The 144,179-nt window shown below is 42.0% G+C and overlaps 5 protein-coding genes and 4 long non-coding RNA genes across 15 annotated transcripts in view; 6 read left to right on the forward strand and 3 right to left on the reverse strand.

Moving 5' to 3' along the window:
• Positions 1–3,046, reverse strand: part of ccdc135 (coiled-coil domain containing 135) — an 85,118-nt gene extending 82,072 nt beyond the window's left edge. Inside the window, exons 1-5 of one of the 4 annotated variants that reach the window (XM_077554268.1) lie at positions 2,938–3,046; positions 2,615–2,806; positions 1,983–2,138; positions 1,115–1,268; positions 846–971 (exon numbers count right to left, since the gene is read on the reverse strand). In XM_077554268.1, coding sequence (XP_077410394.1) covers positions 846–971; positions 1,115–1,268; positions 1,983–2,101 — 399 coding nt within the window. In that variant the 5' untranslated portion in view covers positions 2,102–2,138; positions 2,615–2,806; positions 2,938–3,046. Of the gene's footprint in view, positions 1–845; positions 972–1,114; positions 1,269–1,982; positions 2,807–2,937 lie in introns of those variants that run through there. The other 3 variants (XM_077554259.1, XM_077554278.1, XM_077554289.1) reach the window with 3 other exon arrangements.
• A 94-nt stretch (positions 3,047–3,140) lies between these two features.
• LOC144040294 (uncharacterized) lies at positions 3,141–5,455 on the forward strand. Its single transcript, XR_013289686.1, has 2 exons — positions 3,141–3,393; positions 4,190–5,455. It is a non-coding gene; the product is annotated as an uncharacterized LOC144040294 (long non-coding RNA).
• A 2,773-nt stretch (positions 5,456–8,228) lies between these two features.
• Positions 8,229–37,271, reverse strand: LOC144040285 (C-type mannose receptor 2-like). Of its 2 annotated transcripts, XM_077554384.1 has the most exons (6): positions 37,150–37,271; positions 36,514–36,698; positions 35,085–35,274; positions 22,811–23,146; positions 9,418–9,509; positions 8,229–9,354 (listed from the first exon to the last, which is right to left on the reverse strand). In XM_077554384.1, the coding sequence occupies exons 2-6, from the start codon at positions 36,556–36,558 to the stop codon at positions 9,250–9,252; spliced, it is 768 nt and encodes a 255-aa protein (XP_077410510.1). In that variant the 5' UTR covers positions 36,559–36,698; positions 37,150–37,271; the 3' UTR covers positions 8,229–9,249. The 2 variants fall into 2 exon arrangements, with proteins under 2 accessions (XP_077410510.1, XP_077410501.1); XM_077554375.1 differs by having other exon boundaries at positions 8,229–9,509.
• On the forward strand, positions 14,293–15,366 carry LOC144040297 (uncharacterized). Its single transcript, XR_013289687.1, has 4 exons — positions 14,293–14,627; positions 14,700–14,826; positions 15,120–15,176; positions 15,258–15,366. It is a non-coding gene; the product is annotated as an uncharacterized LOC144040297 (long non-coding RNA).
• Positions 37,272–40,650: 3,379 nt separating the features above from the next.
• edem2 (ER degradation enhancer, mannosidase alpha-like 2) lies at positions 40,651–97,524 on the forward strand. 2 transcript variants are annotated; one of them, XM_077554415.1, is made up of 11 exons: positions 40,651–40,889; positions 71,543–71,653; positions 71,729–71,768; positions 71,871–71,976; positions 82,627–82,752; positions 82,879–83,090; positions 86,250–86,391; positions 86,472–86,596; positions 86,679–86,823; positions 89,325–89,446; positions 89,514–97,524. In XM_077554415.1, the coding sequence occupies exons 1-11, from the start codon at positions 40,795–40,797 to the stop codon at positions 89,964–89,966; spliced, it is 1,677 nt and encodes a 558-aa protein (XP_077410541.1). In that variant the 5' UTR covers positions 40,651–40,794; the 3' UTR covers positions 89,967–97,524. The 2 variants fall into 2 exon arrangements, with proteins under 2 accessions (XP_077410541.1, XP_077410548.1); XM_077554422.1 differs by having other exon boundaries at positions 82,663–82,752.
• Positions 41,080–52,451, forward strand: LOC144040315 (uncharacterized). The gene is made up of 2 exons (XR_013289691.1): positions 41,080–51,611; positions 52,058–52,451. It is a non-coding gene; the product is annotated as an uncharacterized LOC144040315 (long non-coding RNA).
• LOC144040321 (uncharacterized) lies at positions 60,373–63,854 on the reverse strand. The gene is made up of 2 exons (XR_013289694.1): positions 63,253–63,854; positions 60,373–61,948 (listed from the first exon to the last, which is right to left on the reverse strand). It is a non-coding gene; the product is annotated as an uncharacterized LOC144040321 (long non-coding RNA).
• Positions 97,525–101,962: 4,438 nt separating the features above from the next.
• LOC144041263 (uncharacterized) lies at positions 101,963–117,977 on the forward strand. Of its 2 annotated transcripts, none has more exons than XM_077555317.1 (6): positions 101,963–102,285; positions 110,575–110,725; positions 114,044–114,111; positions 114,583–114,692; positions 115,283–115,413; positions 117,121–117,977. In XM_077555317.1, exons 1-6 carry the CDS (start codon positions 102,046–102,048, stop codon positions 117,807–117,809), a joined length of 1,389 nt encoding a protein of 462 aa, XP_077411443.1. In that variant the 5' UTR covers positions 101,963–102,045; the 3' UTR covers positions 117,810–117,977. The 2 variants fall into 2 exon arrangements, with proteins under 2 accessions (XP_077411443.1, XP_077411444.1); XM_077555318.1 differs by having other exon boundaries at positions 115,322–115,413.
• Positions 117,978–122,803: 4,826 nt separating this feature from the next.
• LOC144040328 (uncharacterized) overlaps positions 122,804–144,179 on the forward strand; it is a 22,627-nt gene continuing 1,251 nt past the window's right edge. Inside the window, exons 1-6 of the mRNA XM_077554446.1 lie at positions 122,804–123,231; positions 131,511–131,725; positions 135,433–135,598; positions 136,831–136,923; positions 137,021–137,483; positions 138,378–144,179. The exon at positions 138,378–144,179 is cut by the window's right edge and continues 1,251 nt beyond it. Coding sequence (XP_077410572.1) covers positions 123,205–123,231; positions 131,511–131,725; positions 135,433–135,598; positions 136,831–136,923; positions 137,021–137,483; positions 138,378–139,300 — 1,887 coding nt within the window. The 5' untranslated portion in view covers positions 122,804–123,204 and the 3' untranslated portion in view covers positions 139,301–144,179. The remainder of the gene's footprint in view (positions 123,232–131,510; positions 131,726–135,432; positions 135,599–136,830; positions 136,924–137,020; positions 137,484–138,377) is intronic.

The raw sequence follows: 144,179 nt of genomic DNA on the forward strand, positions 1-144,179 counted from the left end.
TTTCATATTTTAACTATGTTGAATTTAGTTATAGATGTGTAGAGCAGGTGTAATAATGTTAAACTCAGTATAACTTGACCTTAACCTATCTGGTACCTTGTTTTTGTCTAAAATTTCTTCTCAGTGTCCTGTGTGAGAACATATTCTGTTCGTGAGAGAGAAAGCACACACACAGTTCCCACAACTATACTACATTAGGAGCTGTCAAGTTCAATTTGTTTGTGAGATTTTGTTTTGGGAAAAAGTACGAACTGGTACACTGAAGAATATGTTGTGTCTAAAAGATGAACACAGGTGCGAACTATGTACTGAGATTCTGTTTTCTTCTCTGTTTATCTTCTGTTATGTAACATTGTGAGAACCAATCTGTTTTTCTTATTCATGGGAGGAGAAAAAGGCGTTTTGCTTTCAAACTGGGGTGTATAAAGAGCTCTCTCTCGCAAGGGAGGGGGCACGCACTCTTGGATTGACACACTCTTTACGTGATATTCAATTTGTGTGACCGGAGATCTCTGTAATAAATCATCCTTCGAAGGAGCCTTTGTCACAGAGAAGTCTCATCTCCAATTTTTTGGAACTCGCAAAAGATGACAAATTATATCATCATTTAACAAAACAAACTATTGTCCCTCCCATGCGCCATTTTGAATGGACTTCTGACGCCAAAGAGTGATGCTGCTCACAAAGAATGCATCACAGTCGTACATCACGTCGGTCAGAATTGCCACCTCCAGCTCTGCTTCCTTTCATTTCTTCAGTTTGTGAATTAAACTCGTAAGTCAATGTATCACTATACTTGTATTGAAACAATGCAATGCTGTTAGTGCAATCAATATGTCACTCACGAGCTCTACAGGTGGCTCCAAAGGATTCAGACACAGGAAGTCGGCCACAAACGAAGCGCATCCTTCCCAATTGAGCAGCTCAGGATGGCTTGTCATGGTGGGGCGCAGAGTGGTCGACACAAACTTCTAAGCACAGCCACACACACACACACACACACACACACACACACACACACACACACACACACACACACACACACACACAGGTCAGACAGAGCTTGAGTTACACAGCATTATGAGCGGTGTCTGAGGATTGTCGTCACAGTTACCTGGACACCGCATTCGTTGATGTGACAGATCAGCAGAGGTTTGCGTTCGGGACACAAAAGACGATACTGCCGCTGGAAGTTGTCGGCAATGGCCAGCAGCCGGACTTCCTCCAGGGAATTATGCCTGTATGACTCAGGAAGGACTGTACTGGACCTGTGAGAGACACTTGCAACTCAAACTCTAGCTCAGTGGTTCTCAAAACCAGTCCTTGGGGACCCCTATCCAGCCTGTTTTTCATGTCTCCCTCACAGCACAGGCAATTCAAACGATCAGCTAATCAACAAGCTCTGCATGAAGCCTGATAATGATCTTCACCTGTGTTGGCTGAGGGAGACATAGAAAACAGGCATCTCATAGTAGATCAGAAAATGCATCGTTGCTGCAGGTTGCAGGCAACCATTGCTATGCAAAACTGAATTCTGTGTGGCTTCTGCTCTGAAATTGTAAAGTAGGCCCTTGTGAACTATTGTAGAAAATGTTATACTTGTATCTCCTTGTGAGCAGTTCTTGTGTGATTTACCACCGATTGCCTAGACTAATTTTTATCCTTAAAATTCTACATGCAACATCCCATAAAGACAACATGAAAACAAATGTATTAAAAATATTAAACAAAGACATCACATGTACAGACATACATTTTTCAAAGCCTTTCAATACTTTGTTGACGCTCCTTTGGCAAATTACAGCCTCAAATCTTTTTGAATATGATGCCACAAGCTTAGCCCATCCATCTTGGGGCAATTTTGCCCATTCCTCTTTGCAGCCACTCTCAAGCTCCATCAAGTTGAATGAGAAACTTTGGTGCCTCCCTGCGTGTGTGTGTATGTGCGTGTGTGCCAATAAAGGAAGCCAGCAGGCACTTACAGGAAATCACACACAGCCGAGACATGTACATCATCTTCTGCCTGCTTGTCTCCATTCCCTGCTTGTTCCTCATTATTGGACTCCACCAGCTTCTCCAACGCCTCCATCAGCTCCATCATTCACCTGTCCTGCCTGCAGTGGCCTGACTAATTTGCCCTTCGAGTGTCACCAAAATGGCATAGGACCAAAACTCTGATGTCATTTATCTGCATCAGTTGGCTTGGCTGCTTCTAATATTTTTGAATTGTTAAGTCTTTTGTCAAGACATCCATCCACCATCCATTTCCCGAACTGCTTATCCTCACTGAAGTCAAGAAAATGTTACTTCTCGCAGTTCATGCAAAAATAATAAATGAAACAACAGTGTCAGTCAAAAGTGATCATAAATAAAATCTAAACGCATAATCTCATTATAGTGTGTGTGTGTGTGTGTGTGTGTGTGTGTGTGCGTGTGTGTGTGTGTGTGTGTGTGCGTGTGTGTGTGTTTTTACAACGAGCCGAGTCAGAACTTGTGGGACTCATATGTCCCAGTTTGCTCCTCCAAAACTTACCTACTACGGTATTATCAATATTATACAACAATATAACATTTAAAATGTACATGCATGACACATACATGAATAAAAACATACCGTCGTGCCTTTCGTGTTAAGCTTCTTTCACCGGACTTTGTTTTCTGTTGTATGGTCGCCATGGTTACCGCCGTGCGGTACGACGTTAGGCAGTTTTTTCTTTATTTAAAAGTTCTTGCGCCTCTCGTTACATATTAGCGACACCCACCACAGATTTCATCGAGAATAGGAGACCCGGAAAAAAAATTGTACCTGTAAAAAAAAAAATTGTATCTGTAAAAAAAATGTGTGCCTGTAAAAGTCGTGATTTGTACCTGTACCAAAAAACATTGTACCTGTACAAAAAAGTGTAAATTTGTATCTGTAAAAGTCGTGATTTGTACCTGTAGAAATGACAACTTGTAGTCAAAGAAGTCGCCACTAGGAGTCACAAGTGTTTTTTCTGCTGCTGTCCAGTCACGTGACTTTTGCATCAAATCTCTCGCTACAGATGGTGCAAAACTGATTCGTACTTGTAGAGCACCGTGATTTGTACTCGTAGAAGAAGAGGGTGGGCTGTGGAGGTTTTGTACGGGCTAATGCTCAACCTCATTGGTTGAGCGAACGACAGTGGGTTGAACTCAAATGACGCCACGTTTTTATCAATAATCTGCATGTCCGAAATTCCAAACAAACAGAGTAGCCACACCAGTTTACGCGTCATTTTGGAAGAAGAGGACGTCCCACGTGTGAAAATTTCAACATGGTTCAATATACAAACACCGTGTGGAACAGCTTAAACGTTGGTTGACATGCAGAGCACTCAAAGTGGGCAGAAAGAAAGAAGTTTTAGTATGAAGGTAAGATTTTTTGTACGATCATAGCTCGTAATCCGGTGCTAGCTAGCTCATCAAATGTTGTCACTTAAACTGAACACATTGAAGTCACAATTTTCATTTCAAGATTTGCAGCCTACCAGTGTAAACATACGATGAATAGCTTGTACCTGTAAAAAACAAATAAATCTAAAAATACCTCATAAACTGCTTAGTGCTTAGATGTGAAAATTACTATAGAGCTACAGAACCCTATTGAATGTTTTACAAGATAACCTATAACCAAAAGTGGACAGTACTCAGCTACTTGTATTTGAGTAACATTATATTCAAGTATTGCACTGCACTCCTACTATCATAATAAAATGAAAACAAAACGTTTTTACTGCAGGTGAATCTTTAAGCTGCTACAGGTATTTTAACCTTCAACCCTTTATCCTCTGTATTTAATCATTTTATTTTAAATATTACAATTTCTTGATAAATGTCAGTATTTTTGCAATGTATGCTTTGCAAACAGTTAAAAAAGGCTCTTACACTCTTAGTTTACTCATCACTCACAGTACTCAAATATTTGTGCAAGTATTTTTTTCTGCACTTTTCATTTCTACCTGAGTTTAATTTTCCAATGTAACATTACTCTTATTTGAATATAAATATTGGCTATTCTGCATTTGAAATCCTAGTCTATCTGTATCACTAAGATGTGAGCAGTGTCATTGTCACCTAGCTACTTTAACAAAAGTAACTAGGTCAAATGTTAGTTTATTTATTTTTAATTAAATGAGAATCTCATAAATTTCAAAATCTTGCTCAAAAGGTGGAGACACTGCTGAAGCATCAGTGAAAAGGATGACCCACTCCATCAGCAAGCAGCCAAGAGACAGGAGATGACACCTGGGAGGTATTCATCGAGCCGGATTAAGGAAAAACCTGTTTTATTTCGCTGATGTGAATGTAGCAGGCGGAGGTCCCCCACCTGTGGCAGTGGCCTTAGTCTTTTTTTCCGGTGGGTACAATGATGGGCAACATATGTTTACAGCTCAACACCTATTTAGTCTTATTTTTTATATATATATTGTTATAGGCTACTTGCCGACTTGTTGCCATGATCGCTTTTGGCTACTGTTGAGATGTAACAGTGAAGAATGAATTTGTAGGTCAATTCGAAGTGCTTTACATTAAATCAATAACACTATTAATGGGAAATACACATCTAACATGAAACAATTATAACTTATACATTTAGTCTGTCGGCTATTTTTAATTTATTTTTTGCCAATGATATTTCCCTCGTCTTATTGATAGCAGCAGTATTGCCTTTTTTTGGTGAGTCTTGAATTCCTCATACAGCTCCATCAATAACTTTTGTTCTGTTTGTGAGAAGAATACTGCTCTCGTTTTGCTGTGTTTTGACATAATTGATCGCAATTTCGCCTATCAACTCATCAGGGCTTCTTGTCTACCCCGGAGCGTGTACAAAGCCAGGCTATGCAAGCCTGTCTTACGTAAGCCTTGATTAGACGCAGCTGCAATGGGTTAGTGGAACGACTTGGCGCTTTATTCGGAGATGGTGTTCACTTCCAGCCTCGCTTTTTTGCATGAGCCTCGCTTTCTTTAGCTGCGTTGATGGAATACCCCTTCGATCTTCAAATCAAGGTTGACACTACCACAGCAATGGATGCAGAAACGGCTCTTCTGGACATCAAATAAATCATTTCAAATGATGCACAATCTTGTTATTGAATGATACATGTTGTTATTTGATCTGACTATTTCAAATAACTCTCAATATGGATTAAATTGTAGTCCTTTAACATTTCAAACTAAAAATTGGAAGACATTTAGAAATTGTGCTTTCTAAATGTCACTTTTCCAAAGGTGATTGCAGTGAAATTCTCTCAGAACAGTAACCAGTGTATCAAGGATTCTCATTTGTTGGACTTCACAGCCACTTTGAAGCAGGTTTGACCATGTGCCACCGTCTAGAGATGGATCAAGAAGTAGCTTTGATTGACTGCATGCTGGCATCTGTGCAAACAGAATGGTTGGGTCATCATATTCATACAATAAAAAAATAATCATAGCTTCCTAGCTGGGTCATTATCAAAACACAGCCACTGACATTATACGTAATCGGTTAAACGTTTAGCTTTATCTTGTTAGCCAGAAACCCCCCGAATATTTTACTAATTTTAATAATACTGATAGACACAGACATTGTTCATAAACATTCTCATTTGCATTATTTTTATTTGTCTTCAGTGTTGAAGGCAATACAAATGTTAAGAATGATCATTTGAATTTCACTGCAAAACTTGTTTTAACAACACATCGGATACTGTATGTACAGTATAAGGTTTTGAAATAAAAACAGCAAATATGTCATCATGAACTCACATCATATGAAAGGGTGTCGAGCTTAATATATCTCAGTTCAAGTATACAGGTAGTTTTTGAAGACATTAAAGAAGTGCAGGGACAAGCTATTGATCGTATGTTTACACTGTCTCAGTTATGACAATACAAATGGCCCAGGTAAAAGGAAATGCATTCAGGACAGAAAGTCACAGTCCAAAGGTAGGCTTCAAATCTTGAAATGAAAATCGTGACTTCAATGTGTTCAGTTTTTGTGACAATTAACAACGAGATGAGCTAGCTAGCACCGGATTACGAGCTATGATCGTACAATAAATCTTACCTTCATACTAAAACTTCTTTCTTTCTGCCCACTTTGAGTGCTCTGCATGTCAACCAACGTTTAAGCTGTTTCACACGGTGTTTGTATATTGAACCATGTTGAAATTTTCACACGTGGGACGTCCTCTTCTTCCAAAATGACGCGTAAACTGGTGTGGCTACTCTGTTTGTTTGGAATTTCGGACGTGCAGATTATTGATAAAAACGTGGCGTCATTTGAGTTCAACCCACTGTCGTTCGCTCAACCAATGAGGTTGAGTTTTAGCCCGCCCAAATCCTCCAGAGCCCGCCCTGTTCTTCTACGAGTACAAATCACGGTGCTCTACAAGTACGAATCAGTTTTGCACCATCTGTAGCAAGAGATTTGGTGCAAAAGTCACGTGACTGGACAGCAGCAGAAAAAACACTTGTGACTCGTAGTGGCGACTTCTTTGACTAAAGTTGTCATTTCTACAGGTACAAATCACGACTTTTACAGATACAAATTTACACTTTTTTGTACAGGTAAAAAAAAAATGTACAGGTAAAAAAATATTTTACAGATACAATATATATATATTTTTTTACAGGTACAATTTTTTTTTTTACAGGTACAAATCACGACTTTTACAGATACAAATTTATACTTTTTTCGACAGGTACAATTTTTTTTAATACAACCAAAACATTTTTTTTACAGGTACAAGTTACTTTTGCACCATATTTACTACCGGAGAGAGGAGGCACAAATGTTTGAAAAGTGACGTTTTTTCTTTCTTTGTCTGTTGTTGCGAGATACATAATACAAAAATCAGGCAATCCAATTAACATGCTTTACATACAGTAAACATACAACAATGAAACAGTATCTTAAAGTTGCTGCAGTTAAAAAGCTCGTAGTTGGATCTCGGGACGCGAGCTGACGGGCCGCCGCGAGGCGAGCCACCGTCTGTCCCAGCCCCTGCCTCTCGGCAGCCCCCGGGATGCCCTTGACTGCGGTGTCCAGCCTTGGGGCCCGAAGTGTTTACGGAGTTGAATTTAGAAATCTACATTTATGAATGTAAAACGTTCCAAACAAATCATACAATTAAGCACACTTTCTAACCTAGATTAATAAAGGATGGTATTTTTTACTCCCATCCAACACAATCATGTATTTTGTTTTGCACATTACAGGTGCGTGTAAAAAAGAAAAAAAGAAAAAAAAAGGAATATCCTTGAAAAATTGAATAATTTCCATAATTCCATTAAAAAAGTCAAACTTTCATAGATTATATATTCAGGAACCACAATTTAAGTGATTTCAAGTATTTATTTGCATATCTTTACATTATTTGGGCTTCCAGCTCATAAACCCCACAAAACAGGATTTCAAAAAATTAGAATACAGTGAAGAAATGACCATACCATTGCCTGGGGTTCCTGGAAGCCTTTCCTTTTGATGATACTGTATTACAAGAGGAAAGTCGGGGCCACAAAACCAGTGTTGAATACCATCATAACATTTTCATTTTCTTTGTGACCAAATGCATTTAAGACATAACATCCAAAAGTTATCAAAAAATGTACTTGTCATAGACCACACCAAATGGCAAATTAGCTTTTAATTCACACAAAATTGTTCAAGCGGCATTTATGAACTTTTCGACCTTCAATTAAAATTTTCATAATTCTGCTGACTCTGCTGAAAGACCACAATGCATTGCGAGTATGAAAAATAAATGGCGAGAGTGACAGCGCAAGCGTGAGAATAAAAGCGATACATTAACTAGATACTAAGGAAATAATGAATTTGTTTTAGTTGAATATATGTATGACAAAGGAAATAAAATACAGTTTAAAAAAACATTTTTTATTCACAATAAATAATCTGAGATTTATTCGCTGTTGCGTCATGATAAGTATGGTAGTCACGTGATATGGGAGAAAGTAGTGAGCCAAACAGAATGAGTGCACTATATATTAGGCAACTATATAGTGAAGGGCTATGTAGTAAATGAGGGGTTAGGCCCTAACTCGACATTCGGACACAGCCATGGGCTCTGCAGCAGTCACCTGTAAATGAGAAAACTTTTTTTTTTCTTTTTTGTTACTGTATATATCCATAGTTAGTATATCAACTGCCTGTACAGTAAAAAATATGTATACCTGTTTGAACTTTTAATAAATGTAAGGCTGTGTGTGTATACTTTATCTTTTATTCATCAATGTATTTTATGTATTATCAATCTAATGTACTCAATTGCACTTATTACACCTGAAAATGTTTATGTTTGTACATACAATGCTGACATTCATTGCACATTCCCGTAATAACCTTGATCAGAGGGTTACAAAAATCGTTTCTTACATACCATATCTAAATCTAACTTTTATTTGCATCTGCTGAAATCCGCAGAGGTGCCGCACTCCTGTGTCCGGCCGGCATTGCTTGGCAACACTTAAACAACGGCTGGCTTGCTTGCTTTTCAACTACAGTAATGGAATAGCTCCAAACATGCATTCAGTCATGAGTACAGTACTCTGATTAATAGAAATGTCAAAATGAAAGCGTTAACTCTGGAGACTAATTTAAAATCATTAAAACAATAATAAATACAAATAAAAAACTCAGTTAAATCATGGACCTTAAACATGATACATACTTTGCAGAGCCAAATTCAAATAGCATATTTGTCCGACAAATATCTGTTACAAGTTTAGTAGAAAATAGTAGTAAAACATGCGATTAATCGTGATTAATTGCGGAATATTATGCAATTAATTAGTTAAAAATGTTATCATTTGACAGCACTACTAATTACTTTTATTGTATTTATTCATTTCAGATCACTAAGACATTAAAAATACAAAGAAACAGTGGTGTGATTTGTATTAATTGATGGCCAGTCCACTGACATGGAGTGAGCTGATTTACAATACATGATTAAAGCTTGGCTTAGCTGTTTCTTTTTTTTTGTGGCACAATATTATTTAGAAAATAACAATTTATTAGAAGCTATAGAGAACACGCCTTAACTAGGGGTGGCAATAATTATAGGGGCCAGTGTAATGGCGATCAAAAATCAAAAAGTGACCAAGTTGTCCTAGTTTAATATTTGGCTTAGATAAAAATTTGAACAAAAATGCTACCCCAATTTTTGTCTTAATTATGAACTTTTCGACTATGTGACCATTACAAGCTAATTTATTCCAGAACCGTCAATAATCTTCGAGTGGTGAAACACTTTTCAATGCTTTTCCGGGAATCTTCCAACTCAGTTTGAAGCGTTCGTTTGCTGGGCCGCATTGCACACTTTGCTGCAGCTGAAACACACAAAGATGACATTTAGGAGATAAGACTGACACTATTTTGTACGTAAAATTTACCTGCTCCAAGACTGCTGTCTGATTGAGCTTCGCTGAAGAGTTTTTCTGCACCACCCTCACCCTCACCAGTCTTATCGTAATCGGCTGAACCACTTGATTGAAAAAACAAAGCAAAAAAGACCCCACTGATTTAAATCTGGTGAGCATGACTGCTACATAACATTACAGTTATAGTTCAGCTAACTAATTCACTGCCTAACATAAAATATGCTAAATACAGTCTAACGAATATTGCCCGTGCACTAATCAATTTTTCCATTTTATGTGCCTTTTTAAACATTTCCCCCTAGGGAATGTGTGAACATGTCTTAACTCTGTGTTTTCAGTTCAAAAGGACTCTTTGAGTTTCCCTCCAGCAGGGACTGGACTTCGGTTTATAACCCCCAGGAAACGCATATCACAGCTCCGACAGACCTGAAATCCTGTCTGATAAGCAGTCCCCAGACCATCTTTTATGGTCTGGCCTAGCCACAGGAATTTGCAATGTGGTTGTTTTTTTTTTAAACAATGCCCCTTGGAAGTTGCATGGTACAACAGTGCCCCCCAGCTGTCACTATCGGTTATCCTCAAGAATCCTGCCGCTCCTAATTAATCTGAAGTCTACATAATTCGGGACATACACGGACTCTATGTACTTGACTGACATCAAGTAACTCCTGTTGTTTATCTTTGTACACAACCTGTATGTCTATCTCAAACGAATGATGTGTGTAATTTCTGTAGCCACCTAAGTTTAGCTAATTAGTAAGCTTAGCGGATTCAATAACTTTATGATCGCGGTAATGTTTGAAATGTGTTCAGAATGATAAATGAAGCATCTGGCTTGTCAATTCTGATCCGAATATGATCAAATACTATCCCAAAAGCTTGGTCTCAGTCGACCAAGTCTGCTTCATGCGCATGGAAGGGCCGTGACTACGGCCCGGCCCCCCTGCTGACACAGTTTTTAAAACCAACGCGCGAAGGAACTTCTCTCTCTTTTCCTGAACTCTCTTCATCATGAACATGAACTGCTCAAGGGCTCTCTTTTCCTGAACGCTCTTCCCCTCTCCTTCGCCCTATAAACTGCTCAAGGACTCTCCCGTTCCTGCAACTCTTCCACCCTCTCTCCACCTCACGTCTGGCCCCATGAACTTTTCCTGGTCGCTGAGGGTGACCACACGGCTTCTTCCCTTGAGCCACAATGCACGTCCCAAAGCGCGCATCAAGCAAGGTATCGCAAACATCCTGCGCATCCCCCAAGGCGTGCCTGTCTGTTCCAGCTGTGAGTCCCCCTCGCAGCACCCACACAAGGACCTGCCGCGACCTCCACGCCACCCGTGCATCACCGACCAGCAGCCAGAGACTCGCGTGCGTGCGTCTGTCTGTCTGTCTGTCTGTCTGTCTGTCTCTCTCTGTCTCTCTCTCTGTCTCTCTCTCTCTGTCTCTCTGTCTCTGTCTCTCTCTCTCTGTCTCTCTCTCTCTGTCTCTCTCTCTCTCTCTCTCTCTCTCTCTCTCTCTGTCTCTCTGTCTCTCTCTCTCGTGTGCGACTGAACCAGTCCGTGAGTTGCGCCTGCATTGCAATTTGACCATATACTACTGGTGCAACGCTTTTATTCAAACACAAAAGAAATGACAGGTCAAACGTTTCCATCTTTATCCCCCATCTACCTTTTTTATCCATCCTTTTTTTTTTTTTAATCTTAGTTAGGTTGCAAGTTTTCTTTTTTATCTTTGATTCACATTTTTATTCCGTTTCATTAATAGGTTAGGCTGTGACTGATATATGTGTGTTTACTAAATAAATTTGTTGTCTAGAAATTCAATTTCTGCCGAATCATTTGTGTTTACTGAGTGGATTAGTAATTCTCTTATGAAAGCAAAGAACTCCGTGATTAACTTAAGTAGCAACTTCAGATTATGAATACTTGATAATAGGATTTTTATCGTTTATTTTGCTCCTACAAACAAGCAAAGTCAACGTGGTGCCCCAGAGGTTGCTGAGGAAATTACAACTCCCCTCAGTACCGTCTAAATTTCTCATAAGCCATTACGGCAACCCAAATAATCGCTACAACAGGTACATGACGTTAGAGGCACACCTAATATGTTATGTGCACAGACATCCGGACGTCATGTGACTATTTCTCTGAACACGCCCCCCTGCGGCAGGAAAGTCGCTGCGCAGCATTAATGGACAAGAACAGAGAGGAGGGCTAAAGCTAGCGTTTATCCGTCCACTTTCCGCCCAAGATCATTGACACTCACTTTGATGAAAAGGACATGATATACATGCGCAAGGTGGACATGTTGGATTGCAGATGAAGTATCAGGAAGGCTTTTTTTCCCCTCAACTCTGCGACGCTGCTTTGTGGTGAGTGCTTTCAAATCTGATCATACAAAGGCTTTACAAGTTTGTACAATTCAGATTTATTTCCCCTTCATGCGTGGTCAAAATGCCATCAAAGTTTTTTTTAGGTTCGTTAGCAATTTAGCAGCTGCTATTTCGGCCGCGGCCAACGTCATTTATTTATTAGAAAGTCTTCTTTATGGTGTTGGTTAATTATTAAATTCAACTGTGTAATATATATTAAACCGCAGCAGCACAAATGAACAAAACAAAATTATTTCCCCTACATTTTGCATGTGGTAACAGTTGGCATCTGCTGATTCAGCTACCATGTACAAAGTGCTCCATTGGCTACACATTGGTTCCTCTTTTGATAGCCTGGAGCTTCAATCCTTTTCCTCTGCTTCTTCTCGTTGTGGCAGCTGGTCCACAACAGCTGTTAATCATTGTTAAAGTGTGGCGTTTGCCGTTTACTCATCCTGGCAGAGGCGTTTTCTATGCTGCCAAAGTGTCTTTGCAACAGCCATTTTGGGGCGCATAACGTCAACGTCACCTTTTTTTGCCTTCTGGAAGAGTGACAGAATAGGTCTTAGCGAACACTCGAGTGTCATATTATAAGAATGCTATGAATATGAGATTAATTTTGCGTATTAGCGAACACTTGAGTGTCATATTATGAGTATGCTATGAATATAAGTTTCATTTTGCTAATTGCGACAGGTCATTTATCACAGCATGGATCTGTGCCATGAAATACAGCATTTACAGTCATTCTTATTGCAGGTTTGTTTCACATACTGTTCATTATGCAAGTTTTGTGAGCCCCATGTAGTAAAAATACTGCATTAGTAAGTAATATGGGCCCAATGTAGTTAAAGTACTGTAGTAAAGGTACTTACTGTGATTACTGTATTATGAGTAGGGATGAGCGAATGATCTGAATCTGTTCGACCATCTAAATTATCTGCATCTGTATTCGGAGTGGGCATGGCATAAACCGGAAATGGGTGTGGTTTAACCGGATGTAGGCGTGACTTAAAATGGGTGGGGCTTACATCCATACATTACTGTATTTTTTTTTAGCACGGAATTGGAAAAAAACTATTTTGTCTGAAATTAATATGGTTTGATCAAAGGTTTCTTTGAAAACTATTGACAAAACAGCCTAATAAAGATTCAAATCAATGCTTTTGATCACAAAATAACTATTTTTCACAAAAGTTTTTATAAACTCAGAAAATGTATGTTATGAATGTTATGAATAAATATTTAGAGAACAGTCTGAGAATTGAGATTACATTTTTTTTTATCACAATAGTAAGGGAACTATTTAGAACATGTTTTTTTTTAATGACTCAGAACAGGACTCTTTTTGAGTCTATTAATAAATATTTACAGAACAGTCTTAAAATGAATATTCACTGGTTTTGATCACAATAGTGGATAATAATAATAATGCATCAAATTTGGATACATTATTCATGCACTCACACATTCACACTGTGGTGGCAGTAAGATACTTAAGTAGCCACAGCTGCCCTGGGGCAAGCTGACGGAAGCGTGGTTGCCAGTGTGCGCCTATGGCCCCGCCGACCACCACTGAACAGTCACACTTTCCCTACACCAGTGTGAGTAGCACTGGAGGCAATGTGTGTGAAGTGCCTTGCCCAAGAAAACAATGACACATGACTTGGGGACAGCGAGGATTCAACAGCCGACCTTCTGGTTAATAAAAGATCGTCTCTACACCCTGAGCTACAGCCGCCAACAAAGAGAAACTATTTACAGAACAAGTTGTTTATAAACTCGGGAAAATACTGCTGCACATTCAGTAGGAAATAATGAACTATTATGTGAATAACAAGAGTTGTCATAGCAACACAGATTTTTTCGTTTTTTGTTTACGATGTTTAATACAACATTTTTACTACCTAATGGGTCTTAAGATGTGTGTGTAAAGCTTCATTTGCAATATTTATATTTTTATGGATGGCAGTAGGGGGAAAAAAATCTAATATATATTGATTCGTACAGTGTTCAGCTGTGCATGTCTGTAAGTGCATTTACCAGCTAAATAACAACGAACTTGGCAGCCAGTACGTGAGAGACTAACGCAACAGAACCAATCTCTGCCATTTCAAGAGTGCTGCGGCTGCACAGCGTTCCAAATCAAGTTTCCCACGTAACTTTGACACAAACACACAAAACTAAATACGAGTGCGGTGCAGAAAATTAAGGACCAATTAAGAGATAATTAATTACAGTCCGCGTGCCAGAGGAGGGAGGGGGCTGGCTTTCTTTCAGCACGGATATTAAGGAAGTCTATCTGGGTTATATTTGTATCCGGGAGAAATCAATTATCCGTACTGGATACTCGTGCTGTACTAATATCCGGCTCACCCCTAAGTATGCACTTAACAAAACATTATCATTATGAGAATTTAGCATGGTTAACAACATCCACTTTTATGGCAAAAGTAAATGCGGTAAAGTAAAGGAGACTGTGTGGGGATAGACATTCACCACCTGCGTCATTAACTCATTCATTGCCATCCACGAATTAACTCGGGTTTTGCGTTTTTTTTTTTAATGCACTGGACGTAGAACAACCTCATGCAAGTCCCCAGCAAGTATAAAGCTTAAAAATGATTGTAATGAGGTGTGGTTGCCAGTAGATAGCAACAGTAGCTTTGATCAGAGGAGAGCCAGCATTTTGGGGGAGTAGAAAGCCCACAGTGGACAAGGAAGTAGGTCGAGCATGCGGAGGAGCTTTAGCTTAGCAACAAGAAATTTGTTAAGACGTGGGAAGCCACCAGGTGATCGCGCGTCTGTTTGACTTTCCCATTCACCGGATGACGCTTCCTGGGCAAACTGCATCGAGGTAGGACGCCACATTGATCTAAAGAAGCCAAACAGCAATCATCATATGGCTTTTTACCTGACCCTCTTCAAGCCACTGGTGTTTCCAGACTTTCACGTTCACCGGATGAAACGCCCCCTCGGTGTATCTCCAGCCACGGAACCATGCGATTAGCGTCCAGTTGGATGCATCTTCGAGGGCAAGCTACGTCGCCATGTAGGTAAGCACGAACTTGGTTCCATACTAAAATTCATAACTTACTGTCCATCAGCCCACATCTTATGATGCCTATACTATCTATTTCCTCGTGTGTTATATAGGAGTGCACGATAAGTAGAAACAAAAAACTGGTCGGGTCAGTTCGGCAAAACCAGTGAATAAATAAAATGATCAAAGATAAATTGGATACCGTAAAATAAGGAACACAAGGCTTATGGTAATGAATGCAAGTGCAATCTGCAAGTGCACCAACAAAAAAGTATTTTGTGTAATGTACCTTTTCCCTTACATTAGATTGTGGATCCAGCACCACAACCACCTAAGCTCCTCCTGTTTGCAGTGTAAAGGAAGGTAAAAATATTTTGTTTCTTCACATTGCAAGAAGTAAATATGATTATGATGATTTTTATTTATTTTCAATGAGCACATCAGTCAGCAGACGTCGAGATGATCCTTGGATGGCATCAAGCTTTGTGTTGCACGAAGGACAATGCTTTCACCTCTACCACACCCAAAGAAAGTTTTCGCCATAAAGGTGGACAAGACTGCACACATGCACACGCACTTGTAAATAACTCTTTTCAAATAGATAATTTCGTCGTTAGATAATAATTTTTTCTTTTTTCTTATGAATTATTTGATGATATTTTGAAGAAAAAAATACTGTTTATATGTTTGACTTGTAATAAAAACAAAAAGTATTGCTGTCAAAGTTGATTTTTTACTTGAAATGCATCTTTTCACAAAGCCCTTGATTTCACCGTTATTTTTTGTCAAAACAGGATTTTCGGTTAAACTTGCCTCTTTTCTACTGCTGATTACTCAAGAATGACAAATGCTAGAGACAAACTTTTTTTGATGAAAGATGAGGGTTTAAGCTTTCTTTTGGTAGGTCCCATGTTTATATACCTATCGAACACAATATTCCGTAGGCCGTCAAAAATGGGTTAAAATCCTGCAAAATGGCTGGCACTGAGGGGATGGCACCGCTGCAAATGGCTGGCATTCAATGAGTTAAGGGAGGGGTGGGAATGGAATTATGTTTCTTGGTTCAAAGGAATGATAGCGATCAAAGGGTAGTAGCTTGTTGCTAGCTTTGTAAACAGTCAGTTTCTGTGTTGTTTTATTCATCTCATATTCACAAAACTATAGAAATAAAATGCATTCACCAGCAAAATAAAAAAATTGATTAAAAATGAACAAAAAAGGTAAAAATAAACTATATTAACCATCTTATACCCAAATATAATTAAACAGGTGTGCGTCTGAGAAGGGGTAGGAAGAAGTATTACCTTATAGTATTATCTTATCGCTTTCTTATAATCCTTAGTTGTGTACAGATATATAAGTTTACATATAAGCAATGTACAAGATTATAGTGCATATAAAATAGTATAGTATATGTGCAAATACATATACTGTATATCCACCTTTACGCCTCCATACATTCACTCATATATCGTAATAATACATAGTATAATCTCTACATACATACATACAATACATACAGTACACCCCTACCTATACAAAAACATAGTATATTTACCAGGGGTGTAAATCTCTCCAATCAAGACGATTTGATACGCATCTCGGTATGTGGGGTGCGATCAAGGGCGTTTTGATTTTAAATGGAACGATTCGGTTAGATTCAGTAGGATTACGATTCGATTCGGTGTAGCGGTGTAACGATTATTTGATTACTCAATAATTTGTCAAATGTCAAATTAATTTACAATTATTTTGTTGTTTGGTGTTTGATTATCTTGTTTAATTTAAAATGATCTAAATCTCGTAATTTGCGCATTTGCAAGCATCTGCTTTTATTTTGTAAAACAATAAGCAACATTTTTGCATATGTAATGTTACAGACCGAATTAGTAACTATCAGACTTTTAAAATGCTGTTTTAACATGCATCTGCCTAATAAAATTCTACAACCATAAGTTTTAACTACTAATGAATATCTTTTTCAAAGTGCCATCTTACTAAACGTAAATTAATTAACTTAAAACAGTTATATCTGAGTTACTTTCTATTATGTTTAGTGTTTACTCTTGTGACAGTTCCTGTATATTACCCATACATGCAGTGAACAAGTTGATGTATACTTAATGCTTATCAAGGTTCTTCTTGTGAAAAAATAGCTAAACTTCATCATTACGATGATGTCACCTATCATATTCCATTATCAGTAATAAGGGCTGGCACTTTAGGGCTGTGTTCCACTCAACACATGCTTATGTTTTTGCCTGTGTGTGACTCGTTCAATACCCACTATGACGTGATTGTCACGACAGGAATCTATTGCACATCATATGTAGGGCGGCGGGCGCTAATGTTTTTATCATGTCCTGAAATCCCTTATTCTGGACAACGCAGTATGGTTTAAGTCTTTAACAATAAACCGTGTTATTAAGGTCGTTATTACCTTTCCTCTGGTTGAGTTGTGGGTGTTTCAGTTGAAAGAAGTGCTCTCTCTGTCCGTGCATTTGAACACCGGCCCCATGCCATCTAATCAAGCGTCTACGTTCATCAGCCGCACTCGCGGTTGACAGTCTTTGTACATGGCGACACTTTTATCCAGTATTTCACTGTTCCGTTCCGTTCCGTCTTCAATTCCGCTTATCCGGGGTCGGGTCGAGGGGGCAGCAGCTTTAGCAGGGAAGCCCTCTCCCCAGCCACTTCACCCAGCTCCTCCGACAGGATCCCAAGGCGTTCCCAGGCCAGCCGAGAGATGTAGTCTCTCCAGCGTGTCCTGGGTCGTCCCCGGGGCCCCTCGCCGGTAGGACATGCCCGGAACACCTCCCCAGGGAGGCGTCCAGGAGGCATCCAAATCAGATGCCCGAGCCACCTCAACTGGTTCCTCTCAACGTTGAGGAGTAGCGGCTCAACGCTGAGTCCCTCCCGGATGACCGAGCTTCTCACCCTATCTCTAAGGGAGAGCCCGGCTACCCTGCGGAGGAAACTTATTTCGGCCGCTTGTATTCGGGATCTTGTTCTTTCAATCACGACCCACAGCTCGTGATCATAGGTGAGGGCAGGAACGTAGATCGACTGGTAAATCGAGAGCTTTGCCTTTCGGCTCAGCTCCTTCTTCACCACAACGGACCGATACAGCGTCCGCATCACTGCAGACGCTGCACCGATCCGCATCACTGCAGACGCTGTACCGATCCGCCTGTCGATCTCCCGCTCTAACCTACCCTCACTCGTGAACAAGACCCCAAGATACTTGAACTCCTCCACTTGGGGCAGGATCTCATCCCCGACCCGGAGAGGGCACTGCACCCTTTTCCGACTGAGGACCATGGTCTCGGATTTGAAGGTGCTGATCCTCATCCCAACTGCTTCACACTCAGCTGCGAACCGCCCCAGCGAGACCTGGAGATCACGGCTTGAAGAAGCCAACAGCACCACATCATCTGCAAAAAGCACAGATGCAATGTTGAGGCTACCAAACCAGACCCCCTCAACTTCGGCTACGCCTAGAAATTCTGTCCATAGAAGTTATGAACAGAATCGGTGACAAAGGGCAACCTTGGCGGAGTCCAACCCTCACAGGAAACAAATTTGACTTACTGCCGGCAATGCGAACCAAACTCTGACATCGGTCGTACAGGGACCGAATAGCCCGTATCAGGGGGCCCGGTACCCCATACTCCCGAAGCAACCCCCACAGGACTCCCCGAGGGGCACGGTCAAACGCCTTCTCCAAGTCCACAAAGCACATGTGGGCTGGTTGGGCGAACTCCCACGCACCCTTAAGGACCCTGCTGAGGGTGTAGAGCTGATCGACTGTTCCACGGCCAGGACGAAAACCACACTGCTCCTCCTGAATCCGAGATTCGACTTCCTGATGGACCCTCCTCTCCAGCACCCCTGAATAGACCTTACCTGGGAGGCTGAGGAGTGTGATCCCTCTTAAGTTGGAACACACCCACCATCCCGGTCTGCCAATCCAGAGGCACTGTCCCCGATGTCCACGCGATGCTGCAGAGACGTGTCAACCACGACAGCCCCACAACATCCAGAGCCTTTAGGAACTCCGGGCGGAACTCATCCACCCCCGAGGCCCTGCCACCGAGAAGCTTTCCAACCACTTCAGTGACTTAGACCCCAGAGATAGGGGAGCCCACCTCAGAGTCCCCAGACCCTGCTTCCTCAAAGGAAGGCGTGTCAGTGGAATTGAGGAGGTCTTCGAAGTACTCTCCCCACCGATTCACGACGTCCCGAGTCGAGGTCAACAGCACCCCATCTCCACTATACATAGTGTTAATGGCGCACTGCTTTCCTCTCCTGAGACGCTGGATGGTGGACCAGAATTTCCTTGAAGCCGTCCGGAAGTCGTTTTCCATGGCCTCATAAACTCCTCGCATGTCCGAGTTTTTGCCTCAGCGACCGCCGAAGCTGCAATCCGCTTGGCCAGCCGGTACCCGTCAGCAGCCTCCGAAGTCCCACAGGCCAAAAAGGCCCAATAGGACTCCTTCTTCAGCTTGACGGCATCCCTTACCGCTGGTGTCCACCAGCGGGTTCGAGGATTGCCGCCACGACAGGCACCAACCACCTTACAGCCACAGCTCCGATCGGCCGCCTCAACAATGGAAGCGCGGAACATGGTCCACTCGGACTCAATGTCCCCCGCCTCCACTGGGACAATGGAGAAGCTCTGCCGGAGATGGGCGTTGAAACTCTTTCTGACAGGGGATTCTGCCAGATGTTCCCAGCAGACCCTCACAATACGTTTGGGCCTGCCTGGTCGGACCGGCATCTTACCCCGCCATCGGAGCCAACACACCACCAGGTGGTGATCAGTTGACAGCTCCGCCCCTCTCTTTACCCGAGTGTCCAACACATACGACCGCAAATCCGATGACAAGACTACAAAGTCTTGTGCTTGAACATGGTGTTCATTATGGTCAGTCCGTGGCAAGCACAGAAGTCCAATAACAAAATACCGTTTGGATTGGATCGGGGGGGGCCATTCCTCCCAATCACGCCCCTCCAGGTCTCACTATCATTACCCACGTGAGCGTTGAAGTCCCCCAGCAGAACGAGGGAGTCCCCAGGGGGAGCGCTCTCCAGCACACCCTTCAAGGACTCCAGAAAGGGTGGGTACTCTGAGCTGCTGTTCGGTGCATAAGCACAAACAACAGTCAGGACCCGTCCCCCCACCCGAAGGCGGAGGGAGGCTACCCTCTCATTCACCGGGGTAAACCCCAATGTACAGGCGCCTAGCCGGGGGGCAATGAGTATGCCCACACTGATTGGTACCAGCCGTGTGTGGAGGCGAGTCCGACTATATCTAGTCGGAACTTCTCAGCCTCGCACACCAGCTCGAGCTCCTTCCCTGTCAGAGAGGTGACATTCCATGTCCCCAGAGCTAGCTTGAGTAGCCGGGGGTCGGACCGCCAAGGCCCCCGCCTTTGGCTGCCACCCAACTCACTGCGCACCCGACCCCTTTGGCCCCTTCCACCGGTGGTGAGCCCATGGGAAGGGGGACCCACGTTGCCTTTTCGGGCTGTGCCCGGCCGGGCCCCATGGGTATAGGCCTGGCCACCAGACGCTCGCCTTCGAGCCCCACCTCCAGGCCTAGCTCAAGAGGGGGGCCCCGGTGACCCGCGTCCGGGCAAGGGAAACGAAGATCCAAAGTTTGTGTTCATCATTGAGGTCATTTGAGCCATGCTTTGTTTGGTCCCTCACCTAGGACCTGTTTGCCATGGGTGGCCCTACCAGTAATTCACTGTTCATATAAAATAAACATCTCCTCCATACTTTGGACAATAAACTTGCCGGAGCATGTTGTGAATCTTGTCCGCATCTTCATTCAACTTTCCTCCCTCCCAAACTCAGCGCTATCTGACGTCACACAACTGCGACAAGTTTCGCGTGACTTTTTTACCCCCCACCCACGCACAAACAAATACGGGCTCCCGGGCGAAGTCTCGTGTGACTTAGAGTAAAGGAAATGCAGTTTCAACAGCTCGCTTGTGAATAATATTTCATTCTCATGGCATTGAATCAATCGCAACTGGACTGTTTTGGATGTGTTATAAAGCAGTTTTGAGCAGCTGTATCAGCAACATAAAACCGATTTATAACGTCATGACCGGGCCATCGGATAGTTTAAGCTATTTTTAGACCAATTAATTAGTCCGTGTGCCGGCACACTCACATCGTTAAACTCAAAACCGAATTTTCGGTTCCAATCGTTTTTTGTTACACCCTTAATATTTAAATTAGAGTAGAACATACCACGCCAATACCAATACATTATACAGTATAATAAAATACAAGGCAGAAATTTGGCATTTTACATGGATATGGAGGTCTCAGAGAAAACGGGTGTGTGTTTAGTCCGCAGAGGCGGTGCGGGGGTAGGTCCACACCTAGTGACGTCACAGAGTGAATACCCGCTCGTTTTCTCGGGTTGGGTGGAGCTGGTGCTCGGAGAGCAGAATGACCTAGAATTTCTCATAGAAGGGCGAATAGAGGAAAACACCACTTTGGTAATGTTCTTGGTGAGGAATTAGCATTTTAACATGGCTAAAAGCTCCAAAAAGTAGATTTTTCACATTACCGTCCCTTTAAATAATAATAATAATGCATCAGATTTATATAGCGCTTATTTGGACACTCAAAGACGCTTCACAATGGATACATTATTCATGTACTCACACATTCACTGTGGTGGCAGCGTGACGCGAGTACCCCTAGATGCAAAGTGCACTTCGAGGCGTGCTGCCACGTGGGGTGGACTCAAACGTTTGACTCCGCCCACACAGATTTTACATAATGGTTTGAAAAAAAATGTTTCTTTCTTTTTTACATCTTATGATGTAAAGTTTTTTTTTTTAATGCATTTTGGAGCATCCCTGGACGGTTAAGGTTAGTATTTAGGTTTACGTCAGTTTTTAGTTTTCTTTGTTCAATAGTGTTCAAACAATAATGTAAACATGATGTCATAAGATGGCACACAAAGCCGCCAGGCAATAGTTAAACAAAAGAGAAAGAAAAAAGCACTTAGAGGTCGAAAATCCGTGTGGGCGGAGTCAAACGTTTAAGTCCGGCACGCCTCGAACTGCACTGTGCATCCAGGGCTTACTTGACTGACGGAAGCTTGGCGGCCAGTGTGCGCCTACGGCCCCTCCGACCACCACCAAACATTCGCACCTTCTATACAGTACACCAGTGAGAGTGACACCGGAGTTAATGTGTGTGAAGTTTCTTGCCCAAGGACACAACGATACATGACTTGAGGAGAGCGGGAATCGAATAGCCGACCTTCCGTTTATTGGACGACTGGCTCTACCTCGTGTGGTCTCATTTTATGTTGTGCTGCCTACCCCTAGACCAGCACGTAACAGAGGATCAGTAACATCTTCAAATGTCACCTGCATTGCATCCCCATGCCAGGAAGAACCATTAATCTCTATTCACTATTGCATCATTGTGGTATAAATATAGACATCCACTTACTCTAAGAATAAATGTACAAAAGTTATCCCATATTTACTTATTTTTATTTTTATTGCAAAGCAATTAATCAACAGTGTGACCTATGTTTGACCTATGTGGGTTGAGGTCGTTTGGAGAGAAAAAGCTGCAGTTGCAACACAGGAACTCAAACCTGACAAGATAGCGGCTGGAACATTTTGCGGTTGAACTGTGAACTTTGACTGAAACTTTCCGTGCTGAACATAAACGTTTACATTATTGTCTGCGCAATGAGTCATATCCAAGATGATTGTCACGTTGCTGCTATATGTGGATCCCTAACCCTTAGAGCACCAATAGGCTATGTAACTATGGCCTACCCAATAAAAAGAGAAGATTCGGCGGAATATGCTTCAGAATGGTTAGGAGATTGTAATCTGTGCACATCTCTGTTTTGTTGTCCTCACGAGCAAAAATAATATAAGTCTGTTGTCTTCCTTCCTGGTCTGTTGTTTAATAAATGTTCTAGGTTGAATGAACCTGACACTTACCTTGGTAGCAAATAAATGGGTGTCGGGAGTGACAGTCGTGGTTCGTCCACTGTGCTGAGTTCTTTATGTTGGCCGCTATGCAGGAGGCATTTACACATGCTTCTGGCTTTTTCCTTTGCAAGCGCGAGAATACAATGCCACTTCCATCCGTCCACTTCCATGAGTCACGGTTAAGGCCAAGCCAGGCTTTTTGTTGACCAGTGAGCAGCCTAAATATATCGGCGTTCTCCGGCTCGTTGCTCACGCTAGCCAGTTCGCTGTTGTTCCTCTGGCAAGCCTCTTTAGCCATGTGCCAGGTCAGATTTTTATCCTGGAGGACGTATGATCCATTAAAATCTGGGAACAGAGTGTTTTGTTAAGTGATGAAGAACATGACGCACCGGTTTGAGCAATGTGACGCTCAAAAGTATACACGTCCATGACAGTGCAACCTCGCAAATTGTCACAAATTTCAAGGCAAATAGGCCTCTGAAACTTCTAAACTGTCATAAGAGACATCAAGGGATTGACCCTATGTGTGTGCACTTGTTTCTTCATTACTGCATGTATTTTGGTACGTTTTTAATTTATTTTTTGTTCCATTGCCATTAGCTTGCAAGTTTGACTGACTGACCGACCAACTAACAAGCTCACTAATCAATAGACAAACCTACCAACGTAATAAGTAGAAAACAGATTGATGGCACCAAGGTGCAGGTCTAAGTGTTTGAGAAGGACTTTTATTCTAGCTGCTATCAGATTGTTTAATGAAGGGGTGTCCAAACCTTTGCGTTTGAGGGCCACATACAGAAAATCAGAAGGACGCAAGGGCCACGCAATGTTATGAAAGGAACTTGTGTTAAGTCCTAAAAAAAAAGTGTACAAATAATTTCTTTGGCAAATAAAGGAAAACAATTCGATGGCCCTCCAAGAGCGGGATGGAAGAAGGGCCAGAAAAAACTGATTCATTGGTTACGACTGGAACGGATAACGACAATGATTCATGGATCATTAGAAGATATAGATGTGGGTGGGAAAGGGTGACCACTTTCAGAGGTCTGCGGATCCACCAGGGAAGGAAGAAGTGCAGAGACAACTGCACTGCAGTTGAGACAAGAGGAACCCAAAGCCAGGTCGTAAACCACAGTGCTGAGGGATCCAACGTTCCTGAGGAAAGAAAGGTGGAGGACACAGGAGGGCCCTTGGAGGATACCAATGCCTCTGGGAGAGGTATCCCTGAAGACACACTCAGAACACAAAGCAACCCTAGCAACCAGGAACAAGGCCAGAGAAGAGAGAGGGAACCCGCAAGGAGGCACCATTTCCGTCTGGCAGAAGCTGGACAAGGACTTCAGTCGTATCCTGGAGCATGCACTGCGTGGCCAGGTGGAAACCAAGCTGAACAGCATTGGAGACATCCTGTATGATGAATGCAGGGTCAGATTTGGAGTCATGTCTGGAAGGCATAGACTTGGCCCAATGCAGAAGGAGAGGAGAGAAGCTGGTGAAGAGGCGGCGTCAACTCCGAAAGCAGTGGAGGAAGGCAAGCAAAGATGAGAAGGAGGGCCTGAAGCCACTGTGGGAGGAGGTGAAGAAAAACCTTGCAGGTCTGCGTATGGCAGAGTGCATTCGGAAGCGCAGAAAGCGGAAAGAGAAGGAGCGAAGTAAGCTCTTCAAAAATCCTTTCAAGCATGCGAGTCAGCTGCTAGAGGACTAGAGAAGCGGGAAGCTGGAGATCACCAAATCTGAGCTGGAGAATTACATCAAGAAGTAGTAAATCAGCTGGGATCCCCTGGTTATGTTCCTCGCCCAGCTCCCCCGGCCTTCCTGTTTAATGCTGCCCTCCCCAAACTCAGTGAGGTAGCAGATGTGGTCAGGAAGGCAAGAGCAGCCTCAGCCCCAACCCTAACAGGATACCATACAAACTGTACTGGACCTTTCGCGCATATGGGTCTGTGCCCCATCAGCTCATCGAGTTCGCCTTGGACTTCGTCCACATTCCTGCCTAATTAGAGCCCTGGTTGCTAAGTACTTTGAAGCCCTCCAGATGTTCTGCACCCATCAGGACTTCACGACAAGCTGGCAATAGCTTGAAGTTGGCATTGCCATGGGGTGCTCAATCTCTCCCATCGGTTTGTTGCAGCCTTTGAGATCATTCTCATAGGAGCAAGAAAGATGGTTGGAGAAGTAAAACTGCCTTCAGGTCAAAGGCTACCACCAGTGAGAGGCTACATGGATGATATCACCACCATACTCCAGACAGCAGCATGCAAATCAAGACTGCTGCAGAGGATAGACAAACTTGTGAGTTGGGCGAGGATGAAGATCAAACCCTAAATCACACAGTCTATCAGGAGAGGAGTCAGAAGCGAAAACACCATATTTGTCGCAGGTGGTGAGAATATCCCATTGCTGTCACATCTGCCTGTCCGCAGCCTGGGCCGCACTTACATAGTAGAGCTCTCTGACAGGCAGATGGGGGAGACTGTGAGGCAACAGCTTGCAGATGTCCTGGCCAGGATCAATCAGAGCCTACTCCCCGGCAAGTACAAAGTGTGGTGTTACTAGTTCATACTGTACCCAAGAGTGACGTGGCATCTGAAGATCAGCGAAATTCCTTTCTCAGTGGTAGGCAAGATGGACGGGCGAGCAAATTCGCTCATCGGGAAGTGTCTGGGACTGCCAAGATGCCTCTCAGGTGTAGGCCTCTGCCATCCATTAGCAAGGGATACAAGCAAGAGAAGGCCCGGTTGGTGCTGGAAATGAGGGAATCCACTAACCAACTGGTGAGAGCAGGTCGAGCAGGCCTGGGGAAGGGCGAGGCTCTCTTATTCTGGTCAAAGGCCTCCAAGGAAGACCAACAAGCCATGGTGGTGGCCGAAGTGGCAAGAACTGAGCAGGAACGCCTTAATTTCAAAGCAGTGTCCCAGGGACAGCAAGGGCGTTGGGCATCATGGGAAGGTGTCACAAGCTGGCCCATGTCATGGTCTGACCTGTGGAAGATCCCCCAAGCCAGGCTTAACTTTCTGATCAAAGCAACAGACACCTTGCCCTGTCCCAGAAACCTCCACCAATGGTTTGGTGCTGAAGAGACTTATCCCCTTTGCAACACCATCAATGCGAGTTTTCAGCACATCCTGCAGGACAACACTGTCCCAAGACCGCTACAGATGGTGACACGACCTAGTGTTGAAAAAGCTGGCAGAGGCATGCAGACAGGAGGCAAACCACAGACCTTCTGCCCCAGGCCGACATATCATCTAGTTCACAAGGGCTGGAGAGAAAGCTAAACCGTCTCACCAGGGAAATACATCAAGACTCCTCTCATCGGGCAGCGAGTGGAGCATGAGGGTGAACCTGGGGAGGCAACTCCAGTTTCCCAGGGAGATTGACGAAACAAACATCGCTCAGTCCATACCTAGCCATTTGGTCAGAAGCTCCTTGGACAGTCCTTTTTTGAGCTCACTGTCCCATGGGAAGGGGGCTTGGAGGCTGCTAATGAGCGGAAGCGAGCCAAGTATGCAGACCTGGCAGCAGAGAGAACCCTGCCGTCGCTCCGTTCTTGCTCCGAGGACGTTCTGGGGTTAAAGGAGCGAAACGTCAACGACTGGTCGTCCCCAGCTGTTGACACGCATTGGCCCACAGAGGTGTTCAGTGAGGTGCCACAGTACATCTGCTATCAAGGCACTGTTGGAGGTGCATCAGGCAGCAATGAAAGTTGAAAATTGCTACATTATCTAAAGCAATTTATTTGTAATAGTGGCGCCTATTTTTTTACATCCACCCTTCTTACTTTAACCATCTCCAAACATGTTTTTTTAAAACTGTATTTAGTATATGTTGCGGGCTACTGAACAATGGATGGTGGGCCGCAAATGGTCCCAAGGCCGTAGTTTGGACACCACTGGTTCAATGCACAGGGTAAATTTCCACTTTTTATTTTTATTTGTAATATTGTAGTGTGAATGATGGATGCATGAATGTTACTGTGGTATGTGTGAGCTGCTGCAACAGCATAATTTCCTGAAAAGGATCGTTTAAGTATCTACTAAACAACTAACCTACATCGTTACTAGCAAACTAACTAATTCATCGAGTGACAAATGGACTATTGATTCTAATGCTGCGTTTACGCCGCATGTGAAATGAAATGTTGCCTCGCGCACATCGTGGGAGTTGATTGTGGGCGATCATTTGTGCTTTTGCGTGTCATTCGCACCAGATTTACTGAAGATTTTCTTGTTTAAATTCAAAACAGGGGTAAAAGAACCACTTTTCTTCAATTCACAAATAACCACAGACGACATATAGCAACCACAGCTGCTTTATTCTTGTTGTACAACTCACAGTCTAAAAACAGTTGGTTCAAAAGTAATCCAATTATGGATCAAAAATGGACCGATCCACTTAATGGGTCAATTTGACCCAACTTTCTGGGTCTTTTTATACAAAATGACCCAATCTTTTGAACACGTAAAGGATCTGCTCAATATTTATTAGTTGTTTTATGCTGAAAGACTCATTTTTAGACTCAAAGTTGGGTCAAATCTACCTCTAAGTAGAGGATCGGTCAATTTTTTTACCCATAGTTGGGCTATTTTGACCCAACTGTTTTTTAGAGTGCAATGTGAATTTTGTCGCCTTGTCCAGGAGCTTGGCGTGGATGTCTGCAGCGTGACATGAGGTGGTGTCCAGGTTGATAAACCATAGGCTACCTACACATAGATGCACACATACAGTACATGATGCACGCATACAGACAGCAATGACACACAGGCATGACTGATTAAATTAAATACTCAATGACATATTAGAATTTGGTACTTATGTACAGTAATATCTGGGTAGCATGTTATGCACCTTGATGACGAATGTTTGTTGCTGCCATCGTGAGAGCCGGCTGGGCTCATTCAAAGTAATTAGCGATGCTGTTGACATGTCATTTGTCCTCAAATGTTTAACGGTTAAAGTACCTCAACCATGTTACCTCATTATGGAAGGATTAAGAATGTTAATGAGGATTGTTGATATCTGTTGATTATCTAATGATATTAGTTAAATATTGCTAATATTTATTCATGATTTTATAGAACTAGAATATGTGATAGTTAATGTACATTAACGTGATTAAGAATTATGGTATTGTCAGGCTGTGTCCAAGAGTGTCCACTCAGAGAAACGCTTTGATTCAGGTTGAGCGACTTCACGCAGCGTGTCACTTGCATAGTACTGCCGCTGAGAAGCGCGTGTAGACACCATTTTTGAATTAGTAGATTCACGCCTCTTTCATGTTCCCAAGCGTCGGCCGAGCCGCTATCTTGTATGTGTAGTGGGGGCAAGGCTGAGCCGCCATCTTGGGCGGGTCGAGAACAGAGTGAATTACTATTGTGAATGAGAAGTGGGAATTGAGTAAGTAAGAGCCGGTTACTGTTTGTGAGAATAGTGACTTGTATTTTGAAGACGTACGTAATATAACTTGAGTTTGTTGCAACTTGTGAATTTCAGCTGGCTGAATTTGAAGTTGTGTTTTTGTATCCTGGGAATTTAATCCGCTGTGCACCGCGACGTGACGACGCTCTGTCTTATGTACCTCGGAGTAGCTACCCGAGGCTAACTTAACGGCTTTAGAGTATTGTCCCCGTTTTTCCTCTCGATCGTGGAAGACGTATTGGGTGTGATTGTTTTATCGCGAGCCCAATAACAGCTCGGCCGCCGCCGTACCCCTGTATTCTGGGACACCAGACATGTACCGCGCCCGCCCGCTCACACGGTGGCGCCTTTGTCCTTGTGAATTTGAGCTGTCTGTGGTTCAGAAGAGGGCTAGCCGCCAGGCTGCAAAGCTTGCCCGCTAGCCGTCCAGTTATTGAACCTGCCTTGAGGCTGACCGCCTCTTGTAGGCCCAAAGGCTATTACACGAGTGTATCGTGGCCCACCGGCCGCAACAGAGTTGTTCTCCGCTCGCTTGCTGAAGAGCTAACCGGCCGGCACCGCTAGAACTAAATGCTAAGCATTCACCGACTTTGATTTCAATCCCGTGTCGAGCCTCCCTCTCCCTCGAGTGGCCTTAGCTACCAAGGGATGCGCTAGATAATAACAATTATCTACTCCAATTAAACACATTCGTGGTCTAGTCGACTGCTTGTGTTTAATTACTATATTAAAAACCGATCGCGTTCTAGTCTCCTATGACGTGTAGGCCCGCGGTTGAGGAAAAGAAACAAGGTTTACACCCGTGGTAGCTCATTTTTAAAGAGTGTTAGCTTGCTTGCATAAACAATATACACTGTTGGTTAAGCATATTAAAATAAGTATTTGCACTGTTGTGAGTTACTTTCTTCTAGCTTTCTCCTACTTTTGCTTCCCTAGCACTAGTCTAGACAAGTCATTCCCTTTTTAATATTTTGTTGCTGTCTGGTTTGCTTATTTTGTCTGGCTCTCCGCCATTCTATTGTTTTCATTATTTAAAATTTTCCCCCGTTTGTTTACTTTTGTTTTACAGTTAATTAAGAAGGTTGTGAGTTCCAAGTGATATATTAGGGATTCAGCCCTAATGTTTTTGTACAGTTTTACAGATTAGTCTTAACCAAATCCATAAGAGACATTCGCATACTGTGCTGACACTCCAGCTAGTTTAGTTGACTAAGATTATTGATCCATTTCAATTTTATTTACCCTTTCGGTTTTTGGTTTATTTAATTAAATTTTAATTTTAACTTTTATCTCAGCTTTTAAATGAGTGAGTGAATCAAATTGAATTTAGACAAACTTGGGATAGATTTCTCACAACTTGCTGCAAATATTCTCTTTTGTTACCCGTTTCCTTTCTGACCGCTTGAACCCAGTGTGTATTGTTGACGATAATACTTGATAGCGGTAGTTAGGTATTCGCGTACGCCTAGCTGATTAACTACTAAACACTAGTTAATCGTCTAATAAAAAAAATAATAATAAAAAAAAGTTAATTGTTGACAACATGGCTGCATTACGAGAAGCTCCCAGCCCATGTGAGAGCCTTGAGTCCCTGGCACTGCTCGTTCAGACACTGACTAAGGATATCTTACCGGGATACGCGGACTCTGTTAAAAATGCAAATGTTGATACACTTAACAGTAACCTCGCGCAGCTCATGGGCGAAGCTGAAACAACCGCCCCTCGAGATAATTCACTCCATTCGAATGCTCGGATGTCTAACAGTGAATCTTGTTGCGCATCTGAGGTTGAGCAATGCGGAGGATTGCCAGTTGAAACACCACCGCGAAGTGGCCCGACAGCAGAACCGTGAAGCAGCGGCGCAGCTGGAAGCCACCAACGAACGAGTGGAAGTTGTTGAGATCCAACTAGGTGGCATTAAAGCGCAGTTGGAAGACGCAGACGCCGAGCAGGCTGACAACTCAGACAGCGATGCAGACGTATTTGCATCCGACGATGACTCCCCTCAAAAGATTGGTGAATTAACACGAGCTCTCACATCCGCCGAGGACACAATTCGAGAGCAAGAAAGACTGCTGAGAAGCGCTGCTGACAAAATTCATAAGCTTAAATCAGAGGTGACTGACCTGACTGACCGACCAATAAGAGACCAACTTCGACAAAACAAAGTAAATTACTTGCGGGTTAGTTTGCTCCTAGCTCAGTCATCCGACGACGTGAATGGTACAAACCCTTAGGGAGGAACGCCATTTTCAATTAGACCGCTCGTACGACTTGCAGACAAAATTAGCATTGACTGGAGCCGAGGTTAACCGCCTCTGACAATGCCAGCAGGACTATGAGACAGAGTAAGCTCAGATTAAACATGAGTTACAGTGCGCGCAGCAGTTAAATAATGTTGCCAGAGGAGCACCCCTTTTGGGAGAGCCACCTGCAGGCAGGCCTCTTGATTTCAGAGCCACAGCACCACAGCTGAAACTGCTGCCTGAGCCCGACACCGGATGGAGGACGCCGCCAGTGACCACGGGCGCGTTAAGCTTGGCACCGTCGCTGGACGCGCCCCCACGAGGTTTGGGACCATCACCTTCCAAGGCAGGACCACACACGTCTCCTTCGAAGAACCGGCTGCGAAGTCGCAACATCTTCTTGTGTGACCTTGATCTGACGCAGGGCACGCCCCTCGCAACATGGGAGGTGTCCAGGTACAAGGTACACCCGTCTTTGACTCTGTCCTCGTCTTGTGGGCTGACAAATCAGCCATTCTTACAGCTTTTGCTGACGACTTGCGGGATCATGACCCAAACATTTCTGTTGTCTCTAAGTCTTGCCGGGTCCACCTTGCCGTTCAGGTAGACACCATCAACAATCTAGGGGCCCTGAACAAGACTTCTTGGACATTCAATAACTCTTGGCTAAGGCTGGGAATTAACGCCCGGTTGCACGTTAGCCATCACCCGCAGACTAATCTCACCGTGACCTATTTGCTGCAAACATTCTCTTTTGTTTATCTGTTCCCCTCTGACATGATGACCAAACGGCAAATTAAGCTTCCCCTGCACTTGACGTACCAGCTGTGAGAAACTAACCTAGCTGTGGCATACACGGCCTCCCAGTACGTGGAAGACCTGCAGACCCACCTCCAGGCCACGTTCATGTTTGACGACTTAAAGAAAGCGTAGGTCAGAAAACCTACTACGACAGAAAAGCATTGCGAACGGAGGCTCAAATCGGTGATCGAAAGTGGTACTATTTTTTTCGCGCAACCAAACAACCCTCGAGACCAGCGCGCGAAACTGACAGGGGGGGGGGGGGGCACTGGCGGACACTGACTCAGCAACCCAGCCAGCACTCTCGACACAGTCAACGGACCCAACAGACTGTGATGAGTAAAAGCACCAGGTGTGTGTAATGGGGGGGGGGGGGGGACCGGGGGGGGGTTGGGGTCCCCGCTGCACCTGGTGGACAGAAGATGAACTTGATGTACCCTAGTTAACACCACAATAAGTGAAGTTAATTCGCATGCTTTGTGGCTACTAGGAAATTATGCTGATGACAATTCCGATGTTTGGTATGACTACTGTAGGGAATCAACCAATTGGCTAGGATTGCTGACAAATAATGACTAGAAGTTAACATACTATGGTTTACAGTCTATTTGGCTACTGACGCTTGGTGGAACACTTAAGGGTACGATCCTAGCCGTAACACCGATAGTGCTATGTGGAATTAGATAAGATAAACCGTGAAATGATTGGCACCAGTAATTCAAAGTTTATGCACACTTAAATTGTTGTGATACTCCTGAATGACATGCTGCGTGAAATCAGTTCTAGTGTCTCAGCTAGTTATGAAAAGCTTTCTACACGTTTTTTTTTCTTCTCTTCAATTTTTTTGGGTTGGGGGGGGGGGGTTCATTCCCCTAGTTACTCAGGATTTGATAATAGCCTTATAGCCCTAGGACCGGTTCGCGTTTTTTTTTTTTTTTTTTTGCGTCTGTCTCAGGCCCTTGCCTGTTTCTGGGACCAGAGTCCCTTGGTAGCAAATACAGTACCTAGTGAGACACCCCAGTTAACTGAATACACATAGACGTACACTGACAACACCCGACATACACTGCATGCACATAGCCCCGCAGAAATGTAGGGTAAACTTGCACCAGTGGTATGTGTTTCTTGTTGCAGTGGAGCGTGACTGGGACTACTGCCGTCTGAGCGTGACATGGACCTCTGCCACGGATCATCTGGACCCGTCAACCTGGACATCCTGAGGATTCATCCCGATTAACGACTGCAACGAATATTGCCCGTCACCCTCAATTTTTTCATTTTATGTGCCTTTTTAAACATTTCTCCTTGGGGAATGTGTGTGCGTGTCTTAACTCTGTGTTGTCAGTTCAAAAGGACTCTTTGAGTTTCCCTCCGGCAGGAACTGAACTTCGGTTTATAAACCCCAGGAAACGCATACCACAGCTCCGACAGACCTGAAATCCTGTCTGATAAGCAGTCCCCAGACCATATTTTATGGTCTGGCCTATCCACAGGAATTAGCCATGTGTTTGTTGGGGGGGAAACAATGCCCCGCGAAGGTGTATGGTACAACAGTGCCCTCCAACGGTCACTATCGATTATCCTCAAGAATCCTGCCACTCCTAATTAATCTGAAATCTACATAATTCGGGACATACACGGACTCTATGTACTTGACTGACATCAAGTAACTCCTGTTGTTTATCTTTGTACACAACCTGTATGTCTATCTCAAATGAATGATGTGTGTAATTTCTGTAGCCACCTAAGTTTAGCTAATTAGTAAGCTTAGCCGATTCAATAACTTTATGATCGTGGTAATGTTTGATGAAATGTGTTCAGAATGATAAATTAAGCATTTGGCTTCAAAACTCGGAAGTTAAGTGATCGTTGTGCACATTAACTTCTAGTGTCGTTCACAGCAACTGGAACAATGCCGCAGGCGAAAAATAAAAGCCACTGTATCGTACTAGGATGCTGTTCCTGTGTTTTAGACTTTATTAAAACAGCCTTACCTTTCATTTCATTCATTTCCCTGCGACACTGAAGTAAAACAGAAGTACATTCGAGCGATTTGGCGGTAGAAAGGACCACATTTTCCAAGCCTTTTCCCTTGGATTAACTTTACACTACCTCCTACGTGGGAATCTGTGATTGATCGATGCTGCAATCAAACAAGCCTTCATCGGAAACTTGGTCAGTATATACTGGGATTATGGCACATGTACAAAAACACAAACACACATCAGATGTTACCACCATCATCATTGAAAACAGACTATAATACTTCCGTGTTTTGTGAAAAAAAGGTCTATGCTCTTGGTAGGGTTGCTACCTTCGATTTGTGAAAAAAAAGGGACACCTGACCAAGCTCGGGCACTTAACAGTGAAGCTTGAAATTATTCATACCCCCGGCAAATTTTGAATATGTGGACATTTTAGCATGACAAAATCCCAAAAGAGACAGCAAAAATGGTTAAGAAATGGTTCGCGGACAAAAATATTAACGTTTTGCAGTGGCCCAGACAGTCCAGACTTGAATTCAGTTGAAAATCTGTGGAGGGAACTAAAGATCAGGGTGACGACAAGAAAAGCTCATTGCTAAAAATGAATGGGCAAAAATATCAGCCGAGTCATGCAAAAAGCTGATCAGCAATTATCGGATGCGTTTTATTTGCTGTAATAGCCAATAAAGGCTTTTCTATTGATTTTCGAGGAGAAAGGTACAAATACTTTTGGATGTGCCACTTTTTATTCAAATGTATATAAAAGTTTAGAATTTTTTTTTCCCACAGAGAGAGAGACTGTAATGCAATGTATGTCTGAACTTAGTGTAAAATCCATTATTCAGCTAGTCACACACTGTAAACTACAAACAAGGCATACACTCTAAAAAACAATAAGGTACAAACACAACATGGCAACGTGTATTGTACTATTCTAGAAAAACCTCACCCACAATTATGTACGTGCGGTTCTACAAAAAGCCACAATATGGTACAAGTGTCGATATACAGTACATAGGCTACCTTCTTGTTCACATTTTTTGTTCAAATTGATGTAGAAATGTCTGAAAATCCCATTGTTTTTCTCTACACTCTTTCGTCGTGACTCAATGACTTCCCTGAATTACCGTAATGACAGTAGTTTTTCTGTAAAGCAATAGGGCTTAGCTTTCAGACACCATTGTAATTTTTCAAATGGCACAAATGGTGCCAAAATTATGGTAATCTAAAGTGCACCTACGGAAATGTGGCGCCGGTGGCGCACTCGGTAAAAAGTGTTCCACAGCAGCGCAGACTACAGAATTAAGGAAATCAAATGAGCTTTTGGCATTCTTCCTAAAATGCGGGACAAATCGTGTCCTGGAAGAGAGTTTTATTTTCCCAGGACAGCTGGTAAAAAAAGAGAAAAATTCTTGGAAAAACTTTACATTGCTGTAAAGTCGGGAGATTAGCGGGAGATATGACAGATCGTGAGCCACGAGGTCGATAGGGTTGAAATTCGGGTGTCTCCTGCCTGACACAGTTACATTACTAAGTCATGCAAACATGGTGCTATGTGCTATATTAAGTGGCGTTATGTCATCCGTGATTCCTTGCAAAATGAAAAAGTGGTTCTTCTTACCGTATATCCAACTTTAAATAGGCAATGCCCAGCCTCTTCAGTGATGCGAGAGACGGGAATGCACAAATGAGCATCCAAGATTGAAGACTTGCGATTAAACTACCGCAGGAACACAAGGTGACAGTTCACTTTGTGTGCGGTGTAAACATGTATATAAGACTTAAGATAGGATTGTATGGATTTATATGAAAAGGGAAAAGAGAGCATCTCACTGCAGATGGACGGAAGCAGTTGGTCACACTGGTTGATTATCCAGTATTCGTTGTCGTATAGAACACAATTTTCTGTGTCCGGCATTTTGTTTTGTTCTCCAGGATTCCACTTGCTGTAGTCACAGTGCAACTTGAAGGTCTTCCCCGATGACCACTTCCAGCTTGGCAAGTACAAGCCGATCCAGGCAAACTGCGAGTGAAGCAACAATTTTTTTTTTGTGTGAATCGATATTATATATTATCTATATATATATATATATATATATGTATATATTATATTTATATATATATATATATATATATATATATGTGTGTGTATCTATATTATATATTATCTATATATATATATACATTTATGTATATATTTTATATATATGTGTGTGTGTGTATCTATATTATATATTATCTATATATATATATATGTATATATATATATATATATATATATATGTATATAAATAAATACATATATATGTGTGTGTGTGTGTGTGTGTACATGTATATATATGTATATATTAGAGTTGTCGAATGATTAAATTGTTTAATCAGATTAATTACATTTTAGAATTTTGATTAATCACGATTAATCGCTCAATAAAAAAGGCTTTTTAATCAACATTTTTCCCCGCCAAATTTGATGAGCACCAGGTTATGTGTTGATTCTTTTGATATTTAATATTATGAGGACGTCTTCCACATTTTTTGATCCACTGCACCCGCTCATCCTCCTCTTTTTCTAATCGGTTAATTACTTGCATAATTTAAAATGGAAAAAAAAAATCTATTATTTTGACATGAACAAAAATTCTAAATGTGATATGCAAAGATTTATTAAATGCTTTACTTTAATAAATGTAATTATGTTTATTGCTCAAACAACCTGTCCTACCTTAAACGTAGCCATTGACTGTCACGCTAAAGGATAATCTATGGTTAAAATTAATAGTGCGATTAATCTGTGTTAATTCATGATTAATGTAAAAAAAAAATTGTGATTAATTTATCAGTTAACGCTAATATATATATATATATACATACATACGCTCAATGTAATGTTATGTCATGTCAGCATATTATGTGCTATCTTACCAAGTAAATAACCAACCAACTAACTAACTAAATAAATAAATATTTTGCAAACTAATTCAATAACTGGCTGGCTGTTTAACCGATTAAAGCAGTAACTAAATAGCAAACTCACTAAACTGACTGGCAGACAGATGAACTAACTGATCATCTGACCAACTAACAAACCGAATTCTAACTAACTAACTACAAGTTCTTTCTATCCAGATAAAATCCCAGAAATAAATTAAGACACCAGCTCCTGTGATGCAAGCACACAACTATCATTTAAAAGTTAGTCATTCCTACATTGGAAATATGACATTTTTCATTTTATCTCTGTCCAGTGTCATCCTATGATTACCTGTTCTCCCTTGTGCATTTTGCCGAGGTCCACCATGTCCATCATGGTCTTCACATCCTCCTCGTCGTGTAAAGCAGCAAGGTTGTGCTGCTTGTCTTTGCAGTAACGCAAGGCCTCATCCCACGTCTTTGACGAATTAACAGCATAGAAGCGACGGTGACCACTGGTGCATGATGCACACGAACCTGATGAAGAGAGAATCGTGTGGAAGTGACACATCTGTGGACATCAGCACATCCAAAAATTCAAGCACTTGCCTAATGCAATGATAGCCACGACCAGAAGAACTTTATCCATCATTGTGGTCTGGTGCATCACTGTCAGAACTCTTATTCAGTGTCGTCACCTTCATTTGTTTTCATGCAAACCAAAAACAGGAAGTCTTCTTGCTTCCTCTTTCCATGACCGAAGTCCACATGATGGTAATGAAGTTTGGTTGTAAAATGCCTCATAGCAGCAGTTTATGGATGACAAACTAAACTTGACCAACTGTGCAGTTAATGTTGAAGTTATGTATTAAGGCACGCTCCTCACAGGCTTCGCAGCCAGACCGGGGCCATAAATTCCCATTTAATATAAATAAAAATCCAGCTAATTAGTGTCTTTTAAACAATGAAACATGACTCTAATACAAACCTCGTTCCCTTCTCAACCAGGTGCTAAAGAATCGTTCAGTGAATTACTTATAATCTTTAGTTTTCTCTGTTTTACTGTGGCACACACACGTCTTCTCTGCTCTTGGAAGATGGCGCTATTAGCCGTACGTCGGTTAATTACGTCAGTTCCTGTCGGTTAATGAGACCTTTTCCTGTATCCTTCAAAATAAATGTTACGGTGTGAGAGTGGAGGACCCAAATGCAGGAAGGTAGGAGAGCCACGGCAGGGATGAGGATAACTTAGTTTTAATAAAAAAAAAACAAGGAAACACAAAATCACGCCCGAGGGCGGACAAAACGGCGAGTCACTGGGATACGGAGTAGATTCACGTAGAAGCGCTACAAGTCAGGTCTGGTGAGTAGCGTCACGGAGTAATAACCCGACATTCCTCGCTGTTTCTGCCAGGCGTTTATCTTGGCCTGATGGGCTGATGGGCAGCAGGTGTGTTTGGCGGGCTCCGCCCTCCAGCTGTTCCCCCAGTGACTGCAAGGGAAACAGAAACAGCTGACAGCAATCATGACAATAAAAGCATCAATTATATTATAATAGCACAATAAAACAAAGCAATTCTGCAATACAAAAATGCAATTCCAAAAATAATAGCAGGGTCATTGACATGCAGTGTGGTGCAATTGAGCGCATTAAAAAGAGCATCTTTTAAAGTAATTCAAGACCACAATACATTTTTACGAACAGATATTGGAGTGGAGAAACAATAAACTGATGGCAGCGAGGGACAAGAAAATAGAAGGCACCTATGGCGACTGCGAATCACAGCACTGATCAAGGTTATTCTAGGATTAGTCCAAATTAACTAATGTTAATATTTTACGGTGATTGTGTGATTTACTGGATAGTAAAACGATTCCGTTTTCATCCGCTAGAGTGTGCTAACGCACTCGGTAAATATTTTGCAACGCTACTGCTCAAGATTATGTATTGTTTACTATGAATCTGTATTTCTGTATGATTTATTTTTGTTTTAAGGTATTTACAAAGGGCAAGGTTAAAATGTTTAGATACAATGTCAATTGTACTCAAAGAAAATACTGTCAAGGCTATAAAACTTAATAATTTAAGGCAATTCATGTACTGTATAGTATATGTCTTAAATAAAATAAAAGGATACACAAAACATACCGTTTGAGTTATAAATGGGATTTTTTTGTTTATTTGTACTGTAGCCCTTATGGTGTGTTCACACAAGGAAGATTTAATAAAAACTATGAAGCATCAGTTGGAGAGACCACCTTTCTTTCAACCGAAGATGCTACACTGCACGGTCAAGTAAGTATAAAGCAAATGGACTGGTGTTTCAAGTGCTCCCCCTTCTGGCAACAGTTGACAAGATCTTACCAGCTCAGTAGCCTTGTGGTACAGTGTCCGCCCTGAAACTGTGAGGATGCAGGTTGAATCCCTGGCCTGGTCATACCAAAGAATATAAAAATGGGACCCATTACCACCCTGCTTGACACTCAGCATTGTGGGGTTAGATCAACAAATGATTCCTGAATGCGGCCCCTGCTGCTGCTCACCGCTCCCTCAGGGGATGGGTCAATTGTGGAGAACAAATTTCGCCCCACTTAGGTGGGTGTGACAATCATTGGTACTTTAACTTTATTTTGCTTCTTTTAATGCACATATTAGGACACTCAAATTTACTGTATTCTTTGATCGTAATTGTGTTAAAACGGACAATCTGCTCAATAACCATGTTTATCCATGCATGCAGCTCCAAGTAGCTGTGTGGATGGGTATAATAGTAATAATGATGGGGACAAGGGTTGCAGGGCCTGGAGGCTGCATTGTAATCGAGTACTGATATACATATAACTATAAATAAAATAACTTTCACTGTTATGCTGACGATACTTAATTATATTTGCCTCTAGACATAACGAACCCGCACAACTGCTGTAATCAGGAGGTGTGCTTCGCCGACATTAAACAATGGATGTCGTTTATTTTTTTGCTCCTTAACCCAGATAAAACTGAGATGTTGACTGTCGTCCCGCTCGTCTTCGGCATTTGTTTACAAACATCTCTCTAAAAATCGATAAATTTATTATTTGCCAAAGTGACTCTTGACGTTATAATTGACCCAACTCTCTCTTTTCAAATGCACATGAAAAATATTTCTAGAACTGCTTTTTTTCCACTTTTGCAATATTGCTAGAAATCCGTCCTATTTTGTCTGATGGTGATGCAGAGATTATAATTCATGTGTTCGTTATGTATGGTCTCGACTACTGTAATGTATTACTCTCTGGTCTTCCTATGACCAGTCTTAATAGTCTGCAGTTAGTACCATATGCTGCAGCTAGACTTTTGATGTGGACGAGAAAGTTCAATTATATTATCGGTTTACGGTCCTCTTGAGAATACTGTGAAGAAATCACCATGTAATTCTCAGTTTTGGCAGAACAAAAATAAAGAAATTAGGACCACATCAGCAAATCAATCAAAATATGGTATTTTCAGAACAATATGTCAATCTCCAGTACTTGGTTGGGAATCCTTTTGCCTTAATCACTGCCTCGATGCACCGTGGCATTGATGCAATCTGACTGTGGCATTGTCTGGGAGTTATGGGAGTCCAGTTTACCTTGATGCTTGCTGTTAGTTCTTCTTTGCTTTTGGTTCTGGTGGCCCTAACTTTTCTCTTGATAATACACCACGGATTCTCAATGGGGTTTAGGTCAGGTGATTTTGCTGGCCCGTCAAGAACAGTGAAGGCATTGGCATTAAACCAGGTTTTGCACATCTGGCGACTGGCTGTATATGGGCAGGGGCAGGTAAGATGAAATCTGCATTTCCATACAGATCCTCAGCAGAAGGAATCAGGAAGTCCTCTCAAACTTTCTGGTAGGCTTTTCTGGTGATCTTTGCTGTTTTCCCAACTTACTATTTCATTAAAAGAAAATATTTTGATTGAAGGAACATTTTAAATGCACAGATTTTATTTTAAATAAATAAATTAATGTGTTTATTTATTTTGCATTATAGACAAGTCTGACATTTTCAACAGAAAATGCCCTAATGAAATAAATGAAGAGGAAGGGACGAAAGAAGGGGAAGGGAGGAAACTTGCAGGAGGAAACTTGTATAATTTCTTTCAAAGAATTATACCTTTAATTCAACTAAAGATGCCTCTGCCAAATATAATTTATACATGCAGTTAAGGCAAGTTGTAAAATGTCCGAAGTCCCCTTGTTTATGTTTAAGAAATTTAAAACGTCATAAATCATGCTGTTTCTACTAAGTACTGTCTCAAATGTTCTCTAATTTCGATACTATAAATGTATAGGATCGTATGCCGAGAAACGTTTCTTGGGAGGAGCAATATGGCGGCTTCGCGGCTTCAAAAGTTTTGGCCTTTCGGCTATCCAGTCATAAGCTGTATTCAGATCAGTGGACGAACCACTGTATCTATTCTTGTCTATGATGGAAACGCCCCTTATTATGGCGTCGTGAGAAAAACTTCCGGGTCGTATTCGAAGCATCGAGGAACTGGCAAAAGCTGTACTCCACATATATTTGTTGTCAGTGTTGCTGTTGTTAGTTTAGCAGAAGAGGATTTATCTCAGTATTGCCGCCTTTTATTTGTTTCTCCCGTCGGCCGTCATGCGCGCGCTCGTGCGCACCGCATTCCTTGTGTACGTGTGCGTCAGTACGGCGGCGAGTCATCAATTTACCGAGGAAGAGATGCATGATGTCAGGTAAACACGAACGCGCACCGAATTTGGAGAATTTGAAAAATCATTTGTCTAAAAATCCAATATTCAAGTTGAACCTCATTAAACAACGTGGCTTTTGTAAGTCCCATCTGTACATTTTTCACAGCAGTTAGTGTACAAATAACTATTCAAAGACGTTATACTGAACACTAAGATCAACTTTTATTTTCAGCCCAACAATATTGACCATTTGCACCGGCGTCACGTGGTCACGTGACTGCCCTATGACGGATGGCGGAAGGAAATGATTGTTAAATGGAAGTGGAGGTGACTCGAAACGACTCAGCGACTGTTATTTTACAAATTTAAAGTTATTATTGCCCATAGAGACATGGAATCTATTACTTCAACCAAAGTTCGCCTGTCGATCGAAGTTGCACATTTAGTCGGGGCTCATAGAGCGCGATATTTACTTAAGTTGGAGATCCCCGCCCCTTACCATCTGTTGCTTGCTGTTTTTACCCAGTAAAACAAATAGCCGATTTAGCCGGAATTCACAGCGCACGACCTATATCATTATGTAGTTAATGCCGTCTCTTCTCCTTACACCGGGGCTGATTCAAAAGCTTGTAGCTGGCTGAGTATCTGGGGCGAGATGCTACGCTCACACCGGGGTATAATATACCTGTAATGCAAAGGTAAAACTTATCATGCTAGCTGACTTATTTTTTTACACAGTCCGTTCTATATTGAAACGCTGTGATTATGTTATGTTACTATGTTTATTAGCATGGAACAAATGACTATCGTAGTGGCAAGCTATGCAGTAAGTTCATGAATATGACTGCGGCTCCAGAGTGGAAAAACTCCAAGCACAAAGACGAAACCCCCCATTATTAAACAGTCAAATGCACTCGATAGATTTGAAGAAGGTGCATTTTAAAACTAAGCTGTGTGTTCGTGCAGTTGGAGTGGATGCTAATTATCTGGCTCGTTAATGTGATTTGAAACATGCAATTCGACACCTTTGTTACGATCTTTGTTTGAGTGAACGTTTACTAGTAAAATGTTTGAAAATGAATCTACTAACCTTGCAAAAAATGATTGCTGTAAATCTGTGAATATTTTGTGGGCTGCCAGTCCTTTCTGTTGATTGCTGCTATCAATTGACGTAATTTGTCTTTATTAGGAGGTATGTGATAAAAAGCAACATTTGGTTTACTCTGTCTGTCTGTACAACCGACCGCACAGCAAGATATGACCATTTTTTAAGATATTCGATTAGATAAAGGACTTTACGCTGTTCGAGATTCAATGGTTACAATACAGGCAAGTGGCACTGTTGCCGTCCAGCGTCCCGCAGGGGGCGTTCCCATGAGGGCTGTGACGTCACGTGCAAAAGGTCAATATGGTGACCATTTATTTGCTTGGGGTAACTTAATAGCTGCCCGGATAGTGAAGGAATATTTTGATTACTATTTTAAGTGTAATCTTTGCGTGTCCAAAATAATTGTATTCAGGATCTGATGAAGAAGTTTTCTTGCAAGAATTTATTTAGAGGCCTCTAAAGACACAGTCAGGACAACCACATCAGAATGCAACGTGGATCCCCCCAAGTGTGTGACAATTTACAGAACATCGACTCATTTATACAAAAAAGATAAAAGGTTCCTCCTCCCGGCTCTTGATTGAACAAAGGGCAGACATGTCATCTCCTAGATTGAACAAAGGTGTAATGTTGTTAGTAAGCAGACGTTTACATACAGACATGTTGATTCCAGGTTGGCCAAAGGTGTAATCTTATTAGTAAACAGACATTTACATACAGTTCCCCTTCTTGACTGGGGGAACAAATGCAATTAGGATCTAACCCCAGACTTTTAGACTCCAATGCCAAAAGGCTCTAAATAACATCATGCACATTCCTATCTTCAATAGCTTTGAGGGTGAGAGGATAAAATAAAGTTCACAAAATCATTACTCCACTGTATTATTTTAAACACTCATGATTATATCACATTGATATACCTATAAGTAAACTCAAAAACAGTAAAACATCAAATTGAAAATATTAAATGTCTTCAGTCCTACCATTGAACTTCTATAAATTCAAAAACCGGACATTTAATCCCACAATAGTCTAGGGAGAAAGTCCAGCGCGAATCTTGATCGTCGCAAAAATGAAGCAATGTTTATGTGTGGAGTTCAGAAAATAAGAATAGCAGGTGAGAGAGAGAGAGAGAGAAAGATAGAGGGGCTTAGCAGTCAAAATTCAGTTTGATTCATTAAAAAAATTCGGTGGAAGGGGCATAATAAATGTGAGGCATAACACTATGTGATGTGGTTAAGTGTCACGACGCAATAGCAGATGTGTCCGTCCCTCGAAGCCATCTCCTGATGAAGGTCTTGTTGAATGAAAAGTGCGTTCGACAGTTGGTCAATTTTTTTTTTTTTTAAAAAGAGGCGTTTGAGCCTTTTTCCGAACCCTGGCTCACTGCCAGAGATCGCAGGAAAGGTCACGGGACTTCATTCCCAGTGTGACTCAATCCTTGTGAATTGATGAAAAGGGGATTTGAGTGATTTCCCCCTTTCAAACAGCAGATTGACACTTGATCAGCTTTTCCAACTGTGTCAATCCGTGCCCAAGGAAAAGGCACTCCAATGAATCTTCTTTCCTCCGCGACCTCCTCCGTGTCCTTGGGCAGCTTGTCAGGTAGACACTGGAACCGGGTGTGGTGGGATCCGTTAGATGGCTCCAATTGGTGTGGACGCAGATCAGCAGCTTAGTCAACCCCCTCAGTCGGTTTCAATTGATGTGATTGAAGAGCCTGGGACCTCTTGGCTCACATGTGGTGGATGTGGCCCCCACCATTATGATCAGCAAACCAATCTGTGTGCAAAATCATTTTCATTTAGTCACTCATAACATACATAGTCTTCATTCTTTACTTTGAAAAGAGCACCTGGTAATTTTTAGCAAATGTTAATTGTTTCTATATCTTATGAAGTGTTCCTAGGAAACCCTTATGATGGTAGATAATGATTAATCAAATATTTTACCATGATATTTACTGTTGTAGATTTAGCATAAATGTGCTCTTTGTCGTACATCAAATTTCTGTATTTTTAACGCTGGTTTCTTATTATAGCAGTGTAAATCATTTAAAAACAACATCATCTTAACTCAGAACCATTCATGTCCGGCCGGGCCATGAACAGTCTGAGAAGAGATTTATATATACTTATACCTTTAATAAACACTGCAGTCTTGCAGTTCATTTTTACATTTTTACTTGTCTCATGAAAAAATGTCACCCAGGTGTGTCAATGTTCCTTCCACACCTAAATGGCATATTCCATGGGCTCTAGAAATTATACTTTTCAATCGTTTCTGAAATGGAACATACTTACCGTATTTCTGCTATAAGGGTCGTCTTTTGTCATCTTTGTAGAACTTACTTTTCCTCCAAGTCAAATCCTCCCCATTCGCTGCCTGTAAATTCCTCACACCAAACTTCATTCTCACATCAGACTTCCTTTTGATACACAGACAGACCAGTCATTCTCACATCAGACAGACCAATCATTCTCACATCAGACTTCCTTTTCAACAAACTCAGACAGACCAATCATTCCCCCATCTGATAAAGATCAATTTTGATCATTTCAGACCTGAATGTGAAAACTGCAGCCGCTTCCAAATTGCTGCTTCAAAGAGGAAAAACAGACACCTTGTGTCCTGTAGATTAAAAAACAACCAAATTGTGACAATTTGGCCAACACCAGAACTATAAAAAGATCTCCAGCTGAGCTAGCCATGAGCCATAAAACAAAAGCCTTTGAGGCAATAGTTTGTAATGTAAATTTGAATCCTGTTTAGGTAACTTAAAGTGAGAAAAACAACTCAAGCAGATGTAAATTAAGATACTGCAGCGGAGGACTTTTAGGGTCAGGAAGAGAAGAAAATCTTTTTTTTTTTAAACAACCCCCTTAATCTATTGCAGGTCACAAATCTTCCAAATATCTGCCATCTCAACTAGTAAAAGAAACGAGTTATAATCAGAAAAACAAAACAAAATCCCTACTTTAAACCAACCAAAAAGTATTCTTAAAATGCTAACTAACCTCACCTCTTCTACAGAGTAGTGGGGGCTTGTAAAAACACAGCAGGAAACTTTGCAGATCATGACCCAATTAAAAATCAGTGCTGCGACCTAAATCAAAAATTAAAAATTTAACCAACAAATTCGCCGTAAGTGTTCCATATCTGAGTCCACTCTGAGAAGCCAAAGTTATAAAAGAGAAATGGGAAAAAAACTAGAAGGCCAAATTCAACAAGCATCAAACAACGGAAAATATAGTATTTAAAGATTAGAATAAATTTTATACTTCCCTAATTCACATAAGCTGTTCTCAATTTCCGAAACTGCGTTGCTATAGATCACATCTCCTTTCTGACATAGTACAGAGTGCAAATGTCTACAAACAGAATACAACATACGACCTCAGGCACCAAACTCAGATGATTCCAGAACTTTGAGTCCACAACTGTAGTTCATATTCCTTCCTGTCCTTGTCGATAGCAGTTTATGCAGAGCGTAGTTCAAAGCGGGCACTGGGCTTTGTGTACTGGAGTTCTCAGGAAAAGTTCATCATGGCAGAATCGATGATAATCCTGTCTGCTCAAAAAGTTGCTGGACATTATGCTCAAACAATGCATAAGAGTCATTGAACAGTCACAGGACGAGCGGATTTACAGTGTACCATCCTTTTTGCAGTCTGTGTGGTCACTTCCCCCCCGAAAGTGACCATTGTTCAGTTCGCCGTCCACTCTGAACATCAAGCATAGCAGGAGAATGCTGTTCATTCCATTTCCAGCACTTTTTGGTTGAGTCACCCAAGTGAAACACCTTTCAGTCAAAGATTGAACCTGCCTGAAACATTTATACACTCGGAACAGACAGAGGGAGATGAGATCATAGCAAGAGAACACTGCTTGTTATCATTCAATTTCCAAGAAAAAATAAAATAAAAAATTCCCCCAAAATATTTTGTTTTTCAAACCCCTAATTTATTCATTTTGTGGTTTTATTTGAATTTGATCACTACACTATAGCAAGTAGTAGTACTATATTTACGCATATGTCTACCATAGACATCTTCATTACGTGTTACCTCAAATTTAAGAAACATGTGACAGCTGTCAGTCACCTTGGCCACTTGGATGGAAGTCCTTTCGAATTTCAGGGACTTCTAGAATGGGACTCAGATAAGGACAAAGGTTAAATCATTTTCACACCTACGAATAAGTTATCAGAGATGCAGGGGAAATATAAAAATCAAAAATGAAAAGTCTATTTCAATTAAAATTTGGTTTTATTACTTATTCAACTATAAAAAAAAAAACAGATCTGATTTTAAAAATAATATGATAGTGGCCTGTAGTTAACACCTAGACCTCTATATCCTTCCGCATAACAGGACCAATTTGATTTTAACAGATTAGCATTAGAAGACCCCTGCTATTCACACACAACAGACTACAAGTCTCCCAAATGGAGACAATGGGAGAGAGGACTAAACTTATCACACCCCCTGTCCTTTTTATTTAGTTTGATTTAATTTTAACAGACAACAGTACAAATCACCACCTTCTTAAAACAGCAGCTCACGGCCCCCATCCTTTCAAACCTTTAGTCCCTAATCAAGCGTGGGGGGGGAAAGAGCTTTAAAAATTGTCACAGACAAAGGCAGACTTCTCCCCTACTTTCAAAATATGCAGATTTCCTGCTTACCATTCTTTTTCACCCTTTTTTGAGGACAAAGAATTTTGGAGGGAAAAAATTACTTTCCACCCATCTTTTCTTTCTTTCCTACACTTAAAAATCACTGTCTCAAACAAACTTACACTTCCATTCACTTAACTTCTGCACTTTTCTCATCTCCACAAAGGCAGTGAGGAGAAACAGACCAAACGGCCATTTTGATTTCTAAAATCTCGCTAGAACATCACACAACACACCTTTCCCATTGTCAGAGTCACACAAACAGTCACAAACTCCCTGCAGGCACACAAACAAGGAAAAAATCACACAATCCACACATGCTCCAAACATTTCACCAACTGGGCTCAACAAACACTCACACACAACACAAACTCCTCAACTTAATTCAGTGGCGTCTCAGTTGTTGAACCACAGACGAACACAAACCTCTCCGAAGTGCGCACTCATTTGTAAAATACACCATTTATTCGTCTAATAATAACTTCACCACGTACTTATAGCTCAAATGTCGACTTATTCGCGCACAATCCATCGCAACGTTACGGCTGCGACACAGACACGTCGCGCACATTGTAAGACAACCAACGAAAAACCGCGTGGCCACAACACACCATGGAGCTTAACAAACAAACGCGTACACTCAACAATTCATTTCTAAGCCAAGAGCTCTCGCTTGGTTCAAATTTTCCCCGCGGGTCATCTTTCACAGTCAACACTTCATTCAATTTATGTTCCAATTTCTTAACAGATGCGGCTGCCCGCAGCTAACTCATCCTTAGTCTTAAAAACAGATTCGCACGGTAGCATTTTCCCAAAAACTCATCTCCTGCGCAAAACTCGTACGCTGGCAGAGCCGCTAGCTTAGCATCAGCCTCCTCATTCTCAAAATCACTTAACATCGTCATCCGCGCAACTTTCACAGAGCTATCCAACGCTAACATTCTAGCACAATCCAACATTTGGCTCACGACCCCACACCGTCTAACTTTTCTTCCATTCGAAGAAACTTATAGAAGTGTTTTTCACGGAGGTAATCAGCGTCTGGCGCTGTTTACACAATCAAATTCCACAAACACACCACATTTTACAACGGTGAGAACCAACCACTATCACAATTCGTGCGCATTCATACATTTAAAAGAGTTTCATACTTACGTTGACGCCGTGGTGGAAATGCGTCCAGCATCATGAACTCACTGTTCGCTTAGCGACCAATTCTGACTCTCGACCGGAAGTCTATGCAAACCTCCTTAGTTACGGTCGAATTTTTTCGTCCATAATATGTAGTAATTAGTCGTTTTCAATATTTATAAAGTCAGTGACGTCTCACTTATGATACTACGATATAACAGATCAAAAGTATTCTCATTCATCCCCCCAAAAAAAATATTTTTCTTTTTTTTTTTCCAGACAAACACAAACAAGACGAAAACGAAACAGATATTAAATACCTTTTGCGCGACTTCAACAAATATATCCTGGATCTTCACGGGCGGCTTATAACACACAGCTCTGAACCGAAAAAACGGCAGGCTTTTTATATCACTCCACGGCACCGTAGCGAACTACGCGACATACGGGCGTTTAATTCAGCATCACTACGCGTGATCAACGCGAGCTGCTTATATCACAACACACATCAGCACACACATAGTGCGATCACCACTAGCGGCTTATAACACCACAACAACCACAACAGCCTATTCCCCCGTGGTACTCAATGTCTTATGCCGTTTAAAACGGCGAAGCGCTCCGACTTGACGTCACTTCCGTAAACACGGGGCATTTCTATGCGCGTCTTAATATTTTCCCGGCTTCTTATTTAACACAACACACACACACCGAGGAATTATGTCCCTCGGTTTAGTAATTCCACACAGCACACACCTTGTTACCACACAGGCGGCTAATCCACTCCGCACTCCCAGTAGTTTATATACTGACGGCTTATTCATACGAAAAAATAAAAAACACAACCTATTCCACCGCGGAAAAAACTCCCATGCATGGTTCAATGTCGTAGTAATTTTCAAAATCGAGGACTTTCCGTCCCACCGTAAGAAATACTACTACAACCCCCCTAACTTGTTCACAGATCCCAAATACAACTTAGCACAGACGAAATGCAACTGTATTGATCCCAAACAACCAGAATTTCTCTACGTGGATAAAATGTCCACTCACCTTGTTAATATTTTTGCGCTTTAGAAATCCGGTGTTCAGCATCAATCACAGCTGTTGAAAAACGTCTCAATAAGATCACGTCGGGGTCACCATTCTGAAGGAATATTTTGATTACTATTTTAAGTGTAATCTTTGCGTGTCCAAAATAATTGTATTCAGGATCTGATGAAGAAGTTTTCTTGCAAGAATTTATTTAGAGGCCTCTAAAGACACAGTCAGGACAACCACATCAGAATGCAACGTGGATCCCCCCAAGTGTGTGACAATTTACAGAACATCGACTCATTTATACAAAAAAGATAAAAGGTTCCTCTTCCCGGCTCTTGATTGAACAAAGGGCAGACATGTCATCTCCTAGATTGAACAAAGGTGTAATGTTGTTAGTAAGCAGACGTTTACATACAGACATGTTGATTCCAGGTTGGCCAAAGGTGTAATCTTATTAGTAAACAGACATTTACATACAGTTCCCCTTCTTGACTGGGGGAACAAATGCAATTAGGATCTAACCCCAGACTTTTAGACTCCAATGCCAAAAGGCTCTAAATAACATCATGCACATTCCTATCTTCAATAGCTTTGAGGGTGAGAGGATAAAATAAAGTTCACAAAATCATTACTCCACTGTATTATTTTAAACACTCATGATTATATCACATTGATATGCCTATAAGTAAACTCAAAAACAGTAAAACATCAAATTGAAAATATTAAATGTCTTCAATAGTATAGTATACTTTAAGTTTGAGGTCACTAACGTGGTCCAGGTCAGTCGATCCATTAACAAAATAAGTGTTATGATTACAAGCTTACAGTTGTGTCCTGTATCTCATTATTTACTCTGTTACCTTCTAAAATGGTCATATCCTGCTGTGTGGTAGCTTAGACTAGTAGATAAGTGTGTAAGCCAAACTGCTTTTTAACACAAATCTGTTGATGAAGATATTAGACGGCGATGGATGGCAAGTGAAAGGACTTGCAGCCCTCAAAGTATTCACAGATTTGCAGTGATCTTTTTTTATTTTTTTACAGGGTTAGTAGATCACTGTAGTGATGTGTCGGTCGCGAATGAACCGGCTCTGAGAGCCGGATCTTTGACGTGAACGACGGGAGCCGGCTCATGACTGGGAGCTGCTTTTTTTTTCTCTCTCTCTCTCTTTTTTTTTTCTCTCTAAAGCCGCATTTGATTGGTGAGAATGTGTGTGTGACATCTCTGTGTCTGTGCTCAGCGCTGAGCAGCAGAGGGGTGGAGGGGCACATGACAGCACGCTGCAAGCAGTCACACGCACTTGAACGCGAACGGGAGGGAGGAGATGAGAGAGAGGAGGAGAGCGCTTGTATAAACGGAAAGGTAAAAAAAAAAACTGTTCAAAAATGAGTGACAAGAGAAAACGCAGCAATATATGGACACATTTCAATACAACAACTGACAAAACTAAGGCAGAGTGTAAAGTCTGCAAGATTAAAAATTTCATATCGGGGAGGCTCTAGTGTGCATTGTTGCCACTTCAGTCCCATCTGAAAGAATCTTCTCAAAAGCAGGACAGATATTAACGGAGAGAAGAAATAGGATCAGCCCCTCAAAGTTGAGGCACTTGGCATTTCTGAATGTAAATCTAGACTGAAGAACACTGTTTTCTGGATGCAGATTTTTTATTTTATTTTTATTTTACACATTTTAATTTATATTTTGCTGTGCGATTCTGTTTGTCTGTTGTTTCACTTGAAAATTATTGTTAAACCTTATTTAAGTTAATTTGTAAATAGTTAAATGTTTGTTTTGCACTTTCTATTTGAGTTTATAGTCGAGTTTATAAATAAAAGTGTATTTTATACAACAAACATTTGATATAGTGCATTTTTTTCACGTTAGTAATTCATAGTGCGCATAGTTTTAAATTGTTGTTGGTAATATATTTATTTAAGCGACAAAAAATCTAAAGAGCCATTTGGGAGCCTTTTTAGTGAACCAAACCAAAAGAACCGGTTCCCTAAAAAGAGCCGGAATTCCCATCACTATTCCCATCGCTCATATTTTTTACTACCAAACATACACTAACAAAGATTGTAACAGAGGTGTTGAATTACAACATGTTTCAAATCACATTAACAAGCCAGATAACTACCGTCCACTCCAACTGTATACACAGAGACTTTGCTTAGTTCCGAATAGAATAGAATAGAATGCCTTTATTGTCATTGTACATACAATGGGTATACAAGGACATTTGGAGCACTGCTCCATTTGGTGCAACGTTAAGGTAACCAAATATGAGGAATAGAATAAAATGCAGTCCGTTGGCAGATTTGGTAGTACAAGAACATTTGTTAACTAGTGCAGAAACGTGGTAATTGCCAAACTGTAGAGTAAATATTAGGGCTGGGTATTGATTCAGATTTCCAAAATCGATTTGATTCAATTCAGAAAGGCCCGATTCGATTCGATCCACGATTCACATTGATTTTCGATTGAGTTAAGGATTTCATTAGGGATAGACCGATAATCGGCGCCGATATTCAGCATTTTATTAATATCGGCATCTGCCTCTTTTTTTTATTTATTTGATTAATAACTGTTGTTATTGCTCCGATGGGCGCTTTTCTCCTCCGTCTGCTCTGAGTCAGCGGCTGTTGACTCCCTGCTGCATTGGCCCGCCCACAGCACCATCTGAGTGGTTGCTCGTGCAGTGCTAACAGCCAATAAGCAGCAAAAGCTCAGTTCCTCTCTAAATGCTCACATGCAGAAGAAAAAATCAAATGCAGAAGGGCCACCGGCCGGTGTGCAATTTAAGAGGTAAGTTAAACTTACTACCTACCTTGTGTATTAAATAAGCAATTTAAATAAAGCTGCCCCTGATAGTTGCCAATGCGTTAGCTCGCGAATTACCAGCTATTAGCCCGCGAGCTAACTAGCTAGCTCGCAAATTACCGGCTATTATGTTAAATAACGGTTAGCTCGCGGGCTAATCTAATAGCTGTTTTTACTGGCTATTTGGGAGTTGGCATGCGGGTGAACGGTTAGCCCGTGAGCTAACCGTTCGCTCGCGAATTAGCGGACATTTGGGAATTAGCGTGCCGGCTAACGGTTGGGAAATATTGATAAAAGTAGACAGTGAGCGAGTGGATGTGCGTTACTATATGTGTCTGTGTGTGTAAGCCACATTATAGTTGGTGCAGAAGCTGATGGCAAACATTCCAAGTGTAAGTCACTCATTGCTGTTTCACTACTTTCTACCACAGAAAACCAGTATAGTGAAGACTGCAGCGGCATTTGGGGCACACAAGAATGACGGAACATCCACAAAAAGCAAAGGAAAGAAGACATTCATTTCTCAGCTGGCTAATAGCTGCATTGAGGATACACTTTATGTTTTAGAACTTTAAAACAAAAATAAGTCAAAGATGAACATTGAACATTTCAGTTATATTTATTTTTTGGAAACTTATTTACAATAGTACATTTTAATAAGATATTTGTTTTCATTTAACTTTACAAGACCTAATGCTGAGCCCGGGGGCACAATGCTCTTTCTGTCAGAATTTTAAAACAAAGTTGTCTGTTTTCTAAGATCCAAAAACCCTTTAACATGTTGCAAATCACAAAAGCTGTTTAATAAACATATGCTTAAAGGTATTTAAGCAGTCATGTGCTGGATTTTTTCATTATTATTTTATTGTTAAAAATGTTGACACCAACTTTTTTTTCTTCAAATGTATATCAGCTTTAAATATCGGTTATCGGCCTCCCTGACTGCCGATAATCGGTATCGGCCCTGAAAAAAGCACAACGGTCTAACTCTAGATTTCATGCAGTACCAATTTTACTCTTATATGGAAGACATTCTCAGAAGTACCAATGCTGCAAATAGTACACACCTCTTGCTCTTACTTGGTGCATTAGTTTGAAAACTTACATTTAAAATGTAATCCAATGTATTACATGATTCATGTATGTGTTATTGAACAAGACCTGATCAAAACAATAAATAATAATTGAAATCAATTACAACCACAGCCCTATGTAAATAAAGTTGCAAAACCACTGGGCTCCTCTTGGGGTACTGGGGGTGTGCCAAAACATCGATTATTAGATTCATCGTGATGCAACACTTGACGATTTGATTACGATTCATAAATGTTCAAAAACGATTATTTTCCATAATAACTTAATGACAGGAACACGAAAATAAAAGACACGCCTGCCGCGTGCACAAGATGAGGATGGCGGCAGCGGAAGTTACTGAGCGACAGATTTTCTCCTCAGGATAAAAAGCTAGTGGGAAATGTGTAACAGCACCTCTCGCGTTTCCACCCCAGGTTAGCGGATAAGAATCAGACGGTTGTTGCTGCTAACCAGCGAACAATAGAAGGAGGACTGTCCCCACAGCTTTGAAAGTGCTAGACGAATGTCATCATCCACCGCAACATTTAGTCCATATCGTTCAATAATCAAATCGTAGCACCCTGAATCGTAATCGAATCGAATCGTGGGGTGCTTTAGATGGCACACCCCTATGCGGTACTCTGAATAACAGAAGGGCACATTTGCATTTGGTAGCCATATTAAAAAGCATCGATTCATGGTTTTATAAATCAATATTGGGCTATGAAAAAGAATATCGATTCAAAATCGATATATTGTTGTTTTTTTAAACCCAGCCCTAGTGAATGTATATTGCATATGAGTTCAATGTAGGTGTGTAAAAAAAATACATCAGTTACATGCAGTGTTGTGAATAACGGTGTTTAAACTAATGCTGTTAGGTAACTGTTCTTTTTTCATAAACGGACTAATCTAACTAATTATTCTCCCCATATTTAAAACGCCGTTATTGCATGTGAAATGCGTTGCGTTACAATTTATTTATTAGTTTCAAGGCATGAAGTCAGCTTACAAGACGACGTGCAGTCGTGTCCTCTTTTGCGGAAAACTTGTTAGAGGCACTGTTGTTGTTGGACCTTGTCACAATAAAAGCGTCTTGACAGACGTGACAGACGTGTCGTCCTTCTGGACCTTAAAGCTTAGCATTTTAGCAAAGAGGTGGGATACTTTTACCAGTTTCAAGTAGGTAAATTACTTCTTTAAGATTGGGTTTAGATCTTTGTTTTTCCCGAAGATCGGAGAGGGAAAACGCAGGCACAATTGGCAATCCTTGGTGGGACTCACTGGCATAGCAATCAGGAATGGCGGAAACGGACAGAATTTAGTGTCTCAACCAAGGCCATACAGCTTCCAGAAGGGCCCTCAGCGCTTGCAGTTCTCACCAGACAGCTGTGACATATAGCAGCCATGAAGTCTGAATTCAGTTCCACTGTATTACCAGGGTTAGGATATTGAGTAAACTGTTGGACTATGCCCCGTTCTTCGTCAACATCAACAGGTTGGGGATGTGGCCTTCGGGAAAGTGCATCTGCATCTCCGTTTTGAATGCCTGCCCGATACTGAAGTTTGAAAATGTATGTAGAAAGGGCAGCAAGCCATCTATGGCTGGGGACGTTGAGCTTGGCAGTGGTCAGAATGTATGTTAATGGTTATCAGTTATGATGACAAACTTGGCCCCATACAGATAATCATGGAATTTTTCTGTTACGCTCCACTTCAGAGCTTGAAACTCCAGCTCCTGTGCGAGGTACCGGGATTCACTGGAGGACAGACCCCGACTAGTGTATCCAATGACACTTAATTGTCCCTCCTGTTCCTGATAGTGTGGCTCCCAGACCAATGGTGCTTGCATCCATGTGCAGGATATACAGTATGTCTGTTGTGGATTTGCAAGTCCAAGCACAGGGGCGATCGTCAATTTATCAATGAGGGTTTCAAAAGCAAGTTGGCAGTTTGATGTCCATCTCTCATTGAAAGGCATCATCGCTTGGGGTGAGTGTTCTTTTATGCGTCTTGCGTTGGACTGGAGAATACCCCTTTGTTAGGTAATTTAAGGGTTTTGCAATGGTGGCATATCCTTTAATAAACCTGTGGTAATATCCTGAAAATCCCATGAAGGATTTTAGTTCTTTCAGCGTCCTTGGAATAGGCCATGATTTTAAAGCACTGATTTTCTCTGGATCAGTCGCCACTCTATGACGGGAAACAATATGACCAACATATCGCACCGAAGTCTGGAAAAACTTGCATTTCTGAGGTGACAACTTGAGTCCATAATCCTAAAGTCGATGCAGTACTCTGAGCAACAGACGTTCGTGTTCTTCAAGAGTATCAGGGAAGATAATCAGGTCATCCAGGAAAACTAAAACCTCTTTCAGGTTCAAGTCCCCCATGCACCTTCCCATAAGGTGCTGAAAAATGCTTGGAGCATTGGTCACACCTTGTGGCATCCGGTTAAACTCCCAGAAGCCCAATGAAGTTACAAATGCGGTCTAACATTTGTCCTCCTCTGTCATTTCAATCTGATAATATCCAGACTTTAAATCAAGAACACTGAACCAGCATGATCCAGTAGGCACAGTGAAATGACTCCTCCAGATTTGGGAGTGCATAGTTGTCTTTGATAGTGTGAACGTTTAGTTTACGGTAGTCTACACACAGCCTTATGTCTCAATTTTTCTTCCGACCTTCCATAATAGCAGAGGAAAAAGGAGATTGTGATTCTCTTATCACCCCAGCCTCCAACAAATGCCGCAGATGGTCACGAACTGCTCCAATGTCATTCGGGTGAATGGGCCGTGCTCGATGTTTAAATGGGGTCTCATCTTTGAGGTAGATGTGATGCTTGACACGATCAGCACATCCGAAATCAAGATCATGATGCGAGAACACCTCTGGGATCTGCTTGAGTGTAGAAACAACTTGTTCTTTCCAATCCAAGCAAATAGGTGAGTTTCCAAAGTCCAATTTGAGATCAACATCTTGGCCCTGCTGACTAGGATTGGTAGATTGTGTGTCAAAATTTGGGGTGACAGGGAAAATCCAGCAATGCCTCTTCATGATTGAAGTATGGTGTTTTGCTCGGATTCATTCGTGATCAGGATAGGAATGGTGTAAGGTGCATGGCTGGGCAAGATGACAAGACTATTCCTTACACTCCTGTGAATGATGGACTCACACGTGCAGAACCGTTAATGACCATGGTGCAGCCTGCTGGAACTTCCACCTGGGTTTTACTAGCCAATCCCACTGTGCAATCCTTGATCCCGGTTGCCTGCTGACGTCGCTGCTGGAGCAAATGCAGAACAGTTCTGTAGCCATGCTGGGATGGCTTGTAAAAGGCGCAAGCACCTTGTAAATATTGCTCATAAAGTGGGTCTAGGTTGTTCATACCAATCAGGACTTGGTACTGGAACCAGGACTTGATGTCAGGAACAAACAACGCCACACATCCATACCTTCACCAACAAACTCTTTTGGAAAAGTAATTGCCATTTAGATGTAGCCCAAATATTGGACTTCTTGGCCAGCCGCACCTTGTACTTGCAACAAATCACACAAGGGCTTCACAGGTTAGTTTGAAAAATGTTGGTTGTACATTGAAATGGGTATCCTTGTTGTGATCCCGTATCCAGCAAGCATGACAATTCTTGACCAGCAATTTTTACTTGACCAGTATATTTTGAGCCAATTAGTCCTTTTGGCAAATAAACAATCTCGCTGGACGCGAAATTAATCTGATTGTTCAACTTTAATGGTGTCTGCATGGTGGGACTATTTGGGCCACTGCAGTTCCCATTCGCCCCTCAGCAGGAACCTGATCTAGTTCAAAGGTGAGGCACCGTGAGGGTTTGTTCTTGGCCATTTTTTCTGTCTTTCTGCAAACTGTTTCTTCTTCATTGCCACAAGGGCAGGATTTGAATCATTACTGCAGTTGCACTTTATGTGTCCGCCTTTGGTCAAGCAATTGGAACAATACCCCGGCTTGGGTCCAAGTGAGGGAGTCTGCTGGTCATGTCGAAGAGTGGTTTTGTTACCTTTTCCACTGTCGCTGGCCTTACTGACTTGAGTAGCTGTAGGTGGTACAAGTTGCTTATTTGTCAACTATGCGGTGAGAGCGGCCAGCTGCTTTAGGATGCCAGCAAGCTGTTGGGTAATGTTAGTCAGTGCAGTAACTTGTGCTTCCTCTGAGATGGGAGAAGCAAATTGAGCATGCGCCCCGGCCCTCGCTTTTGAACCGAGGTACTGCTTCATGCGCTGAGCCTTAGCTGACTCTCTGTCCTCTTCAGTCTTTAGTAATAGTAAAAGGTGGAAGATTGGATTTGTGCTGCTTAAGCTGAAGTTCTGATATGAGGGTATTGTCCCAGCAGCCACGGCAAAATTGATTCAACAAATGTCGACTTAAATCAGTAGCTGGGACTCCTCCCTTTTTCACGGCCAAGTTTATTGCGATTTGCAACCTTTGCAAGTATTCTGATGTTTTTTTTTGCCAGAGTCCTGATACAGCTCCATAAATTTAGCATACAAAAATTTGGAGATAAACTGATGGTGGCATCTCAGGCATAAGAGGATGCACCATATCCGCTGCCGGTACAAGTAAACTTTCAAATATTTTTTCAGAACGCTGCAGATCTGAAACAGCAGGATCTTTTAACAGCAGCTCAACACCAGCACCCCAAGCTTCATAGTCACATTCATATTGCAGCCTTGGAACACGTCCCAAAAATGATCTAAGCCTTTGGATTGACCTATGGATGGCATCATCGTTTTTCACAATGTGTTCAACCATATAACGCTGCCCTCCTGGTGGTTTCAAATCGGGAAGAGACATAGCAGGCGTGACTGTTGCGTCCTGGCCAATGGGAGCTGAGGGAGTTTGACTTGATTCATTCACATTTGGTTCCTTCCTTGTAGCACTTGAACTCAAGTTGGCGTTGGTAGGTAACTGGGTAGCAATGGCAGCCTGGGGAACCGATGACAGCACATCCTTCTTGGAATCTGCCTGAATCTCCATTTTCAGGATAGGGTTTTGCTCAGTAATGGATTGACCCAGTAGAGACATCACCCCCTGCAGGACCTCGGCATAGTCCTGTTGGGTAAGTTTAGCTAACTCTCTCAATTCTCCCAGATATTGCCTTGTTTCTAAGGTCCCATAATAGTCAGAACAAACTGTTGAAAGTTCCAAAATTTCACAACTTCTTCAGTCGGACAATTATACTTGTACAGGAGTATTTTCCGCAACTCATCCAAAACAGCACCCGAGCTAAATTCAACAACAATTGTGTCCTGGAAAACACCAGCCTCAGTTATCCCTTTCACGTTGGAGATTGTACCATATCGACTCAAAAACGCAATAACCTCTTCATCAGTGTCATGTGTCATGTCAAAACAGCATTTGAAATTTTTATGCCATGTTTCTCCAAAAATGTCCATATTGCCTCTAAATATTGAATTTATCCCAATTATCAATCTCAGACCTGTCCGTACTCTCTCCTGGCTAGCTCACCAAGAATGTAACCCGGCACCGGCTACCAAATGGGCCAGAGTAATCATTATGATGAAATAGTAGACATTGATATTTACTAAGGTTACTGGACTAGTTTAACAGAAGTTCTAGGATTTTGCTCAAGAAGAGAGGAGACAGGGAGAGCTGAGATTGATGTGCAGACGTGTATTGAATAAAGGAAAAACAAATACCAATATACCGGAATGCGATTATGTACAGTGGATGGATCAGAACATCTCTTACCACCCGGTATAGGAACAGAAGGACATGAGGAAGCCAGACGTAACACCACCGCAATGTCACCGTATCATGATCCTGAGAGTAGACTTGATGGCAACATGGCCAAACACACACTGCAGTATATACTTGCTATTCCCCGGGAAAAAAAGCCAGCAAGAAAGTGTAGCGTCTGCACGCTAAGGGGCCATTGCAGTGAAACTAATCTGTTGTGCAAATCCTGCTGCGTCGCCTTGCACGCAGGGGAGTGTTACAAAAAGAAAAACTGTATTTAAAATATCCACACAATTGTAAATAGTACCACTTGTTGCACACATTTGTAAATAGTTTGACAAATTGTTTTGTCAAATTGTTACACTGTTGAATGTAAATAAACGTATTTAGCTATCAAAAAACACTTTTTCATTGTTGGTGGTAGTGTTTTACAGAAGTAAAGCACTGTTTAGGTGTTTGTGGCATCATTCATGGAAAAAAAAGGTGTCAAATTCACTAGAGTGCATGAAATAATATCGTTTCACAAAAAGCTTGATTTCTCCGTTTTTTGTTTCAAAACAGAGCATTTGGGTGAAACTAACCATTTTCTATTGTTGATTACTGAAAAACGGAATAAGGTAGAAACAAACTTTTTTTTCTGATGAAAGATGAGAGTCCAATCTTTCATTTGGTAGTATGTGTGTTTCCGTAGTTCAAACACAATATTTTCTGTGGACCTTGAAAGATCAGTCAAAATGCTTAAATCGGCTGGCACCCACGGCATCCCTTTTCTGAAAACGTCTGGCAGTCAAAGAGTTAACATGTTGGAGACATTACGCACACACATTCAACTGAAATGTATGAGAAACGCTTACCTCGAACAAAGCCTCTCACCACAACGGTTGAAGATGCAGCTTCCAGAAATGGCTCGTTAGAACGGCAAGGGTTTGGGGAACGCGAGCATGTTCTATTTTTTTAACCTGATGAAAAATGACCAAATTAGAGCAGGTTGAAAACTTTTGATTAAAAAAAAATGAAGAGAAAAAGGCGGCGAAATTAACATGGGAAAGATAGGCGAGAAAGTCCGACTTCTTCTCGCTTAAAGTGGAAAAAAATGTCCTAAATGATGACACCTTAGCCAAATAAAAGTTTGTCTGAAAGAAGACCCTTGTGACTACAAAATGTGCAAATTTGATGTCGAGTGAGCAAAGATTGTGGCCATGGTGACGAGTTGAAGTGAAACTTTTGGAAATAGATTTCTGACTCTCTTCACTCTGAGGCTAATTGCTCCCACTCAAGCAGACACAATACACACCAATGTTAAAAGGCTATTTTTCTCCCTTTCGCTCACTGTCTTTGAACCTGCACAGGGGGAAGAGCTTTCATTCCTTAAAAAAAAATTCACACTGAGCTAAAGATGAGAAAATTTGCAACAAAATGAGCTAAAATTCATATCGGTCGGTTAACGTATGCGTGCGTAGTGTGGCTTTGAAAAAGCTGCTTTGATTTTATGACTTTTGTTCCCCTTTCCCATTCATTTCAATGGGACTTTTTTTGGGACTTTTTTGTGAATTGCGTCGCCATAGTAACTCGGAATTCCAAGAAAAGTAATGCCGCAGCGAGTCAGATCGAGCCGCATCGTTTGATACCTCATTCGTGCCGGTGCGGATCTACGGTACGGGCCGCATTTTTGCGGAAAAATATGTGGAAGATAATATAATAAAAAAAACTTAGCAGAAATAATAAACCCGATTTTCTTAGTATAGTAATATGTGCATGCTTTGCTGCGTAGCAAAGCAGTTTACGCAGCAGTCCCATAATAAACCCGATTTTCTAGGATAGTAATATGTGCCTGCTTTGCTTCGCAAGCAGTACTGCTTTGCTACGCAGCAGTCCCAAAATGATAAACTGTCAGGTTCAGATGTAGACATTTATCAAATAAAGAGAGAAGAAGCATCTGGTTCCAAATTTATTACTCATGAGGAAGAGAAAACTGCAGCCTTAGTTTGATCGGTACAGAGTCTCTCTTGGTTCATCATTCAAATAGTCCCCTTATATACCAATCGGGGCATCTGATTACATGACAGAAAGAGAAAAACAACTCCATCTCACTTCACACTCTCTAATGCGGCATGCAAGTCCAGGGGCCCTGGCGTTGACGTGCGTCTCGTCTTCTTATCAGTTGTCCTCACTCGGCAGCTGAGTCGTCCACTTGCAACTTCACCAAATACAATAACACTCCTTTGCAATACATAGCAATCATAAACAGAAATTACTACACTATTACGTTGACTTGTGTTTCCCAAGAGGCAATTTACTTCAACACGGCAAATGTATAATAATCCTCCAAAATAATTCCTACATTTCCCTCCTGTTTATTCTACATTTGCCTCCAAAAATTTTGTCATCAAAAGAACTTTGATTTAAAGGTTTTATTTAGTTGAATCATTTACTGGATGACAAACTTAAACATTCCATCATGTCCCCTTTCTATGTTTTAAGTTTTAAGGTGTGTAAAATAGGACGGCAGGAGAAATTATCTCATCATTGGTTTGGTCATTAGTGTCCCCTCCATCACCACAATTTGCAGAAATAAGCAAAGGGTACATCTCTTGTAATTTAGAATTTGTGGGAGCGACGACGGTTGAGACAAGTCGGACGAGTAATGCGCGAATGCAGGGAATACAACAACATCCACACATCACAAGAATTGAGGTGAACAGAGTCATAGAAATCATGACAGAAAATACCAAACTTTTATATTTGCCAAACGTTTTTTCCCACCACTCGTCCCATGCTGAGGTGGACACACCTGAGTGTTCTTTCATCTTTCGATTCAGGGTGCGCAGGCCTTCAACGGCTCTCGTGAAGGACCCATCCGGAGATGTGTTGTTTGGTATAAATGTACAACACTGGTCCCCAAACATAGCGCAAACGCCACCTCTCTCTGCCAGTAGCATGTCGACCGCAATGCGGTTCTGGAACGCCATGAGTGATGTTGCAGCCAATTGTTCTCTGACAGCTATAAATCTTTCTTCAGTATAATTCCCCAATTTTTGTACATTGTAATGGATGTAGTTGATTCGGTCTACATTTTTATTGGGTGTGACCCATATGAAAATCCTCTATTCTTGTTTATCAGTGCGTGATTTGGTGAATGAATAGCCTTCACGGTCACAAAGACCACACAACATAGTACCGCAAATCTTATCCACGCAATAGCCATGTCGACCGAGAACCCCTAATTAGGTTAGGCGTCTTGGAAAACTTCACTGACCGCAGGTATTTTCAGATTCTATATATCTGCTCCCACCTTTGAATCAGACTTTCGCTCACCCTCCCTGTTGGGTTTGTCGGTTGAGATGACCTTTTTACAATGCGTAAGATGTATCCAAGTGCTCCTTGCTTCAATCCCTATGGCCGTCGGCGTGGTCAGCAGCACTTGATGAGGGCCTTCCCACTTTGGAGAATTCCAGTGCTTCTTTTTGAGGCTTCGGATCAGTACCCAGTCCCCTGGAGCTACTAGTTCTTCCTGTTGGAGAGAAGCACAATCGCCTTCTGGTAATTTCAATTCATCTCTTTTCTCTAATGTTTTTCGCATGTAATCGGCCAAACTGGCTTCGTTGCCACTGTTAATGATAATAAATAATAATAAAAAATTTTGAGAATAAATTAAAGCCATATGTCGTATACATTCTGTGTATCCGTCCTACCATTCCCCCTGTTGACACATGGGTCACACCATGTGTCAATATAGCGGCCCACTTATAAAGATTTTTATTTAATTTAATGTCACATTTTCTTCGATGGCTTTTTGTTTGTCATCCTGTTGGGAAGCTGATTTTTCTAGTCGTGTATTTTTTCTATTGTGGGGACAGTGCCTCAAAAAATGCCCTGTCTCCCCACAACACCAACAGGTGACTTCTTTTGGGCCTGTGGCGTAGCCGCGCCCCTTGCCGGTGAGTCCTATTTTAAATTGAGGTCTACCCCTTCCTCGGCCCCTGTTTTGGTAAAAACCTTTTCCTCGTCTTTGAAAGTAGAATTCGTTCCCCTCGTTCTCAATAATAAATGTGTCTGTCTTTATTTTATCTTGCAAGTTAAATATTTTTTGTATATTAAGCTGGCCAGCAAATTCATATTTCGTTATCCACAAATTTAAATGTTTTGTTTTAGAAGGACATTGGTTTTCTACAAACTTGCAGTCCTTACATGTTAACTGTTGTTTCGGGTCTTTCTTGTTGGCTTTTTTGCTATTTGTTTTCTCCATGTTGGAGTCAGCGATTCTCTTAAGGAGATTAAACTGACTTTAAATCCCCGAACAAACAATAATGAGGTAGCGAACCTCCACTCACACCGAGGTAGCGAACCTCCACTCACACCCCCTCTTTATTTACGCGCGTAGGACACCGTTGCCCTCTTTTATAGACTCTCTCTGTCTCTCTTTTATAGACTCTCTGTCTCTTTACGCAACATTGACTAGTATTCTTACGGTTTTGATTCACCCCACTTTTATAGACTCCCTCTGTCTATTTTTCAGTCCCCTCTTCTCAGTTTCATAGACTCCCTCTGTCTATTTTTCAGTCCCCTCTTCCCAGTTTCCCCTCTTTCTTTTCCTCAGTTTTATAGACTCACTCTGTCTACTTCCCTGTTTTATAGACTCTCTCGCTGTCTTTTCTGTTTTATAGACTCACTCTGTCTTTTTTAGTTTTAAGTACGTACAGGACACCGTCGCCCTCTTCTCCACGGAGTTTAAACGCGCGTAGGACACCGTCGCCCTTAACTTTAAACGGACACTTATTTACCAAAAATCCGCCAATGAAAATATAAGTGTCCTACCAGTGTTGCCTTCTCTCTTCCTGGCTTGCTTCAACCTTTCAGTCCCCAGAAACAGGGCCGAGGTCCAGTCCCCTAAAATGGGACAGCTGCCGTGGCCACGGTCTTTCTTGGTCGTCGGCTCTGCCTCTGGGCACCTCCGGTATGTTGCAATCCGGCTCGAAGGACCAATTTAAATGTCAGGTTCAGATGTAGACATTTATCAAATAAAGAGAGAAGAAGCATCTGGTTCCAAATTTATTACTCATGAGGAAGAGAAAACTGCAGCCTTAGTTTGATCGGTACAGAGTCTCTCTTGGTTCATCATTCAAATAGTCCCCTTATATACCAATCGGGGCATCTGATTACATGACAGAAAGAGAAAAACAACTCCTATCTCACTTCACACTCTCTAATGCGGCATGCAAGTCCAGGGGCCCTGGCGTTGACGTGCGTCTCGTCTTCTTATCAGTTGTCCTCACTCGGCAGCTGAGTCGTCCACTTGCAACTTCACCAAATACAATAACACTCCTTTGCAATACATAGCAATCATAAACAGAAATTACTACACTATTACGTTGACTTGTGTTTCCCAAGAGGCAATTTACTTCAACACGGCAAATGTATAATAATAGTAATATGTGCCTGCTTTGCTTCGCAAGCAAGCTGCTTGTTACGCTCAGCAGTCCCATAATAAACCCATTTTTTGGGTAGAATAACAATATGTGCCTGCTTGCTTCGCAAGCAGCAGCGCAAGCAGTCCCATAATAACATTGCTAATACATTGGAATGGATATGCTGTTTGAGATGCTAGTGCGTTATTGTGAAGTTGCTTAAAACAGTAGTCTTAACATTATGTGTATTTTAAAGAATATCCTGTATATATTTTTATGTTTTTATATTATCAACTGTCGTTTAGAGGCGCCGCTCAACTTTCTCTAATGTTTTGTATTTTTCCATGACGTATGAAACGAAACTGAAACTTAACTGTAATAAAAGCGACGAGGTGGCCGGGGGAGGACAGAGAGTCGGACGGAGCCGAGCGTGAGTTAAGGTCTTGCGTCTCCTCTCCTCTCCCAGCCGCGGTTGCAATAAAACAAAGCAACAGCTTCTGCCTCCTTTTTCCTTGGTGCACGGTCAGTAACTAAGGGGATCTGTAATATCAGACCCAACATTTAAATGGTGCCGAAACCCGGGACCTGCATCTGGACGGACGACCGCCGCCGAACCGAGGACACCGCGAATCTGTCGACAGCGTCTCCCCTTGCGTGACGGGTCTCGTCGCTCCGGCCACGGCCGTTCGCCCGGACACCGGGTCCTGCGAACCAGACCGGCACCGAGGACTAACAGGTATTATGCTGTTTAATTATCACGATTTACACAGAAGTTTGAAAAAGGAACACTAAATATACTGAAGAAGTAAGAGAAAAATAGAAAAGTGGGGAGTGAAAGAAAAGCGCTTGGGCGTTGGCCCGTGAAGAAGAAGAAAAAAAACCCATGGTATATATGATCCGGGCATCAAAGGGATCACGGTTTTATTAGATGAGATCCAAAATACTTTTATTGACTAGTTTTTAACTTGTTAAATAAAAGTGTAGTTTTCGGGTGCCCGGGTAGAGGAAATTAAACGTTGCCGTAAATACGTAATAATTTACACCTCCCCACTCATTGTTTACCAAAATATCTGTGTTCAATATAACTAAGATTTATCAGGTCAGAACAGAACTGACTGCGATTAAAAATAATCGCCTAAAACACAAATCATGGTTTTAAATTAGAAAGTGGTGCACCACAGAAAAGACTAAGTGTGTGTGTTTGTGTGTGAGTTTGTGTTTGTGTGTGTGTGTGTGTTTGTGTGCGTGTGTTTTTGTGTGTGTGTGTGTTTATGAGATAAGGTTAGAAGGGAGTAACTGCTGCCCGCTCGGGAGTAGAAACAATGGGCCAGTCATTGAGAAAAGAAATAGAACAACACCAGGATGTTAAGTTTGTTGCAAGCTTTGACGCTAATGCGTGCAAGTATCTGGAATCCTGGGTGACCAAGTATGATTTTAACCCGTCTTTGAGAGATGTCAGGAACAAAGAGGAAGTTAAGAAAAGTTTAGTGGAGAAAAGAGCAAAGAAGATTAAAAAGGGAAAGAATGTAGAAAAATTGGAAGCACAACTACGTGCTGTTGAAGTGTGGATAAAACAGTGTAAAATGAGGGCAGAAAGCATTTTGGAAAGTGAGAAAAGAAAAAAGGAAAAGACAGAAAGAAAAATGTACCAGATGAAGATAAGACCTAAAAAGACAAAAAGCGCAATCATCAGTCTTCAATGCCATGCACACATTTTTTCAACATGCCTCTCCTCCACCTTCTGGACCAATTTACTACCAAAACCAACCCAATCGGGGTAGAGGACGTGGACGCGGAAGAGGAAGAGGCCGACCAGCCACCAGACAGGATGTGTGCTACAATTGTGGCAAGTACGGCCACTTCGCCCGAGATTGCCGCTCCAAACAAAAAATTGAGACCCCAAGATCTGACCACTGGGATCCAACCGAATGACGCGAGCAGGAAAGGTCAAGTGATGAAAACCCTGATGACACCAGAACGATCGTCGAGGTGCTTGACCTGACAGTCCTGTTTAGCCAGATGTCCTCTATTGACCCAGCAGTAAGAAAACTAGGCTTAGGGCCATTTACTACAACATTGAAATTCATTGTGGATTCAGGAGCACAATCCTCCGTGATCACTGATCTACCAACAGGTGTCAAATTGTCAAAAAGCACAATAATGGTCATAGGAGTGGGAGGTAGACCAGCCATCCATTACTTTACCGAACCACTGACCATTATTGATGAAGACGGAACAGAATACCCAGATCAAACTTTCGTTTACGTGCCTCGTTGTCCTGAAAACCTCATCGGACGAGATTTGATAAAAGCCATGAGCCTTGTATTAATGGTCGAAGGCTCTAGCATGGTCGTGACAAAAATAGGACAAGAAACACCAATGCAGATGTTAGTACTAGAAGGAAAAGACAAACCACGCCCATTCTACAGTCTGGATCCGATCCAAAAAGGTCCAACGTCAGTAACAAACAATCTGCAACAGATGCCAGAACAAATCCTACCAAATTCAAATTGGGTGCCCCAAACCACGTACCCACTTCACTCCACCATCCGCTTCGCCCCGAACAAAGAGGACAGAGACTTCTTTGATCAATGGTCCCGATTGACAACCATGCGGGCCCAAATAAAGGACCTAATTTGGGACGAACAGGCAGGATGGATGGCAGCCACAGTAATCTTTCCAGATTACATATATGCATTAACCACATATGAAGGCTTTGGCATTCCCTTCCACATTTCACTGGCAAAACCAACAGGCTGGAGATGGAAAGACATAGGATCAAAAATAAGAGATGTAACATGGTCCGAACAACGACTTCCGTGGACTCCATGTCAAGATGGAAGATTTAAACGCATCATGTCATCAGGAAACGTGGTCTGGAGGAAAAAACTAAACTGGGTGACAACATTTGTCCCCAGCACCCACCTAAGTACATGACATCCGGAGGAAACCACGATCCTGGCACTAAAAGACGCCATGGATCAAATACCACCTCAGCTGTGGTCAGCATCAAAAACCGATGTGGGCCTAATGACCACAGCCACAGAAGTAACAATTGAACCAAGAACAAACTATCGCCCACGAATCAATCAATACCCACTCAAACCTGATGCCAAAGAAGGAATCACACCAGTAATCATGAACATGGTAAAAGCTGGAGTGCTCATAGAAGCCCCCAAGGTAACTTGTAACACTCCAATCTTTCCAGTAAAGAAAGCAGACACCACGACCTGGCGAATGGTCCACGACTTAAGAGCCGTAAATCAGGCAGTAAAACAGAGAGCCCCCTGCGTCCCCGACCCCCACACTCTACTCAATGCGCTGAAGCCACAACAGAAATGGTTCACAGTAATTGATCTAAGCAACGCCTTCTTTTCCATCCCATTGCACGAGTCCGCCCGTCATTGGTTTGGTTTCACCTTTAATCAAAAGAAATACACCTATACGAGACTACCCCAAGGCTATGCAGAGAGCCCGACCATTTTCTCTCAAGAAATCAACAACTGTCTGAGCCTCCATGAACACAGTGAAACCACTCACATCTTGATTTACGTAGATGACATTCTCATCGCCAGTCCAACCAAAGAAGAAAATCAAGAAGAAGCAGTGAAACTGTGTCAACACCTGGCAAAGACAGGAAACAAAGCCTCACTGACCAAACTACAGTGGACTCAGACCGAAGTAGTTTTCTTAGGTCACATCATATCGGCAGAAGGAAGAAAACTAACCTCTGATCGGAAACAAGCTATCCTTGATGCCCCCAAACCAAAGACCAAAAGACAGATGATGGCCTTCCTAGGCCTAGTGAACTTTTGCCGTCTATGGGTTCTGGACTTCGCCGAAATAACGCAACCACTGGTGGATTTAATTTACCAAGAAGACATCACCCTGGCCGATCCCATCACATGGACGAAAATAGCTAATGACAAGTTCAATCAGATAAAACAGACCATCACAAGCACAGGCCCCTTGGGCCTACCCGACTACAAGAAACTGTTCACCCAAACAGTGGACTGCAAAGACGGATTCATGACATCCGTCCTACTCCAACAACATGGTACACAAATGCGACCAGTGGCCTACTACTCAAAGAAACTTGATGCTGTCGCCAGAGCCCTGCCCCAGTGTGTCCAAGCAGTGTGTGCCGCAGCAATGGCTGTCCAAGCATCCGCCGAATTGGTGTTGTTCCATCCCACCACTCTACTAGTAACACATTCAGTAGATGTTCTTTTGACTCAAACAAAGATGTCATTTCTCTCACCAGCAAGACATCTTGGCCTAACAGCTGTACTGTTGTCCCAACCCCATCTTACCATCAAGAGATGCAGCACTCTCAATCCTGCAAGTCTCCTCCCAGTGGAGACAGATGGGACACCACACAGTTGCACAGAAGCCACCGAGGAAATCTGCAAACCAAGAAGAGATTTGTTAGACACACCCTTACAAGAAGGAGAAGCAGTGTTTGTAGATGGTTCCTCAAGCAAAGATGAACTAGGCAACACCAACACAGGCTATGCAGTGGTCACACAACAAAAGACACTGAAGAGCGGACGATTAATAGGAAATCTGTCAGCACAAGCAGCAGAACTCATCGCGCTAACAGAAGCATGTAAATTATTCAAAGACAAAGCAGTAACAATTTGGACCGACAGCCAATATGCCCACTCGACATTGCACATCTTTGCCGCCATGTGGGCTCGACGAGGAATGAAAACATCAACAGGAAAACCTGTTCAACACGCCAAATTACTCACTGACCTTTTGGCCGCTGTACTGCTACCCTCCAAAATAGCAGTATGCAAATGCAAAGCTCACACCTCAGCAAAAGACGCCGTTTCTGTAGGAAATGCAAAAGCAGATTTGGCAGCCAAACAAGCAGGCCAAGACAAAACAAAGATCGTCATGCTCGCCAACCACAAAGAAACACAACAACACAACAACATTCCAAAACAAGTACTAATTGACATGCAAAACAACGCTCCAGACAAAGAAAAAACACTATGGAAAATGATGAACATTGAACTCACCCCAGAAGGCCTATACCACAAAGAAGACCGACCAGTCATCCCCCGCAGTCTGTTCCACGCAGTAGCCACATTGAGTCATGGGAAGTCCCATGTCTCAACAGGAGGGATGATATCTATGGTAGAACAGACAATGACAATACCACAGGGCTTACAAACCTATTTTAAAACTTTTTGTAGGTCATGTATGGTGTGTTGTCGTCACAATGCTCAGGGAAACTTAAGACCACAGAGAGGGAAATGCCCAGTGGGCTCCTACCCATTTGAAGTTTTACACATGGACTTTATTGAACTACACAAAAGTGGTCAGCACAAGTACTGTTTAGTGTTAGTAGACTCACTAACTAAATGGGTTGAACTTGTTCCTTCAAAACATCCAAACGCCCTCACAGTAGCTAAAGCTATTTGTAAACACATAATACCAGAACATGGCATTCCACGAGTCTTGTGGAGTGATAACAGTAGCCATTTTGTAAATACCATCGTTGACAATATGGCCATTCACTTAGGGATCACCCTAAAAAATCATTGTGCATATCACCCACAGAGCGCAGGCTTAGTTGAACGGACCAACGGTACTATTAAACTAAGACTCAAAAAGACCATGGAAGAAACCAAAAAACCATGGCCTGAGTGTTTATCTCTAGTAAAAACTTACATGAGAATAACGCCAAACCCACAAGGGATCACGCCCTTTGAGGCAGTAACAGGCAGACCCTTTGTGCTCCCCTTATGGGAAAATCAGCCATGGTCAGACAAAACAGGAGAGGCAGATCCACTGACTAAATGGTTATGTGACTTGTTTAAAGAATGGACTGTGTCAAGAGCAAATGATCTGCCCTCTACTTCTCTTCCTCCTGCACAGGAAACGGTGACCCCGGGTGACCTGGTGTTGGTGAAGGTGATAAAAAGGAAAACATGGTCGAGTCCACGCTGGGACGGCCCATTCGTTGTTCTCCTGACCACACCCACCGCTCTCAAAATCGCTGAGAGAGAGACGTGGATCCACCAGAGTCACTGCAAAAAGGTCACCGAACTCAGATAAGGGATTACCCCCTGATTCTTGTCAAAAAGAAGAAGAACAAAGGAGAAGATGACCCTTTTTCAGACATTGTTTGGACTTTGATCATTATAATGTTTATCTTATTATGTGTTATTTGTTCCTGCTGTATTGTCCCAATGTCTAAGAGATTAGTCGCCCGTATGTTCGTGGCCCAGATGTATCAATATAACTTACTACGCGTAGAGGATTATGTTGACACTGTGGAGACCGACACAAAAGTGTGACCCTCATCTTATTGTGTTTTCCTAACTTCAAATTCAGTTCCATTCTCAGACCAAGAGGTTCTCGTCACCGTGCGGTGGGGGAGTTATGGAATTTTTCCCTTTAAGTTGAAACTGAAACTTAACTGTAATAAAAGCGACGAGGTGGCCGGGGGAGGACAGAGAGTCGGACGGAGCCGAGCGTGAGTTAAGGTCTTGCGTCTCCTCTCCTCTCCCAGCCGCGGTTGCAATAAAACAAAGCAACAGCTTCTGCCTCCTTTTTCCTTGGTGCACGGTCAGTAACTAAGGGGATCTGTAATATCAGACCCAACAGTTATGGCTTTTTAAATTGTATTTTTTGTATCAATATTGCCGCTGAAACAATGGAAATGTCTCTAATGTATGAATAATATTAAAGGTTTTTATAAAGTTTAAATATTATATTACTAATATACTCCTCCTCTCAGCTGACATATGCAGTGACGTTCCTTCTGACTTCATGTTTCCGGTGGCTGTGTCTTGTTCCTCACGGCTCATTTTTACTCCAGTTGCCTATGAAGCTGCCTGATATATTGCTGTTCAAAGTTGCTTACTCGCTGTTTGAACCAGACCTATTTGACAAGTATACGGTTTCCACGCAAGCACTTATTTGTGAGATTTGTGATAGCTTAGCGATTAGCAATTAGCGCAGCTTTACCATTTTTACTACTTGCTTTACTACACCGTTAACTCATTTGCTCCCAAAAACATATAAATACGTTATATTTTAAATATTACCATTCTCCCAAACACGTATTTATGTTTTTTTAATGTGTGTTTTTTTTATGCTAGAGCATACAGAAGCCTTTGATGCTGCCTCTAAACTCAAGAGAATGCTTGAAGCAATGCTAGTTATTACAAAAACGGCCATCAGGTGGCAGCATAGTAAAAGAGATCAATCAGGGCCATGATGCAAAAAGCTCTTTCTCCCACAGTTTTAAACAGATTTGTGAATAATGATGAAACTTAGATATATTCTAATGCTAATTGCTTCAGAACAGAAAGGGATAAAAATATACTTTTTGTCCTGATGAAAGAAAATACGTAGGTGACATGTTTTTATAGCACTAGAACAGAATATTCTGTGGACCTTTCAAAGTCAGTCAAAATCCAGTAAAACAGCTGGGAGTAAAGGGGATTGCTTCAGTGAAAATGGCTGGGAGTCAATGAATTAATAGACCTTTTTCACACTTCCTCATTTTGTGGTCAGAATTACGTAATCGCTCAAAACAGTGTTCCATTTCTTGCCAAACGCTTTGAAAATTCTACTGAAATCTGCATTGAACGCGTGTCCATGACTCATTCTTATCAAACTCTGTAAATGTAAACATTAGAAGATGATCTGATGTCAATATGTACTTGAAAACCTTTCAGACAGCGAATCAAAGGTATGTTCTACCACGCCTACAACAGTTACCTAGACAACGCCTTCCCCTACGATGAGCTTCGCCCCCTCACCTGTGATGGTCAGAACACTTGGGGCAGGTGAGGTCAAAGGTTGACTTGCAAGTTGCAGTTATTTTTAATCATCATCGTTGTTGTCTCCTTGTTTTTCTTCAGTTTTTCGCTGACGCTGATCGACGCGCTTGATACCTTGCTGGTGAGATTGGAAATGGGTGTCTCATTTTGCTGAATCCTGTTCCTTTTTATCAGTGACACTTAATACAGGTGTGTGTGTATGCGTGTGCCTGTGTGTGTCAAGGTGCTGGGAAACCAAACTGAGTTTCAGCGCGTGGCGTTGCTTCTCCAAGACACAATCGACTTCGACATCGACATCAATGCCTCAGTCTTTGAAACCAACATCAGAGGTTAGCTTGTTAGCTTGTCACTTAGCTTGAGAAACATGTATGTATTTTATATCCAAAACGCACTTGGTAGTGCCACATGGAAAGTTATTGTTTTGCCCCCAACATCAGTTTCGCCAACGAATACATAATTTACAGTATGTCTATCCAGTTCCCCCCTTTTTTGAGACTTTACGTGTGGTAACCAGAGGTGGGCATTTTACATTTCTTTTGATTGTCCGTCGGCGCCCAGCGCCCCCTTTTGTCATCGTCTGTCCGCCATTTTTTTCAAGCCGAACCAACCCGTGATCATTGGTTTGCCGTTTTATTATACCCACGCTTCAGTCGTCACTTCGTCACTGCTATTTTAGGACAGACCGACAAAGGTGGGCATTCCATCAGTATTGACAGACCGTCCGTCACTAGCGTCAGTAGTCTTTTAAGTTTAAAAAAATAAGCACTGCTAACACCACTTAGTCCATTTAATTCACATACTATACTAGCCAAAATAGCATAAACTGGCGTGACATCACACATGAGCATACACATATATTTACAATCATCTTCTTGACTCAAACATTTGCATAAACAAAGTAGTAGATTCTCTCTCTTCTTTGTTTCTCTCTTTCTTTCTCTCCTCTCTTTCTGGCCAATGTAGGCTTCAAAAATAAAATTTCTTTGAATGAACTGTTTGAATGAGATCTCAGGCTTTTTTGGCCTCCGTCAGTCTATGATGACCATGAAAGAGAATCCTAAACGTCGGCTCTACTGGAACAGCATCGTCTATGGCTGAACAGACCAATGCGTGTATGGCAGTCCCTGTCACACAGTTCGCACTTGTGGGTCGTCTCTGTGGTGCTGGATGTGTGACGGTTCTTCTTGCAGGCCCTTTTCCCATCTGCTGCAGTAGTCAGTCTCTTCTTGCCTGCCTCGAGCAGTCTGGACAGAGTGTCTTTCCATTCGAAGCGGTCCTTTGCAAGCTCCTCCCAGCGCTCTGTGTGGATCCACAGGGCATTTATGTCTCTTTTGCAGACGTCTCTAAAGCGCAGACGTGGGCGGCCAACGTCTCTTCTACCAGTCGCTAGTTCTCCATAGAGGATGTTTTTGGGGATTTCGCCATCCTCCATGCGGTGAATGTGGCCTAGCCACCGGAGCCTGCGCTGTCTGAATAGGGTGAACATGGAGGGAAGGCCGATGTAGGACAAAACTTCTTAGCACTTTGTCCTGCCAAGATATGTCCAGGATGTGGCGAATAAAACGCAAGTGGAAGGAGTTCAGTCTCTTTTCGTGCCTTTATCTTGACAGAGTTTAGGATTCTCCTACCCTCGTGCGGTGAGACGAGCGAGTGTGGTGGCTGATTTTCCGATCCGCTTGAGAGGTTGTTGCTGATCGTGGACCCCATTCACTACTAACAGCTTGTAATCATCGACGGTGAGAGTTGGTAGTGCTTCCGTGCCTTGCCAAGATGTTTGTCTTCTTTAAGTTGGTTGTAGGTTGGTCTACAGAAACTCGCCGAACGCGTCTACCCCGAGTCTGTGTGGCTTCCGCGCAGAACGATCAATGGTAGACATGATATTCTCTATCCGCCAACTCCAGGAGAAATGTAGAGAACAGAACATGCCCCTGTATGTCGCCTTCATCAACCTCACCAAAACATTCAATCTGGTGAATAGAGAGGGCCTCCTCAAGATCCTGCCAAAGATAGGATGCCCACCAAAGTTGCAAAGCCTCATTGAATCGTTTCACACCAGTATGCAGGGGATAGTGCTGCTTGACGGCAATGTCTCAGAGCCATTCAACATACACAGCGCAGTGAAACAGGGCTGCGTACTTGCGCCAACCCTCTTTGAGATTTTCTTTGTTATGCTCCTGAAGCATGCATTCACCACAGCAACAGAGTGAATCTACTTGCACACAAGATCAGAGCTTTTTAACCTCGCCCGTCTGAAAGCCAGGACCAAAGTACGTGAGGCTCTAATCAGAGACATGCTGTTCGCAGACGACGCTGCAGTTGCATCCCATACACAGCAAGAGCTTCAGACCTTGATGGACCGCTTCTCCAAGGCATGCAAGGACTTCGAGATCTCAGGCTTAGGCACTAGCTAATGCAAGCTAAAACATGTAGCATTCAAGACTGTTTTGCCACAAGGACTATTTACTCCGGTTTTATAACACAAAGTGTGCAATAACCAAATCAGACTCTACCGTTTCTCACAATGCACTTAGCAACCGGGAAAGGGAGTTTGCAAACGTGGACACTGACAGACCTTGGAGATGCACTCACTTAGCATAAGTAAGGACAAAGCTACAACAAGCTAGTACACATTCTCTCTCGCTATCTCTCTCAACTACGTACATGTCTAATCAGGAAGTAATCGTTTACAAAATGTTCTTGAAATAAATATCAATATAAAATATATTGACCTTTTGCACGTGACGTCACCGCCCCCCCATGGGAACGCCCCCTGCACTGGACGGCAAAAGAACCACTTGCCTGTATTGTAATTGAATCTAGTACAGCGTAAATCAATTATCTCATAAAATGGTCATATCTTGCTGTGCGGTCGGTTGTACAGATAGACAAGGGAGTAAACCAAATATTGCTTTTTTATTGCATACCTACTAATGAAAACAGAAGACGTCAATGGATAGTGAAAGAGAAATAAAATAATTTAGTCCTCTTTGCGTGTTCGAAAAGATATTTCAAGGTTAAATAATGTTCTCGCGTACGAGAAAAAATCATAAGGGAAAAAACAATCATCTATATAAAGAATTATTCCACATTAGTAGCCATCCAAGTTATTTGTTTTTAGTTATTATTATTAGAATAAGAAAAAATATGGCTGAAATATGTCATATATACCTCTTTACATTAGTTGATTTGCTCTTGGCATTTTTAATTTGAAAAAGGGTGACACCTGGCGGTCAAAATGAGTATAGCAACTACAATCCCCAACTGAGTCACGTCATTAATTTATAAAAGGGTGACACCTGGCGGTCAGCCAGAGTCATAGCAACTACAATCAGTCTTAAAGGTTTTTTTTCAATAAGCGTATGAAATGCATCGAAATTTTGCAATATCTTAAAACTATATGTTATTTGTGTATTAATATTCGTTCGTTTTATATCAAACATAATTTTAAATATGACGTATTTGCACTCGTGAAGCCAAATTAAGTATTCAACATTAGTGCTTAAGACATTTATATAAGGGGCTTATAAAATCAGTTACGGCAACAATTTATGTAATGTCGTTCAATTATTTAACGCAGACGCTTGCGGTTTTAGCGTTAAAAATTTTATTAGTAATTTTACCGTCTAATTAATTTATCCCGTTTAGAGTTTATTAACCATTTTCATTTATTTTATTACGTAAATTTGTATTATACAGCTGTTTTATTTGCAAAGCAACATTTCAGCATTAATCATTATTTAATACATTTCTTAAGGCTATGTCCGGGACTCTCCTCTACATAAAAATTACATATTACTTATAACACTCTTAACGAGTAGCTGTCATCTACGCACATTCAAAGTTAAATTGCCGTCATTAAAACCATCGAACAAATGCCATATATTATTAGAATAAACTAACCTTTTCCACAATAAATTCAAGTCCCGTCGTTCAGTATTAAATAGATTCTATGTCATTTATTCAACGGTAATATCTAATCCGGAAGCTTTAGTTCCGTCTAGCGGAAGTACTCTCAGATCAAATCATTTAGTCCTTCAGAATAAAAGCGCACCGTAGCCCCAACATTTTAAGTCATTATTTAAAGTTATATAAATGGTTATAACTTCACCAAAATACCTAAAGCTGGTATTCTAGCATTATTCATCATCTTATCCAAAAATACACGATCATATGTCGTTCTTATTCCACTCGTAAAAGTTCTATATCTCGTATTTGACATCGAACGCCCGGCGGCGCAAACCTCAACGTCCTCCATCAATTAAATTAACTTACCGTAGCTTATAACGGCGCCATAAGATTTATTCCACCGCAATCGTGCACCTAGTCGTGCAATTATTTTATTTCTCATTTTTATTTCATACCTTTCACCGTTGACACCAGCGCATGCGCTTTCAACCTTTTCCTAGCGTCATCCCGTAGTTTAACGGAAGCTTATTCGGGTCAAACAATTATATTACGCGCTCGAATAAAGCGTACATTTCTCTTCTTATTTATTGACTCCCGTATGTTATTAGCTTATTATATTATATTATATTGTAGTTAAGTCGTATTAATATTTAAAAACGAAGTGACGTCTCACTTATAACAGAATTAGTCAACACCATATCTCATCGGGTCACTTTAAGTTTTTACCGTGACGTCAGATTTTCTTCACCGACAAGACGGCATACAAACAAACGAATATCTCCTCCTAAAATACTAAATACTGCTTTAAGTCAATTACGAAGCAGTCTCTCAACTAATATAGCCTGTCTGTTCACAATTATTCGATTCAATTGTGCAGAAACCCCTCGTAACGTTACGTACCAATCTCTGGTGATATATCCTCATCTGCGCATTCATATTTCTGTTGTAACAATGACGTGACACACAACAAATAACATACTGCTTTAAGTCAATTATGAAGCAGTCTATCGGCTGCAAGGAGCGAAGCGTTGTCACCAACTTTGTGGCAGGCCTTATTATAAAGAGACTGCCATGTGTTTTCCATAATTAATACCGCTTGCAGCCTGAAAGCCACAATTCTTCGATTCAATTGTGCAAAACCATCGTAACGCGCCATCGTAGCGTTACGCTATACTGCTTTTAATCAAAAGAGGCAGTCTATCGGCATTTTAATAGCGTATCATCTTTGTCAATTAAAATTTGTACGTCCATTTCAGCCTGTCTGTTCACAATTGTTTAATTCAATTGTGCAGAAACCTCATCTGCGCTGATAATCCATTATTCAAGGGTCCCATTATCGATCTCTTCACAGCGGGCGATCTAGCCGTTGTGTCAATCATAATATTCCTAATTCCCCCCAAGAATCTACCGACATTCTAATTTATGCCTGTTTAACATGTTATTCAAGGAACTTTTTTATTTTCGATTTTACTACCAGAGGGCGATCTCTCCGCTGCTTCAATCTAGAATCTTTCCCTAATTCCTTCACAAGAATCTATCGGTCATATACTTGATGCCTGTTTTTGAATTCAGCGCAGCTCCATTTCATCTTTATTTCATATTAGCGCATTTCCCAACAACGTGACGACATTTCCGTATACAATGCTTACGTCACCACATACGTGTACTTCAAACACCGTGGCAAAATCCGAAATCTGGGACTTTGCGTCCAACCAAACGACTTCAAAATTTATCACTATTTTTCCTACACAAATTCCATCTTCAATATAATTTTGCAAGACGAATTTACTAGCCGCAGCGTTCTCGAACAGACAGAATTCCTAAAACGTGGATAAAGTGTCCACTTACCATGGTTAATGTGGCCGGGAATTCTATTCGTCCTTGAACGCCCCACTCGCAAAAACGTTGTTCTACGTCGGGGTTCACCATTTGAAAGAGAAATAAAATCATTTAGTCCTCTTTGCGTGTTCGAAAACTTGAAGACAGATTTAATGTAGGAAAAATACACCTTTGCAAAAGTGATTTATGTAAGAAAGGTCAGAGATCTCTGGACAAATAACAGCCTCTAATTCATCACTTAAACAGGTGGGATTCAGAACGTCAAATGTACTCTTCTACGTGTACAATAGCTTCTTATAGTTAAAAAGACCTCCTCCTTTTCATTCATAGACTAAACATATTCTTAGTACTTTTCCGTGAGCAGATGGCGTAAACAAGGTCAGGTGTGGGTGTGTTTTTGGGACTGAATGTGTTATATAGTTGAAGGATTTTCCCCATAGCAAAATCTCACAAACAAGTTGCAAATAAAGAGTGTGTGTGTGTGTTATTTCAAAGCAGATTCTGTTCTCAAGACCAAAATGTGTGTGTGCAAATAAAGCAAGGAATTTTGGACCAATCAGTGTGTACCAGCCTAAGGTCAGACCATACCGAGATCAACACCATCTGCTCTGCTAAGGACACAAAACATCTCGACAAGGTTAATATAAAGAATTGGAATGTTAATAATGTGTAACAATGGTTAATAAAATAAAATGAAGTATTAAAAATGTTATAATATCTATCAGTAGCAGCAATCAACAGAAAGGACTGGCAGCCCACAAAGTATTCAAGGATTTGTAGCGATAATTTTTTGCGAGGTTAGTAGATAAATGTTCATCCATTTTACTAGTAAACGTACACTCTAATAACAGAGGTGTCGAATTACGTGTTTCAAATCACATTAAGGAGCCAGATACTTAGCGTCCACTCCAACTGCACGTACACACCTTAGTTTTATATTGTATCTTCATCAAAACTATTAAGTGCATGTGACCGTTTAATAATGGGGGATTTTGTTTTTGTGCTTGGGAGTTTTTCACTCTGGAGCCGGCCGGAATCATATTCATGAAATGACTGCATAGCTTGGCACTACTAGTCTTTTTTTCCATGCTGGTCAACATAACATCATCACAGCGTTTCAATGCAGAACAGAATGTGTAAAAATAAGTCAGTTAGCATGATCAACAAGTTTTACCGTTGCATTACGAGTTATATTGTCCCCCGGTGCAAGCGTAGCATCTCAACCCAGAGACCGCCAGCGACAAGCAATTAAATCAGCTCTGGTTGATGTCTGTGGATCTCACTCTGCTTCATCTCTCCTTCCTTCCTTTCCTCAGTCTTTCCTTTGGTCTCTTGAGGTCTCCCTAATTTGTTGGAATTTAGATGTTTCTGGGGTTGGTGAAAGATTCTGGTTGGTAAACCGGTGGGTAGTAGGTGATGTCTGGTCGGTGCTGGCTTTCACTTTTCTTTCTTTTCTTTGATCCTTCCTCGGGTCTCCTGACAACCTCCCGACTCTAGCTAGATTCCTAAGTATTCGGTTTAGGTGAATGGTATGGGATTTTTAATAGGTTTTAGGTGAGTTAATGAGCACACTCTCACACGCACTCACATATGCACACACACACCCGCACATGCACATACTCACGCACGTACAAGAAAAAGAGAGAGAGAGCAATGATGATGACGACATGTCAAATTGGTAAGATTACCGAATTAACAATACTGAGCTCTCTAAAAAAAGTATATATATATATATATATATATATATATATATATTTTTAAAAATCAGCTCCGGTGTAAGGAGAGCCGGTTAGACACCGGCATTGTGTACATAATGATATAGGTCGTGTGCTGTGAATTTCGGCAAAGTCGCCGATTTGATTAACTTGGTAAAAACAGCAGTCGACAGAAGGTAAGGGACTGTTTTCAAACTAGAAATCTCCAACTTGAGTAAATATCGCGCTCTATGAGTCCAGACTAAATGTGCCACTTCAACTGACAGGCGAACTTCGGTTGAAGTAGTAGATTCCATATATAACTTCCAATAACTTTTCTTTTGTGGCTAAGTCACTAAGTCACTCCGGGTCACGTCCACTTCCATTCAACAATCATTTCCTTCCGCTGTCTGTCATTGGGCAGTCATGTGATTACGTGACGTCGATGCAAATGGTCAATATAAGTATCACCCAGATATAACATAATTCCACACCCATAAATTTGTATATGCAAATAAATACACATAAATAAAATATTAGACTCAAACAAATACTGTAGATTTGTGTTGTTGCCACTGGCACAGGGAAGTGACATCATTTTCAATAATTCTGCTGGTTTTGCGTCCTTAGCCAATTTGTCTTTTTTTTTAGCTTCTATACTAAATCATCTGGTGGTTTTTTTTGTGTTTATATTGTACACAGTGGCTATATTCAAATTTTCTACATGTTGTGTGTTTGCTGTGTAAATAAAGTAAAAAAATAAATAAAATAGCTGGCATCAATTTTCAACAGAGATCCTTAATTGAAAACAGGAGTAGTCACTCTCGCAGAAGAGGCAGTAACATAGGGTGACCTACAAGAGTGGAGGTAGGAGTACACAGTTAGACTACATCTTGTGTAGGCGGTGTAATCTGAAGGAGATCAGCGACTCTAAAGTAGTGTGCGGTGAGAGTGTAGCCAGACAGCATGGGATGGTAGTGTGTAGGATGACTGGTGGTGAGGAAGACAAAGGCAGAGCAGAGGATGAAATGGTGGAAGCTGAAAAAGGAAGAGTGACTTTCAGGAAGGAGTTGAGACTGGATGGTCAGGAGGTGCTTCCAGATGACTATACAACTAGAGCAAATGGGATCAGGAAGACAGGTAGGACAATCCTTGGTGTGTCATCTGGAAGGAAAGGACATAAGGAGACTGGTGGTGAAATGAGGAGGTGCAGAAGTTGATCCAGAGAAAGGGATTAGCTAAGAAGTGGGACACTGAGAGGACTGAAGAAAGTAGACAGGAGTACAGGGAAATGCAGCGTAAGGTGAAAGTAGAAGTGGCAAAGGCCAAACAAGGGGCTTACGATGACTTGTATGCTAGGTTGGACGGTAAGGAGGGAGAGACTATCCATACAGGTTGGCAAGGCAAAGAGACAGACATGGGAAGGACGTGGAGCAGGTTAGGGTAATAAAGGATAGGGATGGAAGTGTGTTGACAGATGCCAGTAGTGATGGGAAGTTGGAAAGAGTACTTTGAAGAGTTCATGAATGAGGAAAATGAGAGAGAACGGAGAATAGGAGAGGTGACTGTTGTGGACCAGGAAGTAGCAAAAATTAGTAAGGATGAAGTGAGCATTGAAGAGGATGAAGAGTGGAAAGGCACTTGGTCCTGATGATATACCTGTAGAGGTATGTAAGTGTCTAGGAAAGGTTGCAGTAGAATTTCTGACTGGGTTGTTCAACAGGATCTTAGATAGTGAGAAGATGCCGGAGGAATGGAGAAGTGTGCTGGTGCCCATTTTTAAGAACAAGGAAGACGTGCAGAGTTGTGGCAGCTACAGAGGAGTATTTGAAGCTAGACTGAGGGCAGAGGTGAACATTTGTGAACAGCAGTATGATTTCATGCCAAAAAAAAAAAAAAAAAAGTACCACGGATGCAGTATTTGCTTTGAAGATGTTGATAGAGAAGTACAGAGAAGGTCAGAAGGAGCTTCATTGTGTCTTTGTAGATCTGGAGAAAGCTTATGACAGGGTGCCCAGAGAGGAACTGTGGTTTTGTATGAGGAAGTCTGGAGTGACAGAGAAGTATGTTCAAGTGGTGCAGGTTATGTATAAGGATTGTAAGACGGTGGTGAGGTGAGCTGTAGGTGTGACGGAGGAGTTCAAGGTGGAGGTGGCACTACATCAGGGATCAGCTCTGAGCCCCTTCTTGTTCGCTATGGTAATGGACAGTATGACAGACGAGGTTAGACAGGAATCTCCATGGACTAGGACGTTTGCTGATGATATTGTGATCTGTAGTAAGAGCAGTGAAAAGGTGGAGGAGATGCTAGAGGCGTGGAGGTTTGCCTGGAAAGGAGGGGAATGAAAATTAGCCTTAGCAAGACGGAGTGCCTGTGTGTGAATGGGAGGGACCCAAGTAAAAGAATGAGGTTACAGGGAGAAGAGACCAAGAAGGTGGAGGAATTTAGGTATTTAGGGTCAACAGTCCAGAGTAATGGAGAGTGTGGAAAAGAAGTGAAGAAGCGTGTGCAGGCAGGCTGGAACGGGTGGAGAAAAGTGTCAGGTCAGAAAGACCAGACTGAGATGGTTTGGACATGTCCATAGGAGAGATAGTGAGTATATTGGCAGAAGGATGCTGAGTTTCCAAATGTCAGGCAGGAGGTCAAGAGGAAGACCAAATAGGAGGTTTATGGATGTAGTTAAAGAGGACATGAAGGTAGTTGGTGTGAGAGCAGAGAATGCAGAAGACAGGGTTAGATGGAGGCAACTGATTTGCTGTTGCGATCCCTGAAGGGAACAGCCAAAAGGAAAATAAGTAATAGTCACTCTCACATGCATATGTTCAATGTAGTCCTGTTAAGCAACACACACGAACAAACACACCGACTTGAGACATGCAACTCGTGCTTCCCTCAGTCATCAGCGTCCATCCGTCAGTGAGAAGTATATCGTGCTTGACCCGGTGAGTGACGATTACACTGACAAATGAAAACCCATGTCTGCCGTTTATTAGTTCGACATTTTTTTTTTTTAAGTTTCTCAGCATTCACCAGAAAAACGGGTGTCCACAGTCTATCACTCCCGATGGACTGCCCACCTCTGGTGGTGACCTCAAAGTTAAAACATCCGCATGCACACACAAACCCACAATGACTATGATTTACAATTCGGTAGCAGTTGTTACAACAATAAATGTTGCCTCACCATTTTAGTTTCTGTTTACGAAGACATTATATATTTTGTGTATAATTTTGTATGAAAATAAATTTTTAATTTATTTGTGCTAGAAATATCTGAAATGCACTAAGTGTAAGTTGTGCATGCATTGTGTTAATTCTTTTTTTGCATTGATTAAAAATACAATGCATATATGATTATAGTTTTTTTCCATTTTCACATTCATCACTATTGTGATCTTTGGTTTTTGTTTATTTTTTTCATTTCTTTAAAATGTCAGACTGTCACTCTGTCATTACCACCCCCAGTAGCAACTGCCGGTGTCACAAAACATCCACCAGGCACATCGGAGCATGTCAAAATAATGTTTTCCATCCTTTAGTGGTGGGGGGTCTGCTGTCCGCCCACTTGCTTTCAGGGCGGGCCGGAGTGCAGCTGGAGCCTGGCTGGCCGTGTTCCGGACCACTCCTCAGGATGGCCGAGGAGGCTGCCAGGAAACTGCTACCTGGTACACACACACATACACGTACACATGGTGATATTTCAATACTCTGGTTTTAGTAGAGCAAACCATTTGAAAAGTTGACAGGAGAGCATAAAACGCGCACAGCCACATTTTCCCCATGATTTTCAGCGTTCGACACTCCCACTGGAATGCCGTATGGCACGATCAACCTGCTGCATGGTGTCAGTCCTACCGAGACATCAGTCACCTGCACTGCTGGTGTGGGAACCTTTATCCTGGAATTCGCCACATTGAGCCGACTTACGGGTGACTCCACATTTGAGGACACTGCACGCCGGGCGCTGAGGGCTCTGTGGAAGACCAGGTCGGACATTGGACTGGTAAATATAAAGTGTGCAGACGGGATTAGCGTTGTAAATGCAGTGATTTATTAAGCTGAGACGACAAAGAAGACAAACAATAATTGATAGATTTCACCTCTCTGTCCAGCAATATTTGACATTTGTGGCGACAGTAGAAATTCAGCACTGCAGACGGTTCATCACACACGTCGATGACGCAACGTCATCTTCAATGAAATTAAGATATCGAAGAGTCTTCCTTCATTTCCACAAAATATTTCTACCTCTTCCAACCTCGCTACTCTGGCGTTATAAGATTGAAAAAAAAAAATTTGTTAGACGGGTTTCTGATTGTAAACACTGACGCTCACGGAAGCCAAGGACAGCAGCCGAGCGAGTGTAAAAACAGTCGACCAATCAGGAGCGGGCATTTGCACATCTTAATTTGCGTAATTCATGCAGGCAAGACACAAAAATCCAATTCCTAAGATGTCCGCGAAAGGAGTCCACCAGCCCACCAATCAGTAGCGTGCGTTGGCACAGCTAAATTTGCATATGGCACTGATAAAGGTCGCTTGCCTCGGCAGCTTGGCTGGAGGGAAAACGTTGCGTCGAGTCGGGGCCATATTTATCTTTGTAAACTCTGTAACGTGACGTCGTTTGTTTTGGGTGCACATCACTTGACGTGTGCTCTATGCGCATGCGAGTCTCATCACGTGCGCGTTGTGTTCACATTGAAGTCGAATTTGTTTTTGTAATGTGAACAGTCCAAAAAAGATCGGATTTAACAAAAAATCCGAATTGGGCATCACGCCCTGCAGTGTGAACGTAGCCATAGATTATTTTTACTCGCGACGAGAACGGACAGAGATGTGCACAGTTACAATCTCCTACTGCTCTGAAGCATACACTGCCGAGTCCTCTCTTTTTATTTCTTTTTGTGTCTTTCTTTGGCACTGAAGGTTTTAACAGTCAAAGTTCAACAGTTCATCCGCAAAGTGTTCCAGCCGCTATCTTGTGATAAGGAGACAGTTTCTGTTTTGCAGCTGCAGGAGCATCTTTTGTCACGGGGCTCTGCTCTCTTCACACATAACTTTAACCCACATGACTCAAACAAGGCCTCACCGCTGAATAAATGCCTTGCAATACTATAAGAGTAAATATGGGATAACTTATGTACATTTATTATAACAGTCATCACACTGCAATGTGTCTAGTTCTACCCCTTGAGGTACAGTACCCAATCACTGTGTTTGCTACCAAAATGTCAGATTTGAATCTGTTATTAGTTGTGCTGTTAAGCTCAAATTTATGTTGACTTCTCTACTTATGCGCACATCAACCTCTGAAAATAATACTATGAATGCCCCAATATTACGGATTTTGTGACTACAGCGTTTTCCTCTCCATTAAGTCCTTCTTTGGCATAACTGTCAGGCTAAAACGCCAGAGGAAAATTATGGCTAGCAAGCTGCTGCAGGCCGGCGGTAGCCCACTGGTCTATTTCTCAGATTTGTCCAGTGGTGTGACCGGAATCATCTTGTGCTCAATGTGGGGAAGACAGAGGAGGTGATATTTGATCCAAAAACTGTTGGTGACCACAGGCCAGTCGTCATTAAAGGCAATCACATCAGCCAGGTGGGTTCATACAGGTATCTGGGGGTCCACATTGACAACACACTCAGCTGGAGGGTACACGTTGGAAGTCTCTGCTCCAAACTCCAACAGCGTCTCTATTTCCTACGCAGACTGAGGGGGGTCTATGGAGTGGAGCAGAGGATCATGCTGTTGTTCTACCGGGCTGCATTGGAAAGTATCATCAGATACGGCATTGCGGCCTGGTACGGCAACCTGACTGTGCAGTCAAGGTCACAGATTGCCGGTCTGGTGCGGACTGCCATGAAGATCATGGGGGTCAGGAATCATCCTTTCCTACAGATGCTTTATGAGCAGTCTGTCACTACACTGGCACAGAAAATTGTTACTGACCCGACTCACATTCTGATCATGAGTACTAGCTACTGCCTTCCGGCAGGAGATTCAGGGCCCCCAGAACCAGGCTGAACCGCTACAAGAACTCATTCCTGCCGACATCCATCAAATTGCTTAATAACCGACATTAACTAAGTGGTGCAATATATATATATAGGAGTGTGTGTGTATTATTTATTTTAATTATCTCTCTCTATTCTGTTGTTTTTCTTACTGTAAACTACTGCTGCACTTCTTATTTAATTTTGATTTTATCTCTTTCTATTCTGTTGTTTTTTCCTAACTGTAAACTGCAGCTGGACGGAGTCCAGGAAAAAGTTCCCCACGGGGAAAATAAAAGTATATCGTATCGTATCGTAAGTGAAACGACTGGCAGCCCTCAAAGTATTCACAGATTTGCAGCGATAATTTTTTACGGGGTTAGTAGATTACTGCTCACATAGTTTACTAGCAAACATACACTAATAATGATTGTAACAGAGGTGTCGAATTACGTGTTTCAAACCAGATTAACTCATTCACTCCCAATCATTTTCACTGAAGCAACCCCCTTCGCTCTCGGCTGTTATACTGGATTTTGACTGATTTTGCAAAAAAAACATGCAAGCTACTAAAAGAAAGATTAGTCTCTTCTTTCATCTAGAAAAAAAAGTATATTTGTATCTGTTTCCATTTTTCAGCCATTATCATTAGAATATAGGTAGAATATAAATTTCATCATTATTCACATTCCTGTTGAGAAAACTGTCAAAAACAGCTTGCTGCAACATGGCCCTGACTGATCTCTAATACTCTGCCGCCACCTACTGACCATTTTTTTTAGTAATATCTACTATTGCTTTAAGCCACCTCTTCATGTCAGAAGCTGCATCAAAGCCTTGTGTATGCGCTTGCATAAAAAAAAAAGAAGTTTTTGAGAGTGAAGGACAAAGTATTAAAAAACTTATTTACATGTTTTTGGGTTTGAATGAGTTAACGAGACAGCTAACTACCGTCCACGCCAACTGCACACATACAGCTTTCGCTTAGGTCCATATGAGTTAAATATAGGAAGTTATGTGTAAAAAATTTTAATAAAAATACGATTGGTGTTTTCTTCTCCATAGATGCCTTTGGCATAAACCAAATCTCATTGAGCGTTAATCCTTTGCTAAAATGAGCTCTCATCTATTTGAAAGACAAATCCTTGTCATTGTGGGCTTGCAGGTGGGCAACCACATCGATGTGGTCTCCAAAAAGTGGGTGGCTCAGGACGCTGGCATTGGTGCTGGCGTGGACTCATACTTTGAGTATCTGGTGAAGGGTGCCATCCTGCTGCAGGATGAGGAGCTGCTACATATGTTTGACGGTGAGTCATGTGACCTGACCATCATTTGCACCGATACGACCGATGTGTGATGATGATGAGGCATCACTTTGGTACGACAGCCTACAACCGGGCCCTTGTGAACTACACACGCTTTGATGACTGGTATTTGTGGGTGCAGATGCACAAAGGTACCGTGTCCATGCCTGTCTTCCAGTCCCTGGAAGCATTCTGGCCTGGGCTGCAGGTAGCTATGCCCCCCCCCCCCCCACATGCTACCACTTGGAGAGGAGGGAGAAGTGCTTTAAAGTGTTTTGCGTTTATTTCAGACTCTGCTAGGCAACCTAGACAGTGCCGTCAGAACCTTCCAGAACTATTACTCAGTGTGGAGGCAGTTTGGAGGTCTCCCTGAGTTCTACAGTATCTCTCAGGGCTACACCGTGGACAAGAGGGAGGGATACCCACTCAGACCTGGTCTGGTTATTTAAACATACTCTTTCTTTGTGCCATGTCATCATCTTTGGTTTACCTGTACTCATGATCATCTGTTTTCTTATCTGTACATACTCCCTCTGATAGGGATGTTTCCTTCTTGTTTTTCAGCTTGAGTGCTCACCGATACCAAGTAATGATACCACTAGTAGTAAATATTTTTATAACTCTTCTGATGAAATATCGACTTAAAACTAGTTGAATGGTACCTTTGCAATGGTTCTTTATCATTTTTACTGGCACTTAACAACTTTTATGAGGATGGTAGGAACACTGCCACACAAAATACTACAAATGTGCTGACTGCTTTATGGCATACATCACGTCCCCCTTTTTCCATTCGTTACAAAGGCAAAAGTCAACTTGAATGTTGATGCACGATTACTGCTTTTCTGTCAGAAGCTGCAAAACAACTGAAAAGTTTTGTCTGAGGAGACAGAAAAGAAAAAGGGAAGCTACCCGGATAAAAGGACAATCAAGGATCAAAAATGGCCCGGATTTCACTCAATGGCGTGAACTCAAAAACAACGCAATGCGCTTGTCCGCATGGAAAATGTGGTCTTCCTTCAAACATAACAATACCGCTTTTGTCCATATGGTGCCGCCATAATCAACATAAACAGAAAGTTCCTAGTGTTGCTTTAAGTTGTGACTGTGTGGGAGTACCGTAGATGTGTTGGTCATTTTCTATGGCTCACTTGTTGAACGCTACAATTTTGCTGAAAATTGAATATACAATAACTTCTCACCAGGAACTATTTATCACATATTTAATCACTAGTCAATTTGGTGACCGGTGGCAGTTGTGTTATTACTTAAGCTAATGCTAAATGCTCTCTTGGTTGACAGTTCAACAGCGATAAACAAGTCCAATGCACTCACCATTATCCAACCTTTTTTGCTCAGTCACAGCAGCTATTGGAAGATGGCTGTGCTGTTTCCCACACATCGGTTCTACATAGTAACATTGGAAATATGCCACCAGAAAAACCCAGCTTGGATTGACTGGAAGCCGCAATATTAGTCTAGTAGGACTATATTTCCAATTATTCTAGTTTCAGTATGATGAAAACAATAAAATAATAATAATAATAAAAAATGTTTTTATCTGATTTATGAATTAATGAATTTACTGTTGGTGTTGTTTTTTAATGTAGGCCCGAATTTCGACCTGATGAAGTTATAAAGCTTGATTGTGCTTTGAATAATTTGCAATTAAATTTTTCGAGGGGTCTGTCTAAGGGATGTTAGAAATTGTTAGAATATTTAAAAACAAAAAAAAAATCAACTGATGTTGATATGTCACATTACTTGTAAAAGAAGTACTGTAATTGTGTTATTGAACCATTTACCTATGTTTGCAACTTTTTAACAAGTGCTTTTCCTAATGAAATGAAAATTACAAAAGTGATACCAATTTATAAAAAAGGGTGACAAAAGCATATTGTGTCAAAAACAGACCAGACTTTTTTTTTTTAAATAATAATAATGCATTGAATTTATATAGCGCTTTTCTAGACACTCAAAGACGATTAACAATGGAATGGATACATTATTGATGCACTCACACATTCACACTGTGGTGGCGGTAAACTACTTTAGTAGTTACAGCTGCCCTGGGGCAGGCTGACGGAAGCGAGGCTGCCAGTGTGCGCCTACGGCCCCTCCGACCACCAACAAACATTCGCACCTTCCATACACCAGTGTGAGTAGCACTGGAGGCAATGTGTGTGAAGTGCCTTGCCCAAGGATACGACGACACATGACTTGGAGAGAGCTGGGATCAAGCAGCCAACCTTCTAGTTACTGAATGACCATCTTTTCACCCTGAGCCACGGCCACCCAAAAAAATGCTTAAAACCTTTTGTAGAAAGACTTGATGCCATTGTTGAAAAATGATTTATTAAATGACCACCAGTATGGCTTCAGAAACAAGCGATCAACAGCTTTGGCACTGATGGCTTTTGTTGGAAATAATTGAAAAATAATTGAAATTGAACGAGTTACTCAAACGTTTGTGGGAGTGATGAAGATTTCCTGAATAAGGTCTTCATTTATTGTTATATTATCTCTTGTGTTGCCTCACAAATATAGACACAATTATTCCCCACAAAAAAAAAGCGATTAGAATAATAAGGTTGGCTACAGAGGATCATGTGCCCAAACTCCAGCTCAGATTCCAAGAAAACTGAAAATAAGAGCTTATTTAAGCGCACAAACTCGCACGCACACCACGCACAAGTTTGACACAGGCTGCAATTATGCTTTAGGCCAGAGGTAGCAGTTGAGAGTTAAAAAAAAAAGGGACAAACTCCACAATGCATCACAATACGCCTGGTGCTTTCGGTTTTAATTGATTTGTTCAAAAGGATGTTTGTGTTTTCTTTTCTGTACTCTATGTATAGAACGGAAATAAACAATTCATTAATCAATCTATATCGCTTGAATTTTAATCTTCAGTTTCTTTCTTTTGCGCGATGTAGAGTTGGTGGAGAGCGCCATGTACCTGTTCAAGGCGACGGCCGATCACACATACCTGCAGCTCGGCCTGGACGCGGTTGAGTCTGTTGAGCGGATTGCCAAGACGCCATGCGGCTATGCCAGCGTGAGTGCCTCCCTGACAGAGGTGGCGCGAGGGCATCGGTCCAAGCTGATGGGGTTTGTGCTTTCAGGTGAAAGACCTGCGAGACCACCAGCTGGACAACAGAATGGAATCCTTCTTCCTGGCTGAGACCATCAAGTACCTCTACTTACTCTTCGACCCCAACCATTTCCTGCACAGTGGCGGGACAGAGTCGTGGGTGGAGGGCGGAGAAGACGGCCAGTGTATCCTGAGCTCGGGGGGCTACATCTTCAACACTGAGGCCCACCCGCTGGACCCGGCGGCGCTGTACTGTTGCAGCCACCAGGGCCGTGAGCAACAGGAGATCCGTGTCATCCTCCTCGGCCTATCACAGCCCGCTAAAGAACATGGCGACCACTCGGAAGAGCCTCGTCCACACACCCAATCAGGAAGCATTGCTGTGAAAGTGGGTGAGCGGAAGACGCCCCCTCTGTCCTGTCCCGTTCAGCCTTTCAGCGCTCGACTCGCCGTGCTGGGACAAGTTTTTGCCGATAACATGTGACTTACTGTGTCTGTGTTTAGAAAATTAGTACAGTACATTAGTATTTATTATGACCTTGTGCGTGGAATAAATATTCTACACTCAAGGTATTCACATCCCCCCCCACACCACGTTGACTGCCACCAATTTCAAAGCAGAAGAACTATACTGGGGCCCCTCCCTCTGATTTGCAAAGGTCTGTTACGTCTCAGGAAAAGACAAACTCGTGAGAAAGAGGCTTAGATTATCACCTTGGAGCTCTCCATAGACGATTCATATTTGTTCATGACCAGGTGGAAAAATTCCGCTCTGACTCAAAGTTGGACTTAATTTGTCTATATACTGTACCTGGTTAACAGAGACATCACCTCAAGCAGCCTTGTGTCTTCCAGGCTATAACATTTTCAGAAGGGATGGGGCTACTGGAAGAGTTGGTGCATTGTTGTTGTACAGTATATGAAAGATAATTTTCAATGCAAACAGATACATATGCAGGAAACATTAGAAGTAGTAATTGACTGTATTGTTTTAACTTGCCAATCTATAATTTTTATGCTCAATTTAAAGTAGTCTTAAAATAATTAAATGCGCTCAGTAAAGTTCTTATACTGGGCGATTTTAATGTGAACTGGATAGATAAAAACAACAGGAAAATGTTAAAGGAAATAACAGAGCTTTATAATTTGATACAGCTCACAAATGGACCCACGAGAATAACAAAGACATCCAACACAAATTAACCAGATATTTTCAAATAACCCTGACAGAATAATTAAAACTTTTAATTTTATCACATACATGTCAGATCAGTTTGGTTCTCATTGCAAGGAAGCTGAGCAAGAATATATCGTACACTTAAAGGCGGCCTTGGCTCATGGTTAGGGCTGGTCGTTCAGTAACCGGAAGCTCTGCTGTTCGATTCCCGCTCTCCCCAAGGCATGTCGTTGTGTCCTTGGGCAAAACACTTCACACACATTGCCTCCAGTGTCACTCGCACACCACTCATACAACCAGTGTATGTTTCGTGGTGGTCGGAAGGGCCATAGGCGCACACTGGCAGCCACGCTTCTGTCAGTCTGCCCCAGGGCAGCTGTAATTACGTACGTAGTTTACCGCCACCAGATGTCAATGTGTCAGTACGTGAATAATTCATCCATTGTGAAGTGTTTTTTTTTTTTTTTCTGGAAGTGTTTTTGAGTGTCCAAAAAAGCACTACATAAATCTGATCCATTATCTAGGAATGCTGAGGCATTATTGTGATTTTTATTCGCCACACTTTTTTTGCCGTGTAACAATTCCCACATAATACTTCCGATTTACACCGTTCAAATTTCAACTTGCTTAAAAAATTCACGCTTCCCAGGCTATATATTGTCTAATTTCACATTACTTACAGTATTTGCACAATTTAACGTTAAATATCAACTTTTCCCCATTCATTTTCAATGGGACAGACATTTAAATTTTTTCAAGTCCCACTTTCCACGCCCACTTCCATGCATACAACTTATTATCATTACCAGCTCTGTGATACTGCTCAGTGGGACACTTGGGAAAGTGCATTGTCCAGTAACCAGGAGATTGCAGATTTGAATCCCACCTCCGACTCTACATTGCAAATATATCCATGACCATTATGCTAAGTATATAGCTATATTGCTCTATACATGTACAGTACATGTATACCAACTGACTATCATATCAGGAAATGGATTATCATTTCACTGAAATTATTAAATGCGTGTTAGCTTTCAACATCAGATGACTCTTTTCAAAATAAATACGCTGTTAGCCACGATTTCTAACAAGTTAAGTTATCTCAGTGGTAAGAGCAATTGTCTTCCACCACGGAATACCTGGCTTCAAACCCCGCTTGGACCACATTTTAGTACTTGAGTAATTTATTTTTCAATTTACTTAATAAACACATGCATTCAAATCTTAGCATTTAGTTAATAGCATTCAGGTTTTCAGCATTCCCACGCAATTTCTGCAGAAATTGCACTTTGTTTAGTTATTAAAGGGGTAATCAACGACAAATCAACTTTTTTTTCTTTGCTGCTAAACTGTATAAATGGGTGTCTACTAATGTTGTCTACATGCCCTGGTCATTATTTTTGACATATTAGTGCATGTTTGTTGAAAGTTTGAGTTTGGTGGGGAAAAACGTCTGTATGACACCATTTTCAGGTTAAACACTGGGATAAGCATAATTTGGCTTAATAAGGGTCCTCTTATTAGACGAGAAGTGAAGTGATTTACTACGTCCTTTCTAGAATATGATATAGTCGCTCTGCCACCCACCGTCTCAGTCTCGTACATGCCTCCTTAGCGAGTTGGAATAGTAGCGTTTTGCAAACATCTTTATATTGATTTCCATGTTAAAATAGTGATTTATTATCATAGCATTTGGTTCGTTTATTTAGCATAGCTTGTCCTAGTATAGACATTTATATCATAGTATTTGCTGTTGCTGTCAATCACAGCTAGGCCGGTTGGGCATGGCCTAGCTGTGATTGACAGCAACAGCGAAAACTATGATATAAATGTCAGTCGTCTCCGACCTCGCAAGCTCAACGGTCCTCCATGTAATGTCCCCTTTGAGTGCCGTTATCAAATATTAGTGAGAATGGAGCAAGCGCCTGGTTGGGGTAGTCTGCTTGTGAACTGAGTTGCACTTAAAAGCTATTCTCTGTAACAAATTGTCAAAAAATATCTTTACAATAGCCATTTTATTTGACCATTTATGACTGAAACATCTTATAATTAGTAGATAAGATTAGTAGTAACACCTTAGTTGTTCACAATGGGTACTCCTGCAAGCCTCTGGCCAATTATCTTCAAACTGGATTTTGGTTAAAATTATCAGCGCTCTGTCTGTGGATGTGACGTCATGTGTGCGTTGTGTACAGGAGAGGGTTCTCACTTGTCGATGGAGATAAGTGAGAAGGGAGGGGCTGGTGCTTGGAGAACAGGAGTGAGCATGAATGCTCAGATGGGTGATTGGAGGAAAACACCACTTTGGCGGTGATTTTAGTGAGGAAATTTTAATAGGGTTAAAAGCTAAAAAAAGAAAGAAAGAAAAAATATGTATATATATATAATATTTCCAGCGCATTTGTTCACATATCTAATAATATGTAAACATCTCTGAATTGCTTTGAGTGTAACTAATCATAATGTTAGGTCACAAAGACGTGATTCATTTTCTCATGATTTTCTGAATCAACGATGCTGTGTCCTGTATTGTCGTGCATTAAATAAAGACTAGAGTATTGAACATTTATATCATTAAATGAATTTGTAAATTGTAACCCAATCAGTTACAAAACATGCATGCAATGCATGGTCTACTCGGTCTAGCATTTAGCCATTTTGAACGTGCTTTCCAGACCCGTTGCCAGACCTCGGTTTTAAGGGTGGAACATAAAATACACGGCTGGCTCAATTATTAGTATCACCTTACATACAGTACTTACTTTGCTCCATATTTTAGATAGTCCTATACTGTACTCTATTTATGCTGCACTGTCACACACAGTCAATAGTCTTGAATGGCCGACTGTGCAACACCCACTGGCATGTATTACATAGCACGATACTGACGTATCATGAAAAGTAAACTTTTTGGAGTCTTTAGGTATATTAAAATGCTAATTCCTCACCAAAAACATGCCAAAGTGGTGTTATGCTTTTTCACCCATCTCTGAGCACCGTAGGTCATTTCTGCTCTCCAAGCACCAGCCCATCGCAACCCAAGAAAAAGAGCCGGTCCTCACTTCGTGAGGTGTGCCAGAGAGGACCCACCCCCTTTCTCTGAGACCTCCATGTTCGCAGGATAGTGATAAACGTAGCCTTTAACGCGAGGATTACAATCGCGACGGCAGATCCTGACCTGACAGTGCAGGTCTGCATTAAGATGCTCTTGGGCAGATGGGGAGAACTTGAACTCAAAGGCATAGCTTCCCATTCGGCAGAGCAATCAATTATCCGTCACATTTGCAATGCCAAACAGTCTTAAATTTCCAGAAAGGTTCCACACGTGCTGCGGCTGCTGCCGTGTAAACTACAAGTATAACCTTTGCACCGATGAATGCATATGAGCACATGGAGTAGTGAAAACCCAAACGTTCAAAATAATCAAATAGGTTAAGTACACAATACTCAAAGTTTTATGAAAACTACTACTAACTTAATTTGTTTAAGTTGGTGTAACTTTGTATGCTTTTATGAGTAATTTGTACTAAAAAGTTTTAATTAAATTGAACTATACTAGTTTTTGGGTAATTTAAAAACATAAATAAGCTGATGTTTCATAATTTATTTTACTTATTAATTTGTAATTTTTTTTTAGCCTTATAGTTGACAGTGTAAATGATAATTTGTTCTCAGTTTCCTATCTGATTTAAATAAATTTATAATAATTTATGTTAGATTATAAACATATGCTCATAGCAGGTGGCATGGTGACCAACTGGTTAACATGTCTTCCTCCTAGTCCAGAAGTTGTGAGATCGAATCCGGCCCTCTGGCCTTCCTGGCTGAGGTTGCATGTTCTCTACTATGTTCCTGCGTGGGTTTTCTCCCGGTACTCCAGTTTCCTCCCACATTCTGAAAAATATGCATTGTATGTTAATTGAATTGTCCCTAGATTGTCTGTGTGTGCCCTGCGATTGACTGGCAACTCCCGAAAACAGCCAGGAGGCTCCAGCATTAACAGGATTTTCGTGAGGACACACAGTGTACTTGTGGTTTGGACTTCTGTTAACTTAATCCAGTGGTTTTATAACATTTATAAATTAGTAACTGAGAAAAATTGAGTTGCTGTAACAGAAAGCTTCTAAGTAACTATGAATCCAAAAAATAAATAATTTAGTGTAATCAAACCATTCAAGTTCTGCAAAACTTTAACTTTTGAGCTGATCAACTCAAAAGAAGTGAGGCAACAACTCAAAAAAGGTGAGACAACCGATTACCTCACTTTTTTTTTATTTTTTAGTTCTGCTAACTTATTTGGGTTAACAGTGCAGCAACTGAATCATAATTAGTTTATTTTGCAACTGCCAATTTGAAATAATGTACTTTTTTTTTTTACTTTTTCTTTACCGAGAGAGCTCAGTATTGTTCATTCGGTAATTTTACCGATTTGACATGTCATCATCATTGCTCTCTCTCTTTTTTTTTTTTTTTTTTATTTTGTATGTGGGTGAGTACATGCATGTGTGTGTGCGTGTGAGTGTGTACTCATTAGTTCACCTAAAACAAATACTTCAGAATCCAGCTAAAGTCGTGAGGTTGTCAGGAGACCCGAGGAAGGATCAAAGAAAAGAAAGAAAAAGTGAAATCCAGCACCGACCAGACATCACCTACTACCCACCGGTTTACCAACCAAAATCTTTCACCAACCCCAGAAACATCTACATTCCAAAATAATGAATAATGTCCTGTTTTTGAAGCATGTGATGGAAATTAAATTTATTTAATAAATAAATAAATAAAAAATAAAATTTAATCTGATTTTTCAGTGAAGCAAATAAAATAATAATAAAATAAAATAAAATAATCTACAGATTAATCGATCATTAAAATAATGATTAGTTGCAGGCCTAAATCCTACACTCAAGCATTCAAGGAAGTATGTTAGAGTGAAGGGAACACAAAACAAGGCTGCAACTTGAGCTGTAGGTTTGGGGTGGGTAGCCATGCTCAACAGTAGTTAATAAGCAGAAGAGTTTACTACAACCAGCACAAGCATACCAAGGACCACAAGTTAGTTTGGGCAGAGCAAGCCTCCTATGAAAGTTGTTCCTGAGTTGGGGTCCACTGGTCCAGATGTTTGCTGAAATGTTTGACGTGGTCTCTAAGGAGGCGTCGGCTTCCACAGCCATGACATCATCATTTTAATCAGGCTCTCCAAGCACTTAATGTGAACGCCCAGTTTGACACATCAGAACTAGAGGATAGTTTTCAATGAGGAGCCATCAAGGAAAAGACACAAACATCCACTTTTTATTTGAACAGCGTGCGAGTCTGCTGTTAACTTTCTTTTGTGTGCTTTAATTGGCTGCAGACCCCTAAACTCACCATGTAACACATCATACGCACGCTCACATACAGTACATAACGTGTATGCACTATATTATGTAATTGTCCTGTAGCCTTGTTTAGGACACAAGCATAGGAAGTACACATACACATAATCATCTGTTAGCCATTAGCAGCTAACTAGTCAATGGCAACAAGATCACAAGGGCGGGACTCACACATCACTGCATAGTCTTCTCATGATGTGCGTGTGTGTGTGTGTTTTCATCATTCTCACATTGTGACTAAAGGGGAATTCCATCCAAGGTTAGCTTGCTTGCTGCTCACCACGCACACACAAGCACGGACACACAACACACACACACTATGCGATGTAGCAACGTGTGAATAGAATAAATGATTGCACATATCATGTGTGTTCATGTTGGTGACTCCACCCTGCAACTTAGGAACATTTAGAATTTGCAGGATATGATTCACTCACGTTCTTCTGCTCTTTTTTTGTCCTTCATCATATTAATGCTCACACGTCTGCTCACATATCTGCGTGTGTGATTTTTCTTCTTTGTTGACTTAATTACCTGAACTTTAATCATATTGATTACTCACATGAACAAAAGCTATGTTTTGTTAGATCCAATATTTTTATGTACTTATTCACATTCCAAAAACAAATGTGTCTTCCTCTAATGTGAACAGAACGCATCTATGGTGAGCACAAAGCACAAATGGGAATTGACCTGCAGTTTGAACATAGCCAAGTCGAAAACCAAGAATTAAGTCACGAACCAAATCAAAAATTAAAACACAATGAAAGTACCAAGCCCAAAATGAAATCAATAAACAAAGAACAAAATAAATAACATTGTCAAGGACAAGCAACCAAGTCATGAACAGTTAAACAAGTCAAGAACAAACAAAATGACAAAAAATCTGAGCCAAGCCAAGCGCTAGGAACGGAAGGACAAACTCAAAAACCAAGTCAATAACCTAAAAACTAGGCCAAGACCCAAGTTCAGGAAGAACCAAGTCAGTACAAACAAAGTAAATAACCACAGAAACAAGTCAAGAACAAAGAATTAAGTCAAGAACCAAATCAAAAACTAAAATACAATGAAAGAACCAAGTCCAAAATTAAATAAATGTACAAAGAACCACATAAATAACCTTGTCAAGAACAAGCAACGAAGTCATGAACAGTTAAACTGTCATGATTTGGGTCAGCTGGTGGGCTACGCCCACCATACACACCTGCTGCCCATCATGCCATCTTGCCATCAGACCTCAATAAAAGCCTGATGGACACAGCAAGGAGTGTCGGGTGATTACTCCGAGACGCCGCTCTCCTGACCCGACTGTACTCGGCCTACAAGTGTTTCTCCTGCTGCCCATGACTGACCTTTTTGCCGCCACTGTGCGTGCTTTTGAGTTTGTTTGCTATCCGCCTGTGCGCGTGAGTTTGTGTTTACTTTTGTCCGCCTGTGTGTGTGATTTTGTGTTTTCGTTTATTGCTATTAAATCTAAGTTATCCGCATCCCTGCCGTGGCTCGCCTTCCTCACTGCATCTGGGTCCTCCCTTCTCAAGCCGTGACAGAATCACCCGACCAAGTATGGACCCCGCAGATCCCAACAGCCCGCGCCAGGTCCTGGCCAGCCATGGACACTTGCTCGGCCGGCACGAGCAATATTTCCAGGATCTAAAGGAGGCGATGTCGGCACTAACTGCACAGATTGGATCGCTCACCTTAAAGATGGAGCGGAGACCGGAATCCACGGCCGCGGAAGACTCACGACCTGCCAGAGCGTCTCCTGTCTTCCCCGCATCCCGATCAGCAGGCAATCTTGTCTTCCGGGAACCCAATATTCCGCATCCCCCCCGTTACGCTGGCGAAATTGGTGGGTGTGACCAGTTCCTTCATCAGTGTAGCCTGGTCCTCGACCAACAGCCGTACACCTTCCCGGACGACGGCGCCAGAGTTGCCTTTATTATGAGCTTGCTTTCCGGCCAGGCAGCGTTATGGGCGATGGCGGCCAGCAAAACCAACCCGGAGCTCCGAGCCTCAGTTCCTGCCTTCCTGACTGAATTCCGTAATGTCTTCGACCACCTAGTAAGAGGGAAAGAAGCAGGCAGCCGCTTACTGGACTTCCAGCAAGCCGACTCCTCCGTGGCGGAATTGTCCATCTCCTTCCGGGTTTTGGCCGCCGAGAGTGGTTACGGCGACGCGGCGCTGTGTGGAATTTTCCGGCAGGGACTAAACCCGCGGATTAAGAACGAGCTGGTGGCACGGGACGAGACGTCCACGCTGGAGGAGCTCATCGGCTTGGCCATCCGGTTGGATAACCGGTTGCGGGAGCGACGGCGGGAACGGGAGGAGGAGGAGGAGCGACGACCGGAGGCAAAGGAGACGGCTGCTCAGCCGGTGTCGGCCACGTCCGCGGGGCGCTTCGTCGACGCCCCGCCTCCCGACGCTTCATGGTCTGCCAGAGATGGCGCGGAGCCTATGCAGCTGGGAGGAGACCTGGGCCTGACTTGGCTGGCCAGGCATAACCCGGACATTAACTGGGGCATTCCCAGGTTGGAGAGATGGAGTGTTTTCTGTCACTCGCATTGCCTGCAGTCAGCAGTGGATGATCACCGTGGCCCAGCCAAAGCCATGTTAGAGGAGATTAACCTGGATGAGGTACCGGCAGAATACCACGACTTGCGGGAGGTGTTTAGTAAGGACCGGGCCATGTCTCTCCCTCCACATCGACCTTATGACTGCGCAATAGAACTGGTTCCTGGGGCACCGCTGCCTGGTACACGCCTATATCAGATCGCCAAGCCAAAAACTTCAAGCCCTCACGGAGTACCTCACCACGTCCCTGGCGGCCGGACTGATTCAGCCTTCCAAGTCACCGCTAAGGGCGGGGTTCTTCTTCGTGGAAAAGAAAGACAAGACCCTACGCCCGTGCATCGATTTCCGTGGTCTGAACGATATAACTATCAAAAACAAATATCCTTTGCCGCTAATGGACTCAGCGTTTGCTCCCTTACATTCAGCTACGGTGTTCACCAAACTGGACCTTCGCAGTGCCTACCATCTGGTGAGGATAAGGGAGGGCGATGAGTGGAAGACAGCATTTAAAACACCTATTGGACATTTTGAATATTTGGTTATGCCGTTCGGCCTCTCAAATGCTCCCGCAGTATTCCAGGGGTTCATTAATGACGTCTTGCGTGACATGATCAATCACTTCTGCTTTGTGTACCTTGACGACATCTTGATCTTCTCGAGAGATCTAGCCGAACATCGACAACACGTTCGGCTAGTCCTGGAGCGGCTGCTGGAGAACCGGCTATATGTAAAAGCCGAGAAGTGTGCGTTTCATACCAGCTCAGTCCAGTTCCTCGGTTATATTGTGGAGAAGGGTCGGTTGAGAGCCGACCCAGCCAAGATCCAGGCTGTGGTCGAGTGGCCAACGCCCACGTCCCGGAAACACCTACAGAGGTTCCTTGGGTTCGCAAACTTCTACCGTCGATTCGTCCGCAACTACAGTTTAAAAGCGGAACCGCTAACAAGACTGACATCCGCTAACAAGACTGACATCCACCAAGATTCCGTTTGTTTGGACCCAACAGGCTGAGGCCGCATTCATCAATTTAAAAGTATTATTTTCGCGTTCCCCGGTGTTGACACACCCCAATGAGACTCTTCCCTTTGTCGTCGAGGTCGACGCTTCAGAGACAGGAGTGGGGGCAGTGTTATCCCAACGGTTCCCGGAGGACCAGAGGCTACACCCATGCGCCTTCTTCTCGCGCCGGCTCAACCAGGCTGAGCGCAACTACGACGTGGGCAACCGTGAGCTGCTGGCCATTATCCTTGCGTTGCAGGAGTGGCGGCACTGGCTGGAGGGTGCGGCGGAACCTTTCCAGATTTTTACGGACCACAAAAACTTGGCGTACCTCCGGTCCGCCCGAAGGCTGAATCCCCGCCAGGCACGCTGGGCCCTGTTCCTAACCAGATTCAATTATACCATCACCTACCGACCAGGAGCCCGGAACACCAACGCCTTGTCCCGAATACACAGTCCAGCCGCCGAGGGGTCTCCACCCGAAACCATTGTCCCAGAGGACAGAGTACTGGGAGCCCTCCAGTGGAGCGGAAGGTGGCGGATGCAGCATCCTTCCTCGTGGGCGTCCCACCTCCCATGGGTCGAATACGCCCACAACACTCTCGAGTGCTCGGCCACAGGCCTATCCCCGTTCAACGCGGCCTGTGGCTATCAACCCCCCTTGTTTCCTTACCAGGAGGGCGGAGTTGCCATTCCCTCAGTCCAGACCCACCTCCGCCGGGCTCGCAGGGTTTGGCAAGACACTAGGAAGGCCCTGTGCTGCACCTCGGACCGCAACAAGCGGCTCGCGGACAGGCACCGGGTTCCGGCATCGCTCTACCAACCGGGTCAGAAGGTGTGGCTCTCCACTAGGGACCTACAGTTGGCGGGGAGTTCAAAGAAGCTGGGGCCGCGGTTCATCGGCCCGTTTGAGGTCAACGCTATGGTCAACCCGGTAGCTGTCCGGCTCAACCTGCCCCCTACTCTCATGGTACACCCAGTATTCCACACGTCCCTGCTTAAGCCTGTCTCTGCCAGCCCCTTGTGCCCGCCGATCGCGCCCCCGCCGCCTCCCCGGGTCGTGGGGGGGCAGCCGGTGTACACAGTAAGGGACATTCTGGACTCTCGAAAGCGGGGCAGAGGGTTTCAGTATCTGGTCGACTGGGAGGGGTACGGACCCGAGGACCGCCAGTGGGTTCCCCGCTCCTGGATATTGGACCAGTCCCTCGTCCGGGATTTCCATTTAGCACACCCATCGGCGCCGGGTGGTCCGCCTAGGGGCGTCGTTAAGGGGGGGTACTGTCATGATTTGGGTCAGCTGGTGGGCTCCGCCCACCATACACACCTGCTGCCCATCATGCCATCTTGCCATCAGACCTCAATAAAAGCCTGATGGACACAGCAAGGAGTGTCGGGTGATTACTCCGAGACGCCGCTCTCCTGACCCGACTGTACTCGTCCTACAAGTGTTTCTCCTGCTGCCCATGACTGACCTTTTTGCCGCCACTGTGCGTGCTTTTGAGTTTGTTTGTGATCCGCCTGTGCGCGTGAGTTTGTTTGCTTTTGTCCGCCTGTGTGCGTGATTTTGAGTTTGTTTGCTACCCGCCTGTGCGCGTGAGTTTGTGTTTACTTTTGTGCGTGATTTTGTGTTTTCGTTTATTGCTACATTAAATGTAAGTTATCCGCATCCCTGCCGTGGCTCGCCTTCCTCACTGCATCTGGGTCCTCCCTTCTCAAGCCGTGACATAAACAAGTCAAGAACAAAAGAAAAGACGAAAATCAGAGCCAAGTCAAGAGCAAGGAACGGAAGGACTAAAGAAACTCAAGAACCAAGTCAATAACCTAAAAACTAGGCCAAGACCCAAGTCCGGAAAGAACCAAGCTACAACCAACACAGAACAAACAAAATCAATAATTGAAGTAACAAGTCAACAAGAAGAACCACACCAAAATCCAAAGAATCAAGTCAAGAACAAAGAACTAAGAAGAAAAAAGTCAAGCAACAGGAACCAAGTTAAGAACCAAATAACAGACCGAAGAAACAAGTCAAGGACTAAACAAGCAAGTACTGAAGAACAAAGTAAAGAACTAAAAAAACATGTAAAGACTTTTAAAGATTTTTCTCAGATCTTGAATATATGAGACCAATAATTTCACTGCAGAATGCTGCATTGCTGTTAGATAGCGCACAGTTGTGGCAATATCCTGCTGCGCAGTGTTCTGTGTGAAAGATAGCTGAATTCTGTTTGTTATGCTGCGGCTCTGATGTTCACTTGATGGAAGGAGGAGGGAGGGATGATAGAGGAGGATGCAATGTGTGTGTGTGTGGGGGGGGGCTTGCACGCTTAAAGCTGCTGTGGTGGCGATCAAGGCACACATCTGCACCGGGTAGACGACAGCACACACATACACACACCTTTGGACGGACCTCCTACAACACTCCCAGGACTTGTTTCCCAACATGCAACAACAGGGCACATTAGAGCTCCAGAAGGATAGCAAAGTGCCAGCGAGGAGGGGGTGCATGTCCGACTGCTCCACGGCCTCAGGTGCTCCTCTGTGGGCTTGGCTGCTGCTGGCCACGCTGCTGGCTCCTGGAGCCTGGAGCCACCTAAGTGAGGAGGAGGAAGAGCTGCTGGTAGAGCTCCACAACCACTACAGAGGGCAGGTGTCCCCGAGTGCCTCCGCCATGCTACCCCTGGTAAGCAGAAGGGAAATGCTCCCATTCATACAATCATGCTAATGATTATTCTCATGAAGGGAGGTACGATGGTCGCATGGTTAGCACATCTGCCTTACAATTCTAAAGTTGGGGTTTGAATCTTTCCTATGTAGCATTTGCATGTCCTTACCGTGCTTGCCTGGATGTTCTCCGGGTACCCCAGCTTCCACACACATTCAAAAAATGGGCATATACATTCATTCAATACTAGAAAATTGCTTAGTTGTGAATGGCTGTTTCTCTATATGTGCCCAGTAATTGGCTACCGATTAGTCCAGAATATAATTTGCCCCTCGCAGAGTCAGCTGGGACAGACAGCAAGAAAGGCGTATGTCATATATTACGCTGTTGTTCCCTCCATCGGGACACCTTTCTGTCATCATCAATCCGGCAATATTTCAAGTCGAACCACATTGTAATCGATTCGTCAATCTGTCATTCCTCAGCAAAATGGGTGTCCATCATCGAGTCATTTGTCATTAACTCATTCACTCCAAGCCAATTTTGCTGAAGCAACCCCCTTCCCCGTTTTACTGGATTTTGACTGATTTTGCAAGGCCCACAGACTATTGTGTTCTATTGCTATAAAAATATTGGAACCTACCAAAAAAAAGATTAGAGTCTCTTCTTTCATCATCTACATTTTTATTTGTTTCCGTTTTGTAGCAATTAGCATTAGAATATAGCCAAGTTTCATCATTATTCACAAATCTGTTTGTGAATAAGTGGGGGAAACAGCTTGTTGCAACATGGACCTGGTTTATTTATTATACTCTAATGCCACCTGCTGGCCATTTTTGTAATAACTACTATTGCTTCATGCATTCTCTTAAATTCAGAAGCTGCATCAAAGCCTTCTGTATGCTATAGCATAAAAAAAAACATTTTTTTTAAAAAAACATGAATACGTCTTTGGGAGCATGGTAGTCTTTAAAAAAAGAATGTATTTATATGTTTTGAGGAGCAAATGAGTTGAAATGTCATTGACGGATTGACGGACCTTCCATCGATATTGACAGAATGCCCACCTCTTGGAATTTTAACATTAGACAGAATAACAGGTTTTTTTTTCTTTCAAACTAACAAGAAATTAACATCAACTTCGGGAGTGATATTCCTTCAAATAATGAATATTCACATACAAACGCTGTGGAAAGACATACACAGGTAAGATACCAAACACTAAGGCACAATTATTTTCCAGATCTGCGAAAAACTAGTTATATTAATGGCACAAATGAAGTGAATTTCATGTTAAATTAGTTAAAGAATAAAGTATTCAACAGACCTTTTTCACAAAACCTGGAAGTTAAGTGTTCGTTGTGTGCATCAACTTCCGGTGTCGTTCACAGCGACTGGAACAATGCAGCAGGCAAAAAATAAAAGCCACCATATCTGAATGCCAATATAAGCCAAAATACTGTGGCAATTGTTTTTATATTTTCAGAGGTTGAACTGGGCATAAGACATAGAGATGTGTGGGTGGATATTGGTGACTGATGTTCTTGTGTTCAAAAAGAAGCGTCCACTTGCAGAGGTGGCAAATCCAGGTCCAGAAAGTTAAAAGCCTGCCACAGTTTGGCTTTGGCCCCAGGTGCTAGCTAGCTCGCTCCCCGGGAACTAGCTATCTAGCACGAGGGGCTAAAGCCAAACTGTGGCAGGGTTTTTACTTTCTGGACCTGGATTTGCCATCTCTGTACTTGCCTTTTTATGTTCGCTTCTGCCTTCAACTAGCTTTTATTTCAAACTCCTTTCTGGAACCCCCGGGTCCCTTAAGGCTACACTGCAATCTCTGGGTTAGCACAAACCACTACAGTGACCATTCCTAAAAGTTTTCTGACCTTAGGCGACATGAAGCGTTTTTTACAGTCCCCTTTTCAATGAGATTCTTGTGGAAAAATGCGTACCCTTTGTTCATTCTTCTTTATTTGTGATGGAGTTTTCTTGTAGAATGCTTGTTTCCACATCGGCAAAGGTGACTTTTGGCAAATGCTTGAGATAATGTACAATATACTCTGCGACCCATCTTGCTTCTAGCGCTTAATATAAGGACAGGAAGTTGAGACACACAACGATCACTTAGCTTCCGGGTTTTGTGAAAAAGGTCTATGTGCATGGATGAATATACATGAGGCTATAATAATAATTAATCAGATTAATCACATCTTAGAATTTTGATTAATCGCTTAATAAAAAAGGCTTTTTTTATCAACATTTTTTTCCCGCCAAATTTGAAAAGCACTGATTATGTGTTCATTCTTTTGAAATTTAATGTTATGAGGACGTCTTTTTTGATCCACTGCACACGCTCATCCTCCTCTTTTTCTAATTAGTTAATTACTTAATTATATATAATAATATATAAATTATTATAAATAATAATTTAAAATGGAAAAAAAACACCCCAATATTTTGACATGAACAAATATTCTAAATGTGATATGCAAACATTTATTAAATGCTTTACTTTAATGCATGTAATTATGTTTATTGCTAAAACACAACCTGTGCTAAACGTAGCCATCCGCTGTCACGCTGAAGGATAATCTATTATGAAAATTAAAAATGCGATTAATCTGCGTTAATTTATGATTAATGCGATCATTTTTTTGTGATTAATTAATCAGTTAACACTTTAACTTTGACAGCACTAATAAATACCACGTTCTGAAATCACTGAACATCCATCCATCCATCCATTTTCTGAACCACTTATTCCAATGTTTTTTTTTTATCATGATTTTAATCTCAATCAAAAATAATCGTGATTATATTTTTTTTCCATAATTGTTCTGGGGTTGGAACAATGAACTTAGTTTGAAAAAATTCAGTTATTAACTATGAACTAATGTAATTCATTTTAAAATGGGTGAGCTAAAGTTTGAAGTAGTTTTTGTAGAACTACACACTAACACTTACATTTGTATAGTTAAGTACCTCTGCTTTAAGGAACTGATCCTGTTCCGTCTGTTGGAAAATGTCTGCCCTGTTTTCAAGTAGATTCTCTCAGGAGAGTCCCTCGTAACCCTAAACCTAACCCATTGCTATGCTCATTTATACATACAGCAACACTTGCATTATTGGCACTTTTCTTGGTATCATAGAATGTTTTCCTTGTTTTTTACTCTGCTTTGAATGACGTCCATAGAATGACCTTATCAGCAAATTTCATGAAGTATACAAGGTTATTGTATAGATTTATGTGTAAAATAATAAAACCATTCTTACTTGTGGACAACTGCTGCAATGTGTACGTCAGAGTGCATAATTGGGCAAAAAAAAAATAATCGCAATTACAATTATTTGATTGAGATTGAAATCATCAGGTGGCTCGGGCATCTGGTTCGGATGCCTCCTGGACACCTCCCTGCAGAGGTGTTCCGGCGGGCATGTCCCACCAGCGGGAGGTCCCGGGGACGACCCAGTACACGCTGGAGAGACTATTCTCTCGGCTGGCCTGGGAACACCTTGGGATCCCGCCGGAGGAGCTGGTTGAAGTGGCTGGGCAGAGGGCTTCCCTCTTAAAAATGCTGCCCCCGCGACCCGACCCAGGATAAGTGGTAGTAAATGGATGGATGGATGAAATCACCATTAAGAAAGCAATTTGTGATTTAAAAACTTAGTATTTATTCAACTAATAAAACTCAACTATTCAAAAGTGTCATCATAGCGTCATGCCCATTCATCCCTGCACTTTAAAGAGTTGAACACTATTGTTTTTGTCAAGTATAAATTACCTCGTAAAAATCATGTGAAATACAAGCCTCTTGCATTAGTATTCCTGATTTTCATTCTTAAGCATTGACCTTATCTTTTTATCATATTTATTGTTTATCTTTTGTTATTGTGTTAAGTCTTGGGACTTACTAGGCTAACATAACCTGGCAAGAGCCAGACTGATCATGTGAATCACTCAAAGGAGTTCTCCACATTATCATTCTAGTGTGATTTGATGCAGCGTCTGCAGTGATGCGGACTCTGTTTCGGTCTGTTGTGGTGAGAAAGGAGCTGAGCCGAAAGGCGAAGCTCTTGAATTACCGGTCTATATATGTTCCTACCCTCACCTATGGTAACGAACCGAAAGAACAAGATCCCAGATACAAGCGGCCAAAATGAGTTTCCTCCGCAGGGTCTCCGAGTTCTAACTTAGACATAGGGTGAGAAGCTCGGTCATCCGGGAGGGATTCGGAGTCGAGCCGCTGCTCCTCCACGTTGAGATTTGACATTTTAAAGGGTCCCACAAGTCCAGACCTCTTTTTTGAGGGTCAAGAATTAGTTTTAGAATTTAGGTTTGAATTGGATTTTGGTTGGGGTTAGGGTAAGGTAATCAGTTGTGATGGTTAAGGTTGGGGTGAGAGGCTAGGAAATGCAATGTGTCAATGGCATGTCTCCACTTAGATAGCAAGACAAACGTGTGTGTGTGTGTGTGTGTGTGTGTGTGTGTGTGTGTGCGCGTGCGTGTCCAAACACTAAGTCAGTCCAGAAGTGGAGAGCCTTGAAAGAAAAAGGAGAACAGCCATGATTATTTACACTTGTTGTTTGTTGCATTTGTTGTGGGTCGACAATAATTAAGAACACTTGCCTGTACGCACGCGCGCACACAGACATACACACCTATTGCATTTTTTTTCCTGTCCTTTTGGTACATTTCTCACATCAGAACTGAAATTCTCAAAGCTACTGCACATCATTGTGTAACTTGTGCACATCAAACTCACCAGCTTTGCAGTGCCCTCCAAAAGTATTGGAATGGCAGGGTTAATTCCTTTGTTTTTGTGGTATATGAAGACATTTGGGTTTCAGACTAATAGATGAAGATTAGACAAAAGTTCAGAATTTCAGCTTTTATTTAATGATATTTGCATTTTGATGTGCAAAACAGGGGTTTCAAACTCATATATTACCAAGTAGGCCAGATCAATAAATTCATGGAATATAACCCTTTAAGCGCATATAACTGAAGAAAAATTTTGCGCTATTTGCAGGTCATCCCTAAATAGCAGGGCTCAACTGTAAATATATTGTTCATATCTATATCTCTATCCCTCTCTCTCTCTCTCTCTCTCTCTCTCTCTCTCTCTCTCTCTCTCTCTCTCTCTCTCTCTCTCTCTCTCTCTCTCTCTCTCTCTCTCTCTCTCTCTCTCTCTATATATATATATATATATATATATATATATATATTTTTTTTTTTTAAACAAACCGTAACTTTCGGTGGTATGTAAAATTACGACATTCAGGGCAATTAAGTTGCACTACTGATCAGAGGATTGCTTGTGAAATTACAAATGTATGTTTTGATTGTAGCCAAGCTGATTAATTGGTCCGGCAATACTATTATTATTATTTTTTGCTTTAAAAAAAATCATCCCATAGGCCAGATTAAACCCCTTTGTGGACCTGATCTGGCCCGCGGGCCGTACATTTGACAACCCTGTGTTAAAGGAACACAAGATTTATAACTCATTTTCCAGTATTCGATTAGGAATTCTGTATAAAGAATAAAAGTGCAAACATCTCTGGCATCATAGTCCCAGATTTGTATTTTTTTTTTAAACCAATTAAGTATTAAAATAAGAATATACCGTGGTGAACGCCATTATCCTGGTCACGTGATCATGATGACGTATCCGGTGCTTAAATGACAGCTGCCTTTGTTAATTTGAATGGGAATTTGCTGATGTAATTAGCAAAAAAAATGCCATCTTCTATTGTCAAATACTGTTCGACAGATTAATGCCTAGACCCAAATAACAAAAATCTGGAATTAACATAAGTGTAAGTCTCCGTCCTGTCTATATGTGGATATTAAAGAATTTGTATTCAGTAAGTAGCTAACCAAAACAGCAGCACTAAAGCACAAAAACAGTCAATGTGAGGTTAAAATGATCTCATGTTATGTACAGTACAACTGGTGACATCTTGCGACAATCAAGTGGTACTTTAAAGCTGCTTTATGTAACAATTTGCCCCAAAATATCTTTACAATAACCTTTTTATTTGACCAGTTATGACTGAAACATCTTCTAAATAATAGATTAAACCTAAGATGTTCACAATGGGTACTCCTCCAAGCCACTGGCCAACACTTTTCATATTGGATTTGGGTTCGAATTTCCTGCCCTCTATCTACAGCAGGGATGGATTTAAAAAAAATTGGGGCCCCAGGCCAAGGTAAGCATAGGGCCCTTTGGAATGAGAAGACAACACACACATTTTGTTTTGTTTTTTACCAGCAGGTTCTCTGGCAGAATCTTTAGGATGGTTAACAGAAATAGAATTGATTTCACTTCATAATTTCTAACTGACAGCATACCTGTATATGCAAAAGTGATTTGACATTACACACTTTATACTTGGGCAGCAGCAGGAGCAAGACAGTAGAGGCTGTTCTCCATGTTGTGGTGCTGAAGGGAGAAGACAACACACATAACAGCTCAATTATATAGATAAATGCATTTGAACAGAATACACCTATCATTTGTGTGAAGAAAGCACCTATCATGCTCCCCATCTCTCCTTGGTGTAGCAATAAGATTATTTTGTCTTAACATTTGTTCCATACGTATAAGGGCCAAATTAACTTGAATTCTAATGGTTTATAGAGTTATTTTTTTACGGCATATTAGGGCCACGTATACAATATATATAATTATTTTCGAGGGGGGGTAATATTGTAAGAAAAAAAAACTTGCATATATGCTACTTTATAAAGTGGCAACGTGGCAAATTTGCCACTTTATAAAGCAGGATGGAGACGGATTTATTCTTAATTTAAACTTTACTGATACACGGCTGGTTAGGACGTCCGCCTCTTTGAATATTGCCCCCACCCTCTAAAAAAAAAAAATATATATATGTGGCCCTAATACGCTATCGAAGTTTAAGTTCACACGTTATGGAATAGTGTTGCACGGGATACCGGTACCAATACCGTACCTCGATGTTTTGGCGTAAAAAAAACGGCTCGGTATCATTTTTTCTTAGTACCGGTACTTAAAAAAAATAATACGAGACAGACCGCCAACTCTGTTTTAAAGGCAGGTACACATAACAGCATGGCCGCCTGTCTACAGATATGTGGAAAACGCCTTAAGTAAGCAACACGGCTCTTTCAGTGTGTGTGCGAGAGGCCGCAGGAAGATGGCTTCACGTACTGAAGTGCTCGCTGGACTTGCATTCCTCGTTGAGAAGCATGAAGCGCTAATTAAGCTTATTAAGTGTAGCTGGCCGTGCACTCCTCGTTGAGAAGTATGACGCGCTAATTAAGGCTGCGAGCGCAAGCAGAGTGGAAGCCATGCGACAGTATTGGCATTGCCTACGCATGTTTTCAATAAACACATGACGAACACAAGTGTGGTTTTCAATTTTAGAAACGTTTTGTATCAAGAGCAAATGTTTTTCGCAGAGAAGCAGAAGAAAAAGCAGCAATCATTCCTGCATTGGACTCAAGGTGCGTTCAATGAACGGGCACACAGTAGGAAAAAGATGACTGACAGAGCAACAGACAAGGGTTGTGACGTTTTTTGGACACTTCCCTTAAAAATAAGTGGAGTGGGAATTATTTTGTTCTCAGTTTGTAGTATTTAATTAATTGGGAGCGTAATGGAGAAGAGCCGAGACATGCACGCAGACTCAAGCTGTTGCGTTTCCGCAGTGGTTGATCCCAAAAAACGCAGACAACCAGTAAGGCGTACAAAATTTAACCCACAAAGCACACTATACAAAAAGTACAATTGAGGGATCTTGCAACAGGCAAGAGATAAGGTAACAAAAAGCGCACGTCAAACGCGGACAAGCTAATTAACACAAAGAGCTTGCACCAGGGAAACGGTAGCAAGTACAAAGCTCAAGCAAGAAGATCAAAACTTAAAAGGAGCAAGGCAGGCAAACAAGAACAGGTATACAGAAGCGAGATCGTGGAGTCGAGGCTAAACTTGGACTGTGGCGAAGAGCAAGGTAGTAGTCCAGAAAGTGTGGTGGGGCAGAGGAAATTCTGGCTTCTCTGTGTAGGCTGCTGAACTGACGATCTGAGAAGATGCATGGACTAAACTCCAGTTCAATTGCCATATAGCGCTAAAATTGTCTCTTATTATTTTACTGGACAAATAAAGGTCTCCCTCCATCTGCAGTTAAGTAAATGACGGCCCCTATGTAGACACATGGTAGTAGCATGAGTTAATGTCAATGAAGTTGAAAATATGAGTGTGAATGATGATGATGACGCTTGCAGTGACCTATGAGACCTTCACTCACTCCCTGCTTCTTCAGAAATGGGACCCGACGCTGAAGGTGCTGGCTGAGGGCTATTCCGCCAAGTGCATCTGGAACCACAACCCGGACCTGGAGGACACCGGAGAGAACCTGTACGCTGGAACTGGACCCCTGGACCTGCGGATGGCACTGGAGAAGTGGTTCCTGGGTGAGTGAGACTGCAGAGGACGCACATGACAAAGTCAATGAAAGCTAGACTATTTGCTGTGTGGTTTCGATCCCCGGAATGGGCGGCAATGGTTACTTGATATAATATTGATATATTGATATAGTGCATGATCTAGTTTTGTTTTAGTAGCTAGGCTGGTAGTTGATTTTAAAGTAAGTTAAAGACATGTACTTTAAAATTCGGCCTAAAACAATATTGAGATTTAATAGCGACTATTTTTCTCAATTTTTGTTCATTGCTCACTAAATATTGTTTTATGACATTATTTATACTATATATATGTCTCATGACAAACTCATTTTACATTAATTCAGGCCACTTGTGTTACCAGTAATAACTACAAACTGCTCAAGTCAATCAAGTCATGATAATTTTATTATTGCGAGGATGTAAAAATGACAGATTTTTGTGTATTTTGTGTGTATTATGTGTATTTGTATTAAAAACAGGACAGTTTTATGGAATACTTTATTTTTATTTTTATGGAATTTTAGAGTATATCCACTTTTCGTGGGATGATACGGGTAACTCTTGATTCGATACTGTGACGATATGTGGTTAGGGTTAGTTGGATATCATTTGTTCCAGTTTTCCATCTAAATGAATGGAGGGTTCTGCATGCCTAGGTGGCGCTATTGAGTGATATTCTTTTTTTCATTTTTTGATTGGATATCATTCGTTCCACTTTTCCATCTAAATGAATGGTACTGTATGTTTAGGTGGCGCTATTGAGTGATTTTCTTTCTTTTTTTGTGCATCAATCTATTGGATATCATTAATTCCACTTTTGCATCTAAATGAATGGAGGGTACTGCATGCCTAGGTGGCGCTATTGAGTGATTTTTTTTTTCATTTTTTCATTGGATATCATTCGTTCCACTTTTCCATCTAAATGAATGGTACTGTATGGCTAGGTGGCGCTATTGAGTGATTTTTTTGTTGTTGCATTTATCCATTGGATATCATTAGTTACTCTTTTCCATCTAAATGAATGGAGGGTAATGCATGCCTAGGTGGCGCTATTGAGTGATTTTTTGTTGTTGCATTTATCCATTGGATATCATTAGTTACTCTTTTCCATCTAAATGAATAGAGGGTACTGCATGCTTAGGTGGCGGTATTGAGTGATTTTTTTGTGTATTTTTCCATTGGATATCATTAGTTCCAGTTTTTCATCTAAATGAATGGAGGGCACTGGATGCCTAGGTGGTGCTATTGAGTGATTTTTTTTGTTTTGTTTTTTGCATTTTTTCAATTGGATATCATTAGTTCCTCTTTTCCATCTAAATGAATGGAGGGTACTCCATTTCTAGGTGGTGCTATTGAGTGATTTTCTTTATTTTTTTGTGCATCTTTCCATTGGATATCATTAATTCCACTTTTCCATCTAAATTAATTAAGGTCTTCCCATGGGCCCACCACCGGTAGGAGGGGCCAAAGGGGTCGGGTGCGCAGTGAGTTGGGTGGCAGCCAAAGGCGGGGGCCTTGGCGGTCCGACCCCCGGCTACTGAAGCTAGCTCTGGGGACATGGAATGTCACCTCTCTGGCAGGGAAGGAGCCCGAGCTGGTGTGCAAGGCTGAGAAGTTCCGACTAGATATAGTCGGACTCGCCTCCACACACAGCTTGGGTTCTGGTACCAATTCTCTCGAGAGGGGCTGGACTCTCTTCCACTCTGTAGTTGCCCACGGTGAGAGGCGCAGAGCAGGTGTGGGCATACTCATTGCCCCCTGGCTAGGCGCCTGAACGTTGGGGTTTACCCCGGTGAATGAGAGAGTAGCCTCCCTCCGCCTTCGGGTGGGGGGACGGGTCCTAACTGTTGTTTGTGCTTACGAACTGAACAGCAGCTCAGAGTACTCACCCATTCTGAAGTCCTTGGAGGGTGTGCTGGAGAGCGCTCCCCCTCGGGACTCCCTCGTTCTGCTGCGGGACTTCAACGCTCACGTGGGTAATGACAGTGAGACCTGGAGGTGCGTGATTGGGAGGAACGGAACCACCCCCCCCCCCCAATCTAAACACGAGCTGTGTTTTGTTATTGGACTTCTGTGCTCGCCACGGACTAACCATAAGAAACACCATGTTCAAACACAAGGCCGCAGTTCGATGATCGACTTTGTAGTCGTGTCATCGGATTTGTGGACGTATGTGTTGGACACTTGGGTTAAGAGAGGGGTGGAGCTGTCAACTGATCACCACCTGGTGTTGACTCCGATGGCGAGGTAAGATGCTGGACCAACCGGGCAGACCCAAACGTATTTTGAGGGTCTGCTGGGAACGTCTGGCAGAATCCCCTGTCAGAAAGAATTTCAACACCCACCTCCGGCAGAACTTCTCCCTTATCCCGAGGGAAGCGGGGGACATTGAGTCCGAGTGGACCATGTTCCGCGCTTCCATTGTTGAGGCGGCCGATCGGAGCTGTGGCCGTAAGGTGGTTGGTGCCTGTCGTGGCGGCAATCCTCGGAAGGATGCCGTCAAGGTGAAGAAGGAGTCCTATTGGGCCTTTTTGGCCTGTGGGACTCCGGAGGCTGCTGACGGGTACCGGCTGACCAAGCGGAATGTGGCTTCGGTGGTCACTGAGGCAAAAACTCGGACATGGGAGGAGTTCGGTGAGGCCATGGAAAACAACTTCTGGACGGCTTAGAAGAAATTCTGGTTCACCATCCGGCGTTTCAGGAGAGGAAAGCAGTGCGCCATTAACACTGTGTATAGTGGAGATGGGGTGCTGCTGAACTTGACTCGGGACGTCGTGAATCGGTGGGGAAAATACTTCGAAGACCTCCTTAATTCCACCGACACACCTTCCTTGGAACATGGAACCTGCAAAAGCAAAGATTAGAGTCTCTTCTTTCATCAGGAAAAAAAAATAAGTTTCTGTTTTGCAGCAATTAGCATTAGAATATAGCAAAGTTTCATCATTATTCACATTCCTGTTGAAAACACTGACAAAAAGAGCTTGTTGCAACATGGTCCTGGCTGATCTCTTATACTCTGCTGCCACTTGCTGGCCATTTTTTGTAATAACTACCATTGCTTTAAGCAACCTCTTCAGGTCAGAAGCTGCAGCAAAGTCTTCTGTATGCTCTAGCATAAAAAGACATAAAAAAATATATATAATCCTGTTTTTGGGAATGCAGGACAATATTAATAAAAGGTATTTATAGGTTTTTAGGTTTGAATTAGTTAAACACAGCCTAATGGGCACATAAAATGTCTCACAAATGAATTATTATATTTTTATACACCTGTCACAAATTCCAAATTCAATAACTAAAATTGTGTGTGTGTGTGTGTGTGTGTAGAACATCTGAACTATGACTTCCATAACAACAGTTGTGATGACGACAAGATGTGTGGACATTACACACAGGTCAGTGACATGTGCATACACATGCGGGTTGTTTTTTGTGCAAAACAGGGACATCATTTCCTAGCCCCTTCTCCTAAAGTCCTTAACCTAAACTCAACCATAACCCATATCAAACTAAACTCTTGACCCTCAAAAAGACCTCACCTACAATTGGGGACCTCCAAAATGTCCCCATTTGTAGGTGAAGCCCCTATTTGTTGAAAGTAATGAGGACCTCCAAAATGTCCCCATATGTAGGTGAGGTCCTTATTTGTCTGTGAAAAGTCAGAATGATTCTGTAGTATAAGCGGTCGTCCAGAGGAAGGCGTGCCCAGTACAGAGTCCCCTTGTGGCTCCGGTTACGTCCCCCAAACGTCAGCCAACTGGTCCATCTAAGTATCTTTCATGTTCAGCACAGTTGACAAGGTTTCTGCATTCTTCCACAATCTAGTAGATGTAAGTGACATGTGAGACTTTGCCATAACTTTTCAGATGGTGTGGTCAGATACTCACAGGGTGGGCTGTGCCGCCCACCTGTGTAACAACATGGAGGGACTTGTGTTGGAGAAGATCTCTTTCCTGGTGTGCAACTACTACCCAGCGTCAGTGCTAACTTCTCTAGATTACTAGAGCTAATGCTAACAACAGCAGGGGTGACAAATCCAGGTCCAGAAAATAAAAACCCTGCCACAGTTTTGCTTTAACCATTGATGCTAGCTGTCTAGCTCCCTAGCAGGTAAACGAGCACCATGGGAGCTAGCTATGAAGCTAGCTAGCTAGCACCTGGGACTAAAGCCAAATTGTGTCAGATGTCTTACTTTCTGAACCTGGATTTGCCACCTCTGAACAGCACTGCTACCCAATGACTTTTTCATCATTACCGTAGCGAATGCTATTGCTAACAGTTACCATAGCTAATGGTATTGCTAACAGTACTGCTATTTAGCATTAGTGAGCTACTTTCTAGAACTAATGCTAACTACTGGAGTGCCACAGCGGAGTAAGTGAAGTGCCTTATGGAGACCAGAGTATTTGCAATGTGCTAACACTGATGTGTGTGTGTGTGTGTGTGTGTGTGCGTGTGTGTGTGTGCGTGTGTGTGCGTGTGTGTGTGCGCGTGTGTGTGTGTGTGTGTGTGTGTGTGTGCGTGTGTGTGTGTGTGTGTGTGTGTGCGTGCGTGTGTGTGTGTCAGTGCGTACGTGCGTGCGTGCGTGCGTGTGTGTGTGTGCAGTGGGAACTACGAAGATGAGCACCCTTATGCGGAAGGAGACTCATGCTCCCAATGTCCGGAAAAACTGCAAACATGTGAAAACAACCTCTGTGGTATGACATTATCCTAATTAACTTCCTGCTAATAAACACACATGCATCCATGCACGTACACACATTGTAATACATTTATTATTACTAGGGGTGTCAAAATTAGTGAGTTAATTTTGAGTTGATTTATAGTTCCTTTAACGCCACTAATTTTTTTAAACATGCGATTAATGACCGCCCTTTACTTGGAAAGCCTGTACAGGCGGAATTCCAGTCACAACGCAGCAGACACGTCCACGTCAAAATTTAGCAGTAATAAATGTAATAATAATGCATATATTTATGGAGACTGGGGTCAAGGTGTATTTTAGAATTTAAAAAATGTGCAGAATTTCACAAGTTACTTCATGTTAAAGATTAGATAGCTCTTAATATGAAAAGAAAAATGCACTGAGCTATCATCAACGTCTTACAAATGCAATTATGCCATCTAGTAGCAGAAAAATGACCTCAACAGAAATCAATATTACACTCATTTTTTACAGTACAGGATATCGTTTTAATTTTAACTCAATTGCTTCAAACAATGTTTCAAAATGCATTATGAAATTACTGTATCAATAACTAAAAGGTGCAGCCATATTTCTATTAGTTTAACATGTTTTTCCCACTTTTGTGTTAACAGGAGTATGAACAATTAATTACTGAATTTAAGATATTTTATTGTACATTGTATTGTACATTTAGAACAGATATAACATTTGCGATTAATTGTGAGTTAACTATTGATGTCATGCGATTAATTACGATTACAAATTGCCTGACACCCCTAATTATTAAGTATATACAAGGTTGGGGAATCCAGGTCCAGAGAGAACAAACCCTGAAACATTTTTACTTTAGTCACAGGTGCTTCTATGCTTCTATGAGCTTGTTTACCTGCCAGTTAAGTAGAAGCACCTGTGGCTAAAGCCAATCTGTGGTTCTATGAGCTCGTTTACCTGCCAGTTAAGTAGAAGCACCTGTGGCTAAAGCCAATCTGTGGCAGGGTTTTTACTTTCTGGACCTGTATTCCCCAACTCTGAGTATATACTACATAATTTGGCCACGCTATACACCTATTTTGTGCTGCATTATAGAATAAATTATTTTCATGGTTTTCATGGTACAGTATTTTGACCTCAGTACATACTACTTTATTACATAATGCATTATGACTCTACAGTACATTACATGCTACATTATTTGACTACATTTCACATACAATTTTATATTCTATTAATTACTAGATTGTCTGACTACACAACACAATACTTTAATTACCTGCATTACACCCAATTTTTATTACATTGAATTTTCCATTGTTTGACCACAGTATATGTTAATTAAAAAATGATATGTTACATACTATGTAGCTGACTATATTACACACTATATTATTTGATTATGTGTTTGACACGTTTCATGAAATATATCACATATGGGGGCTAAAGTATGTTCAGGGGCAGAGGTGGCAAATCCAGGCCCAGAAGCTAAAAACCCTGCCACAGTTTTGCTTTAGCCCCTGATGCTATCTAGCTAGCTAGCTCCCTAGCAGGTAAACAAGCACCATGGGAGCTAGCTAGGGAACAATCAAGCTAGCACCAGGGGCTAAAGCCAAACTGTGGCAGGGTTTTTACTTTCTGGACCTGGATTTTCTACCTCTGTTCAGGGAGGGAAACACTGGTAAAAGCTAGTAAGATGTTATACTCTGGTTTGTGTGGTTCGTAGTTCCCGACAAGGATGACAATGATGGTAGTCAAGAAGAGATGGTTGAGGAAGAGGGGGAAGAGGAGGATACACTTCTTCTTCCTGACGCAACAATAGAGTCATTCCACCAGACGGACATCACCACTAGAACCAGGAGAACCACGCCTCCACTACTGACTCCCACTCTTTTTCCTCCTCTTGAGACATCCAAGCCCAACTTCATCTCGGGTGAGGAGGAGGAGGAGGAAGAGGGTGTGCTTGTTTTTCCTCTCACAACAGAGTCATACCACCAGGTGGACATCACCACCAAAACCAGCAGAACTATCAGAACCAGCCTTCCGCTACTGACTCCCACTCTTCCTCCTCTTCTCGTGACACCCAATCCCAACTTTATCTTGGGTGAGGAAGAGGAGGAGAGGGAGGGTGTGCTTGTTCGTCCTCTTGCAACAACAGAGTCATGCCACCAAGCAGACAGCCGTTCCCCCCCAATGACTCCCACTCCACCCCAGCGGGAAGCAGCCATGAGGAAGGAGGAGGATTCCAAGTCAGGACAACAAGAACCAAAAATGGATGGCCTGCCAATCATCACAAAATCTCAAAAAGACGTGACCATCACAGTGAATGAAGCCATCTCATGCTCATCACCTCCACCCATGCCTGTGCTTTTACTCTATTTTATCTTCTTTGTCCTTGTCGTGCTGCCATTGTGAGGAAGAGAACCACATGCACACACAAGCACACACATAGAACATATCCTAATAACCAACCTAATAATGAAAAAGCAGGTGACAATTTGTGATGATACCATGTGTATGTATACCTTTATTTGAAATGTGTTTAATGATAGTAATTATAATAATTAAAAGCAGCATGGTGAAGTAGTGGTCAGCACGTCTGCTCGTTTGAGAGATTGTGGGTTTGAATCTCAGCTCAGGCCCTCCAGTGTGGAGTTTGCATGTTGAATGAGGCGGTCAGGAGTGTTGAAGCATGGATGCAACGTAGCATGGTGAGACAACTGAGCAAGGGTGACGAAGTAAGCTACACAATGTAAATCCTTCACATTGTCCACTAGGAGGAGAATACAATCTAAAAACCGGAAGTTTTAAGTATTTTGAAGTTTTTATAAATTTGTTCTGAGTTTGACGAGCCTCTTTTAAGGTTTAAAGTTACAAATGGGAAGTACAAACATCTCATCGCTATCACAGCATAGGCATAGCTTCCATAGTTGTATATAAATAAAGTTTTTTCATAAAACATGTGTCATTTTGCATGATTGCTACTGGCCAACGAGCGTGCACACGCGCGTGCACGCACACACACACACACACACACACACAATGAAATTGTCACATTCGTTGGGGTTGAGGGAAGTAGGGAAGAGGCAGTAACGCAATCAAAAATGTGTAGTTTTAATCAAACAAAAACAAAGAGGTGAAAAACCTGACGTGGCAAGGACATGGACAGAGTATGACATGGGCGTGACGATGACCAAAAGTGACAATGGACCGACAGAGACTGAACAAAAACCAGAAACTAAGGCCCTGTTCACATGGAAGCAAAACCGGCTTTGTTCCTCAAAAAAATCTTGTACACACAGAAACATTTCAAGACATGCGTGTGTCCAAAAGAAGACGCTGAGGACGTTTAACGGCTGTAATGTACATACCAAGTCTGGAGAGGCGCTGTAGCGCAGCCACACGCAGTTAATGGAAAGCGTAGAAGAAGAATCAGCGAAGAAGACGACCCACTGATCTGAATAGCCAAGACTTTTGAAGCCACGAGGCCGCCATATTACTCCTTCCAATACCATGCTTTATTTTCATGATTATGTACATTGTAGATTCTCACTGAAGGCATCAAAACTATGACGACAACTATGACGGAGTTATAAGCTTAACCCAAAAAAAAAAAGTGATACAATAAAACCAATACATAAATAAAAAGCCACCCTTTTCTCTGATTACTTTTTTTTCTTGGCATTCTCTCAATGAGCTTCAAAAGGTAATCACCTGAAAGGGTTTTCCAACAGTTCCCAGATATATATATATATATATATATATACTAGCCTACGAGCTGTACATGTTTAATCTGTACATATACATATGGCTTATACAGTAGTCTGCTTGCGAGATGGGAGGAGGAGGATGGCCGCCCTGTCGCTTCAACGGCTTGTACGGGCGTGTATGGGCTATTGGCTATCCAGTAGTATATACAGAGCAGTGAGACAAACACAAGACAAGTGACAATGGTGGGGGATTCAAGTACAACGAAAAATATTTTGCTGTAAAAGCTAAGGAGGTTTTGCAAAACGACTACGACACGGCTATCTGCCATTGTTGACAGGCTGGTCGTTCCCGCGCAGTTATGCGAGAATTGGAGCATCAAACTACGACAATGCGTCATCATCGAGCTGCGTCCACTACGTCATCACTGGACAAGTATCCCGCATATGGTGTCCACATTGGAACACATGTTTTAAAATCTTTCTGTTTTGGAGCCCGGTTACAAAAGTGATCGGTTTCATTCTCCGAAACGGCGCCGCCGTGTGGACAAACTGCCCAAACGGTAAGAAAATTGTGCGGAGACATTGAAATGGGCTTTCGTGTGAACGAGGCCTAAATCAGTTGAACCAATGGCACGCAAAGCTTCATATCACGTGGTGTTATTCACCACTCAGCCGTAGATATGCAACAGCTGTTGGTCTCAACAACATTCAGCTGGTGGTAGACCGTGGACACGGGGGAACATTAAAAGAAATATCAAGCAAGGTGTCCAAAAAGGGACCTTTTTCAAGAAACTAGACATAAGTAGATCGAAAACGTTTCATGTTTTCCTTTTGCATGAGTGCCCTCAAAAATGGCGGCTCGGAAACTAAGCATTGTGGGTTAACTGATGTCAGCGGGAAGTTATACCTGGCTTGCAGTTCAGTTATCTTTACAAGTTGTAGCCACTAGGTTCATTGGATATGTGTGGAAAGGAAGGATAGCATATGTCTTTCATTTGGGCGCTACGCAGACAGCTCATTTATTTTTACGTGACGTCATCGTTGGGAGGGGAAAAAAAGGAAGCACTCGAACAGGCTTGCCTCATTTTCACGAAATATAATTTCTACCTCCTCCTGCATCACTCCTCTGTAGATATGAGATGGTAAAAATATGAACCCGGATGACGGATTTATAAAAGTCTGTGGCCCTGACACGCTGGACCATACGTATATACTTCCGCAAACACAGCGTTGTGAGAGTGATGTTGTATCTTCTTCTGCGCATGCGGGTCACTTTGGGGACGCATTACGTCCACACAGCAGACAGACTGAGGTCGCAATTAATATGTAATGTGAAAGCTTACTCAAAAAAATTGGATTTCACGCAAAAATCGGAATTCAGCATTAAAACCTGCAGTGAGAACGTAACCATAGAGTAATTATTAGACAATGCAGCAAGGGACTTTCTGCTGTTTCTGGGCCATGGCCACATCTAACTAATTGTTACTAACAGCAGACAGTGATGACTTATTGCATCATGACTTTCTCAGCTGTGATAGACAATAGACGCTAATACCGGCAGGCAAACAAGCAGGAAAACATGGAATGGATTATCAGTAATAAGGAAGTTCAAGTGGAATGGATTAGAATTGGATAACATAACATGACAAGGGCTCTCGTTATCTACTATTGAAGTAAAGGAAATCAATTGATTTCTGATCATATAAGTAATTAATTACAGTCCATCCGTCACGTTATTTTCCTCAATGCTGCTTGTAGTTGGCATATTTGGAACACTTGGCTGACAGAGGCACATACAACTGCAAGCACGGTCACAATCGACGACGCAGGGAAAACATGGACTGGAATATTACTAAGAATAAATATTACTAAGGATGTTTTCGACATGATTAAGTAGAATGGACCTTACACTATGTATATATATATATATATATATATATATATATATATATATATATATATATATATAACAAAACAAAACACAACCAATTCATTTAAGGATCGTTTAAGAACATTTTAGGTAGGCTTGAGGCCTGTAAAATAGGTCTAACAACGCCATTAGCTCACTCATTGAGCACCTCGGTTCCAATCCTGTGCCAAGCAGCTCTTTTCCTTTATGTCATGTCTTCTTCAGCTGTGCTGTCCATTAAAGGATATGTATTGCGGTATTTTAAGCCCTTCCACAGTTAACGATAGGCATACAATGATTAATTCTTACCTTGGACACACACCATGACGATGTAATTTTTTAGGAAATATTGGGCATTTTGCTGTCTAACGCGGAAGTAAAACGCCCCGTTCAGTAAAACCCCGCCTCTCCCAGTGTGCTTGCCGCGCCCCTCTCGTTCTAAGCCGGTTGCTGCGTGCACCGCCCACAAAACTCTGGAGTGCTGTGTTCGAGCACTCCTTTGAGTGGCCTCGCAAGACCGGCCAGCCCTTGCGGGACAACCAAATGTGGAAATTGGATGGATGCTCAATTCTTCAATAAACATTTGAAACAAAACGGTTCCTTTGCCGCAAGAAATAATAGCGGAGGAGGAGGGGAGGAGAGAAAGAAAGAAAGAAGAAAAAAGTGGGACGCAAACCTGGGTTCTTCTGCTTATAGGATAAGCGCACTGACCGCTACACCATTCGTTCATTAGGTTCAACAGCGCAGACATTTTACTTGTAGTTTACACAAGTGTCAACCATGGAACCTTTATGGGAATTTAAAATGGCCAAATGTCATTGCACTTTTGCATTGCAAATGTGAAGGATAATTGATTGCTTTGAATTCATTTGGACAGAATGTTTACTGATAAACGCTACTTTTCTCACTATTGTGCGCGCATGGAGTTCTCAGAGAAAGTGAGTGTGTGTTTAGTCCACATATGCGGTGCGGGGTGGGTCCGCACCTGATGACATCATAGAGTGAGTACCTGCTCGTTTTCTCAGGTTAGAAGGGGCTGGTGCTTGGAGAGCAGAATGACCTATGGAGGAACACCAATCCTGTGACGATTTTGGTGAGGAATTAGCATTTTAACATGGCTAAAAGATCTCAAAAGTAGATTTTTTTACTCATTACTGTCCCTTTAAAGGCAAAAAGCCAAAATAAATAAAATACAATAATAATAATAATTTCAAAAAAAGAAAAGAAAAAAAAGATGTGTATGCTGCGATTGGCTGGCAACTAGTTCAGGGTGTACCCCGCCTACTGCCTGAAGCCAGCTGGGATAGGCTCCAGTGCCCCCCGCAACCCTTGTGAGGACAAGCGGTTAAGAAAATGAATAGATAGATAGAAAAGAAAAAAAACCCGTCAACCTTCAAAACTTTAGAGGAAGCATCCATATCATATCCTGCAAATATCTTCTGATAAGCAAGCAATGTTATTAGCTCATTATGGTCACATGATCACAACAGCTGCCGTAAAAGAGTTTCCATACAATTGGTGACAGTAGTGTGTGAAAAAAAAACCCGGCTGTGTGATGATGTGCGGTCCACAATTTGAAAATACTTTAGACATACTACTACTACTACTACTACTAATAATAATAATAATACTACAGGACCAGATCATCCTGGAATAGCCCCACCGTTCAGTGGGTGTCCCTAATTTCCCAATTGCCAATCTGCTCCTGGATACAACAATTCAACCAGAGCAGTAAGAGCTTATTGCTGTCGCTGTCAAAATAAAAGTCATTTGTGAGGCGTCTGTGTCGGAAGATGAAGAGGAGGAAGATGAGGGGGAGAAGGACAAGAGACGATGAGCAGTGAGGGATAGAGAGAAAAGACTGAATGGATGTTTACAGTGATGGTGTTTTCGGCCAATCACAGCATGTGGCTATCATCTGGGCTTTGTGATTGGATGTTGGTCAGAGGCAGAGAGAGGAGGGGAGTGAGGAGGAGGAACTGCTCTTCATCATCTTTGCTACCTGCGATGGAATACCTTGCATGCAGCACCATCATGGCGACTGCTTTTTCCCGCCTGGAGGAGCAAGACTGAGCGACCAACGTCGTGGATTCTTCTCCCTGCTATTCCTCCCCCTGTCCGCTTCCTGCTCACCCTCCTCCTCTTCCACCTTGCCATCAGGACATCTCGTAAGACCTGGCCTACTGCCAGTATGGGGTGTCACCTCACTCGGACCAAGGTGAGTGACCTCCTCCAGTGAGAAGATCAACTAGGAGACACGTTTCTTTGGATACTGCTGGAATTGTCATTACCATGGAAACAAGGTTTAATATATTGTCCTGAAATCGCTGGTGGTGGTCACATGCAATACGTCTGAGGAAGCCTTTTTTTCTCCGTCACTTTGGTACCTTTCTCAGATCAGCATTGAAATTCTCAATACTGATTGTTCAAGCTTCATATCATTGTGTACATATTTAAAAAGAAGTTTCTCTCTCTCTTTCTCTCTCTCTCTTTTTATTTTAACAAGTTGCAAATGCTTTGGTTCGCCCATGCAAATGATTATGTACAGTTGTTATTACATTATGAATTGCTTTTGTCATGTTGATCAAAACGTATTATAGCAAGTCTCTTTTAAACAGTCTCACCTTCTACAAACATTTAGGCATTATCTAATCATCAGTCTTCACATGCAAATTGGCTGAACAAGTTGTCATAAGATGATAGGCATATTTTTTATACATTTCCATTCGAATTATTTTCCCCAGGTGAATCTTGATGTTTTCTAACTGTCTGAAGCAGTCGCGCAAACAATGATGAACTAGGTTTACTTATATATACTGTATATAGCTAGCCGGAGCACAACGCACTGTTACAATGTCTAACAATGGAAGGGCAAGCAATTGGATGGGATCAACAGCCAGAGACAATAAGATGAACAAGAGTGAGGCTGTGATGCACAGTGATGGGAAAAGTACTGACATTTTTCTACTTGAGTAAAAGTACAATTATTTGTGTAAAAAAACTACTTTAGTAAAAGTTTAAGTACTCGCTCAAATAATGACTCAAGTAAAAGTACAAATGTGCAGGCTTTGAAATGTACTTGATGAGTAAAAGTGAAAATATAAAATATATTTTACTGTACGTTCCTCCTACTTCCCATCTCTGGTGATACAAGTGAGTTGAAAGGCAAAACAGAGGAAGAAGCAGATGAGGCCGAGGACAAATGTGCATTCTTGATGAGATAACACGAGACACTTGTAGACCGCATTCTAAATCATGGGATTGGAGGTTCAGGAAGACTGTACTGTAATTCCTAAAGCACAGTTTTAACTCATGAGATAGTCCTGGGTTTGCATTTCTACTGTTTTTGTTTTGTTATCCAGCGCTGTCTTTTCTTTTCTGTATCGCGATGAGATGGCCTGTCAACAAATTCAAGCATAAACGGTAAATGTGAATCTTGTCTAGTCTCTTGCAGTAAATCTCTAATGCCTGGGACACAGCAAGATTTTAAAATTGTCGGTAGACTTCTAAAATCTAAGAGACCCACACATGATGATGATAAAAAATCATGGGCAAAACCGTTTTGAACGTAGTGTGTGGTGTGCAGCCACATGGCAAAATCAACACATCACACACGAACCAATTTCACTCGTGAATATTTCCTGGTCGAATGGGAAATCTCGGAAAACCTCTTGAGATTAAAGAGCCCGTGTCACGATATTTTAAGCCCTTGCACAGTTAAAGATATAACGTAACGATAACGATTATATCTTACCTTTGGCATAGTGGCGACGTAATTGCTTATGAAATAAGAGCTATTTTGGTGGCTACTAGAACTCTATTATTAGAACTCTAACCCCGCCTCTCCCTCGTGCGGCTGCCGCACCCTTTGCATGACATTGTTCTAAGATGGCTGGCCCCTCAAAAAACGGTAAATATGTAAGAGCATATTGTAGCGTTTAAGAAAGCAACAACTCTTGTCTTGCCTCGTCAATAGCACCTTCTTTTTCATTAATTTCCCACAATAATCACGCCATTTTAAAGTTATTTAGTCAGTCAGGAACCTCCAAGCGTGCCATCATTGGACACGCATGCACGGGCAAGTGCAAAGAGGTGGAATTTTAAAGCAGCCAGGTAGGCCAGTGCCTTGACTGAGGTGGCCTTTCATAGCGCCTCTTCCCCGGATACACTTGTTGGGCGTCCTGCAGGCTGCTTGGAGAAAGCGGGCGTGTGTTTAGTCTGCAGGGGCGGTACGGAGGTGGGTCCTCAATTGTCTACGTAGATAAGTGAGGACCCAGTCGTTTTCTTGGGTTGGGAGGGGCTGGTGCTTGTAGAGCAAGAATGAGCATGAATGCTCAGAGATGGATGAAGTGAGGAAAAGAGGAAAACACCACCATCATTTTGAATCATATGGGCCCTTTAAACATGACTTCAGAATAAACAAACATTACGAACAGGAGGTAGTGGCAATAGTTTGTGATTTGTTTTAGCAGAAAAAGCGACAAAAAGAAAAGTCGTTGGTCAAATGAGTAGAGACAGCGTTTACACGGGCTGTATCTGCCACACAGTGATATAGAGACTGGCCATCACTGCACTCGCTGAGCCAGAGGGGAGGCCGGGGTGGCACATGCCCCTGCTCAAATGTGATTGGACTCCGCAGGCACTAAATGATTGACAGTCTTGCAATGTAGCCTGCCAGCATTTTTAGCAAGCAATGGCAATGTCATGTTGGTTTCCCCGTGAGACGTGAGTGACTGTTTAAAATACCTTTTACAGTATGTTCAGATAGATTGCACAAGCTAAAAATAGATTTATATGAGCATGAACAGGAAACAAAACTACGAAGCATAAAAACATAGATTTCAAAATAAGATATTTAAACATCACACACAAAACAGCTTGAAGAATACTTACACTTAGTATATATATGACCTAATGTTTTTAGTCTAGAATTGGGGGATTTAATACCATTAATAACATTAAGTGGCTGTAAATAAAGTAGTAGTCTGAGGAACAAATAACATTTTTTATAGTGTGTCTGGAAAACGAAATAAGGGGACACAATGTGACTTGTTCCTTAAACAAATTAAACTAAACAAGTGTATGCGTTAAAATTTCATTAATGTCACTGATGTTAATTATTTCCTAGACTTTTAATGTTTTGGTACATTGTTAATAAACAGCACATTATGTGCAAAAATCTCTTGCATGCTTAATATGTACTTACATATATTTCAACATTTAGAGACTCCGATTGAAATTAAATAGTTATGAAACTAATTATTTGGCATAATCTTTGGATACCCTGAAGCATCCTTGCCCCCCATTTATAAAACTCTGGCTCCGCCAGTACGTCACTGTCAACAGGCTTCGTGCTCATTCGTCCTTTTAATTTAATAAAACAATCTTTTCTGTATTTATGGATACTGGCCACTCACTGTGGTTTGCCTAATGGCTTAGTAACCCTTTTAAGACCAATTGATGTTTGTTTATTTCTCATCTGTTCTTGAATTTCTTTGGATCATGACATTTTTTGTAGCTTTTTAAAATATTTTGCCTGACTTCATTTTGTCAGAAATGATCTATTTAAGTGATTTCTTCATTGAACAGTTTTGGAGGTAATCAGATTTGGGTGTGGTCAGTGACAATGAAACATCATAAAAACTGTATTTTATGTTTATTTGGACCATTGTGAGGATAAACGGTTCTGGTTCTGGTAATGGAATGGATAATCTTTGTCAGATATGTACATTTGTTTCATAATCTCTTACACATTAAAGTAGGAATACTATGAAAAAAAGAACTTGAGAAAAAGGAGAATACTTTTCACGGCACTGTATGTTTACGTTATGTTCATCAGTAGTTCACTTTTTTCACATGTTTATTGAGCAGATTGGACCGTGCATGTTTGCATGTATGCATGTTTATAGGCATAGCTAACACCAAGCGCTCTGTTCATTAGCATGATATTCCAGAATTCGAAGTTGTTGTTTACTGTGTTTACATGTTTATTGTTGTGGTTCACTTAAATGGCTAAATTAGCATGTTAGCTTGGTGCTTTTTGTTTTTGTGATCTGTGACTAGCATAATTAAATGTTTGCTTTACATGTTCATACATGTTTAGAGTGGATGACAATGATCTTTACGCTAGCCCCATGGCAATGCTGTTTATTATTGTGGTGTCTGTGCATATATTGCACTGTATGTTTTCCTGCTTTGTGTGCCCTACACAATGTAAAGCTGGTTTGATGTGAGTCATTGTGACACTTTGACATGACAGGCCTCACTTGATGTCCTTTGACAACACAATACAAATTTTATTTACACAAAGCAAAAGGCCTACCTTGCCATAAATAAATAAAATAATCCTCTGTCCAAAAAGAGAGAAAGGAGGGTGACTCATCCTCCTCCTCCTTCCTCCTCCACGTCAGCAACATAATCACTCACTTATGCAATGTTTTTATCCGACATTTCTTTCCCATTACATGATGACGATGTTCTTCCCACTGTTATCCACTTCAAGTTTATCAACGCCTGGTTCAATTCAGACCTGAAGACATCAAGAGGTGTACCTAATGAAGCGACCACATGCATGTTGAAGCTTTAAAACATGGGTTCTTAATGGGGTAGATATCATGGACTTGCGGTTTCACACATCAGCGCCGTTTCCAGTCACTGCTGGCCGCGTTCCAACACTCGCACCCCCATCCCTGCGCCCCCCCAACCGCGCGCTCCCGGCCATCGCGTCTCAGCTCTCTGAAATGGACAACTGAGACAGACACACTACACACTCGCACCCGTCGGCGAAAACGTGCAACTGAGGGGCACAAGGGCGGGAGCGCAATACTGGGACGCGGCCCACACGTTGCAAGCTGGAACAGGAAACAAAGCTGATGTGTGAAAACCCGTAAATCCATTTGTTAGTCTGCCTTACGAAGAGAAAATTTGAGTAAATAAACACATTGAATGATTCGCCCACAAAAAAATTAGCTTACCCTCCGTGAATAACCAGCGGCCGGCCACTGGCAAGGGCCCCTTAGTAGTCTAACAATATGCCCAATGTAAAATACACAAAATTAGCACTGAACTAAATCAAGCAATGAGGAATATACAACAGGCCTCTTACATTTGTGAGTGCATTTTTCATCCACTTTTTTTCCATCCATTTTTCATGCCATCACACAACAACAACAAAGGTAAGGTATTTTTTTTATTGTTTAAATACTGTACAGAGTGTACATGATTTTCCATAAATAGAAATTAAGTTTGTTTAAATTAAAATAGAAATGTTCTGTTTTTCGAGCTTGGGAACGGATTAATTCCATATACATTACTCCCTATAGCAAAAAATTGTTTCAGAGGTTGGACAAGTCAGATTTTGAACACATCACAGTAACAAATTATGTTCAAACTCCAAGGTACTATTGTATATTATAAATGTTTTTCCCCTTTACAAGATCGAAAATTAAATGTCAAGTAATAGCACTGCTTTTAATATACAAATGTTATTTTTTCAATTAAAAACAATTAGCAAATGTTAAGTGAAGTCCTGAAAAGACAATTTTTTTTTTTATAAATTAAGAAAGTCAAAAAGATTGCTCTTTATTTGTTTTTACATAAAACAAACTTTGTTCTTAAGAACACACTGCCGTTCTCTCTCTCTCTCTCTCTCTCTCTCTCTCTCTCTCTCTCTCTCTCTCTCTCTCTCTCTCTCTCTCTCTCTCTCTCTCTCTCTCTCTCTCTCTCTCTCTCTCTCTCTCTCAGCCAGTCTAACTTGACTTTACATTAGTCACTCAAAATAGTGGCATGCTACCCTCCTCCCCCTAGGGGTCCACAAAGAGGTGGTTGGACCGCAGCACCCTAATTGTGGACCTAGGCTGTAAAAGAATAAAAGCAGTACCTAACAGTTAGGGGAGACCGGGGCTAGTATAGCGGGTAAGTTGTCACATTGCAATTTTCTTCTCCACCAGAGGTCACAACAAAAAAGTGTAGTTTTCTTCATCTAAATGGTCAGGGGTTGTGTACTGTCTGAGAAGAGAATACCACATTGTGAGCTGAGATGAGTGTCAGTTACCTGTTTTGCACAACCCAAAGTAACAAATTTAAACTTCATATATTTTGAAACAGACGTCGTACACAGACAAATTCTAGCAACAAATCATGTGGACTCGTTAGTGGAGAGATTCAGGCATCTTGTCATGCCTCAGTCACTGCTCTGTTTTAAGCTAACTTTAAATTAGAGCAAGTATTAGCTAACATGGTAGTTTGGGGCAACTTGTTTTAGTCATTTTCGGGTTTGATGTCACATATGCCAAGAATGGACCTTTATTAACTTTGTTTACGTATGCTAGAATTGTTCTTCAGATGATGAGTCTGAAGAGTGACGAAATTAGTTTGCCAGGTTTTGTTTCATTGTTTAAAAATTGATTTCCAGTTGTTGGAACTACAGTATGCCCACATGTCAGGACTGGTTTAAGTTTCATGATGAACCATCCATCCATTAACCGGAATGTTTATTTTTATTTAATTTAATCTCAAAATGTCAGTTTAAGGGAAGCAAAACAGGCATTTGAGGCTAAGAGCTATGACCTTTATGCCAGCAGTTCCTAAGGAGTTAAATCTCTTTCATATTTTATGTTAAAGCTTGCTTAATGACTATTTTAAATTTTCAAGATCAATGTTAAACAATTTTTCTGGCTGTAAAAAACAACAACAACAAAAAACAGGAGAACAAGGATGTTGTTGTCCTTGTTTTATTAGTTGCAAAACCTAATGTAGTGTGGCCCATTGGTGGGGCAACATGTCACATGTTTACTCCCTCTATTTGATGGCTTATAACTAAAGTTAAAAATGACATGAATACAAAAAATATACCTAAGACTTTGGTCTTTCATCTGGTATACATTTTGTTTATATATGATGTATTGATTGCAAGAAATATCTAAAAGTATAAAAAGTGATACAAATCGCCCCGGTCTCCCCTACTGACAGTACACTAAAACAAAGCAACACACAAAAAAAAGCCATTTCATTTTGCTCTGGCTCTGGATAAAGGAATTATATTGCCACTGTTTACTTGTTCATTATCCTCCATGTACGGGGAAGTAGTCTGCTAACCAGCTAACATTTGAACAAGTCATGAAAATGTCAAGTAAGTTGTGTGGTAAAACTAAGATAAAAAGACTTACTCTCGGAGTTCTACTTGGGAGGTGGATCTTTTAATGTCATCATCAACTTTCACCATATAGTGAGTGGCCAGGACAGGACCGTTTGTGATGTTACACTTTCTGTTGTATGACTGTCGTCACATTTTTTTGCCAAAGCTGGATCCCTTCTGTGATGTTACAACAAATAAAATGTAGTAATAATACTATGAGATGATGTGTTGAGATGATATAGTGAAATGAGGCAGCACAGTGTAGTAGTTTTTAGCACTAGATCAAAATGTAACGCTTGAGGTTTAATCTGGGCTCGGGCATTCCTTGCTTGGCTTGTCTCCAGGTACTCCAACTTCCACCCACATTCCAAAAACAAAACCGAATTGTCCCCAGGTGTGAGCATGACTGGATGGTGAGTGGCGACTAGTCCATGGTGTCTCCCCTGCCTCACTGCAGTCAACTCGGATCGGTTCCAGCTGACCTCCGATCCCAATAAAGACAAAAAACATAGAAAATTGATGCACGGATAGTGAGGCGATATCGTGTATTGCTATAGTGAGAAGTGAGAGGGAAATATACTGTATTTGAGAGCAAAGTGGAAACAAATGACTGAATGCCAAAGTGAGGACAAAGCGACACTTCATTTTGTGTTGCCATCAACGTGCATTGGCGCTTAACCGCGCTTGTGTGTGCCTGAGGCATTGCATAGTGAGCATAAAGAGTCAGGCAGGGTGAACGAGTGCTGCTGACCTACATCCTGTGAGTCTCATTACCATCTTAGCTTTTGCTTTGCTGACTGCAGTCGTCGTGGCAACAGAAAAATCGCAGCGACTCAGGAAACAAAATGTCGCCACTACAATTGGCACATCCACTTCTTCATATTTGGAAATATATTTTAAATCTGTTCAGAACATATTTTATATATTTAACATATAATTCCATTTTTTGCTGTCAATGGCAGTAAATGAGGTTTAAAAATACTTCCAAGTATTCTCTATAGATATGTCAGTTCTATTCATTTTACTGCCAAAATGTGATTATGAAAATGTGGTGATATACAATGACACTCACAGTCAACCCGGTTGGCATCAGTGTTGTGCAGTAGCTAATGCAAACAAAAAACAGACAGTATCTTGTTTCTTGGCAACCATGCAGGTATGTTGCGATTAACTCATTCTTTCTGTTCATCTCAGAGAACATTTTGTTCTGTGTCATGCCAAATGGCGAGTCCACTCAGAGAGCAAAGTAGGCCATCTAGCAGTACATTAATGGCATGTAGCCTATTTTTTCTGCAGACTTATGGTTGGTTGTAAAGGTTGTTTTCCAGTGAGCCTCTGTTATGTTTCGCTCTTTTTGCCAGGCTCGCCAAACGACCCGCCACAGACACCATGATGAGCAGCAGCGCTTCCTGGACCAGTACGGACAGCCAATCAGCATGCAGGTGGAAGGTAAAATGGGGCGGAGTCACAGGAGGAGGCGCATGGAGCACAGGACCCCCTCGGAGAGACACTGGGAAGCACTGAGAGACATGGGACTGGTGGAGGTTGAGGAGGGCAGAGGCAGATACAACACTAGGTATGTTGTATGTATGTAAGGTGCATACACCTTAGGAGCTTTCCCGTGGTATCTGCCCAAAAACTCAGCTGTTTGTTGTTTTGTGCTCAGCCCATTGCCTTGATTAATAGAAAAGTAAAGCTGCAACGCCAAAAAAAACAAAAAACATCGTGGAATAACTCTTATAATTGAATTGATGTATGGCAAATCATCATCATGTTGACGACTACTCAACTCAACTTTCAGGGATCCCAGCAAGTAATAAACAAAAGGCCCCCGTGTGATTACATTTTTTAAATCACCAGCACTAATTTATACGTTTTTTATGCTAGAACATACAAAAGGCTTTGATGCAGCTTCTGACCTGAAGAGGTCTCTTAACGCAATGGTAGTTATTTAAAAAAAAACGGCCAGCAGGTGGTAGCAGAGTATAATAGATCAGCCAGGGTCATGTTACAACAAGCTCTTTTTCCCAGTGTTTTCAACCGGAATGTGAATTATGACAAATCTTATATTCTAATGCTGATTGCTGCAAAACGGAAACAGATACATATTTCCAATATGCCATCTTCGACAGTTTTTGCAGAGAGATGTATGTCTCTTGTTTTTCTGGAATCTTTGTTTTTGAAGTTCAAGTGTTGATGCCATAGCATATGTCACGTGATGTGTGTGTGTGTGGTTGCTGTGATGCGTGGGTGTTGGGGTCACATGACAGGTGATGTATGCCGGGAGCTTCAAATAGACGCGCTTCCTGGTAGTACGCGGGATTGAGTCGAGCTGCATAGCCGTATGACGACACAAACGCATGGCACATTGAAATTTTGATCCGCATGGCATTGCTCCACCATTCAAGTTGTGTGTGATCGTGAAAGGCTGATTAAACTAAACAAAGAGCATTCAAGACCCGTGCCTCTTTTGACAAGCCGACATTGCGCGTCAGCAAGTACAGGACCCACCATCTCTCTCTTGGAAGCGTCAAGGAAGCTTGGAGTCACTACACCGAGAATAGATGTTCTGAAATCTTGACGTGAGGTACGCGAAGTTTAAACATATTTGAGTGTGTCACACCAGCGGATGTGAAGCATATTTTGGACGGCCAAAATATTTAAAACATTTTATTTTAATGTTATTCATTTATGCTAATCTTCAATTTTAGAATTAGATTAGAAACTTAGCTATATTCTAATGCTAATTGGGGCAAAACAGAAACAGATACAAATATACTTTTTTTCCTTATGAAAGAAGAGACTAATCTTTCTTTTGGTAGGTTCCATGTTTTTATAGCAATATAATTGAATATTCTGTGGGATTTGCAGAATCAGTCAAAATCCAGTAAAACAGCGGAGCGAAAGGGGTTGCTTCAGTGAAAATGGCTGGGAGTGAATGAGTTCGCTTGGTTCAAATAATCAAAACTGTTGCCTCAGTGCAACACTTGCACTGCAATATTGTGCAAAGGAGGTTACGTGATGTGTACAAGTGAACAGTGTGTGCCGTGTTTGACGAGGTCCAATCGAACCTCAGCCATATGCGTACTTTACTTCTGTGAAACGAGTTATAAATATTAAAATACATCTATTGCCAAAATTGAGGCAACTTATAACTAAATATTGGGTCAACTACAATCACCAGCTAACATTAGCATAGAGCAGGGCTATTCAATTACTAATTCAGCTGGGCCAAATGTCCAAATCAAGAAATGTAGCCAGGCCAGACACATTAGGCACCCAGTAAACAGCTGATAAGGACACATTTCAAACCAATATGGATGAATTGAAATAGTCACTTTTTATTCATCTCTCTTCTACATTTGGAAGCATGGCAAAGGCATATAAAAACAGCATAAATCACAATAGCAACGCTATTATTGACCAGAACCAGAGATGTTTTTTTCACTTAAATATATCCATCCATCCATTCATTATCTACCGCTATATCCGGGGTCGGGTCACTGGGGCAGCAGTTTTAGCAAGGAAGCCCAGATTTTCCTCTCTCCAGCCATTTCAACCAGCTCCTCCGGTGGGATCCCAAGGCGTTCCCAGGCCAGCCGAAAGACATAGTCTCCCGCCGGTGATACATGCCTGGAACACCTCTCCAGGGAGGCGTCCAGGAGGGATCCGAACCAGATGCCCGAGCCACCTCAACTGTTAACTCTCAACGCGGAGAAGCAGTGGGTCGACTCTGAATCCTTCCCGGATGACCGAACTTCTCACCCTATCTCTAAGAGGGAGCCCGGACACCCTGCGGCGGAAACTCATTTCAGCCGCTTGTATCCGGGATCTTGTTCTTATTCTTTCGGTTACGACCCACAGTTTGGGAGTCCACAGATGCTGCACCCGATCCACCTGTCAATCTCCTGCAACCTTCTCTCACTCGTGAACAAGTCCCCATGTTACTTGAACTCCTCCACTTGGGGCAGGATCTCATCCCCGACCCGGAGAGGGCACTCCAGCCTTTTCCGACTGAGGACCATGGTCTCGGATTTGGAGGTGCTCATATTCATCCCAACCGCTTCACATTCGGCTCTGAATCGCTCCAGTGAGAGTTAGATATCATGACTTGAAGAAGCCAATGGCACCACATCATCTGAAAAAGCAGAGGCCAGCAAACCAGACCTCCTCAATGCCTCGGCTTGTGCCTATAAATTATGTCCATAAAAGTTATGGACAGGATCGGTGACAAAGGGCAACTTTGGCAGAGTACACCTCCCACTGGAAACAAATGTGACTTACTACCAGCAATGCGGACCAAACTGACACCGGTCGTACAGGGACCGAACAGCACGTAACAGGGGGCTCGGTAACCCGTACTCCACAAGCACTGCCTACAGGAATCCCCGAGGGACACGGTCAAACACCTTTGACCTTTGGGTGTAGAGCTGATCCACTGTTCCACGGCCGGGACAAAAACCACACTGCTCCTCCTGAATCCGAGATTCGACTTCCCGACGGACCCTCCTCTCCAGCCCCCCTGAATAGACCTTACCAAGGAGGCTGAGGAGTGTGATCCCTCTATAGTTGGAGCACACCCTCCGGTCCCCCGGTCTGTCAATCCAGAAATACATTTATATAAATAATAATTTTGGTTACATCTTACCCAGGCATACCTCAAAGTGCATCAAAACAAAAATAACATTTGCTTATTGAATAGCCCTGGCATAGAGTATAGTATGAAGTGTCTTGCCCAAGGACACAACGACACGACTTTGAGGGAGTGGGATTCAAAAGCAGACTTTACTGGACGACCGTCTCTACCGCCTGAGCCACAGCCACAAACAACACAACATGAGCTGTGTCAAATGTTTATATTAGTCTATGCTGTCGGCTGCTAAAATTGTTTGCAGTAGTTTGGACACCCCTAATATACTTTATCGCTGGCTGGTAAAGCCACAGTTATTAGACATAACTTCAGTGTTTTTCTTCTTTCTTTAGGGGACCAGAATAGTTGTTGTGCAGTGAACTTGTTGTTTTTAGATGTCAGTATCAAGCAGATTACATCATTTAATCGTTAACTTCTCAGGTGACAAAAAGAATCGGGTCAGTATAGGATCAGTATCAGATGATCTTCAAGGCTGAGTATTAGTATCGGTATCAGATAAGAAAAAGTGGTATTGAGCCATCCCTACCACAATGTACAACAATTTGGTAACCTCATTAGTATTTGTGAGGTGAATGCTAGACAGAGGCGGTAAAGAATAATAATAGTTTTTAATGACGACTCTTTCCTCACAGACACTTATATGACAACGTGTATGCCGACAATAACGCCTTGATGTCACCTGACACTTATCCAACCAATGGGTACCTGTCCAGAGGGTCCAGCACCCAGCATCATACCACCAACTACCTACCAAGTGTCTCCTACAGCTTGGACCATCTGGACCGTCTGGACTACCAGGTGAGCTTTTGATTAAAAAAAAAAAAAAAAACAGTATACTGTAAAAGTGACTTTTTAATAACTTGTTGATTGGACAGAGTCCTGCAGGTTTTGGATGTTTCCCTTCTCCAACACACCTGAAGCTCATCAGAAAGCTCTGCATAAGCCTGGTAACAATCCTGTTCATTGGAAACAGGTGTGTTGGAGCAGGTAAACATCCAAAACCTGCAGGACTCCGGCCCTCGAGGATCGAGTTTGGACACCACTGTAGACTAATTTCAAAGTTGTCTGTCTGGAGTGCCTTCCCACCCATCAAGTGATAAGGAAAAATCTTGTGTTATTTGTTAATTTGCGTGCACATGGTGTGACAGATACCTGGGCAGAGATCCATAATTTTGTTTTCTAGCAAGCAGCGTTTGGATGACACCTGCCCTATCATGTCAAAGCCAGAGTGAAGCAGAGCTGCAGTGTGGTTTAATGCACAAATTAGCTTTAACTGAAAATGTTATCTGCATTAACTTCTGATGCATGGCACACAGAGGAACTATATAACCATACATGCCATACTATATATATATATATATACATACATATATAAATGAGCGTGCATTGGCTTATAAATATGCCCATACAAAGAGTAGGGCAAACAAAACATGTAAATATTGTGTTCCTGGTGTTTGCACTGTTATTCTGTTTCATTTAATTTAATTCAATATTCGGTTGTGTCGTCCTCAAGAAAATAATTAAATAGTAACACACAAATGAAATGTGCCGTTTACTGTTAAAAGACTTCATTCTTGTAAATTTAACCCGCAACAGAACACATCTCCAGCAACTATAAAAAAAAATGCAAATTCAAATGTAACCAGTAAGCACGAGGAAGTTTCAACTTACTGTTCATCATATACCCAGTGTTATATCTTTCAAACTCTGCACACATAAAACTGGCAATGTAGCTTTCTTAACAGAAAATCTCATTTTCATGGTCCACATTTGTGGGAGTATTTAGTAGAACAGTATAGCATCCCATAGAAAATCTTAATTCTGAAAAGAAATTGAAGATGTTCTTACAAACCTGTTGGGGTGTACTCATTTATGCTGAGCACTGCACATATAAATAAAATCTACCCTCTACTGTCTTTTTGGGACTTGTCAAAAAATAAAATGATGGAGCGCTCCTGTCATGACTTGTCTTCTATAAAGTGTTAATGATTCAAGATATCATTCAAAAAAGTACTTCTGTGTTGGTCCAGGCTCCAGAAATGCAAGCATATCAGCCAAATTCTGAGAGTTGTCTGCTTGGCTGTTACAACTTTGAAGAAATCGAGAATAATTTCTCCAGACAGGTCGCTCTTCTTGTAACAATCATTTTCAAATCTTTATAAACTAGGTTAAAAATAATTTTGTGCTTGTACACTAATGTTACTGATTTTTGACATGCAGTCCAACTACTGCCCTGCCTGGCGTCCTCTGGGCTACATTTCCCTCGATGAGCTGGGCCCTGACAGTCCATATCACCGCGTGCTCTCCGAAGCAGAGACTGACGCCATGTCATCACTACCGGGCCACACCCCCTCCTCACATGGCTTTTCCTCTTCCTCAGAGTCTCTAGTTTCTTCGGAACCCAGCGACTCGGGTTTCCACAGCGTTAGCACTGGCGAGCACAGATGTCTCCACAAGATCCATAGACATGCCCATCACCTACCATCAGGCCACTCACCCCATGAGCAGAGAGGTCGCTGGGATCTAGAGTCCATCCCCGAGACAATGCCCTTCAGTCAAGCGGGGGCGCAGCAGTCGTCCTGCTGCACCGTGGCCAACAGCACCAACACCACAGTGCACTTTGACCAAGCCAAGAGGAGTCCAAGTTTGCCTCGCAAGCGCTCACTACCTTCACCCTCCTCTGGTTAGTACACCTCCATCATTGTGCTCCAGTCATCTTGCTCCTTTACATTGCCTTTTACTACGAAAGGTTGTGAAGCGTACCAAAATAACTACCATATTACCGTATTAGGGGCAGCGTGGCTCAGTGGTTGAGTGGTCGTCTCCCATCCGTAAAGTTGTGGGTTTGATCCTCGCCCCTGGTGACCATGTCGAAGTGTCCTTGAGCAAGACACTGAACCCTGATTTGCTTCCAGTGGACCTGACAGCGCCTTGCATGGCACCAATCGACCATTGGTGTATGAGTGTGTGTGTGAATGGGTGAATGTGAGGCTTATATCATATGGTGTAGTTAAAAGCGTTTTATAAATGCAGTCCATTTACCATTTTACCATTTAGGGATGTTTAATACCACTTTTTTTTTCCGATACCAATCCGAGTACTCAACTCTTCAGTGCTCACAAATTTCGATACCAAGTGACAGCTAATTTAAAAAAAATGACCTCTATTGTATATGCCAATATAGCAAATTTCCTTAAAATTGCATGAAATGAATGGCAATTATATTTTTTTCAATTTGTTCATAAAAGTAATTTAGAACACACAATAAAAGGAATTAAAAAAAAATAGATATAGAAAATGAAATAAATAATACAGTGGCCGGAAAAAAATCCCAAGCAAAACACGTGGTTGTACAACTTATTTTTAAGGAACACAGTGAAGGGCAAATAATTCAATTCAATACAATACAGTAGTGCTTCAAGTCCTTCACAATCGAAAAGCTACAAAAAAATGTGTACCAAACTGAACTGAACATTACTGCTTGAAGAAAAATATGGCTAAGATAACACGTTCCGTTAAAGCAGATGGACACCTTTCTAGAACCAGAACCAGGTTGATGAATTGTATCTGCCTCCAGGTTGCCGAACAGAACCCTGCCAGCGGAGGGCGCTGTGGCTGGAGCAGCGCCAAGCAAGAGGGGTCCATACCATTGAGGTGCCGGGACGCAGTCAGACCGTAATGGATTTGAGTGAGGCCCAGCGGCACCGCAGGGCAAGTCACCCCATAAATATTGAATCAAACACAGTAATGAAGCAGGTCCAGAGCAGCCAACCACATCCAACCAACAACACTCTGGTGCTGAGGAGCCGGGCTAGTTATCCTGCTCACCTCAGCATGGATAGAACTGTCCTGGCCAGTCCTCCTAGCACAACCAGAACTGGCCATAGTGCAGGCAGCAGTAGGGAAGACGACTCCAGGAGTCATGGTTTGGTTTCTTGTGGTTCAACAGATTGGCGAGCATTTCAGACTCTGGGAAATCAAGTCAGAATCCAAAAAGGTTCTGCTGGTCCATATTACAATACCCTGGGAGCACACCGGAACCCTCGCTCTCCACCTTCCCCCCACTGTCGGCAGGCCAATCAGAAGTCTGTCAGGAATCAACTGCTCCGGGCCAGAGCTTACAGGCTGGCACGGGAACGCAGTGAGGTCACTACCGATGAGGAGGTGCGAGGGGAATTAGAGCGACCACGGGACCACATAGGGGTCAACGGGCCCTGGGCCGGCCGGTACTGGAACCGAACTGAGAGGAGACGTCACCTACTGCTGTCACGGCAACACAGAGCACGGCGCAGTGGTGAGGAGGCTGCGGCAGGTGGAGGTCAGAGCTCGTGGTCATCGCAGATGGTTCTAGAGTTGAGCCACAGGAAGCAGAACCAACTGAGGAACAGCAAGCTGCTCGATGATTGGACAACGGTGGAAGAACTACTTACCCATGGGACACGAGTGGAAGCAGAGTCTCAACTGTGTCCCAGCCCTCTGCTATCTGTTACTACTGTCTGAAGGGGTGGAGCCTCACGCCTAATGAGGATAGGATGACACATCTATCCTCTTCACGTTCTTTGTTTGTCGGCTCACAATCAACAGAAGTCGGTGGCAAATATTGACACTACCTGTGGAGCACAAGAGACCATGAGACATCAGTCCACCTTTGTACACTTTAGATCCTTGGCTTTTTTTCTTGCTATGATTTTCACCCAACAATCCAATCAAAAGATGGTTGTTAACTCAACATAAACAGAAGATTTTATTACTAGCTACACAAGACTTACCTAGATATGTTGGTGCCAGAGTGCTTGTTGATGGTCCACAGCCGCTAGACTAACATCAAGTAGCTTTATTAAATTGATTAATTGGCAATCTTTGTACCTCCAAAACCATCACTTTAAAGTAAAGTAAAGGTTAAAAAAAAAGAAGTCTTCTTTGTTGAGCCATAAACCCTTTGATGCATATGACCCGGCTGAGATTTCATTTTCTATACCATCCATCCATTATCTACCGCTTATCCGATATCGGGTCGCGGGGGCAGCAGCTTTACTTCCCTCTCCCCAGGCACATCATTCAGCTCCTCCAGCGGGACCCCAAGGCGTTCCCAGGCCAGTCGGGAGACAGTCTCACCAGCCTGTCGTCATGGGTCGTCCCCGGGGCCTCCTGCCGGTGGGACATACCCGGAACATCTCTCCAGGGAGGCATCCAGGAGGCATCCAAGTCAGATGCCCGAGCCACCACAGATGACTCCTCTCAACGTGGAGGAGCAGCGGCTCAACTCTGAGTCCTTCCTGGAAGACCAAGCTTCTCACCCTTTCTCTAACGGCCAATTCACACTGACTGCGGAACGGACTCAAGAAATAGAAAGCATTCGAGTCTGCGTGTCATTTCACATCAGCTGCAATGTGGTGCGGCGCTGCGGAAGGTTTCCGCAAGCATTTTTTTTTTCCGGACATCGCATCTGTATTTTCATGAAGCTGAAGAAATTACACATTCCGGACAGGAAGTTGAGCGTCGGCATCAAGGTAGATCCGGTACATTTCTAAAATAAAACCATTTGCGAATAAATTTTGGGGGGGAGGGAAGCTAGCTAACTAAATAGCATGACATGAGTCAGACATTTAAGACAAAAAAACGAGCTCAGAATAAATTAAATATGACAAAATAACACTATTTAACTCGTGGGCAGTATTTTATTTTGAAATGGCTTGGTCAGAACCAACAAAAAGACAAAAAATGGTCACAATAACGCCTAGGGGTTTTAACCCTGGAGAACCCAAGAACTCTTTTCTTCTTTGGAAAATTATGAATTATACATTAAATGACTGCTATAAATTCACTGAACACCAAAATATAGTTTTTTTTCAATTTTAACCCTTTATTCCCTAATTTAGGATTAGGGCGAAATTTGACCCTTTTGGGATTTAGGGGTATCATTTCGAAAAATCTGAATAACAAAAACTGTCAGTAAACTATTTAGAATTTAAGAAAATAATCAAATACACAGCTACATTGAACAATATAATTTTTTTGTTTTATTTGTTGGATTTTAGAACTGGATTTTGAATGTACAAACACACTTTGGCCAATGGAAACAAGAACACAGGGACAAAATCACTGCTGGAAAAAAAAATAAAGGTCTTTGTTGTTTGAGTAGCAGAATTTATAGGGGCCAAATTTGACCCCGTGGGTTCTCCAGGGTACACAAAACGTACTTACCCATGGTAAAAGAGTCATGGTAGAAGTCCCAGAAATAATGTCCAAAAGCTTATCGATGTGACAATAGACAAGTGTGGCTATTGTTTACCAATAGGACTCTATATACACGGTTATCGCGTGAACTCAACTCTTCAGCGTGAACTCAACTCTTCAGCGTGAACTCCCGTGATCTTGTGGTCTGTCCGATGCAGATTTCCGGACACAGACAGCTAACGCAACGCATGCCGTGTGAATTGCAGTGTGTATGGATGCCGTGCGGAAAACACACCACGTCAGTTCGACAGTCAGTGTAAATTGGGGGTAAAGGAGAGCCCAGACATCCTGCAGAGGAAACTCATTTCCGCCACAAGTTTCTTAGATCTTGTTCTTTCAGTCACGACCCACAGCTCGTGACCATAAGTGAGGGTAGGAACGTAGATCAACTGGTAAATTGAGAAATTTGCCTTTTGGAACAACAGACAGATACAGAGTTTGCATCACAGCAGACGCTGCACCAATCCGCCTGTCGATCTCCCGCTCCTTCCTGCCCTCACATGTGAACAAGACTCCCAAGATACTTGACCTCCTCTACTTGGGGCAGGATCTCATCCCCAAGCCTTGAGAGGGCACTCTTTTCTAACTGAGGACGATGGTCTCAGATTTTGAGGTGCTGATTTTCATCCCAAACGTTGCACACTCTGTTGCGAACTGCTCCAGTGAGAGTTGGAGATCGCGGCTTGAAGAAGCCCCATCATCTGCAAAAAGCAGAGATGTAATGCTGAGGCCACCAATCCGGACCCCCTCAACGCTTTGGCGGCACGCAGAATGTTTATGAACAGAATCGGTGGTAAAGGGAAACTTGGCGGCGTCCAACCCTCATTGGAAACAAGTCCGACTTACTGCCAGCAATGCGGACCAAACTCTGACAGCCGTTGTAATTTCAATTCAATTCAATCTAACTTTATTAATCCCCTAGGGGCAATTAAGAAGCAGCAGCAGCTAATCAACATTACATTTAAAAGAGAATAAAAGCATAAGAATAAAAAACACAATATAAAGATACACAATATCAAGTAAGGTGACTCGATGAGTAAAGGGACAAACAGCCCGTATCAGGGGGCTCGGTACCCTATACTCCCGAAGCACGACCCCAGGACTCCCCAAGAGACACGGTCGAATGCCTTCTCCAAGTCCACCAAACACATATAGACGGGTTGAATGAACTGCCATGCACCCTCGAGGACCCTGATGAGGGTGTAGAGCTGGATTACGGTTTCACAGCCGGGACGAAAACATTGCTCCTCCTAAATCCAAGATTTGACTTCCCGACGAACCCTCCTCTTCAGTACTCCTGAATCAACCTTACCATGGAGGCTGAGGAGTGTGATCCCTCTATAGTTGGAACACACCCTACGATCCCCCTTCTTAAAAAGGGGGACCACCACCCCAGTCTGCCAGACCAGAGGCACTGTTCCCAATGCCCATGCGATGTTGTAGAGGCGTGTCAACCACGACAGCCCCACAACATCCAGAGCCTTTAAGAACTCTGGGCTGATCTCATCCACTCCTGGGGCTCTGCCACGAAGGAGCTTTTTAACCACCTCGGTGACTTCAATCCCAGGGATAGGAGAGCCCACCTCAGAGGTCTTCGAAGTATTCTCCCCACTCACTCATGACGTCCCGAGACGCTGGATGGTGTACCAGAATTTCCTCAAAAGTCGTCCGGAAGTCGTTTTCCATGGCCTCACCAAATTCCTCCCATGCCCGAGTTTTGTTCCGCTTGGCCAGGCGGTATCTGTCAGCTGCCTCCAGAGTACCACAGCCCAAGAAGGCCCAATAGGACTCCTTCTTCATCTATCATATCTTACTGCTAAAAACCAGCGGGTTCAGGGATTGCCACTAGGACAGGCACTAGGGTTGGGTACCTTTCACATCTGATCTTTCGGTTCCAATTCTCAGTACCTCGGAATCTATACCATTACTGAACGGTATCAATTTTTGGTACTTTTCTTCTGTTGTTTGTGGTAATAAATGTAAATCTATTTAACAATAAAATCTTAAAAAACTAAACAAAAAAAAACAACATTACTTTTAAGCAGAGCTGCCAACCTATTGAAACAGAACAATTTATCCTTTTTATTTATACATTATTGTGGTACCCTGCTACTGCAGTAAATACAGTGTGTGTGTTATATATATATATATATATATATATATATATATATATATATATATATATATATATACACACACACACACACAAACAAATACACATACTATTTACTATTACTATTAGGATCATTCAAAAGAAACAATAAGCTTATAAAATTGCCTTAACAAAGAACACCTACAGTAGCTCCTAGCACCTAGCTTTGTTCACTTGGCTGAGAATTTACTTCACTTAGAATTTTGGTGAATGAGCAACAGCTTATTATTTTTACAGACAATCCAAATACATTTGTCTGCAATTGGTTGGTGGCCAGTCCAGGGTGTAACCTGCTTCTCAGCTTTTTATTTTTGTATATTTATCACACTTTATTTGGATCTTCAAGACAATTTTGATATCTCACAAAGACTACCTAGTGCAATCTGTAAAAAATGACTTTTTTTTTTACATGTAAAGGGGGAAACAAATTTATCTCGCCCTAAGTGAAAAAATATTTCCCACCCCATGCCAACCCTACTTTCCCCCTAATGAATTCACTTTCACTTGCCACACCATGATAACGGCCAAATAAACGGTTAAATCAGGAAATCACGTAGAATAAATATTGCCTGTCAGACAAGGTAAAGTAGGCTATGAGACATAAAAGATTATTGTATTATGCCACGATAAAAAGAAATTCAAGAGCAAATTAGGAAAAATATCTAAATCTATCAGTCTGAAAACAGTTACAAAGTCATTTCCAAGGCTTTGGTACTCCAGTGCATCACCATCGGGCAAAAAAGAGAGGGGGGGGGGGGTGGCATAGGAAAAGTGGTGAACCTTTCAAGGAATAATAAAGAAATAAAGAAATAAATAAAGGTTTGGGAGTTTCCAAGTCAATGTCCAGACTGAAATCCAATTGAGATTATTCGGGTAGGTAACCTTAATTGGGCAGGTCATGCTCAAAAACCTTCCAATATGGACAAGTTAAAACAATTATTTAAAGACAAGTGGTCCAAAATTCTGTCTGTGGGATCAAATAACTATACA

The sequence above is a fragment of the Vanacampus margaritifer genome, chromosome 1 (genome assembly GCF_051991255.1).
Source record: "Vanacampus margaritifer isolate UIUO_Vmar chromosome 1, RoL_Vmar_1.0, whole genome shotgun sequence".
Lineage (NCBI taxonomy): Eukaryota > Metazoa > Chordata > Actinopteri > Syngnathiformes > Syngnathidae > Vanacampus > Vanacampus margaritifer.

Excerpts from the sequence above, each read along its gene's own strand:
- LOC144040285 (XM_077554375.1), bottom strand. The coding sequence starts at position 36,558 with ATGATGGACATGGTGGACCTCGGCAAAATGCACAAGGGAGAACAG. Across the intron at positions 23,147-35,084 it reads ACTGCTTCCGTCCATCTGCA|ATTTTAATGGATCATACGTC; the intron begins GTGAGATGCTCT and ends CTCTGTTCCCAG. Across the intron at positions 9,510-22,810 it reads CCCATTTATTTGCTACCAAG|TGGTTCAGCCGATTACGATA; the intron begins GTAAGTGTCAGG and ends TTTTCAATCAAG.
- edem2 (XM_077554415.1), top strand. The coding sequence starts at position 40,795 with ATGCGCGCGCTCGTGCGCACCGCATTCCTTGTGTACGTGTGCGTCAGT. Across the intron at positions 71,977-82,626 it reads CTTTGAAACCAACATCAGAG|TGGTGGGGGGTCTGCTGTCC; the intron begins GTTAGCTTGTTA and ends TCCATCCTTTAG. Across the intron at positions 86,392-86,471 it reads GCTGCTACATATGTTTGACG|CCTACAACCGGGCCCTTGTG; the intron begins GTGAGTCATGTG and ends TTGGTACGACAG.
- LOC144041263 (XM_077555317.1), top strand. The coding sequence starts at position 102,046 with ATGCAACAACAGGGCACATTAGAGCTCCAGAAGGATAGCAAAGTGCCA. Across the intron at positions 102,286-110,574 it reads CCTCCGCCATGCTACCCCTG|AAATGGGACCCGACGCTGAA; the intron begins GTAAGCAGAAGG and ends CTGCTTCTTCAG. Across the intron at positions 114,112-114,582 it reads TGTGTGGACATTACACACAG|ATGGTGTGGTCAGATACTCA; the intron begins GTCAGTGACATG and ends ATAACTTTTCAG.